The sequence below is a fragment of the Salmo trutta genome, chromosome 16 (genome assembly GCF_901001165.1).
Source record: "Salmo trutta chromosome 16, fSalTru1.1, whole genome shotgun sequence".
NCBI classification, from domain to species: Eukaryota; Metazoa; Chordata; class Actinopteri; order Salmoniformes; family Salmonidae; genus Salmo; species Salmo trutta.
Window position 1 is genome coordinate 23,909,739 of NC_042972.1, and position 103,864 is coordinate 24,013,602.

At 41.3% G+C, this 103,864-nt stretch overlaps 3 protein-coding genes and 1 long non-coding RNA gene across 8 annotated transcripts; 3 read left to right on the forward strand and 1 right to left on the reverse strand.

Moving 5' to 3' along the window:
- Window positions 1-23,367: 23,367 nt before the first annotated feature.
- On the forward strand, window positions 23,368-43,488 carry LOC115150346 (sodium- and chloride-dependent GABA transporter 2). 5 transcript variants are annotated; one of them, XM_029693538.1, is made up of 15 exons: window positions 23,368-23,550; window positions 26,342-26,550; window positions 28,593-28,727; window positions 35,336-35,476; window positions 35,819-35,909; window positions 36,047-36,179; window positions 36,288-36,422; window positions 36,804-36,907; window positions 37,362-37,486; window positions 37,692-37,804; window positions 38,381-38,518; window positions 38,868-38,970; window positions 40,208-40,308; window positions 41,367-41,537; window positions 42,790-43,488. In XM_029693538.1, exons 2-15 carry the CDS (start codon window positions 26,346-26,348, stop codon window positions 43,060-43,062), a joined length of 1,968 nt encoding a protein of 655 aa, XP_029549398.1. In that variant the 5' UTR covers window positions 23,368-23,550; window positions 26,342-26,345; the 3' UTR covers window positions 43,063-43,488. The 5 variants fall into 5 exon arrangements, 4 of the variants coding, with proteins under 4 accessions (XP_029549398.1, XP_029549397.1, XP_029549399.1 ...); XR_003867098.1 differs by lacking the exon at window positions 23,368-23,550 and having other exon boundaries at window positions 26,103-26,550; window positions 41,393-41,537; window positions 42,790-42,919; XM_029693537.1 differs by lacking the exon at window positions 23,368-23,550 and having other exon boundaries at window positions 26,103-26,550.
- Window positions 43,489-46,014: 2,526 nt separating this feature from the next.
- On the reverse strand, window positions 46,015-80,507 carry fkbp5 (FKBP prolyl isomerase 5). The gene is made up of 11 exons (XM_029693541.1): window positions 80,147-80,507; window positions 69,727-69,859; window positions 68,426-68,570; window positions 58,195-58,337; window positions 57,811-57,925; window positions 57,386-57,542; window positions 57,083-57,173; window positions 56,670-56,753; window positions 54,473-54,658; window positions 52,633-52,872; window positions 46,015-51,540 (listed from the first exon to the last, which is right to left on the reverse strand). Exons 2-11 carry the CDS (start codon window positions 69,829-69,831, stop codon window positions 51,427-51,429), a joined length of 1,380 nt encoding a protein of 459 aa, XP_029549401.1. The 5' UTR covers window positions 69,832-69,859; window positions 80,147-80,507; the 3' UTR covers window positions 46,015-51,426.
- On the forward strand, window positions 60,366-61,150 carry LOC115150349 (uncharacterized). The gene is made up of 2 exons (XR_003867099.1): window positions 60,366-60,674; window positions 61,112-61,150. It is a non-coding gene; the product is annotated as an uncharacterized LOC115150349 (long non-coding RNA).
- A 4,071-nt stretch (window positions 80,508-84,578) lies between the features above and the next one.
- LOC115151196 (uncharacterized) lies at window positions 84,579-85,740 on the forward strand. The gene is made up of 2 exons (XM_029695201.1): window positions 84,579-85,314; window positions 85,553-85,740. Exons 1-2 carry the CDS (start codon window positions 84,579-84,581, stop codon window positions 85,603-85,605), a joined length of 789 nt encoding a protein of 262 aa, XP_029551061.1. The 3' UTR covers window positions 85,606-85,740.
- Window positions 85,741-103,864: the final 18,124 nt, after the last annotated feature.

The window sequence follows — 103,864 nt, forward strand, 5'->3', positions numbered from 1 at the left end:
TTTGTTAACACAGTTTAATTAGCTTATAGTGCAACTTAACATATTACCTACCCTGTGTGCCTTTTCGGCAAATAGTTTTTACTTTATTTTAGTCCATTTACTTGTCAGGGACCAGTTTACAACTAAAACATTTATTTCAGAGGCTGAAAAATGATGGATAAACCAGATCTATTAAAACAGTAAGTTGATTTGTTCTAACCATTAGTGAGATTGTTTTACCTGTTTAACTGGTCTATAGTTAGTTAGTATGTCATAGCAGATTTGAAAGAATCCACTAACTTGTCCATTCATTGGATCGTGACTGAAACTGGAAAGGAGTCAAGGGGGACTCTAGGTAAAATATGAATATACTTGTTTCAACCAAATAAAAAAAATATAACAGCCATCTGTCAATAACCCGAAATTCCATATTTTAGCAAACATCTCTTAGAGTTCATCCAACTAAAAATTATTAGTTAATCTGATGATAGCATTACATCTTTAAAATAAAGCCTTTAATACTGCCAACCTATTTATCTCACAGATGACAGTTTGACTGATGAGAAACTGCACATTTCAAAATGTCAAAGTAAAAGCACATCCTGTACCTCATGCAGCAGATCAGTAAACCGTCAAGTGTCTGTTTGAAGATTTCTCAAATCCTTGGACTACGTTGTTTGCTTCCAATACAACTTGAGTTAGTAAGTGAGAGTGAGCAGGATATCAAGTGAGCTAGATGGATGTGTTGAGAGAGGTGGTGGTGCTTTTATTGAGGTCATGAAATAAGATAGCAGCCGGCCCCCAGCCCACACACTTGTATATTGTTCCTCGGTAACATTGTTGTGTAGCATGTTGTGGGCCTAAGGAGATTACTACGATCCCAGGGTTACCGATCCACCACATCAGCTCTGCATGTTCAGGTGACACATTTCTGAGGAAATGTACTCTTACAGTGTTTTCATTTTGTGAAGAATACAATGGATTTAGAAAGCCCACCCAGCAAACCAAAACTCGTTCTGTGAATGTTCCCAAAACATTCCCTTTAGTTGTAAAACATTCCCCCCAAAGTTTCGAATAACACAATGTGTCCAGTTGTGCTGATGATTAAACCATTTTTGTATTTGGGTACACAAAACATTCCTCTGATGTGGCAAGAATGTTAACAGAACACAACCATATTTGTGTTCTTAAAAGTTCCCAAAACATTTCATTAGGTTGTGAGAACCGTGTGGAGACATTACAAGAGACATTACAAGAGAGGATCCCAAAACACAACATCTGTCCTGTTGTGCTGACATTCATACAATGTTTCTATAAGGGTGCACAAAACATCCCCCTTCTGTTGCAAGAATGTTCAAATACATTTTATTTATTCTTTAAAGCACAGGTGTCAAACTCATTCCAAGGAGGGCAGAGTTTCTGCGGGTTTTCGCTCCTCCCTTGTACTTGCACTTTTTTTTGTACTTGCACACCTTTATTTTATCAGAGTCATACTGAGACCAAGGTCTCTTTTATAGATGATACCTGAATTACATAAATTACAGACAATTCACACAAAATATAAATACAAAATGAAAGAAAGAAAAACACTGTCATAATAAACAAACACATTCAAAAGTAATAAGGTCCTCAATCAAATTTCTGTATTGCCCTCGAGGCACCAGAACATCAAATTTAAGGACATGTTGAAACTTGTTCCACAAATAAGGAGCAAGAAAGGTAAATCAGTGTTTAGTTAACTCAGTAGAGACCAAAGGAATTTACAGCGTTAGCCATCCCTGTCTGGGTGATGTTAGGTACAGTAGGACTTTTTATAAAAGGTCTTTATAAATGAAAACCTAGCAATGTAATAACCAACGTGACATCGAAGAGGGCCAACCAACTTTCTGGTAGAGAATGCAGTGATGAGTACTAAAATTGTATGCTATGAAAACGGCATCTAACGGCTTTAATGAAGTGGCAGCTGCCACTTAATTAATGAATAAAGGTCACTAATTAGTAAGGAACTCCCCACACCTGGTTTTCTATGGCTTAATTGGAAAAAACATTGGAAAAAACAAAAACCTGCAGACACTAGGCCCTCCATGGAATGAGTTTGACACCTCTGCTTTATAGGTTCCCGACATATTATATGTAGATTTTACAAGCATTCCCTCAATGTTGTTAGAAAGTTAGTCCTATGTTCATATAATGATACAAATAAGTTGAACTGTCCATTGAGGTTTCTTTTATGTATTAGTGCCATCTTTCTGTTGAGGAATTTTATTGTACAACAGTTGATGTAGAAATACACAGCATTTTTTGTAATCTCATTACATTTTATTAGATTAATATTCTGCAAACATAATTTTACCTTTTTTGTTGATAGCCGCAAGCGGGAATCGAAACGGGGACCTTTTGGAGGTTTATCGCTGGAATTAATCCAAAGCACCACAGGGATGAGACTAACATAAATACTAAATTGTTTATGCATTTAGGGCTCTTTTTTGACTAGTATCAAATGCACGTTAGTTTGCAATTTCGTCATGTAAAAACTGTCACAGTGGCATTTTCCAGCACAAACGCCAGGTTCATTAATTTACCTGTCTAACATTTATCATGATTATGCTCAGATGAGAGGCATGGTAATTTTTTAGGTGTATCCTTAAAAACATGATCCAAAGTGCTAATTTCAGGTAGCACTGGTAGGAATATTTAAGACCAACCAAAAGTTGGTTTTAGCGGTAACACAGTTGGTCATTCATGAATTTGGACAGCAGAAACGTAGCCTACCCAGCCGTGATTCACGCTGTCCATATGCGCATGCAACAAGATGTGCTTTTTGGTGCCTGTATACTTTGCAATTATAAACATAAAACACTAATGTTTTTCCCCATTTTGTTTGATTAAATACCAAGCATAGCCTCCTGTGGCAACCTGTCATTCATTTTTCAAAAAATAAGAAACGTATGTTCTGTGGTAGTTGTTACATTTTCGTGAATGTCAGAACGTTCCCCCGATATTTAATCTCAAACATTTTCTTAGAAACATTCAAATAATGTTTTTGGGGTGTTATCATTCTAACTCCAGCTAGAACCTAATTGGAATGTTAGCTAATGTCCTGAGAATGCTATTGGTTTGTTGGGATAGCGCTAAAACATTGACAAATTGGTCCCCTCTGAATTTCCTGGTTTGCATAGCATAAACATATATCTCAAAATATTTTGATGCAGGTGTTGTTCATGTTGAATCTCAACTGCCATTGTGGCCATCCTGGTTTCAGTAAACCCTACTAGTTCGAACTGTTTTACCTGTCAACAAAACCTCTCACAAACATCCCCCTTCCCTGCAAATCCCACCCACAGTGATCGATTGATAAGTCTGAAACCCAACTAACTCTGTGACTCACAAACGTCCCATCCCCTTCCCTAACAACCACACCTACAGTGAGATTGACAGGCCAAACTGTTGAAAGTAATGGTGCCTTCGAATGGAGATCCGAGTTCCCGAGTTGGGGGGAAAAAACACTAGAACGGCCTTCCAAGAAGGAGTTCCAAGTGGGAAACTTGAATAACCAGAATGACGATACCAAAGTTAACAGGTTGTGATGTTTCATCACAGACCTTTCAACTCTCCCACCAAAATATGGTAAAACAAACCCATTTACAACCTTCATAAATAATGTGGAGTATGGAGCAGTTTTCGTAAGAATACCAATTTTTGGGATGTCTCATGGTCTGACAAACATCGCTGTAGCTCGGCCATTTCCACTGCAGATGCGGAAGGCAGAAATAGGCGGATGCGGTGGATTGAGATGTAGCCCATGCGAAAAACAGATATGTCTAACTTAAAGTGACAGATTTTGATGGGGATTTTTTTATTATGTTACTTAGATTGACCCACGGGTCTGTCAAAAGACTCCTAAATAATATGGAAATGGAGCAGTTTGATCCATATACAGTGCATTCCAAAAGTATACAGATCCTTTGACTTTTTACACATTTTGTTACGTTACAGCCTTATTCTAAAATTGATTAAATAAATATTTTCCTCGTCAATCTACACATCATACCCCATAATGACAAAGCGAAAAAAGGTTTCGATTTTTTTGCAAATGTATAATAAAAAAAAGACCTCATTTACATAAGCGTTCAGACTCTGCTATGAAACTCGAAATTGAGCTAAGGTGCATCCTGTTTCCATTGATCATCCTTGATGTTTCTACAACTAGATTGGTCCACATGTGGTCAATTCAATTGATTGGACATGATTTCGAAAGGCACACACTTGTCTATATAAGGCCCCACAGTTGACAGTGCATGTCAGAGCAAAAACAAAGCTATGAGGTCAGAGGAATTGTCCATAAAGCTCAGAGACAGGATTGTGTCGAGGTACAGAAGCGGGTGAAGGGTACCAACAAAATTCTGCAGCATTGAACACCCCCAAGAACACAGTGGCCTCCATCATTCTTAAATAGAACCCGCTGGTCACTGACAGAGCTCCAGAGTTCCTCTGTGGAGATGAGAGAACCTTCCAGAAGGACAACCATCTCTGCAGCATTCCACCAATCAGCCCTTTTTGGTACAGTGGTTAGACGGAAGCCACTCCTCGGTAAAAGGCACATGACAGCTCACTTGTAGTTTGCCAAAAAGGCATCTAAAGGACTCTCAGAAACAAGATTATCTGGTCTGATGAAACCAAGATTGAACTCTTTGGCCTGAATGCCAAGCATCACGTCTGGAGGAAACCTGGCACCATCCCTATGGTGAAACATCGTGGTGGCAGCATCATGTTGTGGGGATGTTTTTCAGCGGCAGCAACTGGGATACGTCAGGATCAAGGGAAAGATGAACGGAGCAATTTACAGCGAGATCCTTGATGAAAACCTGCTCCAGAGTTTTACGGTCCAACTGGACAACGACCCTAAGCAGACAGCTAAGACAATGCAGAAGTGGCTTCGGGACAAGTCTCTGAATGTCCTTGAGTGGCCCAGCCAGAGCCCGGACTTGAACCTTATCAAACATCTCTTGAGAGACCTGAAAATAGCTGTGCAGTGATGCTCCCCGTCCAACCTGACAGAGCTTGAGAGCATCTGCAGAGAAGAATGGGAGAAACTCCTAAAATACCAGTGTCCCAAGAGTGTAGTGTTGTACCCAAAAAGACTTGAGGCTGTAATCACTGCCAATGCTGCTTCAACCAAGGACTGAGTAAAGGGTCAGAGTACTTTTTGTAAATGTTATATTTCATTTTGTGTGTGTGTGTGTGTGTGTGTGTGTGTGTGTGTGTGTGTGTGTGTGTGTGTGTGTGTGTGTGTGTGTGTGTGTGTGTGTGTGTGTGTGTGTGTGTGTGTGTGTGTATTATAAACGCTGTTTTTGTTTTGTCATTATGGGGAATTGTGTGTAGATTGTGGAAAAAACCAAAACAATTTAATCCATTTTTTAATAAGGCTGTAACGTAACAAAATGTAGAAAAAGTCAAGGGGTCTGAATGCTTTCTGAATGCACTGTAGTCTTTGGTTTGATACTTAGCTAAATGTATTATTAGAAAGGCTAGCTAGCTTAGCCATCTAGCTACAATCTCATTGGTTAAAGAGTGGTTCTGCTTCAAAAACACTTTAATGCATTCATGTTGTATGGTGGGTTCACATACTGTCAGAATTAATGTAAATACGATTTTCCAACTTGGAAGATTTACTTGAACGACACCACCATTTTTTCCGCATGAAATGTTCTATTTTCAAAATTGCTCAAAATTCGGAATTTTGTCTTTATTATTTTTCACATCATTCCAATTCAATCAAGTCACAATGATCAGCTTTGGTATTGACATCAGTGAGCAGGCATTCCAATTGAGGAGAGACACATGGGCAGGCCTCAATGTTCCCTCAAAAACTGTTAGTCACTGAGCAAATTTCAAGTCTGCTGTCTGCAGACTTGAACATTGTGAGGTTTACTGTGAACACTGAGGCGGTATCCGCTTTAAGTTAGACAGTGATCAGTTAGGCTACTGTGGCTATTTGATCATAATGTAGGCCTACCAGAGTGGCATACCATCAAAAACAATGGAGAAAATGCATCCCATAACATTTTAACATGGAAATAGCTGTTCTATCATTCAGCCTACAGTAGAAGCCAATGTGTGGTGTTCAATATAGGACTACGTACATTCCATGAGACTCCATGAGACTTTTGAAAAAAAACATGCACGGTTTGACATTAACCTGTTCATCCACTTGTCCTTCAGACAAGGAAATGACTGAAAATGTTGTTGTTTGATGCAACAACAAAAAACACTTTAGAAAATAGAATGCATTATTATTCCCATACCATTATTATAGAGAATCAGACAAATGATGATACCTTCTGCCTATTGGCTACTTAGCTTATTCAAGTCCGTAACACTGCCCCTTTAAGACAAAAAAAAACTATTTTCCAATTCCCTTTTCGAAGATTTCAAGAAATGTACATGTTTTGTAGGAAGAAATTACTCCCCCATTACTGACTATAAATGATCTATAACTGGACTAATAACTCACTAACTAGCAAAGGATATGAACAAATGTGCACAGGTGGCTACATGCAGCTCTCGCTTTGATCTCAAAACAAGTGCATCTACTCAGAACCACTCACGCTGTAAACACAGTCCAGTTCAAAGTGAATGGCACAGATCCATATATGGCAATGGTCTATTTGCATATAGGCCTACTGCAGCTCTGATTGGTTATGCCGCACCGGTCTGTGTATAGTACGGGCTGAGTCGTGCAATAGAATCCTACTCCGATGCTTTCTGCCTACAACACAATCTCTTGTATAGTTAATTTTGCATACTATGTTGCATTGAAAGTGGATAATATTGCATTGATTCGATCACAATTCCCACAGCAAAGGGAACGTTGATAGTGTTAACTAAGGGGGAACAGGGCCGTCCTTAACTTTCTGCCGCCCTACACAAGACCCCGCCAAAACCAGATTAGTCCGTTGTACTGCCAGATGGTTGAGCGTAATTCACCCCTCCAGAGAATATGTTTCCACTGGTCCAGAGTCCAATGGCGGTGAGCTTTACACCACTCGGTGGCTGCTCAGCCATGGACCCCATTTCATGAAGCTCGTCAAACAGTTCTTGTGCTGACGTTGCTTCCAGAAGCAGTTTGGAACTGGGGAGTGAGTGTTACAACCAAGGACAGACAATTTCCTCAGTACTCGGTGATCCCGTTCTCTGAGCTTGTGTGGCCTGCCACTTTGGGGCTGAGCCTTTGTTGACTGGGGCAGCTCTAGCAGGGCAGACATTTGACGAACTGATGATGCCATGTTGAAATTCACTGATCTCTTCAGTAAAGCCATTCTACTGCAAGGTTTTACCTATGAAGATTGCATGGCTAAGTGCTCAATTTTATACACCTGTCAGAAACAGATGTGGCTGAAATAGCCGAATTCAGTAATTTGAATGGGTGTCCACATACTTTTGTGTATATATAGTGTATGTGGTAAACCTACCGTTTTGTAAAACACAACAACAACAAAAAGATGTCCAGACAGGACCAAAAAAAGATGTCCAAAATAAGTCAGCTTACTGGGGTGTAGCCTACCATGTTGGACAGCAATGGAATTTTATGAATGCGCACCATTTGGAAAACTTACCATTGCATTGGCTTTAAATTTGGATATTTAACTTCTTCAGGATTGGTGGGTCGTTGAGACTGGTGTTTTGTGGGTACTATTTGATGAAACTGCCAGTTGAGGACTTGTGAGGCATCTGTTTCTCAAACTAGACACTCTAATGTACCTGTCCTCTTGCTCAGTTGTGCACCGGGACCTCCCATTCCTCTTTCTTTTCTGGTTAGCGCCAGTCTGCACTGTTCTGTGAAGGGAGTAGTACACAGAGTTGTACCAGATTTTCAGTTTCTTGGCAATTCTCACATGGAATAGCCTTCAATTCTCAGAACAAGAATAGACTGACGAGTTTCAGAAGAAAGTTATTTGTTTCTGGCCATTTTGACCCCGTAATCGAACCCACAAATGCTGATGCTCCAGATACTCAACTCGTCTAAAGAAGGCCAGTTTTATTGCGTCTTTCATCAGAACAACAGTTTTTAGCTGTGCTAACATAATTGCAAAAGGGTTTTCTAATGATCAATTAGCCTTTTAAAATGATAAACTTGGATTAGCTAACACAACGTGCCATTGGAACACAGGAGTGATGGTTGCTGATAATGGGCTTCTGTACGCCTATGTAGATAGCCCATAAAAAACTATGCCGTTTCCAGCTACAATAGTCATTTACAACATTAACAATGTTTACACTGTATTTCTGATCAATTTGATGTTATTTTAATGGACAAACAATTTGTCGGAGCTCGTTTTTTTCCCAGATTCCCAGTTGTCTTGAACTCACTGAAGTCAGATATCCCAGTTCCTAGTTAACAGTTATTTTGAGCTTGGCAGAAATCATGCTGAATTGATAACATGGCCAATGTTGAATGTTTATCATTTTAAGCTTGGAAAAGAGACCGTTAAACCCAGACTTTGGACCACACACCCACTCCACTGACTAGCAGATTAGTGATTGCTTTTTTTTGCAGTTAACCAATGATTCCTTCTGAACCACTCATTGTTGAATTTGCGTTTTCCAACTTGTTGTATAATGTTTATGGCCAATGGCCGTTTTTTTCCCGGGTTCCTCATTGTCTTGAATTCACTGAAGTCAGATTTCCCAGTTCGGGGTTAAAACCGATACATTTTATCCATAATTTCTCTTCATTATTAATCTTCATATGACAAGGATTAAAAAGGATTTGCCTATAGATTGTCGACGTGATTAATGATGGTGACTGCAAGCTAAGATCCAATCAAAGCTACTGTAGGTATAACGTGATTTGACGTCATTTTATCTGTGGCCAATGACCTTGAGCCTTCTTGGATGGGCACTTCTAATGTAACTTGAATTTTTGAGCTCTACTCTTGACAGAACACTGAGCCAATCAAGGCACAACTAAAGAACATTACTAACCCCTACACTCAGTATTTTCTGCTGGCTGACCCACAACCACAGAAAGCACTGAGCTGTATTTTGAAGCTGCCTTACTCAAGAAAGCAAAAAAGAGACCATGTTTGAATGCGGCTTTATTAACTCAATTATTATTATAATTTTTTTACATCGTTTGCAAACTGATATGTGACACTATTAATGCCAAAATAACATGCAAAACAGGCTCTGCCCCACCTGCCCTGAATGACGGGTCGCCACTGCATGATTTATGTTTGCTGATGTTTTTGACTGAATGTTGGTGGAGCGCTGCAGCGATGAGTCTCTCCAACAGCACCCTGGAAAGGCGCGCAAGGAATGGACAAGCAAAATATTTTGCACCCCTGGCTGGAGAGGACACTCGGGTGGAGCCATTGAATAAAATGAATTACAAGGAAGTAAAGCTTTTTAGATTTTGAACCTGTGTTAAAAATTCTATAGGTCTACATTTTTGCCTGTATAGTTTGGACTATCCTATTCGTAACGTATGCGACGTCAACATTCTAGAAAAACCTCAGGTGATATCACAGTTGTTCACTTTACTGTCACTTGGAGAAAAAAAATTCTGAATCAGCTGATGATTGTTCTATGTTTACTTTCACAGATACTGTACATGCTTATTATATTGATAGGCAAACACTGCCATTAATACAGGGAACGAGAAAGTGTTTTATGTCACACGATATTGGAAAAGTAACATTTTATAAGAATTTATTAAAATGTTGCATTCCCATGATGCCCAAAAGATGGTTCTAGTTTTAGGTCATACTTCAATGTAAAATAATAATATACACACAATCTAAAGAAGACTATTTTATTAACTTAACATTCGCACCAAGACAAGCAGACAGTCCAGAGAGACAAACAGTACAGTAGGGGCTGTACAGTACATTGCACAAGAAGAGTATAGGCTATTTTAAGAGAATGAATGCTGCTAATGAACAATAACTAGGCCCAATTGATTACCTTTGAATCTTCTTTGAACTGCCGGATCTGAATACATGGGCTGGATGGATGGCTTCAATACTCCAGCAATTGAATTGCAAGTCGTTCATATGCTAATAATCAAAATATTCTACTTAAAAAGATACTGCACTGCTACTCTCAGCATTCATTATTCTTACAAAAAATATCCTGCCACATGAATGCCACACCGACAGACTGCAAACAAGTCCTTCTGGAAGTGCACCTAATATGATGCTTTTGAATGCCAAGGTTGTATAACCGTTACTGACAGGTTATCTCCATGTTATACTGCATACCCGGTTCTTTCAGTGCCCGGAGCATAAACTGGAGGAGCTCTTGACATACACTATATATACAAAAGTATGTGGATCCGGCTATTTCAGTCACACCCGTTGCTAACAGGTGTATAAAATCGAGCACACAGCCATGCGATCTCCATAGACAAACATTGGCAGTAGGCCTTACTGAAGAACGCGGCACCATCATAGGACGCCACCTTTCCAAAAGGTCAGTGCCAAATGTATGTCCTGCTAGAGCTTCCCCGGTCAACTGTAAGTGCTTTTATTCTGCAAACAGAGTTTCACCTTTTTTTGTTGATAACCGCAACCGGGGATCAAACCTGTGGCCTTTGGAGTATTACCTCTGGAATTAATACACAGCACCACAGGGATGGGACTAACACACATACTAAACTGTTTGTACATTTAGTCTGATTTCCAGGATACAGTCTTTGGCTTTGCAGAGATAGGATAACTAAATCAAGAAAAATAAGTGTCCCCTACTTACTCTACCAAAATCTTTATATACTGTAAGTTTTAGATGTTTTGACTTTTATTTTACTTGCGAACTTCATTTTAGAATCATAATAATGTTAAATTATTGCCTGACTGATTATTGGTGAGCTGTAAATATATGTGCATATCTACTAAAACATATGAAACTTAATTTTAGTGCAAAGGGAAATGCAATTGGGATTGGGATTTGAAATTGAGAGGATACTTAAGAGTTAACAATTACTTTTTTCTCTCGATTTGATATCCTCTTATGTCCAAACGCAAATACTAAGACTTGAAATTCTTAGACTGTATGGCTTATACAGTATTTGTAAAGAATGATGAATGTGCTCAGCTTTAAATCCCAGGGGCATAGCGGGTTTAGTACAGAAGTGGAAAGTGGTAGTTCCCAGGTTCAAATCTCTTTGATGATCTTTACAAAGTTAACTACATTTGGACAATACCCTAATAAAATATAATTATGCAAGAAGATTAAAATGCCATTTGTAGGCTAAGTTTAAAAGTTTGGCAGCTTCATATAATATTATACAGCAATACTTTCAGTAATGTTTTCTCAGAACCAAACATTACTGGAATGTTCCCATCCAGACATAATCTCTCAGGAAAATTATTTAAACAATCATGTCATAACATGACACTATAACTTTGAGAGTCTTGTGGGAATGTTCCCTGCATGTTGTTTTGGGTGTGTAAGATTGTTACACAAATAAAGTGCTAGAAAACTCTAAGCTGATTTACCTAACTCAGTAGAGACCAAAAGGATTTTCCAGAGTTAGTCATCCCTGAGACTGGATGTGGTAACTCGTATGTCCCCCCCAAAATTATAATAATAACTCGTATGTCTAAAGTTTAGTAATGATGTTAGGTACAGTGGGACTTTTTGTAAAAGGGCTTTAGAAAGGAAATATAGCAATATAATAACCAACATGACATTGAAGAGGGCCAACCGAACATTCTGGTAGAATTCAGTGACGAGTACTAAAATTGTGGCTCGTAATAAAGCGCAGTGCGATATGATAAACTGCATCTGAAAGCAGCTGCCACTTAATTTACGAAGTAAGAAGTAAGAAACTCCCCACACCTGGCTGTCTAGGGCTTAATTGAAATTGCCCAATGTAATCAACTAGGCTAGACTAGACCAGTAATAATGGGTTTGGCTCATGAGACCACTTGGAAATTAATCTTAATCACCAAAGCTTTATTAAAATATTACGTTTGAGTGGAGCAAAACAGTGAACTGACATTCCCTTTTTTATTTAGCCATGCAACTCCCGTTTTGGACGTACGTAAAACCCCCTCCATGATGTTGGCTACATGTGTCCATGCCCATCATGAAATGAGAGATGAGATCCTAATACCAGTGAACCTCTTACTTAGAAGTTATTTTCCTATAACATTGGTTTGTTTTCCATTTCATATTTTTAAAACCCAAACCCCCAATAGGCTACACTTCCCATAGGCATACTATAAAAGGCTGGTTCAACAGCAATGTGCATTGTCTTTTTTATGCTGGTGATTTTATATCAGTACGTTTTACATTTATTTATTGGTGTTGCACAAAACAAACCGATTGCTTGTTTTTGTTGACTTGTATTAAAAAGTGTGAAAGTGATCTGTAAGATGGTTCCAATATTTATATACAACATTATATTTGGGAGCAGTATAACATTGAGTGGACATTCATCAAACCTTTATCTTTATATTGGATCTTTATCTCTATATTGGATCTTTATCTTTATATTGGATCTTTGTCCAGCTACTGTGACAAATTAGCTAGACAAAGATCACATTCTGGTGTACATTATGACTGGCCATAATAATCATAATGTAATTTTAATTGCCTGACAGACTACTGTTGAGGAGTCAAAAGATGTGCATATCTACAAAACATATATATAGCCATCGTTTGAAACTTTGTTTTTTGTGCAAAGGGAAACGCAATGAAAAATTGGGATTTGAAAGTAAGAGCGAATAATTATGAGTTAACAATTACTTTTTTCTCTAGATTTGATATCCTCACTTCTGCAAAGGGAAATACTGAGACTTGACATTCTTAGACTGTACAGCTTTATACAGTATATGGAAAGAATGATGAATGTGCTCAGTTCTAAATCCCTGTGTTGTAGCAGGCTTAGTACAGAAGTGGAAAGTAGGTCACAGGGTCTAATCTCCTTTAAAAAAACTACATTTGGACAATAACCTAATAAAATAAAATTATGTAAGAAGATAGAAATGTCATTTGTTTGAAGTTTGGCAACTTCATATAATATTACACAGCAATACTAGCAGAACGTTGCATTAATGTTTTCATAACCACTTCCATTTCATTGAAGTATTTTCTTAGAACAATTATTGGAACATCATGTCATAACATTACAGAAAAACTTTAAGTTTTGCAGGAATGTTTGTTGTTATCAACATTAGCCGAATATTCCATGAATGTTTTCTCAGAATAACTTGAATTGCTCACACATTTCATTGCTGCAGGATGTTCTGATGACGTCACTGGAACATCATGACAATAAAGTCAGACTTTGTTTGTTGTCATGGGTGTTTGAGATAATGTCTCTATCTCCAGCCGGCACAGCCAGAAGAGGACTGGCCACCCCTCATAACCTGGTTCCTCTCTAGGTTTCTTCCTAGATTTTGGCCTTTCTAGGGAGTTTTTCCTAGCCACCGTGCTTCTACACCTGCATTGCTTGCTGTTTGGGGTTTTAGGCACTGCACAGCACTTTGAGATATCAGCTGATGTAAGAAGGGCTATATAAATAGATTTGATTTTGATATTAACATTAGCAAAACATTCCATTCATGTTTTCTCAGAACCAAACATTACTGGAAGGTTGCCTTCCAGAAATATTTGCTGATGTTTGTTTAGGAAACGTTATTTGAACAATCATGTCATAACATTGCACTGTAACTTCATGAGAGTCTTGTGGAAATGTCCCCTGCATGTTGTTTTGGGTGTTTAGGATGATGATTCTCAGGACCACTTCGGTTGCTCACACATTTTGTTGCAGAAAGTCAAATCAAATCAAATTGTATTGGTCGCATAAACATATTTAGTAGATGTTATTGAGGGTGTAGCAAAATGCTTGTGTTCCTAGCTCCAATATAGTGCAGTAATATCTAACAATTCACAACAAATACAGTATATGTAAGTCTGAAACGCAACTAACTCTGTGATTCACAAACATCATGCCCCCTTCCCTAACAACCCCACCCACATTGATTGTTTGACAGGTCAAACTGTTGAAAGTAATGGTGTGTTCAAAGGGAGATCCGAGTTAGGAGAAAAAACACTAGAATGGCCTTCCAAGTTGGAGTTCCAAGTGGGAAACTTCAATAATCAGAATGACGATATCCGAGTTTACGGGTTGTGATGTTTCATCACTGACCTTTCAACTCTCCCACCAAAATATGGTAAAACAAACCCATTCACAACCTTAATAAATCATGTGGATAATGGAGCAGTTTACGTTTTTGTGAGAAGACCAATTTTTCGGGATGTCTCATGGTCTGACAAACATCGCTGTAGCTCGGCCATCTTCCAATGCAGATGCGGAAGGCTAATGTAGACCATAAAACTTATCTCTAGCTTAAACTGACAGATTTTGATTGGGATTTCTTTGTTGTTACTTAGATTGATGCTTGGGTCCATGAATAGACTTAAGGATTAATGGATAATGGAGCAGTTTGACCCATACAGTCTTAGAAAAAAAGGGTTCCAAAAGGGTTATTTGGCTGTCCCCATAGGTTCCAGGTAGAACCTGTTTTGGTTACAGGAATAACTATTTTGGGTTCCATGTAGAACCATTTGTGTAAAAGGTTCTACTTGGAACTCAAAATAGTTCTACCTGGAACTAAAAAGGGATCAACCTGGAACCAAAAATGGTTCTTCAAAGGGTTCTCCAATAGGGACACCAAATAACCCTTTTAGGTTCTAGATAGCACTTTTTTTCTAAGAGTGTTGTCAAGAGTCAATGTGCAGCAGGTGGGACGGAGTCAGGCGCAGGACACCGAGAATGAGTAATAAAGGTCTTTACTCAACAATACAACAAAATATTCCACGCAGGGAAACTAACTCGGCTCACAAAATAAGCGCGACAGCTTAACACAGAACAAACACGCACAAAACCAATGGGGAAACCAGAGGGTTAAATAGGGAACAATAATTATGAAATGGAAATCAGGTGTGTACAATGAAGACAAAACAATTGGAAAAAGAAAACGTGGATCGGTGGCAACTAGAAAACCGGTGACGATGACCGCCGGACACCGCCCGAACAAGGAGAGGGACCAACTTCGGCGGAAGTCGTGACAAGTGTATAGTCTATCTGCAAATCTGTGGTTCAAAACCACCAGAAATATTAAATGAAACTCAATATTATCAAAATCAAAACAGCTGATTAAAAAAAATATACACAGTACAAGTCAAAAGTTTGGACACACCTACTCATTTAAGGGTTTTTCTTTATTTTACTATTTTCTACATTGTAGAATAATAGTGAAGACATCAACACTATGAAATAACATATGGAATCATGTAGTAACCAAAAAAGTGAGGTAGTCACCTGGAATGCATTTCAAATAACAGGTGTGCCTTGTCAAAAGCTAATTTGTGGAATTTCTTTCCTTCGTAATGCATTTGAGCCAATCAGTTGTGTTGTGACAAGGTAGGGCTGGTATACAGAGGTAGTATATACTTGGTCTTTTACCAAATAGAGCTATGGCAAGAAAAGCTCAAATAAGCAAAGAGAAACGACAGTCCATCATTACTTTACGACATGAAGGTCACTCAATCTGTAAAATTTCAAGAATTTTGAAAGTTTCTTCAAGTGTAGTTGCAAAAACCATCAAGTGCTATGATGAAATTGGCTCTTGTGAGGACCGCTACAGGAAAGGAGGACCCAGAGTTACCTCTGCTGCAGAGGATAAGTTCATTAGAGTTAACTGCACTTCAGATTGCCTCTCAAATAGTTTCTTCACAGAGTTCAAATAACAGACACATCTCAACATCAACTGTTCAGGAGAGACTGTGTGAATCAGGCCTTCATGGACGAATTTCTGCAAAGAAACCATTACTAAAGGACACCAATAAGAAGAAGAAACTTGCTTGGGCCAAGAAACAGGAGCAATGGACATTAGACTGGTGGAAATATGTCCTTTGGTCTGAAAATGTGAGATTATTGGTTCCAACCGCTGTGTCTTTGTGAGACGCAGAGTAGGTGAACTGATGATCTCCGCATGTGTGGTTCCCAACGTGAAGCATGGATGAGGAGGTGTGAGGGTGCTTTGCTGGTGACATTGTCTGTGATTTATTTAGAATTCAAGGCACACTTAACCAGCATGGCTAACACAGCATTCTGCAGCGATGCGCCATCCCATCTGGTTTGCACTTAGTCCCACTATCATTTGTTTTTCAACGGAACAATGACCCAAAACACACCTACAGGCTGTGTAAGGGCTATTTGACCAAGAAGGAGATTGATGGGGTTCTGCATCAGATGACCTGGCCTCCACAATCCCCCGACCTGAAACCAATTGAGATGGTTTGGGATGAGTTGGACCACCGAGTGAAGGAAAAGCAGCCAACATTTGCTCAGCATATGTGGGAACTCCTTCAAGACTGTTGGAAAAGCATTCCAGGTGAAGCTGGTTGAGATAATGCCAAGATTGTGCAACGGTGTCATCAGGGCAAAGGGTGGCTACTTTGAGAACCTCAAATATAAAATATATTCAGATTTGTTTTACACTTTTTGAGTTACTACATGATTCCATGTGTTATTTCATAATTTTGTTGTCTTCACTATTATTCTACAATGTATACCCACCAAGACTCTTCCTAATCAAATCAACTTTTATTGGTTACATACACATGGTTAGCAGATGTTAATGTGAGTGTAGCGAAATGCTTGTGCTTCTAGTTCCAACAGTACAGTAATATCTAACAAGTAATCTAACAGTTCCCTAACAACTACCTAATATACACATCTAAGGGGATGGAAAAATAATATGTACATATAAATATATGGATGAGCGATGGCTGAGTGGCATAGGCAAGGTGCAATAGATGGTATAAGGTACAGTATATACATTTGAGATGAGTAATGCAAGATATGTTAACATTATTAAAGTGGCATTGTTTAAAGTGACTAGTGATCCATTTATTAAAGTGGCCGGTGATATGAATCTCTATGTATGCAGCAGCCTCTCTGAGTTAGTGATTGCTGTTTAGCAGTCTGATGGCCTTGAGATAGAAGCTGTTTTTCAGTCTCTCAGTCCCAGCTTTGATGCACCTGTACTGACCTCGCCTTCTGGATGGAAGCGGGGTGAACAGGAAGTGGCTTGGGTGGTTGTTGTCATTGATGATCTTTTTGGCCTTCCTGTGACATCGGGTGCTGTAGGTGTCCTGGAGGGCAGGTAGTTTGCCGCCGGTGGTGTGTTGTGCAGACCGCACCACCCTCCTGGAGAGCCTTGCGGTTGAGGGCAGTACAGTTGCCATACCAGGCAGTGATACAGCCCGACAGGATGCTCTCAATTGTGCATCTGTAAAAGTTTGAGGGTTTTAGGTGACAAGCCAAATTTCTTCAGCCTCCTGAGGTTGAAGAGGCACTGTTGTGCCTTCACCACACTGTCTGTGTGGGTGGACCATTTCAATTTGTCTGTGACGTGTACGCTGAGGAATTAAAAACTTTCCACCTCCGCTACTGTCCCTTCGATGTGGATAGGGGGGTGCTCCCTCTGCTGTTTCCTGAAGTCCATGATCATCTCCTTTGTTTTGTTGACGTTGGATGAGAGGTTATTTTCCTGGCACCACACTCCCAGGGCCCTCACCTCCTCCCTATAGGCTGTCTTGTCATTGTTGTTAATCAAGCCTACTACAGGTGTGCATGGCAACACAGTCATGGGTGAACAGGGAGTACAGGAGGGGACTGAGCACGCACCCTTGTGGGGCCCCAGTGTTGAGGATCAGCAAAGTGGAGATGTTGTTTCCTACCTTCACCACCTGGGGGTGGCCCGTCAGGAAGTCCAGGACCCACTTGCACAGGGCGAGGTTGAGACCCAGGGCCTCAAGCTTAATGATGAGCTTGGCTTGGAGGCTGCGTTGAGACAATGACTTATCAGTGACCCAAGCCCTGCCCAGATAATCTCTAACATTGTGTTGCTGAGCTGTCGTAGTGCTGCTGCAAATGTACATTTTCCCAGGGATGTTGTCAGTCATAATGTAAGTAACCTACTTTAAGTTCCTTTCAATGCGTTCCACAGGGATGCTGGCCCATGTTGACTCCAATGCTTCCCACAGTTATCAAGTTGGCTGGATGACCTTTGGGTGGTGGACTATTCTTGATAAACACAGAAAACTGTTGTGCGTGAAAAACCCAGTAGCGTTGCAGTTCTTGACACACTCAAATCGGTGCGGCTGGCACCTACTACTATAACTCGTTCAAAGTTAGTTAAATATTTTGTCTTGCCCATTCACTTTCTGAATTGCACACGTGTATGTCTCAATTGTCTCAAGGCTGAAAATACCTGAGCCCTGAAGCAAGCTTCCAGATAATTGGAAACGAAATGGCACTCCACCAAACTGGAAGACTTCCGACTAGCTTGGAAAGACCGTACCGTGCAATATCGAAGAGGCTTCACTGCTGCTCGATCAGCATACTTTGCCAACCTGATTGAGGAGAATAAAAACAATCTAACATTTACTTTTGATACTATAACAAAGCTAACTAAAAAGCAACATTTCCTAAGTGAGGAGGTCCTCAATTCATGAACTTCAACGATGAAAATATTAAATTATGGACTCCTCTATGAATGTATATATTTCTCAAAACCTCAGTTGTCCTGAGTCTGTACAGAACTGCCAGGACCAATGGAGACACTCAAGTGTTTAGATCCTGTATCTCTTTTATTACATTTTTATTTAACTAGGCAAATCAGTTAAGAACAAATTGTTATTTACAATGATGCCCTACATTGGCCAAACCTGGACGACACTGGCCCAATTGTGCACCGCCCTATGGGACTCCCAATCACGGCCGGTTATGATACAGCCTGGATTTGAACCAGGTTGTTTGTAGTGCCTTAGACCGCTGCGCCACTCGGGAGCCCCAAAATAATTGGAGGATGCAATCTCTTGACACATTCACGAAAATTGTAATGTGGTCTAAACCTTTCAGCTGCCTACTGAACCCTATTCCAACTAAATTGTCACATCTGATTTGGACTGGCGGATAGGCGGAATCAAATGCAGGAGACAGAGGTGCTGGAGGTGAGTGTCTTTTAATAAAACGGACACAGACAAATGCCGAAAAGCACAGGGCGCTATACAAAGTTCGCCTGGGAGAAACACTTTCCCATAAAACACAAAATATCATTCCAAGGCACAAAAGGGCAAGGAGCGCAGCCCGGTAAATCCTTCGATAATAATTGTCGGTAACACAACGTGGACAATAAACAATCCTGCACAAAATCCCAACTGAAAACACACCTTAAATAAGCCCCCACTAATGACATACACAAAACAGGTGCAGAACAGACAGACAAAACTAAAAGACACAGAAACAACGATCGGTGGCAGCTAATAGGCCGGCGACAACGACCGCCGAGTGCCGCCCGACCGAGGAGGGGCGCCACTTTCGTTGGATCCTGTGACATAAATTGCTGAAAGAGCTACTTCCTGTACTTGGCCCTCCTTTGTTGAACATAATAAATGGCTCCCAATCCTACGGATGTGTACCAAACTCAATAAGTGGCAGTAATAAATCCTCTCCTGAAAAAGCCAAACCTTGACCCAGAAAATATAAAAAACTATCAGCCTATATCAAATCTCCCATTCCTCCCCCAAAAAATTGAACATTTGCCTTCCTGAAGAAAAATATTGTTTATGAAAGGTTCCAGTCAGGTTTTAGACCCCATCATAGTACTGAGACTACACTCATGAAAGTGGTAAATTACCTTTTAATGGTGTCAGACCAAGACTCTGCATCTGTCCGGGTGCTCCTAGACCTACGTGCGGCTTTCGACACCATCGATCACCACATTATTTTGGAGAGATTGGAAATCCTAATTGGTCTACACTGACAAGTTATTGCCTGATTTAGATCTTATCTGTCGGGAAAAAAATCAGTTTGTTTCTGTGCATGGCTTGCCCTCTGACAAAACAATGGTAAGTTTCGTGTTCCTCAAGGTTCCGTTTTAGGACCACTATAGTTTATTATATATTCTACCTCTTGCTGATGTCATTAAGAAAACACAATGTCAACTCACACAGCTGTACATTTTGATGAAACATGGTGAAGCCCCAAAATTGCCTACCCTGGAAGACTGTGTTTCAGACATAAGGAAGTGGATGGCGGCAAATGTTTTACTTTTAAACTCAGAAAAAAACAGAGATGCTCGTTCTAGGTCCCAAGAAACAAAGAGATCTGCTGTTTGATCTAACTATTAATCTTAATAGTTGTACAGTCCTCTCAAATAAAACTGTGAAAGACCTCTGCATTACTTTGGACCCTGATCTCTCTTTTGATGAACATATCAAGAATGTTTCAAGGGCAGCTTTTTTCCATCTTTGTAACATTGCAACATTTTTATTACTCCCCAACCCTGAGAATAGTTTATAGTAAAATAAAATAGCAGCAAGTAGCAGAGGGAACGGTCTTTGACTAAGGTGGCTGGAGTCTTTGACAATTTTTGCGCCTTCCTCTGACACCGCCTGGTACAGAGGTCCTGGATGGCAGGAAGTGATGTACTGGGCCGTACGCACTCCCCTCTGTAGTGCCTTGCAGTCAGAGGCCAAACAGTTGCCATACCAAGCATTGATGCAGCCAGTCAGGATGCTCTCGACGGTGCAGCTGTAGAACCTTTTGAGGATCTGAGGACCCATGCCAAATCTTTTCTGTCTCCTGAGGGGGAATAGGTTCTTCACGACTGTCTTGGTGTGCTTGGACCATGTTAGTTTGTTGGTGATGTGGACACCAAGGAACTTGAACCGGCTCAGTCCTCCTTTTCCTGTAGTCCACAATCATCTTGCCTTGATCACGTTGAGGGAGAGGTTGTTATCCTGGCAACATACTGAAAGGTCTCTGACCTCCTCCCTATAGGCTGTCTCGTCGTTGTTGGTGATCAGGCCTACCGCTATTGTGTCATCAGCAAACTTAATGATGATGTTGGAGTCGTGCCTGGCCGTGCACTCATGAGTGAACAGGGAGTCCCAGGGTCCTTAGCTTAGTGATGAGCTTTGAGGGCATTATGGTGTTGAACGCTGAGCTGTAGTCAATGAATAGCATTCTCACATAGGTGTTCCTTTTGTTCAGGTGGGAAAGGGCAGTGTGGAGTACAATAGAGATTGCATCATCTGTGGATCTGTTAGGGCGGTATGCAAATTGGAGTGGGTCTACGGTTTCTGGGATAATGGTGTTGATGTGAGCTATGACCAGCCTTTCAAAGCACTTCATGGCTACGGACGTGAGTGCTACAGGTCTGTAGTCATTTTAGGCAGGTTGCCTTTGTGTTCTTGGGCACAGGGACTATGGTGGTCTGCTTGAAACATGTTGGTATTACAGATTCGGTCAGGGACAGGTTGAAAATGTCAGTGAAGACACTTTAGCGCATGCTCAGAGTGCACGTCCTGATAATCCGTCTGGCCCTACGGCCTTGTGAATGTTGACCTGTTTAAAGGTCTTACTCACATCGGCTCTGGAGAACATGATCACCCAGTCATCCGGAACAGCTGATGCTCTCATGCATGTCTCAGTGTTACTTGCCTCGAAGCGAGCATAGAAGTCATTTAAGCTTGTCTGGTAGACTCGTGTCACTGGGCAGCTCTCGGCTGTGCTTCCCTTTGTTGTCCTTCATCGTTTGCAATGACGAGCGTCGAAGCCGGTGTAGTACGATTCGAACTTAGTCCTGTATTGACGCCTTGCCTGTTTGATGGTTTGTCGGAGCATCCGGGTTAGAATCCCGCGCCTTGAAAGTGGCAGCTCTGCCCTTTAGCTCAGTGCAGATGTTGCCTGTAATCCATGGCTTCTGGTTGGGGTATGTACGTACAGTCACTGTGGGGACGACGTCATCGATGCACTTATTGATGAAGTCAGTGACTGTGGTATACTCCTCAATGCCATCGGAAGAATCCCGGAACATATTTCAGTCTGTGCTAGCAAAACAGTCCTTTAGCTTAGCATCTGCTTCATCTGATCACTTTTTGGTGATCAGTCATTGGTGTTTCCTGCTTAAAATTTTGCTTGTAAGCAGGAATCAGGAGGATAGAATTATGGTCAGGTTTGTCAAATGGAGGGCGAGGGAAAGCTTTGTACTGTGTGTGGAGTAAAAGTGGTCTAGAGTTTTTTTTGCCCTCTGGTTGCAAATTTAACATGCTGGTGGAAATGTTTGGTAAAACGGATTTAAGTTTCCCTGCGTTAAAGTCCCCGGCCACTAGGAGCGCCGCCTCTGGATGAGCATTTTCCCGTTTGCTTATGGCGGCATACAGCTCATTGAGTGCGGTCTTAGTGCCAGCATTGGTCTGTGGTGGTATGTAGACAGCTACAAAAAATACAGATAAACTCTCTAGGTAGATAGTGTGGTCTACAGCTTATCATGAGATACTCTACCTCAGGCAAGCAAAACCTTGAGACTTCCTTAGGTATAGTGCACCAGCTGTTGTTTCCAAATATACATAGACCGACCCCCCCTTGTCTTGCCAGAGGCTACTGTTCTATCCTACCGATACAGTGTAAAACCCGCCAGCTGCATGTTGTTCATATGGTCGTTCAGCCACGACTCGGTGAAACATAAGATATTACAGTTTTTAATGTCCCGTTGGTAGTTTAATCTTTCTCGTAGGTCATCGATTTTATTTTCCAATGATTGCACGTTTGCCAATAGAACGGATGGCAATGGGGGTTTACTCACTCACCTATGAATTCTCAGAAGGCCCCACCTCCGCCCCTTTTTTCTCCATCTTCTCTTCACGCAAATGACGGGAATTTGGGCCTGTTCCTGGGAAAGCAGTATATCCTTCATGTCGGACTCGTCGGACTAGTTAAAGGAAAAAGCTTCTACCAGTTCGTGGTGAGTAATTGCTGTTCTGATGTAAAGAAGTTATTTTCGGTCATAAGAGACGGTAGCAGCAACATTATGTACAAAATAAGTTAAACAAGTTACAAACAACGCAAACAAATTAACACAGTTGGTTAGGAGCACGTAAAACATCAGCCATCCTCTCCGGTGCCATTCTTTTTTTTTGCCTTTATTTAACTAGGCAAGTCAGTTATTTTAAGAACAAATTCTTATTTACAATGACTGCCTTGTTCATAATGACAGATTTTTACCTTGTCAGCTCGGGGATTCGATCCAGCAACCTTTTGGTTACTGGGCCAACACTCTAACCACTAGGCTGCCTGCCGCCCCAAAACTACACTCTACATTTAAGCGTTCAAGTTCTGTAACTCTTCTATCCTCTATCCATTGTGAAGTTAAAAGAGAGAGCGTTAATTTGTTAGAATTCCACAAAAGCCCCTTCGTCAATCAAAAAAGCCTGCCTGTTGCTGCCGCTTTCACGGAGCAAATCCTCTTCCCTTCACCAAAGGAACCAGTGTTGACTTGACTCAGTAGCTCCGCCTCTCACACACACTCGAACCTCTCCACATAGGCTCACTCATGGTTAGTTCTGGGAAGGGCATTTGGCAGGGAGAGATGTAGGGTCTAGATTTGCTTCCAGTGAAAGTGACCAGAACCAGTCTTCCTCCCATAGATTAATGGAGAAGTAGACTACTACAACAGACTTCAGAACTACAACTTCCTCCTTAAGGTACTCTCTCTCTCGTTCTCACTCTCTGCCTTTCTATTCTCCTCTCGTTCTATCAGGAAATATTATATTTTGACTGTTTATCACTTTTTGTATTTGAAATTTGTCAGAGGTGGGCTGTGATAACACAAAGACATCTCCCTAGCTGTAGAGAGAAACTGACTTGGGCCTTCAGTCAGTGGTAGCTTTCTCGTTCTCTATCTGCAGTCAGCAGCACTTGCTGAATGTAGGTTAAAGGTTACAGACTGGAGGCTCAGCAGTGCCACTGAGAGCAGCAGTGTCTTTACGTTTTGTGTAACACTACAGGCATGTCTAATGCGTGTATAAGTACTCTCATCGCATGTTTTTGTTTTGAACGCACAATTTCTGGTTGTTGGTGTAGATTTAATTTCATAATTCATGCTACAAATATTTGTTTTTAAACAATACAGTATGTTTATGTAACGAGTGCGCTGAGAGTCAGGAAGCAAGTTCAGGGAGTGAGTGATTTAATCGATAAACGAAACATAATACGAACCAAGAAACACGAACAAGGCACAGACAAGAAACAGAAACAATGATGCCTGGGGAAGGAACCAAAGGGAGTGACATATATAGGGCAGGTAATCAAGGAGGTGATGGAGTCCAGGTGAGTCTGATGACGTGCAGGTGTGCGTAACGATGGTGACAGGTGTGCGCCGTAACGAGCAGCCTGGTGACCTAGAGGCCGGGGGGAGCACACCTGACAGTTGAAAAATTGTATATAGAGACAAATGCATGAAGGATGAACCTAGAAAATCAGATCTGAAAAATATATTTATGTTGCAATTAACTTTAATATTTAGCAGTAGTAACTCTCCATCTTTATGATCACTCTACCCATAAATCTTTACATGTCGATCTTCTCTATCTACTCTGTCATTCATCTAAAACAGGCTGTACTGTATATTGAACCAAGCAGTATTATATAATCAAAGATATACAGTCAGTAGCTACTCTTAGTATCACAAACTATGCCCTGGCTAGTGGTCTTCTGGCTGTCTCGTATATTACAGCTATTTTAGGCTACAGTAGATCAGGAAGGCACAGCAGTGTCCTCCCCCAATGCAGGCCCAGGAGTGCCTTAAATAGTAAAGGCAAAAGTGACCTTTTAGAACACACTGTCCTAACAACAGACCTTACGGTTGTGCTTCTTATAACGGTATAAGTACAGGGTGTGCATTTTTAGTAATCAGCATAATGGTAGCAGCAGCACATATTTCCCATTATATGTCCCACTCCCACAGGGATACTAGGCAAGAGCACAAAGGAAACATTGATGACAGTATTACCCTACTGCCACCAAGTAGTGCTGATCCCCTCTAACTCTAATGCAACAAGACTAGTGCCTCAGTGTGGAATTTGAATAGTCATACATGTTGCCAAGCATTGAGATGCTGCCCTGGTCCCTTACAATACCAGATGATTTGTGTGGCCACTGCCAAATAGTCAGCTGGTATTGGCTACTCACAGATACTCAGGCTAATCCTAGAATAGACCCTAGTATGGATCAGTGTGTGGGAACTGTGACTTTTCTCAGGATCAGTAAAGAATGAAAACAACGTGTCCTAATACAGCCCTCATAAACATAATACACAGTACATACAATACACTAGTTGATTCCATTGTTATAAGTCAACATTCCTGTATTATACCTTCAGAGCAGTTAATGTAAGCAGTGTCCCCCTAATTTACTTTGAGAGGGGGGGTTTTATGCACATCCAAAGTAATAACAGGAGCTGGACAAAAGGACGACCTAATGCATTGAAAGACGGGACAATTTTTTTGCTGCACTGGACCTTCCCTTTTTTCCCATATTTTCTTTTTCTTTGCAGGTCATACAGATAGATGTAGGATCTTAATTTGAGCCAGTTTGCTTCAGCGGGAAATAATCCTGCATCAACAGGACATTTGCCTCTGCCTAGAAGGCCAGCATCCCGGAGTCGCCTCTTCACTGTTGACGTTGAAACTGGTGTTTTGCGGGTACTATTTAATGAAGTTGCCAGTTGAGGACGTGAGAGGCGTCTGTTTCTCAAACTAGACACTCTAATGTACTTGTCCTCTTGCTCAGCTGTGCACCGGGGCCTCCCACTCCCCTTTCTATTCTGGTTAGAGCCAGTTTGCGCTGTTCTGTGAAGGGAGTAGTACACAGCGTTGTACCAGATTTTCAGTTTCTTGGCAATTTCTCACATGGAATAGCCTTCAATTCTTAGAACAAGAATAGACTGATGAGTTTCAGAAGAAAGTTATTTGTTTCTGGCCATTTTCATCCTGTAATCGAACCAACAAATGCTGATGCTCCAGATACTCAACCAGTCTAAAGAAGGCCAGTTTTATTGCTTCTTTAATGAGCACAACAGTTTTCAGCTGTGCTAACATAATTGCAAAAGGGTTTGATCAATTAGCCTTTTAAATGCTAAACTTGGATTAGCTAACACAACGTGTCATTGGAACACAAGAGTGATGGTTGCTGATAATGGGCCTCTGTACGCCTATGTAAATATTCCATGAAAAATATGCCGTTTCCAGCTACAATATTCATTTACAACATTAACAATGTCGTCACTGTATTTCTGATCAATGGACAAAAAATGTGGTTTTCTTTAAAAAACACGGACATTTATAGGTGACATTTTTGAATGGTAGTGTGTGTAGCAGGTCATATGTAGCTGTTTGTTGTGTATCAACTGCTTTGTGATTGTACCATCTTCATAACACACTGACTATGTTAGATACATGGTTGTTCAATGAATAAAACCAACTTTGTCTTCCTCAGTGGTATGGAGAAGCATAATGATCCCGATATAAGGTTCAATAAGATGGCCCACCAGGAGATGGGTCTGGGCCAGCCTGTCCCTGTGGCCAACACCCAGACCAGGGGACAGTGGTCCAGCAAGCTGGAGTTCCTCCTGGCTGTGGCCGGACAGATCATCGGCCTGGGGAATGTATGGAGGTTCCCATACCTGTGCTACAAAAATGGGGGAGGTGAGCATCACATTTTTGCATGGTCATACATTTAAAACACACATTAAATGTGTGGCGAGGTGAATCTTTGTCTTTCCGATCATCAATGCAAAAGAGCTAGGCACTTTGTTTACTTCGTTGCGGTGGAGACAGTACAATCCTTTTTATTTCTTATGCTAATGTTTATTTTGAGAATTCCTAAAATTGCTAAACAGAATAGCTGGTCTTGCTGATTTGCATATTGTTGAGTTTCAACCTAAGCTGGTCATAATGTTGGAAAACCTGTCTTGTTCTCAGCCGGCTCTCTAGCAATTAAACCTGGGGATGAGGTTAGAAAACATGTTGTTAAAGGTCCAATGCAGACATTTTTATCTCAATGTCAAATCATTTCTGGGCAACAATTAACCCTCCCGTTGTGTTTGTTTCATGTTAATTCATTCTGTGTTCCCGGTCCAAAATGACCGCCCCATTATACCTGATTTATAAATCCATAATAATGCATATATTATCACCTAATGTTGTGTTAGATCTTTTTATCAACTTAAGTTCTTGTGAACATTACAAGTTGTGATCTTCTATTTGCTATTTATGGCCTGTAGGCCTCATTGACCTGCGCTCATACAACTTGTTTTTGAGTAAAAAAAGCATAATGTACAGATTATTTTGACTATAACAAATGCTCAGATGAAACATAATGTGCTATTTATCACAGACTACTTTGTGTCAAAGTTTAACAAGGACTCTCTCCTCCTCACCAGTGTCATGTTCAAAGATATGATCAAGAGCCTCACATACAGTATATTGTTTGGTCATTGTGCTGCCACAGAATGAACTGTTAGCAAGGCCTGAAAAAGCTTTATATACCAGAGCTGCAATGTTGCGATTGTTTGTGAGAATGCCAACAGGTGTGTTTCCCGTGGGGGAAAGATTGTATTGGGGAAAGGTTCCCGTGGGTGTTGCCATGGAAGCCAAGAAGGGGAGTGAGGTGTGTGTGCTCAAACACACATGCATGTGGGGGTCTGGGAGAGGAAGTGTGTCCATCTGATGAATGGGCATGTGCCTGAGCTCAATTTTATACACTAATTGTAGTCTCACCCATTAATTTCTAATGACCAGTCATTTTTGACCGGCAACACCACAGGTGTACATAACTTAAATAAAACACCCAAAATGTAATGAAAATCATCAAAATGTATTTTGTGTGTTCAGATGCCCTGTGTGGACAAAGTCATTGAACCTTATGACAATCAGATGAAATTAACTACATTTTTCAGAGAGAGAACTTGTAAATTGGTCCAATTTGATCAGAACACATCAGCAGGGTTAAGTACCTTACAATTATTTATTTTCTTCTTTTTACCATTTTATTTGAAACAATCTTGTCAAAGTGCAATTTCTCAAGCAAGAATTTTGCTAGGACTGTCTGGGAGTGGTTTGAGTGGGGAGGGGAAAACTGAACACTATCTGTTATTGGCAGAGAGATTTGGAACTTTTTCTTATTGGTCTGTTTTCCAACTTAGGTTGCACAATGAAGAAATTGCTCTGCCATTTCCTGGTTGCTAAAATTCTAATATTTCGCCTGAATTCAGTGTATGTGACAAAACAAGCAAATACAGTTGTTCTATCTAAACCACTGTGAAATATATTTTCCATCGTATTTTATTTTCAGCTGTTTGAAGCTGGTTTGCAAAACATAGAAATAGCACACATAGAACAGATCTACCGCTTATTTAAACTTGCTTTCAACGAGTATGACAGATCTATAATAAACATTTCTATTTGAATTTTTTCAGGTCGCCCAAAAACGTACATATTGCAGCTAATTTAACACCTGGTGATGTCTCTGGGCAGGCCAAAACTCTATCCCACCAAAACATGCTGAAATGTTAGGCATTATTTTCAAGCAGCTCTTACACTAAAAGGGCATTATCATAAGTTTCACAATATTATTCCAACCTCATAGGAAAATCACATTTTTGACTGCACTGGGCTTTTAAGTTATGGTCTTAATCCTCTTGGTAAATGACATATTTACTTGTGGTTTAACTTGTGTTGTTCTTAAGGGGTGTTCTTCATCCCTTATGTGCTTTTCCTGTTCACCTGTGGCATTCCCCTCTTTCTTCTGGAGACCTCCCTGGGCCAGTACACCACGCAGGGCAGCATCACCTGCTGGAGGAAGATCTGCCCCCTGTTTGAAGGTAAACTTCAGGACCCATATTTATAAAGCGTCACGGAGTAGGACTGCTGATCTAGAATCAGGCCCTCTGGCCATATAATCTTAGTCGTTATGATCTAAAAGGCATTCCTCCTACTCTGATATGGTTCATGAAACGGACACAGGGTCTTGTTGTGCATACGGTAGGCACGTGCACAGATAGAGCCCTATGAGTGCTGGAGCACATACCCTTTTTCCCTCCTGTTAAAAAAGTGCCCTTTCGATTGATGGCGTTAAAAAAAATTATACCTATTTAATTTTCTTTAACTTTTCTCATTAAATGCAATGAATTGCCTATCAAATTAGATCCTTTCTCATAAACTCATGAATCTTGAAATAAGTCCCCTCCCCGCCCTTCTGTTGCTGCACTCGTCCTAGCCGCATGCATGAGCTACCCACCGGCGCCGAGCAGTGAGTTTGAAATTAATACTAGTTACTTTGGAGTTGCTACAGTATGATCTTAATTTTATCACCCTGTTGCAGGATAACATTTCTGCAATGTAGGAAATGTAAAACTTGCAGTGTATTTCAGGTTTAAAAAGGCTTCTGAAGTTTGTCATTTACACTTTGAAATTTCAGACTTGATTTTCCCTAACTAAAAACAAGTCAGCCCCTACAAAAATGTCCATTCATTTTAATCCACGTAATAATTAACATTTCCTGTTGCTGCAGGATTATTTTCCTGCCTATGCAAACTGGCTCAAATTAAAATCCTACATCTGTAGCATGTATTGTCTCATGTCAGGGTCAGGGAAGGGGGCAACGGCAGTTCAAATGTTTGTCAGTAGTAGAACAAATTCAAATCAAGTAGACTAACTTGTTTTACAGCATAGCCTAGCTAACTAGCTGATGCATCTAGCCTACATTACCAATGATCAGATGATGTAGCCCACCCAAGTAGTAGTTCTAGCAAAGATACTTAACTAACTCTGTGGATTATAATTAATGGACATTCTTGTAGGGGTTGATACATTTTCCTAAGGGAAGTCTGATATTTCAAAGTCGGAATTAAAAACTTAAGAAGCCTTTTTAAACCTCATACACTACAAGTTTTAGTTCTGCAACAGGGTGATCAAATTAAGATCCTACATCTGTACAGGGCCAGACAATGATCCATAGGTATGTACATGATTTTCCTTCTGTAAATTATATTGCACTATTCTATTTGTAAAAGCTTGACTGTGATTTTAATCACTATGCTTTACCAATTTGAAACAATATAAGGCTACATTTTAGATTACTTGTAATGGCACTCTGGGGATGATGGGTCTTTTTTTGATCTAACTTCTATTATACATTTGTTAAAACAGCTTCTTAAGGATCGGTGTCCCGCTAGCGGGACAACTTCCAGTGAAACTGGAGGGCGCGCAATTGAAATAAATAATCATAAATATTATGGATTTTAAACATTTAGGTACTTAAGTGTTTCATATCAACTGAAAGCTTAAATTATTGTTCATTAAACTGCACTGTGCGATTCACAGTAGCTATTACAGCGAAAACATGCCATGCGATTGTTTGAGGACGGTGCCCCAGATCAAAATATTTTTTCACCAGCACAGGTTTCATACATTCACATATAACGATTAAATATTCACTTACTTTTTGAAAGTCTTCCTCTGATTCGTCATCCAAAGGGTCCCAGCTATAACATGTAGTGTCGTTTTGTTAGATAAAATCCTTCTTTATATCCCAAAAAGTCTGTTTAGTTGGCGCCATCCATTTGAGTAATCCACTCATTCAACTTGCAGAAAAAGGAATCTGAAAATCTACCCCTAAACCTTGTTTCAACAAGTCAAAATACGTTTTTATTTACTCCTCAGATACCCTAAAATGTAATCAAACTATAATATTTATTTCGGAAAAAAGTATGTTCAATAGGAATTCGATTTTAGCAGGTGCGTAATTTCTTCAAGCTGCGCGCAAACACGAATTTCCAAGACTGTGTCCTTTTAATAAAACTGTTATTTCTTATTTGTTTTTGAAGTTACAAGCCTGAAACCTTGAACATAGATTGCTGACACCCTGTGGATACCATAGGAATTGCATCCAGGGAGTTAATTTACAATATGACCTTTCTCTTTCATTTCTAAGAGGATGGTCTCTCAAAAAAAACAATTCTGGTTGGTTTTTCGTTGGATTTTCTCCTATCATATCTATTGTTATATTCTCCTACATTATTTTAACATTTCTACAAACTTCAAAGTGTTCTCTTTCCAATGGTACCAATTATATGCATATCCTGGCTTCAAGGCCTGAGGTACAGGCAGTTTACTTTGGGCACGTCATTCAGACAGGAAAAAAGGGGCCTATCCCTAAGAAGAAAAGGGATCAAAGTAACAAGACACTTGATTCCCATTTATGGATGAATCTTGGATTAATTATCAACAGTATTACACAGGCTCACACTAATACATGAACTATTAGATGAAGGAGTAAGTGATAGTCTTTCCTGTGACAAGACAGGTACATTCAGGATACTAGTCCTGTGTTCAAACTAACGGTCTTCACGGATCCAACTGTACCCGAATTTCCAGGACCTGAGCTGGACCAGATCCTGAATTCTAAATAATGTCACAGGTCTGGGCAAGTATGGGTAACTGGATATGTGGAGTGTGTCTGAAAGTGGCCGTGTGAACCGAAATGGGAGGATCAACAGCGATAGGCGTTACACCAGCGCTCTGTAAGCGCTGTAATTGGCTTTAGATGGTTTGATTGAGCGTGTTGTTTTTTGTTTCTTAACATGTTTTTATTTGTCAGTTCCCAACCATGTGAAACAAGTCCAGGAGAGTAAAAAGGCACTCTATTCTTGACAGAGAGTCGTACTGTGTCATTTGAATGTTAACAACAAACACCCAGAGGCTGCTCCAAGACGCTGCTGGTGCAGAAGGGGTATTCGGAGTTGAATTCTAGTACGACTCAAGAGACCGGCACACCATCCACCACTTCGAGTATATTACTCACTAATGTTCAGTCTCTGGACAATAAAGTATACGAGCTCAGGGCTAGGATCTCCTTTCAGAGAGACATCAGGGACTGTAACATACTCTATTTCATGGAATCATGGCTTTCTCCAGATATACTGTCCCCGTCCATACAGCCAGCTGGGTTCTCAATACATTGTGAAGACAGGAATAAAGAACTCTCCGGGAAGAAGAAAGGCAGGGGTGTATGTTTCATGATTAACCACACATGGTGTGATTGTGATAACAGATACAGAAACTCAAGTCCTTTTGTTCACCCGACCTAGAATACCGCACAATCAAATGCCGACCTCAAGCCGATACCATGACTGCCCTCAAGGAACTACACTTGACTTTACGCAAACTGGAAACCACATATCCCGAGGCCGCATTTATTGTAGCTGGGGATTTTAACAAAGCAAATTTGAGGAAAACGCTACCGAAGTTCTACCAACACATTGACTGTAGTTCTTGTGCTGGGAAAACACTCAACCCCTGCTATTCTCTCTTCCGGGATGCCTACAAGGACCTCCTCCCCCCCTCCCTTCGGCAAGTCAGATCACGACTCCATTTTGTTCCTCCCTTCCCATAGGCATAAATTCAAACAGGACGTTCTTGTGCTAAGGTCTATTCAACGCTGGTCTGATCAATCATAATCCATGCTTCAAGTTAGTTTTGATCAAGCGGACTGGGATATGTTCCGGGCAGTCTCGGATAATAACATTGGTGACTGACAAGGTGACTGAATTCATCAGGAAGTGTATAGGGGATGTTGTTCCCACTGTGACTATTAAAACCTACCCAAACCAGAAACCGTGGATAGATGGCAGCATTCGCGCTAAACTGAAAGCGCAAACCATAATATTTAACCATGGCAAGATGACTGAGAATATGGTTGAATGCAAACAGTGTAGTTTTTCCCTCCATAAGGCAATCAAACAGGCAACACGTCAGTAGAGACAAAGTGGAGTCACTATTCAACAGCTCAGACACAAGATGTATGTGGCAGGGTCTACATTCGTGGCCAAAAGTTTTGAGAATGACACAAATATTAATTTTCACTAAGTCTGCTGCCTCAGTGTCTTTAGATATTTTTGTCAGATGTTACTATGGAATACTGAAGTATAATTACAAGCATTTCATAAGTGTCAAAGGCTTTTATTGACAATTACATGAAGTTGATGCAAAAAGTAAATATTTGCAGAGTTGACCCTTCTTTTTTAAGACCTCTGCAATCCGCCCTGGCATGCTGTCAATTAACTTCTGGGCCACATCCTGACTGATGGCAGCCCATTCTTGGATAATCAATGCTTGGAGTTTGTCAGAATTTGGGGGTTTTTGTTTGTCCAAAAACTTGAGGATTGACCACAAGTTCTCAATGGGATTAAGGTCTGGGGAGTTTCCTGGCCATGGACCCAAAATTTCGATGTTTTGTTCCCCGAGCCACTTAGTTATCACTTTTGCCTTATGGCAAGGTGCTCCATCATGCTGGAAAAGGCATTGTTCGTCAACAAACTGTTCCTGGATGGTTGGGAGAAGTTGCTCTCGGAGGATGTGTTGGTACCATTCTTTATTCATGGCTGTGTTCTTAGGCAAAATTGTGAGTGAGCCCACTCCCTTGGCTGAGAAGCAACCCCACACATGAATGGTCTCAGGATGCTTTACTGTTGGCATGACACCTTGTCTTCTCCGGACAAGCTTTTTTCCGGATGCCCCAAACAATCGGAAAGGGGATTCATCAGATAAAATTACTTTACCCCAGTCCTCAGCAATCCAATCCCTGTACCTTTTGCAGAATATCGGTCTGTCCCTGATGTTTTTCCTGGAGAGAAGTGGCTTCTTTGCTGCCCTTCTTGACACCAGGCCATCCTCCAAAAGTCTTCGCCTCACTGTGCGTGCAGGTGCACTCACACCTGCCTGCTGCCATTCCTGAGCAAGCTCTGTACTGGTTGTGCCCAGATCCCGCAGCTGAATCAACTTTAGGAGACGGTCCTGGCACTTGCTGGACTTTCTTGGGTGCCCTGAAGCCTTCTTCACAACAATTGAGCCGCTCTCCTTTAAGTTCTCGATGATCCGATAAATGGTTGATTTAGGTGCAATCTTACTGGCAGCAAAAGCCCTTTTTGTGCAAAGCAATGATGACGGCACGTGTTTTATTGCAGGTAACCATGGGTGACAGAGGAAGAACAATGATTCCGAGCACCACCCTCCTTTTGAAGCTTCCAGTCTGTTATTCGAACTCAATCAGCATGACAGAATGATCTCCAGCCTTGTCCTCGTCAACACTCACACCTGTGTTAACGGGAGAATCACTGACATGTCAGGTAGTCCTTTTGTGGCAGGGCTGAAATGCAGTGGAAATGTTTTGGGGGGGGATTCAGTTAATTTGCATGGCAAAGAGGGACTTTACAATTAATTGCAATTCATCTGATCACTCTTCATAACATTCTGGAGTATATGCAAATTGCCATTATAGAAACTGAGGCAGCAGACTTTGTGAAAATTAATATTTGTGTCATTCTCAAAACTTTTGGCCACGACTGTACAGACAATCACAGATTACAAAGGGAAAACCAGCCACGTCGCGGACACCGACGTCTTGCTCCCAGAAAAAACAAACACCTTCTTCGCCCGCTTTGAGGATAACACAGTGCAAGCTTTTAGTCTACTACAGAGCGAGTTGTCTTGGTTGGTTGTGGTCTTTCCTTCCTTGCTCCCCGTGTCAATCCGCCCCTCCCTCGCTTGTCAGACCGGCACCTCTCTCCCACTTCTCACGCTTTATCAGCTCCGGTTAATAAAGTACCTAAAATAAAAAATATCTGCTGCTTCCCTCACTCAGATCGGGCCAGATCTGGATCCAACCAGCTCCATTTCGGAACGGGTCCAACTTTTTGGACCTGTGAAGACCTCTAGTTCAGAGATTCACACGTCTGTCTTGTAGGAATGGCACCATAACTTATTAATCAGGTCTGGGGAATTTGAAAGGAGTCTAATCTACATCAAACAGAAACACAGTTAAACATGTTATGGTGCTAGGTCGAGAATATTAGGGCTCCCGAGTGGCGCAGCGTCTAAGACACTGCATCTCATTGCAAAAGGTGTCACTATAGTCCCTGGTTTGAATCCAGGCTGTATCACATACGGCTGTGATTGGGAGTCCCAAAGGGCGGCGCACAATTGGCCCAGCTTCGTCCGGGTTTGGCCAGGGTAGGCCATCATTGTAAATAAGAATTTGTTCTTAACTGACTTGTCTTGCTAAAAAAGGTTAAAAAAATATATATATCGTTTAAAAATATTATTGAAATGAATATACTGGACCATAACATGTTTAACTGTGTTTCTCTTTGATGTAGATTAGACTCCTTTCAAAGTCCCCAGCCCTGATTTAATAAGTTAAGGTGCCATTCCAACAAGACAGACGTGTGAGTCTTTGAACTAGAGGTCTTCAAGGGTCCAAAAGGTCTGAATACTTTCCGAATGCACTGTATGAGACCACTTGTTATTTGTCACATATATTTCTCAGAAGAAACACTTATTTTCTGAACATTTACATCTCCATATTTGTCCGGAAACAACTTCTTCATCTTCTTCTCCTTTATTGTTTTTTTCTTCTCTTCCTCCTCTTCAGGACTGGGTTATGGTGGTCAGGTGGTAGTTCTGTATTCCAGCATCTATTACATCATCATCCTGGCCTGGGCCTTCTTCTACCTCTTCTCCTCGTTCAGCTCTGAGCTCCCCTGGGCCAGTTGTAGAAACAGCTGGAACACAGGTATGTATTTCAGTGTAGCCTGAGTGCCAGTCTGCTTGTGCTATAATACCAACTGCTTGTCACTCATTGACAAGGACTGCAATGGAGTTGGCATTGCCAAGAGCACAGACATATCTGGGACCAGGTTAACTTCAGTGTGTAGACATGTTGATGGAGACGTACTGTTGCCATTAAGCTCAAATTAAAGACAGTATCTTACATTTATGGATACTACTTCAGACTGAGTTTTTCCGTTTTTGGCAAGTGAGTTGACATTTATTTTTATTTTTAAATGTCTCCTTATCCAGGAAAGATTCAGAGTTCTGAGACATGCTTGTTAATGTGTAATTTCCTCCTAACCAGCAACCTGCATGGAGTTTGACAGAAGAGTAGTAGGATATCTAAACTGGACAATAACAGGAAACGCAACATCGCCAGTGAGAGAGTTCTGGGAGTGAGTATACAAAACCATTCTAATCAATCAAGTCCTTATTAACCTCCAGATGGGCACAATGGCTATGTGCCTTAGGATGTGCTGAGAGAATGATGAACAGCAAGTGGTGGGATTGGAACTGAAAATATCATTTGCAGGAGAAGAGTTTTGAATCTCACAGACAGTGTCTACAAGCTTGGAAATATTCACTGGGATCTAGCTCTGTGTCTTCTTCTGTCCTGGATTATCTGTTACTTCTGTGTCTGGAAAGGAGTGAAGTCTACTGGAAAGGTAAGGTGGCATCTCTGCCATTCAGCCTGATGACACCATGAATAGTGTAAAGCTGTTAGGATGAGCCATAGACTGAGTGAACGTAATGCTGGTCTGGTCTCCCCTTAGGTGGTCTATTTCACTGCCACATTCCCCTATGTGATGCTGTTGGTGTTGCTAGTTCGTGGACTCACACTGCCAGGGGCCATAGATGGTATCAAGTTCTACCTCTACCCAGACCCAGCCCGCCTCGCTGACCCACAGGTAGGATCACACTTCATTGTATAATTTTTGTTCAGGTGTAGCAAAAACTTCATTACATACTGTAGCGATTCATGGGGGATAAAAGGTAATGTCTCTGCCTGTGTTTGAACCCTGGTCGGCATGACCACTGGCCCAAGAAAGTTTACTCCCTTGGGAGAACAGTTTGCGTTCTTAAGAACGTCAGATTTGTTACAATAGCAATACCTTGTGAAAAATAAGATGACTAAATTTTAAAGGAAATACATTTCCTGTTGACTTATTATAGCTACGAGCTCAAAATAGGCACCGTTTTGAATTGGCCTCTGATACCCTGGGATGAGACTAGGGGATCGGAACTGTGAAACTGAATACTATTGTGTCTCTCTCTGGTATGTTTCACAGGTGTGGGTGGATGCTGGAACACAAATCTTCTACTCCTATGCTATCTGCATCGGCTGTCTGACCGCCCTTGGCAGCTATAACAAGTATGACAACAACTGTTACAAGTGAGTGGAAGAATGAAGTACACTGACATAAATGTATTTATTTTGATTAACCTTTATTTAACTAGACAAGTCAGTTAAGAACAAATTCATATTCACAATGACGGCCTACCCCGGCCAAACCCAGACGACGCTGGGCCAATTGTGCGCCGCCCTATGGGACTCCCAATCACGACTGGATGTGATACCGCCTGGAGTCAAACCAGGGACTGTAGACTCTTGCACTGAGATGCAGTGCCTTAGAACGGTGCGCCACTCGGGAGCGATAAATGAGACTAACTAGATAATATGTGCAGGCAGAACGTTTTCCCTTGCCTGCAAAAGCATTCCCTGTGCATATAATTCTTTGGAAGTTGGGTTGCAGAAATGGGAGGCTGTCTGGAAAGTTGATCTGCATATTGTAGGTCATTTGGATTCCTTTGTGTTTTGACTAACATGGAAGTGAATCTCTTTTTAGGGACTGTGTGTACCTGTGCCTTTTGAACAGCGGAACCAGCTTCGTGGCTGGTTTTTCTATCTTCTCTGTACTGGGCTTCATGGCTTATGAACAGGGGACAGACATCGCAACCGTGGCCGAATCAGGTAAGTGTTCTAGAAAAGCAGCAGTGAGATTTTAATGATTGAATTAATTAATGAAGTAATGAATAAAGAAATGCACAAATAAACAAACCTTTTAAAGTTATGCTTTGTTACAAGACAGGTGTCTGAGCCTTTCAAGGAGCTAACTATTCCCTCTGCCTTGCCCCTGAAAGTATAGTAATGAGTTTACCTGTGTTGCTGCATACAGGTCCTGGCCTGGCGTTCATCGCCTACCCTCGTGCTGTAGCCATGATGCCAGTACCCCAACTCTGGGCCATTTTGTTCTTCATCATGATCATCCTACTGGGGTTAGATAGTGAGGTAGGTTAGAGTGGCCCTGAAGGCCTATTCAATTATTTGCCTAATAAAGGATAATTACATTGACCTACAATAAATGCTACAATCATCACTAAACTCAATGGACGTGATGCTGTGAAGAAGTAGCTAGTATTTCAAATAAGATCATTTCCACTAAGAACCCCATCCTTAACAGCTTCTACCCCCAAGCCATAAGACTGCTGAACAATTAATCAAATGGCCACCACTATTTGTTTTGTACACTGCTGTACACTGCTGTTTTGTACACTGCTGCTACTCGCTGTTTATTATCTATGCATTGTCACTTCACCCCTACCTGTACAAATGACCTCAACTAACCTGTATCCCCGCACACTGACTCGGTACTGGTACCCCCCTGTATATAGCCTCGTTATTTTATTTTATTGTGCTACTTTTTATTATTTTTTACTTTTGTTTATTTGGTCAATCTTTTCTTAACTCTTCTTGAACTGCACTGCTGGTTAAGGGCTTGTGAGTAAGCATTTCACAGTATGGTCTCGACTTGTTGTATTCGGCGCATGTGACAAATAAAGTTTGATTTGATCATCTCTGCTTCAGTTCGTAGGTCTGGAAGCTCTGATGACAGCTATCTCAGACATGTATCCCTCCTTCTTCCTGGTTGGTCATCGGCGTAAAATTCTCCTCCTCATCATCAGTGTGGGTAGCTTCTTCATCGGCCTGGTCATGGTCACAGAGGTGAGAGGTCATCTGAAGTCATTATTATATAAGGAATATAGAATTTCAAAGCCATCGTTATTAGATCAATCATGACAGTAACCAGGTATATGATTGATAATCTACCTCCCAAGTGTTGTTTCAACATATCCCTGTGTTTCAGCATACCACACTTTGGGGGACATAACTCGTTCTGCAGAATTGTTGGCAGATTCTACTTATTCCATAAAGACTTGGGCCACTGGACACACCTAAGATCATTGTCTGAGTGTTTTGTACACTCTGGAGGTAGATTATAGAGTCTTATTGTTGTTCTCAATAAGAATGTACTTTATGAATTATTTCTCTCCACACCCTCCTCTGTTTGCAGGGAGGCCTGTATATCTTCCAGCTGTTTGATTACTATGCCTGCAGTGGGATGACTCTCCTTCTCTTCGCTGTACTACAGTCAGTGTGTGTCAGCTGGGTTTATGGTGAGTTAGTCCTGCCTGCTTCAGTAGCTCTTAAGGCATGCTTCGGTTCGGCTCAGCGAGTGTGCTCGTATACTCCCTTAAAACGCCTTTGCTTGATGAAAAACTATAAAAAAGCAGCAATAGTTCTGTTTGTCCATCTCCGTAGCCAGTATTCACTTCATCAACATAAACCTAATTCATCTAAGATAATTTAAGAAATCCGTCATTCATTTTGACGTTTTTGCAGAGATCTTAGTCGCGCAATTTTACATCCAACTAAGATGTTTAGTGCAGTATTTGTCAAGTGCAAAAATTTGCATGAAAATGATTAGTCTCTCGTTGAATGACAACAAACACTTGAAGAATCACTACTGTTGACCAATCACTGGCAAAGGGGCGTAGATTTCGGCTAGCCTTGAGATAAAAATTTGTGTGCACGAACAGCCGAAAAAACCTTTGCCGAAGACCAAAACAAACAAAAACATCACAAAATGTCATCGTAATATATGCACAAACTGTTCTGAACTGTTTTGGATGGGAAGCATGCGGACACCTTTAGTGTCAGTGCCTTTATATTACTTTATAAACCATTTATAAACATTTATATATACAAACATTTATGAAGGCATTTTCATGTAAGTTATTGTAGTGTTACCACTATCCTTGTAGGTCTTATGAAAAGATCATGTTAAAAGACCCTGCATGGCCCCCATTCCATCAATCACAGATAGTGGCACAGCAGTCAAAGGCACTGCATCTCAGTGCATGAGGCGTCATTACAGACCATGGTTTGATTCCAGGCTGTATCACAACCGGCCGTGATTGGGATTCCCATAGGGCAGCGCACAATTGGCCCAGTGTCGCCCGGGTTTGGCCGGGGTGGGCCGTCATTGTAAATAAGAATTTGTTGTTAACTGACTTGCCTAGTTAAATAAAGGTTACATTTAAAAATGTAAAAGAATTATCAATCACTGGTCAGGTTCCCTCAGGAGGTTTCTCTTAGCGGTGTTAATGGTGTTATCCAAGCTTTTCCTCTTGCAGACATTCACATTTTGGACATCGATGAGAAACGACACCTGTCTAAAACAGTATCAAAAAAGTAAACCTGTCGTCCGGGTTTCCCAATCTGCAATTGATTGAACCTGTTTGTCACTTGGTGGTTTGAGAAGGTTTACCTGGAGGGTATTTGACTGACCAACTGACCAAATCCTTTCCTTGACTGCTGTGATTTTGAGCCTCTGTTATTTTTACTCCACAGGTGCAGATCGTCTGTACGATAATATAGAGGACATGATCGGTTATCGACCATTACCCCTCATTAAATACTGTTTGAAGTATATCACTCCAGTCATCTGCACTGTAAGTATTACTTCTTAACACCCTACTCTCAACAGCAAATTAATTAGTTATTTTTCAGACTATTGTTATACAGATGTAGGATCTTAATGTCATAAGCGTCGTAAGGGACAGACCAAGGCGCAGCGGGTATAGTGCTCATCTTCCTTCTTTATTTAGAGACTCAAACAAAATAAACAAACAACCAAACAGTTCCGTAAGGCACACGGCTATACAGAAAACAACCACCCACAAACCCAAAGGAAAAAAGGAGCTGCCTAAGTATGGCTTCCAATCAGAGACAACGAAAGACACCTGCCTCTGATTGGAAACCATACTCGGCCACACATAGAAAACGAACATAGAAAATGAAAACTAGAACAAATCCCCTCTAAATAAACCAACCCCAAAACACACAAAAACAACACCCCCTGCCACACCCTGACCATACTACAATGACAAATTACCCCTTTACTGGTCAGGACGTGACACTTAATTTGAACAAGTTTGCTACAGCAGAGAAATAATCCTGCAGCAACATTATATGTGTAATTATTATGTGGATTATAATTAATGGCCGTTTTTGTAGGGGTCGATACATTTTTCGTAAGAGAAAATCAAGTCGGAAATGTCAAAGTGGAAATTAAACAGCTTCAGAAGCCTTTTTGTAAACCTCAAATACACTACAAGTTTTGTATTTCTTGCATTGCAGGAAAGTTCTCCTGCAACAGGTTGATCAAATTAAGATCCTATATCTGTAGTAAACATGACATTGATGTCACAGTAATACAAGTGATTTACAGACAAACAAAAGTGAATAAGTTGACAATACATAGAAATAGAAATCAAATGGATGTCTGTGTAACCTATGTAAAGTAGAGAATCCTTCCTTTACGTTCAATATAAATGTTTCACCATAAACCTGACCTAAAAGTACTGGAAACCGTTAACCTTGTTCTCTCTGTCCTCACTCAAGCCTCACTGTTACTCTACTAGATTATAATTAGTACAATGCTCTCTGAAAATACATTGTGTTCTTTAATGTTTATTATAAAACCTCCCTCCATATATTTTTGTTCTAGGCTACGTTTGTCTTCTCCTTGATTAGGTTTACCCCGCTAAAGTTCAACAACACCTTTGAGTATACTTGGTGGGGTTACGCCATTGGCTGGTGGTTCACCCTCTCCTCCACACTCATAGTTCCTCTGTGGATGGTGTACATTGTGAGCGTCACTCCTGGTACACTGCAACAGGTAAATAGTTACTTTGTTAAACTTCTATAGCATTTTTTCAGAACACAAAAATATCTCAAAGCACTTCAAAAGCAACAAAAAACAAGCAATATATCATGGGAAGCCTAGCTAGGTAGGTCAATTGATAGAGACCAGTTGTGGTGTTATCGCTAGTTATGTGTCTCTCTGATAATACAATGATATACTAATATATTTATATTACAGCATATTGGATAACTGTCATTCATATTCCATTCACCCAGCTCATCATCACTTTGCTGGTTGTATAATTCCTTCTCGCATTCTCTCACCTTTTCCCTTCACTTGTGGACTTCATTGCACAACACAACAGCTGTCTGTGACCAGGCGCAATAACCTCTCCAAGCCAAACCTTCATACCATAACTGCTACACAACCTACATATTTGTCAACAAACTAGAGCTAAACCCACAGTTAATGTGTACTATCAGTTTAGCAGTTACACCGTTAGGCCCTGGTGGGATTTATATTTATTTAACTAGGCAAGTCAGTTAAGAACAAATTCTTATTTACAATGACAGCCTACCAGGGAACAGTGGGTTTAACTGCCTTGTTCAGGGGCAGAACAACAGATTTTTAACTTGTCAGCTTGGGGATTTGATCCAGAAACTTTTCAGTTACTGGCCCAACGCTCTAACCACTAGACTACCTGCCGCCCCGAATAAATTAATTAAACCGAACGCTTACCCTGACTTGGAAGAGTCGCAGTGTTGGATAGCCTTAGCCAGCTAGCTAACATAAATAGCATTCCTCTCTGTTTGAGTAGGCTAAATTAGCTGCATTTGCTAAGGAAGTGAAAGGTAAACTCTCTCTACTCCTGCTTTTCCTTAATTTTTGAAAAAATCTAATTGTTCAATTATTGTCTTTCTCTCTCTCTTTGAGTCAACTACTCACCACAGTTTATGCACTGCAGTGCTAGCTCGCTGTAGCCTACATTATGCTACATTATGCTTTCAGTACTAGATTCATTCTCTGATCCTTTGATTGGATGGACAGTATGTCAGTTCATACTGCAAGAGCTCTAAATATTTTATTAAATTCACTGAGGAGGATGGTCCTCCCATTCCTCCTCTAAGGAGCCTCCACTGTTACACACTGATGTTGTTTCTTTTACCAAAAAATAAGTGAAAAAATCCATGCTCTCCAAACATCACCAGTTATTGTCTCATTCCTTTGGTGGTCTCTCTTTAGCCCCTTTTTAAATTGCTCCTCTGTCCTCTCTCTCCTTCATCAGAGACTGTCTATCCTCACCACGCCCTCAGAGGATCTCCCTATTACCAAGGCCCAGAAAAAGGCCCTCCTGACCAAGCAGTCCGAGCAGGACAGACCTCTGGGGGACATGGAGATACCAGCCTGGGGCCACAATCTCATAGACAAAGACACTCTCTCGCTCACCCACCATCCCTACAGGCCTGGAGACAAGCAGGTCCAGCCAGTCACTCACTCTCCTAAAGGTCCTGACCTAAACAATACAAATACTTTCCATTGTGTAACAGGGACTGTGTGACACTGTTTGGTCTGAGTGGGTTAGGAAAGTATACATCATCCACCACAGGTCTTTTTCTTGGGAGAGCGTTGTGGGCAAGTTCTTCCAAAACACACACTACTTCCTGTGTGTAGCATTAAGGAGACGTAGCAGCACTGGTTCTGGGAGTCTTGATGTGGAAATAGTTTGGACCAGAACACACTGAAGTGAGATAGTGAGTAAGGTCTAGCACAAAAGATGGACCTTTGAAGTTGTGCTTTAACCAGGGCTTGGGTCATGGAGGACACAGTATTTCATCGAAATTGATGGCTTTCTATCACCAAACATGGTGGAAACAAAGGCATATGACGATCATGCTCTTGGTCACAGTTGGTTAAATGATTCTGTATATACATGTGATCAAACACTTTTTAATAAAGAAAGGTAATATTTGATTTGTGTAGGTTTAAAAATCAGACATCGTTTTTTTTACTAGTACTTTAAGTATGACATTTGTGATAATACCCATAGTTGACGAGAAGGGATTGTGCAGGTGTGTATATACACTCAGTGGCCAGTTTATTGGGTGCAGCCATCTAGTACTGGGTTGGAGCCCCCTTTGCCTCCAGAACACCCTGAATTCTTCGGGACATGGAAATGTTTCTCAATTTCTCAAGGGACCTAACGTTCACCTGGTAAACATTCCCCACATCATTGCACCACCGCCACCAGCCAGTACTGTTGACACCAGGTAGGATGGGGCCATCGACGCTGCTTATTCCACATTCTGACTCTGTCATCAGCATGACGCAACAGGAACCAGGATTCGACGGACCAGACAATGTTTTTCCACTCCTCAATTGTCCAGTATTGATGTTTTAGTGCCCACTGGAGCCGTTTCGTTTTTAGCTGACAGGAGTGGAACCCTGTGTGGTCGTCTGCTGCAATCCATGCATCCATGACAAGGACCGATGATTTGTGTATTCTGAGATGCCATTCTTCACACCACTGTTGTACTGCGCCGTTATTTGCCTGTTTGTGGCCCACCTGTTAGCTTGCACAATTCTTGCCATTCTCCTTCGACCTCTCTCATCAACGAGCTGTTTTCGCCCACAGGACTGCCACTGACTGGATGTGTTTTGTTTGTCGCACCATTCTCGGTAAACCCTATATACAGTCGTGTGTGAAAAACCCAAGAGGGCAGACCTTTCTGAGGTACTGGAAGCAACGCGCTCCAGTACCCTGACGATCATACCACACTCAAAGTCGCTTAGGTCACTGGTTTTGCCCATTCTAACGTTTGATCGAACAGTAACTGAATGCCTCATGCCTGTCTGCCTGTTTTATATAGCAGGCCACGTGACTCACTGTCTGTAGGAGCTAACCATTTTCATGAACGGGGTGGTGAACCTAATCAAATCAAATTTTATTGGTCACATACACATGGTTAGCCGATGTTATTGCGAGTGTAGCGAAATGCTTGTACTTCTAGTTCCGACAGTGCAGCAATATCTAACATGTAATCTAACAATTCCACAACAACTACCTAATACACACAAATCTAAGTAAGGAATGGAATAAGAATATATACATATAAATATGTGGATGATCAATGATAGAGAGGCATAGGCAAGATGTAATAGATGGTATAAAGTACAGTATATACATATGAGATGAGTAATGCGAGATATGTTAACATTATTAAAGTGCCATTATTAAAGTGACTAGTGATCCATTTATTGAAGTGGCCAATGATTTCAAGTCTGTATGTAGGCAGCAGCCTCTCTGTGTTAGTGATGGCTGTTTAACAGTCTGATGGCCTTGAGATAGAAGGTGTTTTTCAGTCTCTCTGTCCCAGCTTTGATGCACCTGTACTGACCTCACCTTCTGGATGGTAGCAGGGTGAACAGGTAGTGGCTCGGGTGGTTGTTGTCCTTGAAGATCTTTTTGGCCTTCCTGTGACATCAGGTGCTGTAGGTGTCCTGGAGGGCAGGTAGTTTGCCCCCAGTGATGCGTTGTGCAGACCGCACCACCCTCTGGAGAGCCTTGCGGTTGTGGCAGTGCGGTACCAGGCGGTGATACAGCCCAACAGGATGTTCTCAATTGTGCATCTGTAAAGGTCTTCAGCCTCCTTAACTAGGCAAGTCAGTTAAGAACAAATTCAGTGGGTTAACTGCCTTGCTCAGGGGCAGAATGACAGATTTTTACCTTGTCAGCTCAGGGATTCGATCTTGCAACCTTTTGGTTACTAGTCCAATGCTCTAACCACTAGGCCACCTGCCGCCTTGTTCACCACACTGTTTGTGTGGGTGGACCATTTCAGTTTGTACGTGATGTGTACGCCGAGGAACTTAAAACTTTCCACCTTCTCCACTGCTGTCCCGTCGATGTGGATAGGGGGTGCTCCCTCTGCTGTTTCCTGAAGTCCACGATCATCTCCTTTGTTTTGTTGACGTTGAGAGGTTGTTTTGCTGACACCACACTCCGAGTGCCCTCACCTCCTCCCTGTAGGCTGTCTCATCATTGTTGGTAATCAAGGCTACTACTGTTGTGTCATCTGCAAACTTGATGATTGGGTGTACACGCCTCCAGTGGGTGTACAGGGATTACTGGAGGGGGCTGAGCATGTACCATTTGCGTCCCCAGTGTTGACGATCAGCGAAGTGGAGATGTTGTTACCTACCTTCACCACCTGAGGGTGGCCCGTCAGGAAGTCCAGGACCCAATTGCACAGGGCGGGGTTGAGAGCCAGGACCTGATGAGCATGTAGGGTACTATGGTGTTGAATACTGAGCTATATTCAATGAACATTATTCTTACATAGGTATTCCTCTTGTCCAGATGGGATAGGGCAGTGTTATGGCGATTGCATCGTTTGTGGACCTATTGGGGACGTAAGCCAATTGAAGTGGGTCTAGGGTGACAGGTAAGGTGGAGGTGATATGATACTTGACAAGCCTCTCAAAGCACTTCATGAACTGGCAACTGAGTGTATAGTAATAATTTGTATTTTATTTGGATCCCCATTAGCTGTTGCTGAAGCAGCATCTACACTTCCTGAGGTCCACATAAAACATGACATAATACAGAACATCAATAGACAAGAACAGCTCAAGGACTAAACAACACAAATTTCAAATTAAAATAATAGAACCAAAAAAAGGTCCTACTTGACAGTTACACATATTACTGACAATTACCCACACATCAGTACATATTATTATGCCTCAGAGCTGTGCTGAGCATCTCTTTATCACAGACAGATCTCTCCACATCTTTACAACAATTGAATCTATGCCTTGAACATCCATGACAGTTTACACCAAGAAGTTCAGTCTTCTCAATTTACTCAACATCCACATCATTCATTACCAGATTCAGCTGAGGTCTAGAACTTAGGGAATGATTTGTACATAATACAATGTTATACGCTTTAGATATGCTTAGGACCAGTTTATTACAAGCCACTCATTCCAAAACTGACCACAACTCTTTGTTTAGGGTTGCAGTGATTTCACTATGTGCTGTTCCTGACGTGTATAATATTGAATCATCAGTGTACTTGGACACACAGGCTTACGAATAGAGTAGAAACACTCTACAGTACTGAGATATTTGTTGCCAATATCAATACATTCATTAAACCTAGTGCCATGGTTTATATGTACATTTTTCACCCATTGTTTCTTTTTTTTACTACTGTAAATGAAGTGTAATTAGCTACACAAATATCTTGCAATACTCAGTCGTACGAGTCATCTGAAACTGATCCTAGATCAGCACTCCTATTCTGAGGTAATTGAACAGACACATCCTCTCATTCCAGGGACTTTCAATAAGTTATTTCCAGAGGGTATAGACAAGACTGTGTTCTATAGCCGAGCTGAAAAATGATGCAGGAATAATGCCCTTCTATTAGTTACTGAAAAGACCAGTAAATAACAGCAGTTACCAGTAACTATACCAACACAGAGCACACCGGCACCTGAATTTGTGTCTGAGGTGAATTTAGCCTGATATGAAAATGAATACATGAAGCTTTAGACAGTTGTTTGTACAAGATCTATATTCATTCTTTAATGAAGTGTTATGGGTTGTATTACAGTGTACAAAAGGATCTGATGATTGCTGACCAAGGAGGTGGGAGCTCTAGCTCTACTATCCCTCTGATGACAGTTGGTGGGGTTTTTTTGTTCATAGATACCATAACTACCCTCAATATAGCAGGTTAGGGTGATAAGTGTTTCAAGATGTGGGCATATGATTGTTTTTCTCATGATCATTTTACACAAATCCCCAGTTGCTTATGACGTATTCCACTAGTATTTGACATTATGGTGCAGTGATTGGTTGTGTCACTCCACATAACCTTGTGTCAGGCTACCATCTGGTGTGCTTCAGCAAATTGTAATACTATCAAAAAGCAAGGATGACCAAGGCACTCTTCATATAATTAAATGCCTTTATTTGTATGGCATGTTCAATGGAACAAAGTTTTTCAACGGACACGTTTTAAGCAGCATGGCCTTCGTCAGGGAGTACAAAGATACAATGTGTACTTTTGCACAAACCATGTTCCAATCACCCTGATTGAAGAGGAAGTGGTTTAGTTAATAGAAATTGGACAACACCTAGTAAACAATCATATACATTCAAAAGTGAAATAGATATGTTATCAAAATGCATATTAAGGTTAGAACTATTAGAAAATACAAAGTAGTTATACCCTTGAAAAGGAGTCAGTTTTTAAATCTTTGTTCCACTGAACATGCCATACAAATAAAGGCATTTGAATTACATGAAGAGTGCCTTAGTCCTCCTTGCTTTTTGATGACCAATTTACCCCTTTTACCAAAGAGCACCTTCTATCTACAAAGACCTACTATTGTGTACACTAGCAGCGCTTCCCTTCCTTTATTCTACACTTTGTAATATTAGTTCTCAGAGATGTTAGACAGACTTGTAAAAGGCTCTGGTTCTAACCACTGAGTTTAAAGATGAGGTCATTAAGGGTTTCAAGTGTTTCAAGCAAAAAAGTTGAATGGTAACTTATGAGTTCACATAACATATTATGTCCGGTTTCCCAGAATCTCCATTGAAAATGCTTTTAGTGCTAGGTTAGGCTCAATCTGTGTCTGGGAAACTGGTTCATTATGTCCTACCTTTCTTAATATTGATTAGACATTTGAAAGAGTAGCCATTCCATAGAGAGACTGACAAGACATGATGCCAAAGTCATCTTACCATAAACAAGTATTTGAAAGGTTCCCTCATTGCCCCCTTACGCTATTGCATTACAGTAAATAAAGAACAACAGAATAAGTCTGATATTGTGTGCTCCTTGCATTTCAAGGTAACACTTTATTTGGATAGTTCATCTGTAGATGCTCTATAGACCATCAGCAACATTTCAACTAACCCTAACCCTTACTTTCCTAACACTGAACTTAACCCTTATACTAAACCTAGCTCTAAGCCTAAACTTAACCTTTACTCTTATTCTATACCTAACTGTAGCAAGCAATTGCTTATCGACAGATGGTCATTCTATCTGTAGAGCATCTACAGATGGACTATGCAAATAAAGTGTGACCCAATTCAAATATGAAATTGGCAAGTTTGTTGTTGTGTGTAAGGTAAGACAGAATGTCTTTTTAAAGTGTGCCAGTTATCAGGTTGTACAACATGCCTATGCGGGAAAATGAGATCACTCTGTTAGAGACTTTCAGTGAAGAGTGTGCCTGTTATGAGTGAGAAGTTGTACTTTATACTATTTCCTACTGCATTCGTGTCAAATGTCAATGCCCCCTTTCTGTATATGATATTTCAGGCAAGAAGAGAAGAGAGCTGAGACGTATTGCCTGAGTATAAGAGTGCAACTACTACTTCCCCTTGTTTGACACCTCCCCTTGTTTGACACCTCAAGTAATATAGTAATATCGTTTTTAATGTTTTATTGTTTAAAATCATGATATTACTTAACTCATACAGCATTTTGTTGAAATGAGGGTACGAAATAACTATTTCAAGTTACGTTTACAGCAATTTGATATTGGGGCTTTATGACTGGGGTTTCCTTTGTTCCTTTTTCAAGTCTTTAAATGCAGGAGGTCTATTTTATGTTTACACATAGGACATCATCATGATCCTCTGACTGAAAATCACCATGGAGATCCAGTCACTTGTTTCACTAATGTCCCGTGGTAGATAAAGAATATACATCACTAAAAGTCCAGTTGGGGTTGGGCATGCCAATGTAAACTAAAAATGTAATCTCTAATGCCTGCATTTGCACATTTACCAGAGATAGAGTGAATATTTAAAGGGATACTTTGGGATTTTGGCAGTGAGGCCTTTTATCTAGTTCTCCAGAGTCATGAACTCATGGATACCATTTGTATCTCTCTGTGACCAGTATGAAGTTAGAGCTAGTTTCGCAAGCCAGTGCTAACTAGTGTTAGCGCACTGACTAATGCTAATTATCAATTGCGCTAGGGAAGTAGATAAAGGGCCAAAAATTACGAAAAATCCCAAAGTATCCATTTATTAATTTGTTGATACAATGATTCAAGGCTGTATCACATCCAGCCGTGATTGGGAGTCCCATAGGGCGGCGCACAATTGGCCCAGCGTTGTCCGGGGTAGGCTGTCCATTGTAAAGAAGAATTTGTTCTTAACTGACTTGCCTAGTTAAATAAAGGTTAAATAAAAATACAAAAATTCAATACCATCTGTGTCATGTTTATAACACTTACAACGGATGCTGTACAGTATGTGGTGCATATAGTATTATAACACTGTAAAGACTCTTATGTCTAATGCTCAGTGTAGTCCAATAACATTCATTGTTGGGTCAGTATGAATAGAAGCAGGTCATTTGTATCCAGAGCATTGGTGAACAAATATTATGGACGTTATTTGCATAAACTCTTGATAATGTTTATATGCTGTGATATCTAGTCCTGGCAACACTACACTTAAATCCTAACCTTGTGGCATTACTGTGGGTTAAGGTAACTACCCTCCAATAAATAGTGTTGGGTACAGAGATACATTTTAAATTAAACAGATACGTTTCAATAAAAATAAAAAAGCATACACACACAAGGAGTCAATGGCTTCTTTTTATATTGAGAGCATAAGCCTCCCATATTTTGTTTAACAATTATAAAATCATTAAGACAACCAAGGGCAGATGTCCAATGAACGCAAAAAAACGAATGAAAAAAAAATGAAAGCCCAGATTTGATCCAAGGCGTCATTGAGTGTTATTGTTCATAAAAAGACAACATCGGTGATTTTACAATCTTAGCTGAAGATCGAGGTGCATCCTTGTCCATAATTTAACACTCTTTTATTAAAAGGAAATAAGACGAGTCAGACAGTACAGTCACCCGTTCCAGGACTGAGGAGGAAGAGAACTACGAGACTAGAGCCTTTTTTGTAATTACGGGGAGACCTTGGTCCCAGCATGACTCCCTGTCAAAATAAAGGTTAAATAAAAATCTGCCCTAGTTATTATCAGTCACATAATTTAAATTCAAACAGTGTACTGTGAAAAAATAATTTGTCCAGGAGAGAATGCAAGGTTGAAGTAAGAGAGGACTGGACAGCAGCTTGGAAAGCTGAGACTTAAAGCTTCATTATTGGACTTGCATTGATTTGGGCAGTCAAAGAGAGTAGCACACACAGAACAGTATGTAGCATCTGTAGCATGCAAGGGTCTATCTGGGATGAGTCTGTACTTGTTTATTCTCTATGTTCAAGAGTAAAGAGTGGGGGGGTTCTTCACCCACTGCAAATATACTGTATGACTCATTGTCTTAACATAAGCAGTCTTCTGGGACTGTGGGTGTTATGACAATTAAGTGATGATGACGCCAGCTGTTTTGTCTGTTATAGTGGCACAGTGTCACACCACTTCCACATTGCCAAATGATGTATATTGAGGATTACAATTGTGACTAAGCACAAGGTGCAAGGCAACCCCAGCCAACTCAACCAGTAGATTGAAGCTACCAAAATAGAATGATACATGTTGTTCATCTGTATTGTGCAAAATGAGAAAATGCAATGGCAAAATGATATTTGATTATCAACATCAGAATGCAGACTGTGGGTTTGAGTTAAGTTGAGGTGTGCATTTGGAGGCATTGTGCAATGCAAGAGGTTCAGGACTAGACCTGGACTGGATTCCATGTTATGGACTGAAAGAAGAAATGCTGTTTGGCCTGCAGCCTTCCCCACTCTCGCGCCCCCTGTCTGTCGTGCAGGGGACAGCACATATGGTGGGGGGTAGGTAGGGGATGATGAGGTCAGGGTGGAGGGGTGTGTTCCGGCCCCGTCTGGTCCCTGCCTCTGTGTGCGTAGCGAGGGGAGACCTGCCTCCTGGCCTCCTCTGGAGCATCAAGAACAGTCCTGGCCGTGGTCCTGACTCCTGCGGCGTCTCTTAATGGCCACTTGATGGTTCTCGTTCATCGCTCCACTGTCCTCCCCCCTCCTCCTCTTCCCCTTCCCTGCCTGTTGAGCACACAAATACAAAGGAGAGGGACTTTTAAATGTTTAGATTTCTTCCATTGTGCAAAAATAAATCACTTTTTATACATTTTGTTTTGCAATATTAATAAGTATAATATTTATTATAATAGATTATGGAGTAAAAAGTAAGCATCGAGTGGTAATGAGTGTTCCTCTGTAGCTCAGTTTGTAAGAGCATGGCTCTTATAACGGCAGGATAGTGGGTTTGATTCAGACAACCACCCATACGCTTGGGCATGAGTCCTTTCGATAAAAGTTTCTGCAAAATGGCATATATTATAAACGGAGAACAAAAGTTCAAATAAAGTAGCTATTCAGTACTACCACTAGATGTCAGCCTACTACCACTAAACGTGAAACTCTAAACCAGCGATTCTCTACTGGTGGGTCACAACCCGTATTAGCATGTCTGAGTGAAAAACGATAACTTTTAATTGTCAAAGAAATCTTGAAAAAATATGGATTCTTTCCCAATGAAATAAATACTCCAGTCTGAACTTAAAGGACTAAAACCAGATTGAAAGTGTAGAAATGATAATGGACCTATCATTTGATCTATCCTATTTTTCTTGAATCACAGAGATTTCAATAGCAGCGCTATTGAATTTCGTTAATTGTGAGGTCTCAAACCAGTTAGATTGCCAACATTTGTCATTAAGAACATGATCAATATGGAATAATTAATAATGCAAGATGTGGGAAATGTTTTCCCTTGTCATACAAAACAACAATAAGATAGTAAAAAAAACCTGGGATGCAGCTAAAAACACAGTTGAGAACCAGTGCTCTAAACCATGAACGATGGACCAGAGTCAGTCAGCAGCACAGCACAGATTATTGAAATAGATAAACATCTCATATCACATGTATCAAATTACTCAAACAGTGAACAAGGTCAGATTGTAAAACTGATTACACATCCATATTGCGTCCCAAATGGTTCCCTATTCCCAATATAGTGCACTACTTTTGACGAGGACCGATTGCGCTCTGTTCAAAAGTAGTGCACTATATAGGGAATAAGTTGCAGTTTGGGATGCAGTCATCCAGACTGTGAAAGATGTTGTTACAGACCTTGACGTCATGTTCAGCAAACTTCTGGAACATGTTGGCATAGATCTTCTTGTCCCTTTCATGGTGTTCCCGGATTTTGCGTTGACAGATAGAGACTTGACCGTGTGCCGCCCGGTTGGAGGGGTTGACCTGCAGCACCAGTTTAAAGTCAGACATGGCCAGGCTGAACTCGTTACGGAAGAGACGAGCCTCCCCACGCCGGTACAGAGCCTTCTCATTCTTCCCATCCAATTCTATCACCTGCGAAATACACGCAGACACACAACTACATTGGTAACATTTTACATTAAGGTATACCTACAGGGATTTATAAAGGGCTTTATAAATAGTTTTAAAAATCAAATTATTAGTTTATAAAGCTGTTAAAAAAATAATAACAGAATGGTTGAAATTGTGTGATTATTTTTTGAATGCTTGCTAAACAGATTAATACATACACTACATGAACAAAAGTATGTGGACACCTTCTCCTCGAACGTCTCATTCAAGAATTATGGACATTAATATGGAGCTGGTCCCCCCTTTGCTGCTTGCAACAACAGCCTCCACTATTCTGGGAAGACTTTCCACTTGCTTCCATTCAGCCACTAGAACATTAGTGAGGTCGGGCACTGATGTTGGACAATTAGGCCTGGCTCGCAGTCGGTGTTCCAATTCAACCCAAAGGTCTTCGATGGGGTTGAGGTCAAGGCTCTGTGCAGGCCAGTCAAGTTCTTCCACACCGATCTTGACAAACCATTTATGTATGGACCTCGCTTTGTGCACGGGGGCATTGTCATGCTGAAACATGAATGGGCCTTCCCCAAACTGTTGCCACAAAGTTGTAAGCACAGAATCATCAAGAATGTCATTGTATACTGTAGGGTTAAGATTTCACTTCACTGGAACTAAGGGGTCTAGCCCGAACCATGAAAAACAGCCCCAGACCATTATTCTTCCTCCACCAAACTTTAGTTGGCACTATGAATTGGGGCAGGTAGCATTCTCCTGGCATCCGCTAAACCCAGATTCGTCTGTCACTCTAGAGAACGCATTCCACTACCCCAGAGTCCAATGGCGGTGAGCTTTACGCCACTCCAGCCGACGCTTGACATTATGCATGGTGATCTTAGGCTTGTGTGCGGCTGCTCAGCCATGGAAACACATTTTATGAAGCTCCCGACTAACAGTTATTTTGCTGAAGTTGCATCCAGAGGCAGTTTGGAACTCGGTAGCGAGTGTAGCAACCGAGTACAGATACTTTTTACACACTATGCGCTACAGCACTCGGCAGTCCTGTTCTGTGAGCTTATGTGGCCTACCACTTCGCGGCTGAGCCGTTGTTGCTCCTAGACGTTTCCACTTCACAATAACAGCACTTACAGATGACCGGGAAAGCTCTAGCAAGGAAGAAATTTTACAAACTGACTCTCTTGGAAAAGTGGCATCCTATGATTGTGCCATGTTGAAAGTCACTGAGCATTTCAGTATGGCCATTCTACTGCCAATGTTTGTCTATGGAGACTGCATGGCTGTGTGCTCATTTTATATACCTGTCAGCAACGGGTGTGGCTGAAATAGCTGTATCCACTAATTTCAAGTAGTGTCCACATATTTTTGTAAATATAGTGTATATATATATATATATATATATATATATATACACATATTTATACATATATAAATGTACATAGGTATACAACCCCACTGACTCAGAGCAAAGAGTTAAAGACACACACAACTGTATGCTATTCCATGCACAGGCGCTAGCTGCATGCTCTGTTCGGCTTCAGAATATGGAATACGTGTATATGTGTGTGGGGGTCCCATGCGTGCAGCCAGGTATGCATTGAGATTGTACCTTGTTGCAGTTCTCCACAACCAGTGCATACTCTCTCAGCCTCAGGTAGCACATTGCCAGGTTGAGCTGGGCGACCAGTAGGAAGTCCTGGATCGTCTGCTGCTGTTCCTTCCCTACACCAAACTCCATCTCGAGCCACGACACAATACGCTGGTATTGGACCACCGCCTGCAGGAAACACCCTGCCTAGAACCAGGGACAACACATGGAGTAGGTTTTGCAGGTCTCTCATGCAAAAAAGATGATAAGCAATATTTAATAGCACAAAAGAAATGTGCAAAGCAGGCACGATACACAGATAGGGCTCTACCAATGCAGAGCACATGCCCTTCCAATCTCTAAAGTTCCCTTTTGTTTTGGGTTATAAAAAAAGTATACAGTACCAGTCAAAAGTTTGGACACACCTACTTATTCAAGGGTTTTTCTTTATTTTTTACTATTTTCTACATTGTAGAATAACAGTGAAGACAACAAAACTATGACATAACACATATGGAATCATGTAGTAACCAAAAACGTGTTTAAACAAATCAAAATATATTTGAGATTTTAGATTCTTCAAAGTAGCCACCCTTTGCCTTGATGACAGTTTTGCACACTCTTCCAGCATTCAAAAGTGACCAAAACATTAGCCAGGAAGCATAGGAACTGAGAAGTGGTCTGTGGTCCCCACCTGCAGAACCACTCCTTTATTAGGGGTGTCTTGCTAATTGCCTATAATTTCCACCTGTTGTCTATTCCATTTGCACAACAGCATGTGAAATGTATTGTTGCTTCCTAAGTGGACAGTTTGATTTCACAGAAGTGTGATTGACTTGGAGTTACATTGTGTTGGTTAAGTGTTCCCTTTATTTTTTCGAGCAGTGTATATTTTTGTTCTCCGTACTGGTCCCCCGTGGGAATCGAACCCACAACCCTGGTGTTGCAAACACCATGCTCGACCAACTGAGCCACACCCCCAATGCAATTCTAAAGTGTAATACATCCAGTGTGATTTCAACGGATTTTTGTCAAATTAACAAAGTATTGTCTTTTGTTGATTTTATATTACAACATTCCAACCTCGTTAAGCATGATCTATTCAATTATGGCATAATTCTACTATTTGTATGCATTTGAATCACTATCAATTACATTCTTTTATTTTGAAGGCTAATCGCAAAGTCCACTATTGTGGCTAATCCTTATTGTGGCTAGCTTCACATAGATGGGTACGACCACCATTAATCAAATAAGAACTGTCTTATAAATGAGGGTTATTTTAGATTATGACAACTAGCTATATAGTTAGTTAGCTAACTATAGCTAATGAAACAGATTATGTAGTTTTGCTATGTTCTTTGGGAAAAACATTGTTTGCGTCCATGAGCTAGCTAGCTTTTTTTATGACCAGCACTGTAGGTGCGCGAGACAACTTTACCAGCATCATAGCATACCTATCGATGAATCGTTGTGACATATAAAATACGAGTGCATGTAATCAATGTGTAATAACTACGTAAAAAACGAATGAACGCGTTAAATTATTATGTGACGTGCAGTCATATTCAGGTCCTGATTGGTCAACAAGCTTATTTGAAACGTCAAATAACATGCAAAGACCCAAACGGCGTTCCATAGAAATCCTGGTTGAGAATGAAACGACTGAACATATGAACAACGAAACAGCAAAGCAAGTAAGTGAAAGAAATAGGTTTTGATTATGTTTTACTGGTAAAGGGGACATACGTAAATGCCAAGAAAATAACTTTTTGGTCAGTGTGGTGTGTGTGTAACCTTTATTTAACTAGGCAAGTCAGTTGAGAAAAAATTATTATTTACAATGAGAGCTTACCCCGGCCAAACCCGGACGACGCTGGGCCAATTGTGCGCCGCCCTATGGGACTCCCAATCAAGGCCGGATGTGATAACGCCTGGATTCGAACCAGGGACTGAGACTGAGATGCAGTGCCTTAGACCGCTGCATTCATGTGTGTGTGTTTTCACTATTTAACTGTACCAGAATGCTTAAAAGGCCGCTAAAATTTGAAATATCGGTTATCAGTATCGGTTTCTTTTGGCAAGGAAAATATTGGATATCGGTATCGGCCAAAATTGTCATATCGGTGCATTACTAGCTAAAATATTCATACACAGATGCATCCAATGGCCATTATATTTTGTCTATTGTCTGAAAGACAGAGATGGTGCACTATACCTTGAAATATTGGGTCCCTTTCTGTTTGGCTCTAGCAGACAAATCCAGTTTCTCCTTTAGATCCAATTCCCAGGATTCTTTGGCCTTGAAAAGAAAACATACTGTTATCAGTTTCAGAGAAGGCCTTGAAAAGAAAACATACTGTTATCAGTTTCAGAGACGGCCTTGAAAAAACATACTGTTATCAGTTTCAGAGATGGAGATTTGAAGGTGACTTTCAATGAGATTATGCCTGTTTCTTCCCATTATTTTCTCCAGGGTCACTCTGCCATCATGCAATATCTAACTGAGACCCTCATTGTCTAAACTCCACCAGCTCAAATAAAAGCAATCTGTTGGTATCTTCCAGGGACACTAATAGGATACTTGAACACGTTATTTTTACCCTATCTAATCCAGCAAGTCGAACTCACCTTCTCAAAGTCATTTAGAGTCACTTCATACATCAGGTCTGAGTTTGGTCCAATCTTATGCTGTGCTCTACCATCTTTCCCAAAGCCATACCTACAAAAAACAAGAGCGAGAGTATTGTATGGCTGATTATTTCTGACAGACACCTGTTCCATGAAAGGCGTACATTATTTCAATATGTTTCTATAGAGATGCTTGTTCAAGGTTACAAATCATTGCTGATGATGACTGAGTAAGCATATCTACTTTGTGTTGCAACAGGTCCACTTCAGCGACAGGAAGTAGAGTAGAGTAAAGGCCCTTACTTGGGTTTTAAGTAGAGCATGCAGCACTCTCCTTTCTGCATCTTCTCCATGGCCCTGTCTACACCAAGAGGAACACCCATGTCCTCTGACTCGCCCACAACGAAGTGCACATTCCTGGAGTCAAACAGACGCTCTCCACATCGACCCTCCAGGTGCACTGTGGAATACAGGAATGCAATTGAAAATATACAGATTTTTTTTAATGGAAAATATTATTATTTTACTTCAGATAACAAACATAATGTAGGTTTGATTATTCACTGTTTTTTTGTGTTGTTTGAGACTGTACAATAATCAATAAAATGTTGATCACAGTCAATGTGAGACAAAGCCTTTGTACCAAAATCAATACAAATATTGATCACCAAGTTCACAGTTAATGAGATCACAATGAATGTGATAGAGAGAAGGTAGGTCTGCCTCACCGTGGACAGTTGATCCATCATTGGGACTATTATAACCCTCCCCTTTGACCTTTATCCTCCTCGTGATGCCGCCGTCGTCCGTCAGCACCTCCCCTTTGAAGCTCAGCAGCTCCACCTAAAGGAAGTGAAGAGACACGTAAGAACAGAAAAAACATCACATCACGTCCATTTGTTAGCACATTTTACTACAACAGTAACCATAAGATTCCATAATGATGAAAATTATGACAGAGACAGTGTTATTTATGTGTTTTGTTCACAATGCCGAGAGAGAATCGAGGACAATCCACAGTCAGAATACAGTATAGGGGAAACCTGCTACTGTATGTACATATGAAGGCCCATATACCACCATCACATTGGAAACCACTCTGCTTTACCTACCTCAAACTGTAGCATGGCATTGGGAGGTATTTTGGGGGGGCATCCAGCTGAACCATAAGCATATTCTGGTTTGCAGAGGAGCATGCACACCTCTCCTCTCTGCATAGAGGACACACCAATATCCAAGCCCTTAATCACCTGACCTGTGGAGTGATATATGAGAAGAGACATGATGAACAGATGTAGGCTACATATGCAGTGACATATAGGCGATACATACGGCAGGTGAATAAGATGTGTTACCACAACCCACCATCCTCACTCCCTCCCCCAACACACACAGATGTCAAACACATGCCACACTTTGAGATGTAAGTATCATGGTAGGGTAACAATTTATATTAAAGTCCCTTAATAAACCATTTATAAGTTTGGATAGAGTTTACTTATCAAGTATTAATCATTATTCCTATATTTGTTCATGTCGATAAGAAATCTCTAAATATTAATTTACACATACATAAACACTATTTTAAATAATGTGTTAATGATTTATAAGAATTAGTAAGGTGTTTCATCATTGTATGTTCACAATTTGTAAATGATTAATAATGTATTACTAATGTACTTATACACCAGTTCTAAAGGAGTTATTGTCAACTCATAAGATTATTTATAAGGCATTTGTTAATGGTTGATCATTTTTGGTATATTATTAGGATACCTATTAGCTGTTGCAAAAGCAGCAGCTAATCTTCCTGGGGTCCACATAAAACATGAAACATGACATAATACAGAACATCAATAGACAACAGCTCAAGGACAGAACTACATAAACAATGTTTTTTTTTTAAAGGCACTCGCAGCCTACATATCAATACATACACACAAACTATCTTGGTCAAAAATGAATTGTTTGACTCACCATTTTTTTATTTTTCACCTTTATTTAACCAGGTAGGCAAGTTGAGAACAAGTTCTCATTTACAATTGCGACCTGGCCAAGATAAAGCAAAGCAGTTCGACAACATACAACAACACAGAGTTACACATGGAGTAAAACAAACATACAGTCAATAATACAGTAGAAAAAAATAAGTCTATATACAATGTGATTTGTAGTGGAAGAAAGTGCAAAGTAGAAATAGAAATAATGGGGTGCAAAGGAGCAAAATAAATAAATAAATACAGTAGGGGAAGTGGTAGTTGTTTGGGCTAAATTATAGATGGGCTATGTACAGGTGCAGTGATCTGTGAGCTGCTCTGACAGCTGGTGCTTAAAGCTAGTGAGGGAGATAAGTGTTTCCAGTTTCAGAGATTTTTGTAGTTCGTTCCAGTCATTGGCAGCAGAGAACTGGAAGGAGAGACGGCCAAAGGAGGTATTGGCTTTGGGGGTGACCAGAGAGATATACCTGCTGGAGCGCGTGCCACAGATGGGTGCTGCTTTGGTGACCAGTGAGCTGAGATAAGGGGGGACTTTACTTAGCAGGGTCTTGTAGATGACTTGGAGCCAGTGGGTTTGGCGAAGAGTATGAAGCGAGGGCCAGCCAACGAGAGCGTACAGGTCGCAGTGGTGGGTAGTATATGGGGCTTTGGTGACAAAACGGATGGCACTGTGATAGACTGCATCCAGTTTATTGAGTAGGGTATTGGAGGCTATTTTGTAAATGACATCGCCAAAGTTGAGGATCGGTAGGATGGTCAGTTTTACGAGGGTATGTTTGGCAGCATGAGTGAAGGATGCTTTGTTGCGAAACAGGAAGCCAATTCTAGATTTAACAGTGCATTCAGAAAGTATTCAGACCCCTTGACTTTTTCCACATTTTGTTACATTACAGCTTCATTCTAAAATGGATTAAATAGATTTTTTCCCCATAATGACCAAGTGAAAAAACACATTTTTAGAAATGCTTGCATTATTAGAAATATAAACAGAAATATCTTATTTACAAAAGTATTCAGACCCTTTGCTATGAAACTCGAATTTGAGCTCAGGTGCATCCTGTTTCCATTGATCATCCTTGAGATGTTTCTACAACTTGATTGGAGTCCACCTGTGGTAAATTCAATAGTTTGGACATGATTTGGTAAGGCACACATCTGTCTATATAATGTCCCACAGTAGACAGTGCATGTCAGAGCAAAAATCAAGCCATGAAGTCGAAGGAATAGTCCGTAGAGCGCCGAGACAGGATTGTGTAGAGGCATAGATCTGGGGATGGGTACCAAAACATTTCTGCAGCATTGAATGTCCCCAAGAACACAGTGGCCTCCATCATTATCAAATGGAAGAAGTTTGGAACACTTTATTATAGTGGTTAAGATGAACTTTCTAGTGGTTAAGATGAACTTTCATTGTGTTCCATTGTGCTTATCGCCCCTAGTGGAGCTTTCTGGTACTTAGAAAGACTGCACAGAAACAGGAAGTAGAGAAGAATAGTCATTCTGCACACAGAGAAGCTGTTAAAAACAACGCTAGGGTGCAGTTCTTACAGCGCAGCTATGTTTTGTCACGCTTCAGCCTCTGAAAATATTTGTTTGTAAGTTCAATTCAAGCATATTGCTAGTGATGATAATATTGTTTATTGATAAAATTGCTAACTTATCAATGTTAGTTGGTTGTATTTACTCACGCAAATTGCCTTGCCTTTCATGTATGCCAGTCAGCTGTATTAGTTTGCTCGTGCGTCATGTAAACGAATTGTAAAACATACAATACTGTACTTTTGTTACTGTTTCTAGTGTAATATGCTTTGTTAATGAACAGAGGTGTTTTCACATTATTAGAGTAATGAAAAGAGTTGGCAAGTTGCTACTCATATGGTAATTAGCTATCTAGTTTGGCATCATGCCAGATACATGGTTTCTTGGCAGGTGCTCTGTATTTATGCAACTTCAATTTGAAATGTATAATGTACAGCTACAGTATGTCAATGTGAATTGAATACTAAAGTATATTATGTTCTGTATTTTGCAGTTTCACAACAAACGTTTTCAATATATCCGTTCAAGAAAAGTCACGCCTTGGGAGTTTTATTGAAGACTTAGTTGTTAGCTATCTGTCTAATTCTGCACGGGAACGCAATTCCAGGGCAGAATAAAGACTCTTCCTAAAGATGGCCGCCCTGCCAAACTGAGCAATGGTGGGAGAAGGGCCTTGGTCAGGGAGGTGACCAAGAACCAGATGACAGAGCTCCAGAGTTCCTCTGTGGAGATGGGAGAATGTTCCAGAAGGACAACCATGTCTGCAGCACTCCACCAATCAGGCCTTTATGGTAGAGTGGCCAGGCGGAAGCCACTCCTCAGTAAAAGACACATGACAGTCCGCTTGGAGTTTGCCAAAAGGCACCTAATGACTCTCAGACCATGAGAAATAAGATTCTCTGGTCTGATGATATCAAGATTGAACTCTTTGGCCTGAATGCCAAGCGTCACGTCTGGAGGAAACCTGGCACCATCCCTATGGTGAAGCATGGAGGTGGCAGCATCATGCTGTGGTGGCAGGTAGCCTAGTGGTTAGAGTGTTGGACTAGTAACCGAAAGGTTGCAAGATTGAATTCCCGAGCTGACAAGGTAAAAATCTGTCGTTCTGCCCCTGAACAAGGCAGTTATCCCACTGTTCCTAGGCTGTAATTGAAAATAAGAATTTGTTCTTAACTGGCTTGCCTAGTTAAATTAAGGTAAAAAATACATAAAAATGCTGTCGGGATGTTTTTGGATATAGTCAGGATTGAGGGAACAATGAACGAAGCAAAGTACATAGAGATCTTTGATCAAAACCTGCTCCAGAGCGCTCAGGACCTAAGACTGGGGCGAAGGTTCACTTTCCAACACGACAACGACCCTAAGCATACAGCCAAGACAACGCAGCAGTGGCTTCGGGACAAGTCTCTGAATGTCCTTGAGTGTTCGATCGGACTAGAACCCGATCGAAGAATTGCTTATGCCTTTCCCAACAATGCAGCTAAAAAGTAACAAAATTAATAAATAAAAAAGGAAATAGTAACACAATAAAATAACACAAAATAATAGCATTTTAATATAATTTCTGATAAAAATAATGTGTTGGATATAGTTGGATATAGTCCCAGTCGCTATTAAATATAGTCCCAGTCGGTATTAAATAGAACATTGAGGCCCCACCCGCCTGTGGGGAAAACAACCCAAGGTACCTTGGTTATTAATTATAATTATAAATTAAATTATCCCATTGGCTCACAGCAAAAACCTGACCTTTTTCAAACCAATTTTCTTCTTGTCTGCTTGCTTTAGTCAATTACAAAACTACATGTAGATGTCTTACCTGTGATTAAATGTTTTCCACACGCATCGCTACGTGTAGCCTACTTGGACAACGGGTCCCCACAATTTCCAACTCTTACACACCAAATAGCGTGAAGCCACAGTGCTCTTCTCGCAGGTTTGACTTCCCTACGTGGGTGCATTGGGAACCGCAAGTCGGGATTTTTGACCTGGTTACATGTACATTGAACAACACAGCAGCCTTTCAGCATGTTTTGTTATTTCTGTATAACAAAAATCTACGACGAAGGTGGGTCTTTCACAGTGGGGGTCAACGAGAAAGAATGCTTGTTTTCCCCAGTTTGTGGGCATAGTCGAGGGGAATTCCTTATTATTACATGAATACCAAATGGGACTATAGTTCAAATGCTCTTCAAATGCACTCATTAACAATTAATAAATATCCCATTCATGACATATATATACATTTATAAATATGTACAGTGCCTTCAAAAAGTATTCACAACCCCTTGAATCTTTCCACATTTTGTTGTGTTAATGCCTGAGTCAATAAGTATTCAACCCCCTTTATGGCAAGCCTAAATTTGTTTAGGAGTAGAAATTCACTTAACAAGACACATAATAAGTTGCATTAATAGTGTTAAAACATGATTTTTGAATGACTGCCTCATCTCTGTACCCCACACATACAATTATCTGTAAGGTCCCTCAGTCGAACATTACATTTTAAACACAGATTCAACCACAAAGACCAGGGAGGTTTTCCAATGCCTCGCAAAGAAGGGCACCTATTGGTAGATGGGTAAAATAAAAAAGTAGACATTGAATATCCCTTTGAGCATGGTGAAGTTATTAATTACACTTTGGATGATATATCAATACACCCAGTCACTACAAAGATACAGCCGTCCTTCCTAACTCATTTGCCAGAGAAGAAGGAAAACGCTCAGGGATTTTACCATGAGGCCAATGACGACTTTAAAACAGTTACTGTCACGTCGTGGCAGAAGAAGTCTGTATGTGTTGTTGAGTATGTCTGTTTCTGTGTTAGTCTTGTGACTCCTGATCAGGAACAGCTGGGGATCGTTGTTCCTGATTGGGAGTCATATATTTAGGAGTATGTTTGTCACTTGGGTTTGTGGGTGGTTGTGCTAACACTGCTAGTCTTTTGTTTGTACGTAGCCTGTTAGCAGTAATTATTGTTTTTCCTGTGGATGCTTTGCTCTTATATATTAAAAAGATGAGTATCCACATTCCGTCTGCAGTTTGGTCCATTCAACACGGCAACACTCGTGACAGTTACAAAATGTAATGGCTGTGATAGAACACTGAGGATGGGTCAACAACATTATAGTTACTCCACAATACTAACCTAAATGACCGAATGAAAAGAAGGAAGCCTGTACAGAATACAAATATTTTTAAAACATGCATCCTGATTGCAAGAAGGCACAAAAGTAATATTGAAAAAATTAGAGTACCACGCTCCATATTTTTAAGCATCTATGGCAAGACCTGCAAATGGTTGTTGAGCAATGTTTATCAACCAATTTAATAGAGCTTGAATACATTTTTTAAAAGAATAATGGGAAAATTTTGCAAAATCCAGGTGTGGAAAGCTCTTAGAGACGTATCCAGAAAGACTCACAGTTGCAATCGCTACCACAGGCGCTTCTACAAAGTTTTGTCTCGGGTGTGAATACATATGTAAATTCGTTTTTTTCTGTATTTCATTTTCAATAAATTTGCATTTAAAAAAAAAAAACATTCTGTGATGTGTGTAGATGGGTTTTGAATTCAGGCTGTAACACAACACAATGTGGAATAAGTCAAGGGGTATGAATACTTTCTGAAAGCACTGTATATAAATGGGGAGACAAACCGTCAAATCAAATTTTATTGGTCACATACACATGGTTAACAGATGTTATTGCGAGTGTAGCGAAATGTTTGTGCTTCTAGTTCCAACAGTGCAGTAATACCTAACAAGTAATCTAACAATTCCACAGCTACCTAATACACACAAATCTAAGGGATGGAATAAGAATATATACATATAAATATATGGATGAGCGATAATCGAGCGGCATAGGCAAGATGCAATAGATGGTATAAAAATAGTGTATATACATATGGGATGAGTAATGCAAGATATGTTAACATTATTAAAGTGACTAGTGATCCATTTATTGAAGTGGCCAATGATTTCAAGTCTGTATGTAGGCAGCAGCCTCTCTGTGTTAGTGACGGCTGTTTAACAGTCTGATGGCCTTGAGATAGAAGCTGTTTTTCAATCTCTAGGTCCCAGCTTTGATGCACCTGTACTGGCCTCACCTTCTGGATGGTAAGCGGGGTGAACAGGCAGTGGCTCGGGTTGTTGTTATCCTTGATTATCTTTTTGGCCTTCCTGTGACAACGGGTGCTGTAGGGCAGGTAGTTTGTGTCCTGGAGGGCAGGTAGTTTGCCCCCGGTGATGTGTTGTGCAGACCACACCACCCTCCTGGAGAGCCCTGCGGCTGTGGCGGTTCAGTTGCTGTACCAGGCGGTGATACAGCCCGACAGGACGCTCTCAATTGTGCATCTGTAAAAGTTTGAGGGTGACAAGCCAAATTTCTTCAGCCTCCTATGGTTAAAGAGGCGCTGTTGCGCCTTCTTCACCACACTGTCTGTGTGGGTGGACCATTTCAGTTTGTCAGTGATGTGTACGCCGAGGAACTTAAAACTTTCCACCTTCTCCACTGCTGTCCCGTCGATGTGGATAGGGGGGTGCTCCCTCTGCTGTTTCCTGAAGTCCACGATCATCTCCTTTGTTTTGTTGACGTTGAGTGCCCTCACCTCCTCCCTATAGGCTGTCTCGTTGTTGGTGATCAAACCTACTACTGTTGTTTCATCTGCAAATTTGATGATTGAGTTGGGGGCGTGCATGGCCATGCAGTCATGGGTGAACAGGGAGTACAGGAGGGGGCTGAGCAAGCACCCTTGTGAGGCCCCAGTGTTGAGGATCCACGAAGTGGGGGTGGCCCGTCAGGAAGTCCAGGATCCAATTGCACAGGGCGGCGTTGACCCAGGGCCTCAAGCTTATGATGAGCTTGGAGGGTACTATGGTGTTGAATGCTGAGCTGTAGTCAATGAACAGCATTCTTACATAGGTATTCCTCTTGTCCAGATGGGATAGGGCAGTGCACAGTGTGATGGCGATTGCATCGTCTGTGGACCTATTGGGGCGGTATGCAAATTGAAGTTGGTCTAGGGTGGCAGGTAAGGTGCACTTCATGATGAGTGCTACGGGGCGATAGTGATTTAGATCAGTTTACCTTTGCCTTCTTGGGAACAGGAAAAATGGTGGCCATCTTGAAGCATGTGGGGACAGCAGACTGGGATAGGGAGAGATTGAGGTTAAACACACCAGCCAGCTGTCTGTGCATGCTCTGAGGACCCGGCTAGGGATGCCGTCTGGGCCGGCAGCCTTGCGAGGGTTAACACGTTTTAAATGTCTTACTCATATCGGCCACGGAGAGGGAGAGGCCACAGTTGCAGGCCATGTCGGTGGCACTGTATTATCTTCAAAGTAGGCAAAGAAGGTGTTTAGTTTAGTTAGAAGGTGAACATCTTGGCCATGTTCTGTTATAATCTCCACCCGGGCACAACCAGAAGAGGACTGGCCACCCCTCATAGCCTGGTTCCTCTCTAGGTTTCTTCCTAGGTTTTGGCCTTTCTAGTTAGTTTTTCCTAGTCACCGTGCTTCTACACCTGCATTGCTTGCTGTTTGGGGTTTTAGGCTGGGTTTCTGTACAGCACTTTGATATATCAGCTGATGTAAGAAGGGCTATATAAATACATTTGATTTGATTTGATAGTTTGTCTGGAAGCAAGACGTCAGTGTCCATGACGTGGCTCGTTTTTCCTTTTTGTAGTCCGTGATTGCCTGTAGACTCTGCCACATACGTCTCGTGTCTGAGCCGTTGAATTGCGACTCCACTTTGTCCCTATACCGACATTTCGCTTGTTTGATTTCCTTGCAGAGGGAATAACTCTACTGTTTTTTGGCCATATTCCCAGTCATCTTTCCATGTTTAAATCCGGTGGTTCACGCTTTCAGTTTTGCGCGAATGCCGCCATCTATCCACATCTCCAATGCACTTCCTTATAAACTCACTCACCGAATCAGCGTACAAACCAATATAATTCTCTGAGGCTATCCAGTCCGCGTGATCAAAACAATATTGAAGCGTGGATTCCGATTGGTCAGACCAGCGTTGAATAGTTCTTGTCACAGGTACATCCTGTTTGAGTTTCTGCCTATAGACGGGAGAAGTAAAATGGAGTCATGGTCAGATTTGCCGAAAGGAGGGCGGGGGAGAGACTTGTATGCATCGCGGAAGTTAGAGTAACAGTGATCCAGTATATTGCCCGCACAAGTGCTACAGTCAATATGCTGATAGAATTTAGGAAGCCTTGTTCTCAAATTTGCTTTGTTAAAATCCCCAGCTACAATAAATGCAGCCTCAGGATATATGGTTTCCAGTGAAGTTCCTTGAGGGCTGTCATGGTATCGGCTTAAGGGGGGGGATATACATGGCGGTGACAATAACCAACAAGAATTCTCTTGGAGATAATATGGTCGGCATTTGATTGAGTTATTCTAGGTCAGGTGAACAAAAGGACTTGAGTTCCTGTATGTTTTTATGATTACACCATGAGTCGTTAATCATGAAGCATACACCCCCGCCCTTCTTCCCAGAGAGATATTTATTTCTGTCGGTGCGACGCATAAAGAATCCCGGTGGCTGTTCCGACTCTGACAACATATCCCGAGAAAGCCATGTTTCCGTGAAACAGAGTATGTTACAATCCCTGATGTCTCTCTGGAAAGCAACCCTTGCCCTAGGTCCCGTGTGGCTCAGTTGGTAGAGCATGGTGTTTGCAATGCCAGGGTTGTGGGTTCGATTCCCACGGGGGACCAGTATGGAGAATTTTTTTTTTTTATTAAATAAAAAAATGTATGAAATGTATGCATTCACTACTGTAAGTCGCTCTGGATAAGAGCGTCTGCTAAATGACTGAAATGTAAATCTAATTTAGTCTACCTTGTTATATACTCGGAAGCGGTGGGTGGTGTCCACGCCTCTGAAGTCTGACCAGAAGGCCGCTCCGTCTACCTCTTCTGCGGCGATGTTGTTTTGGGTCGGCCTCTGGAATCAGATCAAATGTCCTGGGTGGTGGTGCGAACAAAGGATCCGCTTCGGGAAAGTCGTATTCCTGGTCGTAATGTTGGTGAGTTGATGTCGATCTGATATCCAATATTTCTTCCCGGCTGTTTGTAATAACACTTAAGATTTTCTGGGCTAACAATGTAAGAAATAATACATAAGAAACTAAATACTACATAGTTTCCTAAGGACTAGAAGCAAGGCGACCCTCTCTGTCGGCACCATCTTGTCTTTAAAAACCATTCATCAATCATTAATAAATTCCTTATAAATAGTCTTGCGAGTTAACGATTAGATTTTTTACATTTTAGTCATTTAGCAGATGCTCTTATCCAGAGCGACTTAGAGTAGAGTGCATCATTTTTTATTTTTTATACTGGGCCCCTGTGGGAATCGAACCCAAAAACCTTGGCATAGCAAGCGCCATGCTCAACCAACTGAGCCACAATAACGCCTTTATAACTGGTTTATAAGTACATTAGTAGTACATTATTGATCATGAACAAATTGTGAGCATGCTATGATCAAACACCATATTCATTATCTTATAAACCTTTAATAAATAATTTTAAAGTGTTTATAAATGCATAAATGACTATTTAGAGATTGCATATTGACATTTACAAATGTAGGAACAATTATTAATAAATGGCAAATTAACACTTTACTAACTGTTTATAAATGGTTTATTAAGGGAACTTAATATAAAGTATTACCTGATGTAAAAGCTATATGTACATCTGTAGATCTTGATAACGGTCATCTTCAGCTAAAAGGTACTGAGATGTACTGGAAGGAAGAGGAAGACTCGAACATACCTTTTCCCAGATTGAAGATGAAGGGTTTCTTGCGGTCCATACTGGAGTCAAACTTCTTCCCATTGATTAGTTTGCCAGTGTAGTGCACTGCTACCTTGTCCCCGATCATGGGTCTGTCCCCATCCTCTCCCTGGTTTTTCACCACCTGTACAAAGAACAGATGTCAGCCCTAAGATCATCTCAGCTCAGCATGCTAGTTAGTATTTGTTTTCTATAGCTAGACAGTACCTAGGTTTCCATCTAATTGGCGAAAGATTTTCATGCAAATATTCTAGAATCTGCATTAAAAAAATATGCGCATGTTCTTACATGTGGTGTGTTGCCTCCAATTGGACTTGTTGCGGATAAAAATCACTGCGTGATGACATAGTGCCCTCAAAATGAATTTTTTTGCACAAGTTTTCATGTACCAAATACAAATCTAAAGTTCAATGTGTTTCCATATCATTTTTATTTGTCAAATGGCAGCCAAGCATCGATCATCATGTCACCAGAATAAGACCCTTGATATTTATTGGAATGGAGCATCAAGATCACTGTGCACTTTCACCACACTGAAGTTCATCATAAACTTATTTTATCTGTAGCCTAATAAACTGCAAGGTTTCCCGAGTTGTAGTAGGAGGACCACACACCATAGCATCGCGTGACTCCAAGTTTACTTCGATATGATTGTTATTATATCAATATTTGTGCATAAAAGCGGTCCACCACCATTTCTCGCATAACTTATTTTACAGACACAAAAAGATCACACAATGTCAAATTAACAAATTATCTGTCGGCATTCATACAATTGTACCGAAACGTCCTGTTTCCATCACAGCTGTCGTGATTTTTTTTAATACGATATGACTTTATTCATGTGAAATATTTATCTTTAATTTACCCCTACTAGTATTTTTAATCCTAACAGTTATGCATTTCTTGCCGTGCTCTGTTCTTGCTGCCACGTTTAGAGGTAACTCCTGGACAGGAGGATGTGCTCAAAACAAAGGAACACTTGAGTGGTGGCAGAATTATGAAAGAAGAGTATCTCTGACGTCTCTCTGAATACCATGCCAAAGGGAACACATTGTGTGTGTGCTTCGGGCCTGGCTTAAAAGAGGATGTCAACAGTACAACACATCGTAACACTGAAGAGATTCCTTTCATAACCAACAAAGCATGTTTATGGAATGATAAGCAACGCAGAGTATGAAAAGTAGAGCCGAATCCTAATAATAATTTGAGCTGCGCTCCTTTATGTCAAGTCAGAGTTTGTCCTTTACAGAGGATGGTGGGATGAGGTTAAAGCCTACCTTGCGAACTCCCTCGTCTTTGTTAGGAGTGACGTCAATGCCCTTAACGGCAAAGACCACAGCAGGAGACTGGTCATCCATGGACTGGTCCTTATCTGTGGTCATATCTGCACCTGGGACTGCCACTCTAAACCTGCACAAAAAAGTCACACACACAAACATTGTTAAAACTGGGATACGCACAAATGTAATAACACACTCACAAAACCCCACCAATACACAAAGCCACCAGTAGAAAGGCCTTTCAGAACCACCTGAATCTCACTTTAACTGTAATCATTGATATTCATATGACCTTTAGGTAGGTACATTGTTAACTATATTATACAGTATCTCTGACATCATGTGAGTCAGGGAATGGCGCTTCTAACATCTCAACTCTGTTTCTTCTTCATTCTGATAAAATGCATGAGCTGACGCACACACAAAAATGTATGTAGAGGTGCTGACTAACGAAGAATAAACTCTGCGCCGTCCCTCTTTGTGAGGCATGCAGCACAGTACGTTCTTGGGAGACTGTTGTCATTGAAGAGCCAAACATGTTTTCTGATAATGAGCTATAGAAAGTGCCTCAATGGCTGCCTTATCTCCCAGCCCACAGTACATCGTGTTAACTCATGGTACATCGTGTTAACTCATGGTACATCGTGTTAACTTGCTGCAGTCATACCACCATACTAATGTCAAGACACCAGAAAACGTACACATGTAGCATCTTAATTTGAGTCTTACTACATCAGGAAAATAATCCGGCAGCAACAGGAAATGCAAAATTATTATGTGGATTATAATTAATTGTAGGGGATGATACCTTTTTTCATAAGGGAAAATCAAGTCTGAAATTTCAAAGTGGAAATTACAAACTCCAGACGCCTTTTTAAACCCCAAATACACGACAAGTTAAAAATGTCCTGCATTGCAGGAAAGTTCTCCTGCAACAAGGTGATCAAATTAAAATCTTACATCTGTAGGTCTTCATGTACAGTATCTATGCTGTTTCATTGCAGTATACTATGCCCACATTCACTATTGACAATGCCAAAAGGTTAAATTCAATCAAAACTGCAATGTGGTAAGCGATTTACACAGTAGCTATTTTTCTTCCATGGTCAAATAAAATTATTTTTGTTTCTACTTCATTCTGAAAACTGGCCCCTGATGAATGAAATATGAGAGATGATGGTGCAACAGTGCAGTCAATCTTTGTGATGCTGCACAGTGCGTTCTTGGGACGCCGTTGAAGAGCCAAAAGAGCTTTCTGATGATGAGCTAACATATAATATTATCCTGATGTCTTTCAATGGCAGCCTTCATGAATTGTAACTCTCAAACCACAATACATCATGTTAACTAGAGGTCAACCGATTATGATTTTTCAATGCCGATACCGATACCGATTATTGGAAGGCCCAAAAACCAATCGATGCCGATTAATCTGCCGATTTTGTTTTATATATATATACACTGCTCAAAAAAATAAAGGGAACACTAAAATAACACATCCTAGATCCGAATGAATGAAATAATCTTATTAAATACTTTTTCTTTACATAGTTGAATGTGCTGACAACAAAATCACACAAAAATAATCAATGGAAATCCAATTTATCAACCCATGGAGGTCTGGATTTGGAGTCACACTCAAAATTAAAGTGGAAAACCACACTACAGGCTGATCCAACTTTGATTTAATGTCCTTAAAACAGGTCAAAATGAGGCTCAGTAGTGTGTGTGGCCTCCACGTGCCTGTATGACCTCCCTACAACACCTGGGCATGCTCCTGATGAGGTGGCGGATGGTCTCCTGAGGGATCTCCTTCCAGACCTGGACTAAAGCATCCACCAACTCCTGGACAGTCTGTGGTGCAACGTGGCGTTGGTAGATGGAGCGAGACATGATGTCTCATGATTTACATTTTTACATTTTAGTCATTTAGCAGACGCTCTTATCCAGAGCGACTTACAGTAGTGAATGCATACATTTCATTTCATACATTTTTTTTTTTTTTTCCATACTGGCCCCCCGTGGGAATCAAACCCACAACCCTGGCGTTGCAAACACCATGTGTTGCAAACACCATGCTCTACCAACTGAGCTACAGGGAAGGCTGAAATGATGATGAACATGATGAACTGCTGACACACTCCAGCCACATGAGGTCTAGCATTGTCTCGCATTAGGAGGAACCCAGGGCCAACCGCACCAGCATATGGTTACACAAGGGGTCTGAGGATCTCATCTCGGTACCTAATGGCAGTCAGGCTACCTCTGGCAAGCACATGGAGGGCTGTGCGGCCCCCCAAAGAAATGCCACCCCACACCATGACTGACCCACCGCCAAACCGGTCATGCTGGAGGATGTTGCAGGCAGCAGAACGTTCTCCACGGCGTCTCCAGACTGTCACGTCTGTCACATGTGCTCAGTGTAAACCTGCTTTCATCTGTGAAGAGCACAGGGCGCCAGTGGCGAATTTGCCAATCTTGGTGTTCTCTGGCAAATGCCAAACGTCCTGCACGGTATTGGGCTATAAGTACAACCCCCACCTGTGGACGTCGGGCCCTCATACCACCCTTATGGAGTCTGTTTCTGACCGTTTGAGCAGACACATGCACATTTGTGGCCTGCTAGAGGTCCTTTTGCAGGGCTCTGGCAGTGCTCCTCCTGCTCCTCCTTGCACAAAGACGGAGGTAGCGGTCCTGCTGCTGGGTTGTTGCCCTCCCACGGCCTCCTCCACGTCTCCTGATGTACTGGCCTGTCTCCTGGTAGCGCCTCCATGCTCTGGACACTACGCTGACAGACACAGCAAACCTTCTTGCCACAGCTCGCATTGATGTGCCATCCTGGATGAGCTGCACTACCTGAGCCACTTGTGTGGGTTGTAGACTCTGTCTCATGCTACCACTTGAGTGAAAGCACTGACAGCATTCAAAAGTGACCAAAACATCAGCCAGGAAGCATAGGAACTGAGAAGTGGTCTGTGGTCCCCACCTGCAGAACCACTCCTTTATTGGGGGTGTCTTGCTTATTGCCTATAATTTCCACCTGTTGTCTATTCCATTTGCACAACAGCATGTGAAATTTATTGTCAATCAGTGTTGCTTCCTAAGTGGACAGTTTGATTTCACAGAAGTGTGATTGACTTGGAGTTACATTGTGTTGTTTAAGCGTTCCCTTTATTTTTTTGAGCAGTATATTTTAGGCCTGTATTTATTTTGTTTGCAACTATAGTTGAAGTGTTTTCTAATTCCCTTTTTTAGATTTTATATATTCAAATTTAATATTTTGTTACATGCTTAATTAAAAATGTGCACAAAGGTTATAAATAAAAGGAGAAATAATCAAATATGAGTAAGTACCTTCTATTTGTTGAGTATAATTCAAAATGTAATAAGAAATAGGCCTTTACATGTGGTCATTTTATATAAACTATTTATTCATTTGAATTTACAGAAAATGTGCTATATCGTGATATGTATCATTATCGGGATATGAAATGACCTATATATCGGGATATGAGATTTTGGCCATATCGCCCAGCCCTACCGTGAACTACAGACTAACTGTTTAGAACTTTGCCGCACATTGAACCATGTCGTGCGTCGTAGTTCAAAAAAACTCCATGGATAGTGGTAAGACATGAAATCATATCTGACTTCCGACATCGTTATGCACCTTCGCCATTCACTAAATACACTTTCCCCTTGGCCCTAAACCTTCCATATTCCTCGATCTGAAGAGTCTGGATAGGTACTGTATACGCAGTGTGGTGGTGGAGCTTCCACCATATTGCTTAAACCTTACAAATCTGCAAACATTGAATGGTTAGAGCCAAGGGAAAAGGAGCAAATTGGGAGCAGCTGACACAGTTGATCTGTTGGCCCTCTAGATACCCAGTGACCTACTTGCTTCACTGCTGGTCTGGACAAACCATGCCAGACATGATGAACTAAGTTCAAGGCATTCTCCGGTACTTTCGTATACTTTTTAGCAAGTAGTTCTTAAAGTAGTGCTCACGAGCCAAAAGTGGTCCCCGAAAAATGCGTACTACGTCACATATGTGCAGGTATGTGCACCATGTAATTGCTCTCTCTCTTGCTCTGCTGTGTGTGCATCTTGCTAGCTGTCACTCAAATGACGAGGGGCTGAAGCTCATTGGCTGAAACTCTAGTTGCTAGGGGTCTGGAAAATGTACGGGAAATGGTGCTGCACAGCTTCCAGAAAACAGTCACTTTCAGACTAAGGATTTCGTGGCTAGTTGAGGTAAGACAATAATTCTGCTCACATATTATGCATGTATAAACTACACATTGACACATCCAGCCTAAAGTGGGAGGATTAAAAAATACATACTAGTCGCCAAAGTACCGTAACATGTCTTTAAATGGCTTTCTACTAATCATTGTGGTCCATCTCTCCTCCTTCCATCTCTTCCACCCCTCTACAACCGACCCCCTCCTCTGAAACATCTTCTCTGCCTCTTTCTTTACCCCTCGCTCACACATTTAACCTTCCTCTTTCTGATCAAATCAAAGTTTATTTGTCACCTACACAGTTTTGCAGATGTTATGACAGGTGCAGCGAAATGCAAAATATTAAATTAAATTAAATTAAGGCATATCAGAACGAGCAATATCAGAACGACCAATGTCAGAGTCTGGAATATAAATATATATACACACAAAACCAGTCAAAAGTTTGGACACACCAACTCATTTAAGGGTTTTTCTTTATTTTTACTATTGTCTACATTGTAAAATAATAGTGAAGACATCAAAACTATGAAATAACACATATGGAATCATGTATTAACCAAAAAAGTGTTAAACAAACCAAAATATATTTGAGATTCTTCAAAGTAGCCACCCTTTACCTTGATGACAGCTTTGCACACTCTTGGCATTCTCTCAACCAGCTTCATGAGGAATGCTATTCCAACCGTCTTGAAGGAGTTACCACATATGCTGAGCACTTGTTGGCTTCTTATCCTTCCCTCTGCTGTCCAACTCATCCCAAACCATCTCAGTTGGGTTGAGGTCAGGTGATTGTGGAGGCCAGGTCATCTGATGGAGCACTCCATCACTTTCCTTGGTCAAATAGCCCTTACATAGACTTGAAGTGTGTTTTGGGTCATTGTCCTGTTGAAAAACAAATGATAGTCCCACTAAGCGCAAACCAGATGGGATGGTGTATCGCTGCAGAATGCTGTGGTAGCCATGCTGTTTAAGTGTGTCCTGAATTCTAAATAAATCAGTGTCACCATCAAAGCACCCCCACACCATCACACTAGCTCCTCCATGCTTCACGGTGGGAACCACACATGCAGAGATCATCCGTTCACCTACTCTGCGTCTCACAAAGACACTGAGGTTGAAACCAAAAATCTCAAATTTGGACTCATTAGACCAAAGGACAGATTTCCACCGGTCTAATGTCCATTGCTTGTGTTTCTTGGCCCAAGCAAGTCTCTTCTTACTATTGGTGTCCTTTAGCACTGGTTTCTTTGCAGCAATTCAACCATGAAGTCCTGATTCACGCAGTCTCCTCTGAAAAGTTGATGTTGAGATATGCCTGTTACTTGAACTCTGTGAAGCATTTATTTAGGCTGCAATCTGAGGTGCAGTTAACTCTAATGAACTTATCCTCTGCAGCAGAGGTAACTCTGGGTCTTCCTTTCCTGTGGCGGTCCTCATGAGAGCCAGTTTCATCATAGCGCTTGATGGTTTTTGCGACTGCAGTTGAAGAAACTTTCAAAGTTCTTGAAATTTTCCAGATTGACTGACCTTCATGTCTTAAAGTAATTATGGACTGTTATTTCTCTTTGCTTATTTGAGCTGTCCCTGCCATAATATGGATTTGGTCTTTTACCAAATAGGACTATCTTTAGTATACCACCCCGACCTTGTCACAACACAACTGATTGGCTCAAATGCATTAAGAAGGAAGGAAATTCCACAAATTAACTTTTAACAAGGCACACCTGTTAAGGTTAGCCTTCAAAATAAAAGTATGGCATAATTCTACTATTTATATTAATTTGCATCACTGTCAATGACATACTTTTATTTTGAAGGCAAACCACAAATTCCACTATTGTGCCTAATCTTTATTGTGGCTAGCTTCACAACACATAACCCGGTCCGGTCGAGCCTCACTAGCTTGATGAAGCTAGCTGGCTGCTTATAACGTTAGCTTTGGGCAACTGGGTTAAGTAACTTGCTAGCTATTTATTTTCATGAACTGAAGTTCAATTTCAATAGGCGAACAACAAGTGGAAAACTGGCTAATACTTACAAGGATTCCTAAATCATTGCTAAGAATAATTAAAATGACTGCAGTTTCTACTGGTCATTGTTTTCAGGCTGGTTGTATTGGTGCTAGCTAGGTACCAAGCTAAAGCTATCTACCCCAGAAGTTGCGGTTGAACAAATTATGCTTTATTACCAACGCAGTATTAAAAACACATAGTTCGTGGCCAGTGTTTGCTTGTTTGCAGACTTTTTTGTGCAGATTTGACAGTGCTACTGTATCTTTTTTGACACACAAAGACCCAAACGTCATAACTTCATGTACCTACGTTATATAGGTATGCACATCAGCTTTGACATTGGTTTTGCACATCGGTGTTAAACTAGACATTGGCCGATACCGATGTTGGCATTTTTAACTAATATCGTCCAATTCCGATATGTTCACTGATATATCGTGCATCCCTAGTTTTGATGTCTTCACTATTATTCTACAGTGTAGACAATAGTAAAAATAAAGAAAAAGCCTTGAATGAGTAGGTGTGTCCAAACTTTTGACTTGTACATATGTGAATGGTGTGTATAGACAATATGTACAGTATATGAATAGAAAAGGTGTGTACAGCAGTAGTTATATTGGATGAGCCATGACTACAATTCAGTATATACATATAAAGTGGTAAAACAGTATGTAAACATTATTAAAGTGACATGGGTTCAATGACTCTGTAGGGCAGCAGTCTAAGTGCAGGGTTGAGTATCGGATGGTAGCCGGCTCGTGATAGTGTCTCAGGTTCAGGGAAGGGTACTGGGCAGTGGCCGGCTAGTGATGACTGTTTAACAGTCTGATGGCCTGGAGATAGAAGCTTTTTATCAATCTCTTGTCAGTCCCAGCTTTGATGCATCTGTACGGTCTCCGCCTTCTAGATGGTAGCAGGGTAAACAGGCCATGGCTCAGGTGGAGAGTACCTATTGGTATACTGGTGCACATTGTACAGAGGTGCTTGTGAGCGCGCACACACACAGGAGGCTGGTAGGAGGAGCTATAGGAGGACAGGCTCCTTGTAATGTCTGGAATGGAATTCATGGAATGGTATCAAACAGATCAAACATATGGAAACCACATTTGGCTACTTTCCATTTATTCCATTTCAGACATTACAATGAGCTCATCCTCCTATAGCTTCTTCCACCTGCCTCCACTGACACGCACTCTCGCTCTCATACACACATACTCACACACACATTTGATGCTTAATTTAGATCTGTAAGAATCTCACATTTGTTCCCACATACAGTATGTCAAAATGATATAAGGAGCCTGTGATCACTTGCCATTGTTAACGTAAACAATAACCATAGTAATACATCTTCAAATTATTATTATTTTCTGAGACTCTGCCTTTCTTCATATGGATATCACTTCTAAGAAATGTTGGAATGGAACATCATGTTCTGGGAGCTGTAAATGTATATTTTCCACATTGACAGAGCCAAATGCATAAACAAACACACACATACAACTAACATGTAAGAACAATTAATTGATTTAATGATCTAGTAATATAATTATTAAATAAACCTAGAGTGTTAGCGGCTCTGTGGGGGGAATGTGTGTATGTCTATGTGTGCCAGTGTGTCTGTGTAATAGTCTGTCTGACTCTATGTCCACCTCTGTCTCTCTGCCTCCGTCAATCTCTGTGTCCACCTGGGCAGTAGTGTGTGTTTCCATCTGTGTGGGTATGTCTGTCTATGTATGTATGTATGTATGTATGTATGTATGTATGTATGTGTGTGTGTGTGTGTGTGTGTGTGTGTGTGTGTGTGTGTGTGTGTGTGTGTGTGTGTGTGTGTGTGTGTGTGTGTGTGTGTGTGTGTGTGTGTGTGTGTGTGTGTGTGTGTGTGTGTGTGTGTGTAAAACAAGGAAAATTTGGATCTGTGGGAATATTTCCCCAGTACCCACAAGGGAAAAGGCTAGTTTAGGTTTAGGGGTTAGGTTTAGGGTGTGTGTGTTTGTGAAGAATGTGTGTGGGGGAACACTATGTCTCTTCTGTTCCAAATTCCTGGCACAATCTGATGGTGTTCACCAATCTGAAACCCACTCAGTCACAACACAGCATCAGCTTCGGGTGGCGATATCCAAATAGGCTCCCCGCAACACAAATAGAGACTAACACACATTCCGTCTTCTTTTAATGGGGGAAATGCAGGGATTGACGCAGATGTACTAAAAAATCTATTATTTGAATTGCTGAAATGTCAAATCTGAGTTTGGAGGTTGTAAAAATGTTTGGTAACACAGACTACGGAACTTTAATAGCGGAATGTAACTGTTATTAATTAATGTGCCACAGTATTTCATCTAAACATCATTCTTCCAGAATCCTTGTGAATTTGTCTTTAAGTTCATATTTATGATGAAGAAATATAAACCATCTCGGTATGTTATTATCAATATAAGTTACAGCTGTGTTACAGCCGGTAGTGCGTTAGTCTCGTAGCCCTTGCCTGCAGTCAAATGACCTAGTGGCCTCATGGGTGGAATGTTATTTTTTTTCATAATTAATAAACTATTTTTTTCTTTTTTTATCCAGTGTTTCTATGTCAAACAATGTTGTTATATTTCTGTCTTCTGTGATGTATATAAAGTGTAATATTGGGATGCAAACTCAAAATGTAATACATTTCAACTCTATCTGAAATGGTACATGTCTTCTTTTTTTAAGCCCATAACCATGTGTGAGGTGCATACTTTTGTTTCAAAGTAGATTTGTTTAAGACTACCAAGAATCACTCTGTGTGACCCTGATTTAGCACACTGCAATAAAAGGTTATTCAGAGAGAGAGTGGAACAGAGACCCTGTGGATAAATGCACGGACGGAACACAACAAAGCAGAGAACATTCAGTCCTGAGAGCTCCAGCAGCACAGTCACCACACAGATGCACAATGTGCCTCCAAGCTCTCTATCACAAGTCAATGCTACACACTAATCCACATATAAACATGCAGTAAACCATTGTGTGGCCAAGCAGACCTTGGGAGGAAACCTTGGTCTGATAATAGAGGGTACAGTATGTACACCTAATCCCCTACACATAACAAGCCTTGAACATGTGCTGCAATAAATGCTTTGGTTGCCTTCAACCTGCAATTTTATCCAGCAATCGCAATGCAAAGGAAATTACAGATGAACATATTTTTTAACAGTGTCCTCGTTTCTATCTGTTCTGCCCAGTCTTCCAGTCAGTAATTAGACTGAAACAATGATTGGATAAAATCATACTGTTTTTAACAATAGTCACACTCATTATACTATGCTTCACTGAATATGCAACAGTTCTGGAGAAACATGTTGAATAAATGTAAACATCTAGAATACAAAGTCTGCTATATTGCTATTTCTTAAACTATCTGTAATAAGCCTGTAATAAGCCTGTAATAAGACATAGGGCTACATTCATTTTAGGTAAATTATAGATTTTCCTTGAATTATATTGTCATTGTGAGTGAGACATAAGTATATTACTCTCTCTCTCTCGCTGTGTGTGTGTGTGTGTGTGTGTGTGTGTGTGTGTGTGTGTGTGTGTGTGTGTGTGTGTGTGTGTGTGTGTGTGTGTGTCTGTGTGTGTGTGTGTGTGTTAGTGTGTGTGTGTGTGTGTGTGTGTGTGTGCGTGCGTGCGTGCGTGCGTGTGTGTGTGTGTCTGAAAAGAGAGAGTGAGAAAGAAAGAAAAATCAAGAAAAGAGTAAATCGGTTATAATAGCATTGGATTACAGCCATCAATGGATGTAAATTTATCTCACTCGCATTAAAAATATTGACACGTGATAAGTGAAGGAATAGAACATGAGCATGAGATCTAGCCTAAATGTATCTGGAAAAGAACCATAGAACATAACTTAATAGCACTGAACACTGATTCTACACATTAGCCAAATTACCGGAATCATACGTTTTGAAAACTGGACTTATTAAAAACATATAGCTTATTATGTACTTTTTCATCTTATTCTGAGGCTACAATTGTATATACAACACTATGCTACAATTGTATACAATGTAACTCAATACTCATTGGTCTCGCTAGATGAAACACCCAATAAAGCCATTCAAAAGACAGCAAACCAGTTATCCTATGTCCATACAAGACTAAGAAATAAAACTGTAACTTACCTATTTATCTTTTGTCTTTTCTCTCTTTTGATTGCTCGTGTGCTGCTTTCGTGCTAACTTCAGCCGGTATATCACCGCTAGCTCTGCAACGCAAGTAAGCACGCTATGCTGCTGATTTCAAACCCGCCCTCATAACAAAACAGGGTACTGAATGTTCTGCCGGCAGTTTTTTACACTCAAAACCCCCGACATTAGTGAAGATCAAAACGCGAGTGTGAGCCCTATGGAGAGGAGAATTGAAATTACACTAGGAAGAAGGCGGAGGGAACTGCGAGGGGGAGGGCGGTTTAGTGTAAAAAATACGAACAGGTCTTGGAAAGTAGCCACAAAGTAACACAACGTTCCGGCTGTACTGTAGCTGCGCTCTGATGAGGACACACTGTTCTAGCAGACACCCTGACCCTGTAACCCGTTCTGTTCCGAGCGCCGCCGCAGCTCGCGCAGCGCAATTACCAGGAACAGCCTGTACAGCAGTGTACTCACTCTGTCCTCGAGAACAGCTCAGCTCCAATAAACGGAACAGTAAGTACACAGATGAACTTCGTGTTTCAGAAGTGTTCAATGCTTTACTGGAGGAGAGATAGTTAGGCTACGCCATCTTGAATGGAACAAGTAACATACTGGCTGCCTAGGTTAATAATGAGATGCGGAATTAAATGTCATTTAATTTGCTATGTTGGCTAAATTAAATCATTTTTTTGCGGTGAATAATATTTAAATAGTAATTTTCACATCTTGATCATCATAATAACAAACGGGCTATTTGGAGCATTGATTGTCAGCCACAATTAATTAGATTAATCAAGCACATGAGACATGTATTATAAGATTCGACTGATTGAAAATGTATTTGGGGGTTTCTTTTTAGACTATAAGTTATTATTTTTTATTTTTTTACAAAGCAGAATCCAGTCATATATTTAGGCCTCATAATCAAGGGCCTTTGTGTAGACCATGTTTTGGACTAATAACAATCAAATGTACCAAAATATGAATAATATATGAACAATATATAACGTTTCTAGTTAGTTTACCTCAGTGCTCCAATCATATAGTCCTATTTTTGTTTCATAAACCAAGATTGGCAGTTTTACCAAGTGTGGTGTAGCCTAATGCATAATATGTTATAGGCCCTAGGCTAAAAACTAGGCCTTCATGCTAGTGTATGTTGTTGATGTTTTTCTTATTTTTCAAGGATACACATTTACACTATCAAATCAGGCTCAATAGCTCTCTCAGGGACATGATGTATGTTACTTAATAAGCTTTCAGGTCACAAAATACCACCAATCCTATAGGTTGTCATCAGTAAGGATTACATGTAGTATAAGCCTACTGTAATAGCCTATGAAATGGATACAATTACACATTGTAAAACATACATACTACATGCAATGCATTAAATGCTTGTAATGGACTTTTTTTTCAAATTAACTATCAACAACATAAGTTCTTAAGCTATTACACTTGAGCAGCCATGAGTGTGAATAACATCTATATTTACACTTCCTTCTGTGTTGTACAAGGAGACTGACATATACGTCTGTTTTTGGAAGTAGGCCTAGTCCTCAATGAGCAGGACAATTCTGTTATGTTAGTTTATGATATATTCCATCGTGTACCTCATCAGTGCCAAGTTGGAATTTGGATCAGTAGATGTCACTGTGTTCCCTGTGTTGTGTACATTAACTTTGGTTCTCGTCAATGAATACCTACTCAATTACATGCAGTAGATTGTATCTATTTCAGGTAGGCCTGTGTGAACAACCTTTCAAGACTTGAGGGGATTTAATAACCTATACAGTGCATTCAGAAAGTACAGAGACACCTTGGCTTTTTCAACATTTTGTTATGTACAGCCTTATTCTAAAATTGATTAAATCGTTTTTTCCCCCCCTCATCAATCTAAACATAATACCCCTTAATAAGGACAAAGCAAAAACAGGTTTTTAGAAAACATTTTGGGAAATGTATTAAAAATACCAAACTGAAATATCACATTTACATTAAGTATTCAGACCGTTTACTCAGTACTTTGTTGAAGCACTGTTGGCAGCGATTACAGCTTTGAGTCTTCTTGGGTTGTCACATCCTGAACAGTAAAGGGGTCTATTTGTTATTGTAGTTTGGTCAGGACGTGGCAGAGGGTATTTGTTTTCATGGTTTTGTGTATGTGTTTAGATAGAGGGATATTTTGTGTAGAGTGTTTCTGGGGTTTATTGGTGTAAGTGTCGATGTAGAGGGGGTAGTTGATTTAGGTGGTTTGGGGTGTGTGTGTATTGTAGAGGGGTATTTGATTTATGTGTTCTGGGGTATTGGGTATGTTCTTGTGTTTGTATTTCTAAGGGGCTGTTCTAGTTTTGTATTTCTGTGTTGGCCTGGTATGACTCTCAATCAGGAACAGCTGTACTTTGTTGTTGCTGATTGAGAGTCATACTTAGGGAGCCTGTTTTCACCTGTCACTTTGTGGGAGGTTATTTCCGTGTTTAGCGTTATGCCTTACAGGACTGTCTATCGTCGTTGTGTTTTTGTATACGTGTTTGTTTCTGGTTTCCCTTCTTTGTCGAAATAAAAGAAGATGAGTGTACATATACCTGCTGCGTTTTGGTCTCAATCCTACGACTACCGTGACATGGGTATGATGCTACAAGCTTGGCACACCTGTATTTGGGGAATTTCTCCCATTTTTCTCTGCATATCCTCTCAAGGTCTGTCAGGTTGGATGCACAGCCAATTTCAGGTCTCTCCAGAGATGTTCGATCGGGTTCAAGTCCGGGCTCTGGCTGGGCCACTCAAGGACATTCAGAGACTTGTCCCGAAGCCACTCCTGTGTTGTCTTGGCTGTGTGCTTAGGGTCATTGTCCTGTTGGAAGGTGAACCTTCGCCCCAGTCTGAGGTCCTGAGTGCTCTGGAGCATGTTTTCATCAAGGATCTCTCTGTACTTTTCTCTGTTCATCTTTCCCTCGATCCTGACTAATCTCCCATTTTTGCAGCTGAAAAACTTCCCCACAGCATGATGCTGCCACCGCCATGCTTCACCATAGTGATGGTGCCAGGTTTTCTCCAGACCGGTTTGTGTTTGTCTACCTGGACGACATCCTGTTTTTTTCCCGATCTGCCAAAGAACATGTACTCCATGTCAGACAGGTCCTTCAGCACCTCCTGGAGAACGAATTGTTTGTGAAAGCCGAGAAGTGTGAGCTCCACCGCTCTTCTAACACCTTTCTGGGATATATCATCGCTGAGGGCAATGTTCAGATGGATCCTGGAAAGGTGAAAGCAGTGGTGGATTGGCCTCAGCCGACGTCCAGGGTGCAGTTGCAACTTTTTCTTGGGTTGCAAACTTTTACCGCTGTTTCATTCAGGATTACAGCACCCTGGCGGCCCCCCTCTCGGCACTCACCTCCCCCAAGGTACTGTTCAAATGGTCTCTAGCTGTCAACAAAGCCTTTGTGGACCTGAAGCATCGGTTCACAACAGCACCCATCCTCATCCATCCAGACCCCTTGTGTCAATTTGTGGTAGAAGTGGATGCTTCGGATGTTGGAGTGGGGACCATCCTGTCCCAGCGATCTGCCCAGGACCAGAAGCTTCCTCCCTGTGCCATCATCTCAATCCTGCTGAGAGGAACTACGATGTTGGCAACCGAGAACTCCTGGCGGTGAAGATGGCGTTGGAGGAGTGGAAGCACTGTCTGGAAGGAGCAGAACAGCCATTCCTGGTCTGGACTGACCATAAAAACTTGGAATATCTCTGTTCAGCCAAGCGCCTCAACTCAAGGCAGGCCTGGTGTGCCCTCTTGTTTACCAGATTCAACTTTACAATTTCCTACCGTCCTGGGTCTAAAAATGTGAAGCCTGATGCTCTCTCCCGCCTATACAGTTCCTATGCCACACCCTCGACTTTCAAAACCATTCTCCCTACCTCATGCCTTGCTGCCACTGTGGATTGGGGTATTGAGAACCTGGTTTGTGAGGCGCAACGCTCCCAACCTGGACCTGAAGGGGGCCCGGCTAACCAGCTGTTTGTCCCTAACCCAGTCCTGTCCCGGGTCCTGGAATGGGCTCATTCCTCCAGGCTGACCTGTCATCCAGGGTCCCGTTGTACACTAGCCTTCCTTCGACAATGTTTTTGGTGGCCCACAATGGTCCCTGACATCTCTGCCTTTGTCACCGCATGCACTGTGTGTGCTCAAAACAAGACTCCAAGCTCCTTCTGGCCTCCTGCAGCCACTACCGGTTCCTCATCGTCCCTGGTCTCATATATCTCTGGACTTTGTCACTGGGCTCCCTCAGAATGACAGTGTTGCCATCAGACGAACGGTAGTCGACCGGTTCTCCATTTCATCCCTCTCCCCAAACTGCCTTCTGCCAAGGAGACAGCCCAGCTTATGGTGCAGCATGTCTTCCGGATCCATGGACTTCCGGTAGACATGGTCGCCAATCGGGGTCCTCAGTTCTCATCTCAGTTCTGGAAGGCATTCTGCAACCTTATTGGGTCATCGGCCAACCTGTCCTCCGGATTCCATCCCCAAACTAACGGTCAGTCGGAGCGAGCAAACCAAGACCTGGAGACTACCTTAAGGTGCCTGTTCTCAACTAACCTCACTACCTGGAGCTGTCAACTGGTCTGGGTGGAGTATGCCCAGAACACTCTTCCCAGTTCTGCCATGGGACTCTCCCCTTTCGAGTGCTCCATGGGGTATCAGCCTCCACTCTTCCCTGATCAAGAGCAGGAGGTCAGCTTACCCTTGGTCCAGATGTTTGTCTGCCGCTGTCAACGTACCTGGAGAAGAGTCAGGGCGGCTATTCTCAAGACCAATTCCAGGTATCGTCGACAAGCGGACCGTCGCCGGACCCCAGCTCCCCACTACTGCATTGGGCAGAGTGTATGGCTTTCCACTCGGGATCTGCCCCTTCGGGTAGTGTCTCACTGTCCTTTGTCTTCTGTCTCCAGGCCCATCCCTCCCCCCTGGGTTATCGGTGGCCAGCCAGGGTATACGGTGAGATGCCTCCTGAAGGTTCAACCACAGGACAGGGGTTTCCAGTACCTGGAGGGTATTGACTGGGAGGGTATTGGCCCGGAAGAGAGGTGCTGGGTTCCTGCTAAAGACATCTTGGACCCGGCCCTCATCGCCGATTTCCACCGCCGACATCCCGGTCAGCCAGGTATGCACCCAGGCAGGACACCAGGTGGTGTCCCTAGGGGGGGGTGGGGGGGTACTGTCACGCCCTGATCTGTTTCGCCAGTCCTTGTGATTGTCTTCACCCCCTCCAGGTGTCACTTATTTTCCCCAGTGTATTTATCCCTGTGTTTCCTGTCTCTTTGTGCCAGTTCGTCTTGTATGTTTCCAAGTCAACCAGCGTTTTTCCCGTTCTCCTGCTTTTTGCCTTCTCCTTTTTCTAGTCCTCCCGGTTTTGACCCTTGCCTGTTTCTGGACTTTGTACCCGCCTGCCTGACCATTCTGCCTGCCTTGACCACGAGCCTGTCTGCCACTCTGTACCTCCTCGACTCTAATCTGGTATTGACCTTTTTACGTGTCCACGGCCATTCTTACCTACCCCTTTGGATTAATAAACATTGTAAGAATCCAACCATCTGCCTCCTGTGTCTGAATTTGGGTCTCGCCTTGTGCCTTGATAGGTGTGCCTTGTTAAAAGTTAATTTGTGGAATTTCTTTCCTTCTTAATGCGTTTGAGCCAGTCACTTGTGTTGTGACAAGATAGGAGTGGTATACAAAAGAAAGACCAATTTGGTAAAAGACCAAGTCCATGTTATGGCAAAAACATCTCAAATAAGCAAGGAGAAACGACAGTCCATCATTACTTTAAGACATGAAGGTCAGTCAATCTGGAAAATTTCAAGAACATTGAAAGTTTCTTCAACTGCAGTCACAAAAACCATCAAGTGCTATGATGAAACTGGCTTTCATAAGGACCGCCACAGGAAAGGAAGACCCAGAGTTACCTCTGTTGCAGATGATAAGTTCATTAGAGTTAACTGCACCTCAGATTGCAGCCTAAATAAATGCTTCACAGAGTTCAAGAAACAGACACATCTCAATATCAACTTTTCAGAGGAGACTGCGTGAATCAGGCCTTCATGGTCGAATTGCTGCAAAGAAACCAGTACTAAAGGACACCAATAATAAGAGATTTGCTGGGGCCAAGAAACACAAGCAATGGACATTAGACCGGTGGAAATCTGTCCTTTGGTCTAATGAGTCCAAATTTGAGATTTTTGGTTCCAACCTCAGTGTCTTTGTGAGATGCAGAGTACGTGAACGGATGATCTCTGCATGTGTGATTCCCACCGTGAAGCATGGAGGGGGAGGTATAATGATGTGGAGGTGCTTTGCTGGTGACACTGTCTGTGATTTATTTCAAATTCAAGGCATACTTAACCAGCATGGCTACAACAGCATTCTGCAGCGATACACCATCCCACCTGGTTTGCGCTTAATGGGACTATCATTTGTTTTTCAACAGGACAATGACTCAACACACCTCCAGGCTGTGTAAGGGCTATTTGACCAAGAAGGAGAGTGATGGAGTGCTGCATCAGATATACTGACCTCCGCAATCACCCGACCTCAACCCAATTGAGATGGTTTGGGATGAGTTGGATGGCAGAGAGAAGGAAAAGCAGCCAACAAGTGCTCAGCATATGTGGGAACACCTTCAAGACCAGGTAAACTGGTTGAGAGAATGCCAAGATTGTGCAAAGCTGTCATCAAGGCAATGGGTGACTGTTTTGGAGGATCAAAATGATAAAATATATTTTGATATGTTTAACACGTTTTTGGTTACTACATGATTCCATATCTGTTATTTTATAGTTTTGATGTCTTCACTATTATTCTACAATGTAGAAAATAGTAAAAATAAAGAAAAAACCTTGAATGAGTATGTGTGTCCAAACTTTTGACTGGTACTGTATATAAATAAGGTATTTGTGTAGTTTATTTTTAATACATTTTTTTAAATTCTACAAACTTCTTTTTGCTTTGTCATTATGACATATTTTGTGTAGATTGATGAGGAACAAAAATATATTTAATACATTTTACAATAAGGCTGAAACGTAACAAAATGTACTTTTCCCAAATGCACTGTATTTACAGTGGCTTGTGAAAGTATTCACCCCCCTTGGCATTTTTCATATTTTGTTGGCTTACAAATAGAATTAAAATAGATTTTTGGGGGGGTTTGTATCATTTGATTTACATAACATTCCTACTACTTTGAAGATGCAAAATACTTTTCTTGTGAAACAAACAAGAAATAAGACAAAAAAACAGAACCCCCCAAAGTCAATACTTGTAGAGCCCCCTTTTGCAGCAATTACAGCTGCAAGTCTCTTGGGGTATGTCTCTATAAGCTTGGCACATCTAGCCACTGGGATTTTTGCCCATTCTTCAAGGCAAAACTGCTCCTGCTCCTTCAAGTTGGATGGGTTCCGCTGGTGTACAGCAATCTTTAATTCATACCACAGATTCTCAATTGGATTGAAGTCTGGGCTTTGACTAGGCCATTCCAAGACATTTACATGTTTCCTCTGAAACCACTCGAGTGTTGCTTTAGCAATATGCTTACGGTCAATGTCCTGCTGAAAGGTGAACCTCCATCCCAATGACAAATTTCTGGAAGACTGAAACAGGTTTCCCTCAAGAATTTCCCTGTATTTAGCACCATCCATCATTCCTTCAATTCTGACCAGTTTCCCAGTCCCTGCCAATGAAAAACATCCCCATGGCGTGATGCTGCCACCACCATGCTTCACTGTAGGGATGATGTTCTCGGGGTGATATGAGATGTTGGGTTTGCGCCAGACATAGCGTTTTCCTTGATGGCCAAAAAGCTAAATTTTAGTCTCATCTGACCAGAGTACCTTCTGCTTCCAAACATGTTTGCTTATTTCTTTCTTTAAGCAATGGCCTTTTTCTGGTCACTCTTCTATAAAGCCCAGCTCTGTGGAGTGTAAGGCTTCAAGTGGTCCTATGGACATATAGTCCAATTTCCGCTATGGAGCTTTGCAGCTCCTACAGGTTTATCTTTGGTCTCTTTGTTGCCTCTCTGGTTAATGACCTCCTTGCCTGGTCTGTGAGTTTTGGTGGGCGGCCCTCTCTTGACAGGTTTGTTGTGGTGCCATATTCTTTCTATTTTTTAATAATGGATTAAATGGTGCTCCGTGGGATGTTCAAAGTTTCTGATATTTTTTTATAACCCAACCTTGATCTGTATTTCTCCACAACTTTGTCCCTGACCTGTTTGGAGAACTCCTTGGTCTTCATGGTGCTGCTTGCTTGGTGGTGCCCCGTAATTAGTGGTGTTGCAGACTCTGGGGCCTTTCGGAACAGGTGTATACAGTTGAAGTCGGAAGTTTACATACACCTTAGCCAAATACATTTAATCTCAGTTTTTCACAATTCCTGACATTTAATCCTAGTAAAAATTCCCAGTCTTTTTTATTTATTTTTATTTCACCTTTATTTAACCAGGTAGGCAAGTTGAGAACAAGTTCTCATTTACAATTGCGACCTGGCCAAGATAAAGCAAAGCAGTTCGACAACATACAAAAACACAGAGTTACACATGGAGTAAAACAACATACAATCAATGATACAGTAGACAAAAATAAGACTATATACAATGTCTTATGTCAGTTAGGATCACCACTTTCTTTTAAGAATGTGAAATAACAGTAGAGAGAGATTTATTTCAGCTTTTATTCCTTTCATCACATTCCCAGTGGGTCAGAAGTTTACATACAAGCAATTAGTATTTGGTACCATTGCCTTTAAATTGTTTAACTTGGGTCAAACGTTTCGGGTAGCCTTCCACAAGCTTCCCACAATAAATTGGGTAAATTTTGTCCCATTCCTCCTAACAGAGCTGGTATAACTGAGTCAGGTTTGTCGGCCTCCTTGCATGCACACGCCTTTTCAGTTCTGCCCACAAATGTTCTGTAGGATTGAGGTCAGGGCTTTGTGATGGCCACACCAATACCTTGACTTTGTTGTCCTTAAGCCATTTTGTCACAACTTTGGAAGTATGCTTGGGGTCATTGTCCATTTGGATGACCCATTTGCGACCAAGCTTTAACTTCCTGACTGATGTCTTGAGATGTTGCTTCAATATATCCACATAATTTTCCTGTCTCATGATGCCATCTATTTTGTGAAATGCACCAGTCCCTCCTGCAGCAAAGCACCCTCACAACATGATGCTGCCACCCCTATGCTTCACAGTTGGGATGGTTTTCTTCGGCTTGCAAGCCTTCTCCTTTTTCCTCCAAACATAACGATGGTCATTATGGCCAAACAGTTCTATTTTTGTTTCATCAGACCAGAGGACATTTCTCCAAAAAGTACGATCTTTGTCCCCATGTGCAGTTGCAAACCGTAGTCTGGATTTTTCATGGCGGTTTTGGAGCAGTGGCTTCTTCCTTGCTGAGTGGCCTTTCAGGTTATGTTGATGTAGGACTCGTTTTACTGTGGATATAGATACTTTTGTACCCGTTTCCTCCAGCATCTTCACAAGGTTCTTTGCTGTTGTTCTGGGATTGATTTGCACTTTTCGCACCAAAGTACATTCATCTCTAGTAGACAGAACGCGTCTCCTTCCTGAGCGGTATGACGGCGGTGTGGTCCCATGGTGTTTATACTTGTGTACTATTGTTTGTACAGATGAACGTGGTACCTTCAGGCATTTGGAAATTGCTCCCAAGTATTAACCAGACTTGTGGAGGTCTACAATTTTTTTTCTGAGGTCTTGGCTGATTTCTTTTGATTTTCCCATGATGTTAAGCAGAGGCACTGAGTTTGAAGGTAGGCCTTGAAATACCTCCACAGGTACATCTCCAATTCACTCAAATGTTGTTAATTAGCCTATCAGAAGCTTCTAAAGGCATGACATCATTTTCCGGAATTTTCCTAGCTGTTTAAAGGCACAGTCAATTTAGTGTATGTAAACTTCTGACCCACTGGATTTGTGATACAGTGGATTATAACTGAAATAATCTGCCTGTAAACAATTGTTGGAAAAATTACTTGTGTCATGCACAAAGTAGATGTCCTAACCGACTTGCCAAAACTATAGTTTGTTAAAAAGAAATTTGTGGAGTGGTTGAAAAACGAGTTTTAATGACTCCAACCTTAGTGTATGTAAACTTCCGACTTCATCTGTATATATTGAGATCATGTGACAGATCATGGTGACACTTAGATTGCACACAGGTGGACTTTATTTAACTAATAATGTGACTTCTGAAAGTAATTGGTTGCACCAGATCTTATTTAGCTTCCTAGCAAAGGGGGTGAATACATTTGCACGCACCACTTTTCCGTTTAAAACAAAAAAAAATTAAACAAGTAATTTTTTTCACTACACTAATTTGGACTATTCTGTGTATGTCCATTACATGAAATCCAAATTAAAATCCATTTAAATTACAGGTTGTAATGCAACAAAATAGGAAAAAACACCAAGGGGGATGAATACTTTTGCAAGGCACTGTAAATTCTTATTTACAATGACGGCCTACACCAGCCAAACCAGGACGACACTGGGCCAATTGTGCGCCGCCCTATGGGACTCCCAATCATGGCCGGTTGTGATACAGCCTGGATTTGAACCAGAGTGTCTGCAGCGACGCCTCTAGCACTGAGATGAGATGCAATGCCTTAGACCGCTGCGCCACTCGGGAGCATCCTCTCTAGCATTGTTTGGTTAGCAGTGTTTCTGTACAGTTTGCAAAAATATATGTCTACTAGATTAATGCAAATAATCATGATATCATTCTGACGGGTAGGCATACGCCACTTTGTAGCTACTTTAGTTAACATTTAATAGAGGAGGTTTTTGGGAAAGCCTTTCAATCTACCAGGAGATCGTTAGGCCTACCATTAGCATCTATTCCTTAATTGTTTGAAACCTGGGCATTTTACTTCACATTTTGAGGCATGTCTTACCTTACTTGAAAGTAGCCTATAGCCAAAATCCCACCATAGAAACATGGAGGCAGTTATTTTTATAAAGACTTGCTCATACGCTTTCACCTGTTCTATTGATTTTCTTTCAACTTTATTTCATTGTCTAGCAGCCAAAGGCATAATCCAAGCCATGATAGTTGTTGCATTTTGGAACATTCACACGAAGGCCTACCGCCGTCTGTACATTGCTGCACCTAAAATGTGAAGAAATAATTGTTTATCAACATTTTAAGCTAAACATTCTGATCTGTTCATCCAACTTTATTAATTGAAACTGCCTATACTTCCACTATACTACTTTGGTACGTATCAGTGGAGATTAAGAAGTGAGTATACGCAATGCCCATGGAAAAATAAGTGGGTATACCGCGTATACCTGCGTATACCCTCCACTACACTACTGGCTTTCGTCACCACCAGTATAGAATTAAGCTAAATTACACCGGAATTGCTGAATTGTGTATTAAGGCTAAATAGCACTATTAACACTAATAACACAGTAACTACATCATATTCAAATGATAATGTAATGTGATTAACTGGCCAATGGTTACAAAGTGAAACAAAACTCTTATGAAAGGGTAAATTTGTCATGTGGGAATGTGGGAATTACTGTCGGTTATTTTGTATTTTATAAAATTCCCATGACATGAATCTGATAGGGAAAGCGATGTGTATGTAGGCTAAACTCCAAGCAGCAGGATAGCAGCTCATTGACCTTTGGCAACGTCAGGGGTGTGAGGCCTTATAGCTTTATCTCGTGCAAGAATTTCCCTCTCAAGTGATGTACACTTTTTTTTAGGGGGTTGATCACCTTTAATATTGCAAAAAGATTGTGGCTTCCATCAATGTAATTGTCTGCATCATTTCCAATACCCCATATATATTTTTTGTAAATATATACAGTAAATAAAATATATATATTTTTATAATTTTACTTTATTATTTTACCCCCAACCCTGCCACCCCTCCCCTAATTGGAGTAAACTAATGGACAACAACACGTAGGCTTCTACTTCCAGGTTATACATACTATATATATTTTATGGACACAGTATAGTTTACAATAATTATCTTTTGTTTGTTTTAAGTCCCATCCTTCAGCTCCACTCAACCCCTCCCACCTATCTCTGAACACCACCCAGTTTTGATTTCTATTGTTGTTCAACTGTTACTTGAACGCATGGAGGCATGTTATTTAGCTATAGCCATATCAATTCATAGCATAGTGAGGTGCCATTTTCCTCCCTTTGTAAACCATCACAGAAACTGTTTCTTTTTCAGAGTGGTTGCGGGTCCGAATTCAATTGGCAACATTGGTAACGTTCTTGTTCAGAGTGCCCCGAGGCAAACAAAGAACTGCCTGTGGATTATAGCAACTGGAATCCTATACTTAGACAATATACACATCCTCAACTTCCTATTTCACTGAGAACTGGAGTTGATTTTGGCACACTAAACATTGGCAGGACCATATTTGTTTGAACTCCCAAAGACAAGATTCACAAATTATGAAGTTAAGGTGATATATACCTTTAAATCACACCTGAAATGATTGATGTTCAATTGGATTATATAGCCTAGTTGAGGAAAACCTGACATGATATATACTAAAATGTACCTACATGACATACATGCAGTATAAACTAGCAACAAATGTCAGTTACAGTTGAATCACAGGTCATTCTATAGTTCCTCAAACAGCCTACTTATTTCACTTCTAATAATGTATTGGAGTTTTCTCTGGTAATGGGCTCTATTCTGTCGGTTTTCCTAAAATATAGTGTAAGGCAATTCATCTTTAAGACATTTGTTTTTAAAACATTGGTTAAGACATGTTGTTATAATACTTGAGGAACATAGTGATTGATTCTAATTTTTCCATATTAGACTGATATTTTGTTGATCCCTAGAGTCCTGCTTATCAGCATTTAGGCAAATTGAAACAATGATCTCATCCTTAAAAAGGCCAATTGTGATCAGCAATAAATATATTTAACAGGGCACACATTGGAAAACAGCCAAGAGGGCTGTGATTCACTTATTGTGTTTCTAAAGAGGGGACAAACAATGCAATAACGATATAAGAAAACAACAATACCATGTTAAACATTAGCAAAAAAAAACTACATAGAAATGGTCTTCATCATTTGGCAAATGTTTACAAGGCTACTGGAGGTTAGCCCATAACATACGTTTAGGCTATGGCCTAGGCCTAATAGACCTAATGTCACGACTTCCTCCAAAGTCAGTCCCTTTCCTTGTTCGGGCGACGTTCGGCGGTCGACGTCACCGGTCTTCTAGCCATCGCCGATCCACCTTTCATTTTCCATTTGTTTTGTCTTGTCTTCCCACACACACCTGGTTTCAATTCCATCAATTACATGTTGTGTATTGTGCTTGTGCATGTTATGTCTGGTGTGCGTCGGGTTTTGTACCCATTTATTGATTGTTCTGTTTTCCGGTGGGTTTTTATTATTAAACTGCGCTGTTGGAAACACAGTTTTTGCTCTCCTGCGTCTGACTTCTCTGCCGCCAGTACGCACCCCTTACACCTAAGCCTCAGTATGGATGAAATATAAAGGCTAAATATATGTTAAATATATAAGCTACAGTGCCTTGCAAAAGTATTCATCCCCCTTGGCGTTTTTCCTATTTTGTTGCATTACAACCTGTAATTTAAATAATTTTTGGCCGATTTCATGTAATGGACATACACAAAATAGTCCAAATTGGTGAAGTGAAATTTAAAAAAAAAATTATATCAAAAAATTCTAAAAAAATAAAAAATGAAAAAGTGGTGCATGCATGTGTATTCGCCCCCTTTGCTATGAAGCCCCTAAATAAGATCTTGTGCAACCAAATACCTTCAGAAGTCACATAATTAGTTAGATTGCACACAGGTGGACTTTATTTAAGTGTCACATGATCTGTCACATGATCTCAATATAAACTCAGCAAAAAAAGAAACGTCCTCTCACTGTCAACTGCGTTTATTTTCAGCAAACTTAACGTGTAAATATTTGTATGAACATAGCAAGATTCAACAACAGACATGAACTGAACAAGTTCCGCAGACATGTGACTAACAGAAATTGAATAATATGTCCCTGAACAAAAGGGGGGGTCAAAATCAAAAGTAACAGTCAGTATCTGGTGTGACCACCAGCTGCATTAAGTAATGCAGTGCATCTCGTCCTCATGGACTGCTCAGATTTGCCAATTCTTGCTGTGAGATGTTACCCCACTCTTCCACCAAGGCACATGCAAGTTCCCGGACATTTCTGGGGGGAATGGCCCTAGCCCTCACCCTCCGATCCAACAGGTCCCAGACGTGCTCAATGGGATTGAGATCCGGGCTCTTCGCTAGCCATGGCAGAACACTGACATTCCTGTCTTGCAGGAAATCATGCACATAACGAGCAGTATGGATGGTGGCATTGTCATGCTGGAGGGTCATGTCAGGATGAGCCTGCAGGAAGGGTACCACATGAGGGAGGAGGATGTCTTCCCTCTAACGCACAGCGTTGAGATTGCCTGCAATGACAACAAGCTTAGTCCGATGATGCTGTGGCACACCGCCCCAGACCATGACGGACCCTCCACCTCCAAATCGATCCCGCTCCATAGTACAGGCCTCGGTGTAACGCTCACTCCTACGATAAACACAAATCCGACCATCACCCCTGGTGAGACAAAACCGCGAGTTGTCAGTGAAGAGCACTTTTTGCAAGTCCTGTCAGGTCCAGCAACGGTGGGTTTTTGCCCATAGGCGACGTTGTTGCTGGTGCTGTCTGGTGAGGACCTGCCTTACAACAGGCCTACAAGCCCTCAGTCCAGCCTCTCTCAGCCTATTGCGGACAGTCTGAGCACTGATGGAGGGATTGTTGGTGCCTGGTGTAACTCGGGCAGTTGTTGTTGCCATCCTGTACCTGTCCCGCATGTGTGATGTTCGGACGTACCGATCCTGTGCAGGTGTTGTTACACATGGTCTGCCACTGCGAGGACGATCAGCTGTCCGTCCTGTCTCCCTGTAGAGCTGTCTTAGGCGTCTCACAGTACGGACATTGCAATTTATTGCCCTGGCCACATCTGCAGTCCTCATGCTTCCTTGCAACATGCCTAAGCATGCACGTTCACGCAGATGAGCAGGTACCCTGGACATCTTTCTTTTGGTGTTTTTCAGAGTCAGGAGGAAGGCCTGCTTAGTGTCCTACGTTTTCATAACTGTGACCTTAATTGCCTACCATCTGTAAGCTGTTAATGCCTTAACGACTGTTCCACAGGTGCATGTTCATTAATTGTTTATGGTTCATTGAACAAGCATGGGAAACAGTGTTTAAACCCTTTACAATGAAGATCTGTGAAGTTATTTGGATTTTTACAAATTATCTTTGAAAGACAGGTTCCTGAAAAAGTGACGTTTCTTTTTTTGCTGAGTTTATATACACCTGTTCTGAAAGGCCCCAGAGTCTGCAACACCACTAAGCAAGGGGCACCACCAAGCAAGCAGCACCATGAAGACCAAGGAGCTCTCCAAACAGGTCAGGGACAAAGTTGTGGAGAAGTACAGATCAGGGTTGGGATATAAAAAAATATCAGAAACTTTGAACATGCCACTGAGCGCCATTCAATCCATTATTAAAGAATGGAAAGAATATGGCACCACAACAAACCTGCCAAGAGAGGGCCGCCCACCAAACTCACAGACCAGGCAAGGAGGGCATTAACTAGAGAGGCAACAAAGAGACCAAAGATAACCCTGAAGGAGCTGCAAAGCTCCACAGCAGAGATTTGAGTATCTGTCCATAAGACCACTTGAAGCCATACACTCAACAGAGCTGGGCTTTATAGAAGAGTGACCAGAAAAAAGCCATTGCTTAAAGAAAGAAATAAGCAAACATGTTTGGTGTTCGCCAAAAGGCATGTGGTAGACTCCCCAAACATATGGAAGAAGGTACTCTTGTCAGATGAGACTAAAATTGAGCTTTTTGGCCATCAAGGCAAACCCAACATCTCTCATCACCCCAAGAACACCAACTCCACAGTGAAGCATGGTGGTTGCAGCATCATGCCATTGGGATGTTTTTCATTGGCAGGGACTGGGAAACTGGTCAGAATTGAAGGAATGATGGATGGCGCTAAATACAGGGAAATTCTTGAGGGAAACCTGTTTCAGTCTTCCAGAGATTTCAGTCTGGGACGGAGGTTCACCTTCCAGCAGGACAATGACCCTAAGCATACTGCTAAAGCAACACTCGAGTGGTTTAAGGGAAACATTTAAATGTCTTGGAATGGCCTAGTCAAAGCCCAGACCTCAATCCAATTGAGAATCTGTGTTTGGACTTAAAGATTTCTGTACACCAGCGGAACCCATCCAACTTGAAGGAGCTGGAGCAGTTTTGCCTTGAAGAATGGGCAAAAATCCCAGTGGCTAGATGTGCCAAGCTTATAGAGACATACCCCAAGAGAATTTCACAAGCCACTGTAACTAGTTAAATTAAGATTAAATTTAAAGAAAAAAAAGATGCCTGCACACTTAAATTAAAGGGTAACTACACTCAAAAATCACAATGTCTTAGATATTTCCCAGACCTCAAAAGTTGTCTCCTGATGTGGTTTAAGCATTGTTATGTACTTAGAACATACAATTTTATTGTTTTTCTGTTAAGAAAATGTGACTTTGAGAATAAATTCCTGAAAAATGAGGAAAAATCTGAAACCTGTGATTTCTAGTACATTTATCTGTTTCAACTGTAGGCCTACTATTTGTCTACTTCCACAGTACAGCTTGGGTTAGCCTGCCTGTGAAAGACCAATAGGTGATTTATCATTTTTGGTAATTCAGAGTGTATGTGACTGTTTGACATATCATTTTTCACACAGGACACCTTTCCTTCGCTGGGTGGTGCGTTTGGAAATTTGTTGGAAAAATTTGAGTATATCCACTTCTCCAGGCACTACTACACCACTGACGAAAGCTGTCTATCTAAACAAATCCAGTTATTGGATGGAACATTATGTTGTTGTTAATTATAACAGTGACATAGCACAGGTGGAAATGACTCAGCACACAAAACCCACAGAGATGTAACCAACACTGTGTACTGTGATGGGACAAAGCTATCTTATTTGATAATGTATTTCTTAACTGTTTTAATCCTCAGAGTCATGACTCATTGTTTAATCCATTTGAAGTTGCCATCACTTTTGTGTTCACTGAAAGCAGCTATAGAGTGCTACTCTACTCTAAATAATTGGTTTAATACCTACATTGTATCAGATGATTCCTCACGAAATTAGAACAAAAAAATACCATTTGGGGTTTTTCACTAAATTTCATCCATAGAAAGGTCCTTTGGAAAAATAATTTTCAACATATATAAAAATTTTTTAGCTTAAAGTATAATTAAGAAATCATTAATTGAAGTTAGAATATTTGTGACATTTTGGGCTTACCCAGGCCTCCTTTAACTTCTTATGGATCCCTTCGCGCGCCAATCCCGTTAGCGATTTCGATTTGACAACACCCAGTGAAATTGCAGCGAGCCAAATTCAAAAACAGAAATACTCATAATAAGAATTCATAAAGCATACAAGTGTTATACATCGGTTTAAAGATGAACTTCTTGTTAATCCAGCCGCAGTGTCAGATTTCAAAAAGGCTTTACGGCGAAAGCAGACTATGTGATTATCTGAGGACAGCGCCCAGCATACCAACACATGAAAATCAGATTTCAACCAGGCAGGTGCTACACCAAAGTCAGAAATAACGATATAATTCACGCCTTACCTTTGAAGATCTTCTTCTGTTGGCACTCCAAAATGTCCCATAAACATCACAAATGGTCCTTTTGTTCGATAAATTGCTTCTTTATATCCCCAAAATGTCAATTTATTTGGAGCGTTTGATTCAGAAAAACACTGGTTCCAACTTGCCCAACATGCCTACAAAGTATCTAATAAGTTACCTGTAAACTTTGTCCAAACATTTCAAACAACTTTAATAATCCAACTTTAGGTATTTTAAAACGTAAATAATCAATACAATTTAAGACGGAATATACTGTGTTCAATAGCGGATAAAATGAAAGTGGAGCGAGTTCCAGGTCGCGGGCACCAAACAAAAAAGTACACTTGGCTTGACACAGAAAGGAAAGGGCTACTTCTTAATTTCTCAAAGGAAAAACATCAACGAATTTCTAAAGACTGTTCACATCTAGTGGAAGCCATAGGAACTGCAAGCATATTTCTATTAAAAAGGGATTGCCATAGAAATCTAATGGAAAACAGATTGAGCTCAATTTTTTTTGTTGCCCTGGATGGATTGTGCTCGGGGTTTTGCCTGCCAAATCAGTTCTGTTATACTCACAGGCATTATTCAAACAGTTTTAGAAACTTCAGAGTGTTTTCTATCCAAATCTACTAATAATATGCATTTCCTAGCTTCGGAGCCTGAGTAGCAGGCAGTTTACTTTGGGCGCGCTTTTCATCCGGACGTGAAAATACTGCCCCCTAGCCCAAAGAGGTTTTAAGACTCCGTAATGAATCATTTCTACGTGCTATAAAAGTTGGTGTCATATGAAGCTTTACCGCTTTCTCTGAAATATGAGGAGTATTTTGATTTCAATAACAATTTTTTTTTCAATAGTAATAAATGTTTGTTTATTATTTTTCTTTTTTTTATGAAATGTTAACAGAAATAAGCCTAATTTCATGGGCATGTCTCAGTGCCTTCAATTATATATATTTTTTTACTGCTTCTATCAATTCGTATAGGTCATACTGATTACACAGTACCCCAGAGCAAGTAAAGCTTCACATGACACCAACTACTGCTCAATAACACCTACATTATGGAGTCTTAGCATGAAACACACCGAGAATCTCACTGCCGATAGGTACTTATCATAGTGGCAGACCGTTCCTTCTTTTGCTAGAACAAAAGTAGTACCTGCTGCATGCCGACCCGGTAGTGACAAACCTGATCTTTCTACTTGTGGAATGGCAATGCTCCTCAGTGGCCAACAACTTGAATTTGAGCCAATCAAAGAGCACGAGCCTCCACTTGGGGGAGCCAACAGGAGTGACAACAAAAAGGAAAAAAAGAGGGCATTTTCCATGTAAATCCATGTAAAATGTCATGAGCCAGTCACACTTTATATGGAATGTAAGCTATGGGATGGTAGTGCACAGGTGCAATTCACACAACAGTAGGCTACTTCCTCCAAGCTAGCTAACCACTGTAGCTAGTATTGACATTATAATTCAATCACAATGGATCAGTTTCCATGAAACAGCTAACCTGGTTAGTGCAGTGTCCTTAACTAGCTAGCTGTGTTGTGCTAACTAGCGAATATGCTAACGTTAGCTTGCTAGCTATCTAGCTAAACATTTGGCTATGGCTGGCACTGGGAGTATGGGATAATGGAGAGTGAATAAAAAAAATGATTCGTCATCTTGCTATGTATTTATCTGGCTGTGGCTAGGGCTGTGGGTGTCATGCAATTTTGTCAGACGGTGATTGTCACTCAATTGAAACAAAAAGGCGTCGGAAGAAATAGCAGCAGTTTTACGGGCGCCCAACCAATTGTGCTATTATGTGGTTTTTTTCACGTTATTTGTAAATTATTTTAAAACTTATCTTACGGCAAAAAAGAGCTTCTGGATATCAGGACAGCGATCACTCACCTCTGATTAGACAAAGATTTTTTTCTTCAACAAGCAAGACGCACACGACATTCTCCAAACACCCGACAGGGCCAACATCCCCGTTATTCGCAAGAGGAAGCGACGCAGGTACAGAGGACAAAGAGTCGGATGCCTGGTCAGGACCCAGAAAAGGCGGGTGAGAAAGCTGCCGTTACCATCAATACTACTCGCCAACGTGCAATCATTGGACAATAAACTAGACGAGGTACGATCACGAATATCCTACCAACGGGACATCAAAAACGGTAATATCCTATGTTCACGGAATTGTGGCTGAATGACGACATGGATAATCAGCTAGCGGGATATACGCTGCACCGGCAAGATAGAACAGCACACTCCGGTAAGACGAGGAGGGGAGGTCTGTGCATATTTGTAAACAACAGCTGGAAGGAAGTCTCTAGATTTTGCACGCCTGAAGTAGAGTATATTGTGATAAATTGCAGGCCACACTACTTGCCTAGAGAGTTCTCAGCTATACTTTTCGTGGCTGTTTATTTACCACCACAGACAGATGCTGGCACTAAGACTGCACTCAGTCAGCTGTATAAGGAAATAAGCAAACAGGAAACCACTCACCCAGAGGCGGTGCTCCTAGTGGCCTGAGACTTTAATGCAGGAAAACTTAAATCAGTTCTACCAAATTTCCATCAACATGTTAAATGTGCAACCAGAGGGAAAGAAATTCTACATCACCTGTACTCCACACACAGAGACGCGTACAAAGCTCTCCCTCGCCCTCCATTTGGTAAATCCGACCACAACTCTAGCCTCCTGATTCCTGCTTACAAGCAAAACTTAAATCAGGAAGCACCAGTGACTCGGTCTATAAAAAAGTGGTCAGATGAAGCAGATGCTAAACTACAGGACTGTTTTGCTATCACAGACTCGAACATGTTCCGGGATTCTTCCGATGGCATTGAGGAGTACACCACATCAGTCACTGGCTTTATCAATAAGTGTATCGAGGACATTGTCCCTACAGTGACTGTACGTACATACCTCAAACAGAAGCCATGGATTACAGGCAACATTCGCACTGCGCTAAAGGGTAGAGCTGCCGCTTTCAAGGTGCGGGACTCTAATCCGGAAGCTTACATGAAATCCTGCTATGCCCTGCGACAAACCATCAAACAGGCAAAGCGTCAATACAGGGTTAAGATTGAATCATACTACACCGGCTCCGACGCTCGTCTTATGTGGCAGGGCTTGCAAACTATTACAGACTACAAAGGGAAGCACAGCTGCGAGCTGCCCAGTGACACGAGCATACCAGACGAGCTAAATCACTTCTATGCTCACTTCGAGGCAAGCAACACCGAGGCATGCATGAGAGCATCAGCTGTTCCGGACGACTGTGTGATCACGCTCTCCGTAGCCGACGTGAATAAGACCTTTAAACAGGTCAACATACACAAGGCTGTGGGGCAAAACGGAATACCAGGAGCTCAGGAGCTCAGTTGGTAGAGCATGGAGCATGGTGTTTGCAACGCCAGGGTTGTGGGTTCGATTCCCACGGGGGGCCAGCACAGAAAAAAAATGTATGAAATGAAATGTATGCATTCACTACTGTAAGTCGTTCTGGATAAGAGCGTCTGCTAAATGACTAAAATGTAAATGTGTGCTCCGGGCATGTGCTGACCAACTGGCAGGTGTCTTCACTGAAATTTTCAACATGTCCCTGATTGAGTCTGTAATACCAATCAGGAACATATCAAGACTGTTTCAAGGACAGCTTTTTTCCATCTACGTAACATTGCAAAAATCAGAAACTTTCTGTCCAAAAATGATGCAGAAAAATTAATCCATGCCTTTGTTACTTCTAGGTTGGACTACTGCAATGCTCTACTTTCCGGCTACCCGGATAAAGCACTAAATAAACTTCAGTTAGTGCTAAATATGGCTGCTAGAATCCTGACTAGAACCAAAAAAATGTATCATATTACTCCAGTGCTAGCCTCCCTACACTGGCTTCCTGTTAAGGCAAGGGCTGATTTCAAGGTTTTACTGCTAACCTACAAAGCATTACATGGGCTTGCTCCTACCTATCTTTCCGATTTGGTCCTGCTGTACATACCTACACGTACGCTACGGTCACAAGACGCGGGCCTCCTAATTGTTCCTAGAATTTCTAAGCAAACAGCTGGAGGCAGGGCTTTCTCCTATAGAGCTCCATTTTTATGGAATAGTCTGCCTACCCATGTGAGAGACGCAGACTCAGTCTCAACCTTTAAGTCTTTACTGAAGACATATCTCTTCAGTAGGTCCTATGATTAAGTGTAGTCTGGCCCAGGGGTGTGAAGGTGAACGGAAAGGCTGGAGCAACGAACCGCCCTTGCTGTCTCTGCCTGGCCGGTTTCCCCTCTTTCCACTGGGATTCTCTGCCTCTACCCCTATTACGGGGGCTGAGTCACTGGCTTACTGGTGTTCTTCCATGCTGTCCCTGGGATGGGTGCGTCACTTGAGTGGGTTGAGTCACTGACGTGGTCTTCCTGTCTGGGTTGGCGCCCCCCCTTGGGCTGTGCCGTGGCGGAGATCTTTGTGGGCTATACTCGGCCTTGTCCCGGGATGGTATGGTGGTGGTTGGAGATATCCCTCCAGTGGTGTGAGGGCTGTGCTTTGGCAAAGTGGGTGGGGTTATATCCTACCCATTTGGCCCTGTCCGGGGGTTTCATCGGATGGGGCCACAGTGTCTCCTGACCCCTCCTGTCTCAGCCTCCAGTATTTATGCTGCAGTAGTTTATGTGTCTTGGGGCTAGGGTCAGTCTGTCACATCTGGAGTATTTCTCTTGTCTTTTCCGGTGTCCTGTGTGAATTTAAATATGCTCTCTCTAATTCTCTCTTTCTCTTTCTTTCTTTCTTTCTCTCTCTCGGAGGACCTGAGCCCTAGGACCATGCCTCAGGACTACCTGGCTTGATGACTCCTTGCTGTCCCCAGTTCACCTGGCCGTGCTGCTGCTCCAGTTCCAACTGTTCTGCCTGCAGCTATGGAACCCTGACCTGTTCACCGGACGTGCTACCTGTACCAGACCTGCTGTTTTCAACTCTCTAGAGAAAGCAGGAGCGGTAGAGATACTCTCAAAGATCGGCTATGAAAAATCCAACTGACACTTACTCTTGTGTTACTGACTTGTTGCACCCTCGACAACTACTATGAGTATTATTATTTGACAATGCTGGTCATTTATGAACATTTGAACATCTAGGCCATGTGCTGTTATAATCTCCACCCGGCACAGCCAGAAGAGGACTGGCCACCCCTCATAGCCTGGTTCCTCTCTAGGTTTCTTCCTAGGTTTTGGCCTTTCTAGGGAGTTTTTCCTAGCCACCGTGCTTCTACACCTGCATTGCTTGCTGTTTGGGGTTTTAGGCTGGGTTTCTGTACAGCACTTTGTGATATCAGCTGATGTAAGAAGGGCTATATAAATAAATTTGATTTGATTTGATGATGATGTTTCAAGCAGACCACCATAGTCCCTGTGCCCAAGAACACAAAGGCAACCTGCCTAAAATGACTACAGACCCGTAGCATGTCCGTAGCCATGAACTGCTTTGAAAGGTTGGTCATGGCTCACATCAACACCATTATCCCAGAAACCCTAGACCCACTCCAATTTGCATACCGCCCAAACAGATCCACAGATGATGCAATCTCTATTGCACTCCACACTGCCCTTTCCCACCTGGACAAAAGGAACACTTATGTGAGAATGCTATTCATTGACTACATCTCAGCATTCAACACCATAGTACCCTCAAAGCTCTTCACTAAGCTAAGGATCCTGGGACTAAACACCTCCCTCTGCAACTGGATCCTGGACTTCCTGACGGGCCGCCCCCAGATGGTGAGGGTAGGTAGCAATACATCTGCCACGCTGATCCTCAACACTGGACTTCCCCAGGGGTGCGTGCTCAGTCCCCTCCTGTACTCTCTGATCACCCACGACTGCATAGCCAGGCACGACTCCAACACCATCATTAAGTTTGCAGACGACACAACAGTGGTAGGCCTG

Coding starts and splice junctions, on each gene's coding strand:
- LOC115150346 (XM_029693537.1), top strand. CDS start 26,313: ATGAATAAAACCAACTTTGTCTTCCTCAGTGGTATGGAGAAGCATAAT. Junction 26,551..28,592: donor GTGCTACAAAAATGGGGGAG/GTGAGCATCACA, acceptor GTTGTTCTTAAG/GGGTGTTCTTCATCCCTTAT. Junction 36,423..36,803: donor CCCGCCTCGCTGACCCACAG/GTAGGATCACAC, acceptor TATGTTTCACAG/GTGTGGGTGGATGCTGGAAC.
- LOC115151196 (XM_029695201.1), top strand. CDS start 84,579: ATGGTCGCCAATCGGGGTCCTCAGTTCTCATCTCAGTTCTGGAAGGCA. Junction 85,315..85,552: donor CCGACATCCCGGTCAGCCAG/GTATGCACCCAG, acceptor TCCTTTTTCTAG/TCCTCCCGGTTTTGACCCTT.
- fkbp5 (XM_029693541.1), bottom strand. CDS start 69,831: ATGACCACAGATAAGGACCAGTCCATGGATGACCAGTCTCCTGCTGTG. Junction 57,926..58,194: donor ATGCCATGCTACAGTTTGAG/GTAGGTAAAGCA, acceptor CACTTCCTTTAG/GTGGAGCTGCTGAGCTTCAA. Junction 52,873..54,472: donor TTGTGGAGAACTGCAACAAG/GTACAATCTCAA, acceptor TGTATTTCGCAG/GTGATAGAATTGGATGGGAA.